Source organism: Macrotis lagotis, chromosome 1, assembly GCF_037893015.1.
Source record: "Macrotis lagotis isolate mMagLag1 chromosome 1, bilby.v1.9.chrom.fasta, whole genome shotgun sequence".
NCBI classification, from domain to species: Eukaryota; Metazoa; Chordata; class Mammalia; order Peramelemorphia; family Peramelidae; genus Macrotis; species Macrotis lagotis.
Genome location: NC_133658.1, coordinates 726,210,079 through 726,354,257, shown reverse-complemented (window position 1 = coordinate 726,354,257; position 144,179 = coordinate 726,210,079). Strand labels below are relative to the sequence as shown.

The 144,179-nt window shown below is 36.4% G+C and overlaps 4 protein-coding genes across 17 annotated transcripts in view; 2 read left to right on the top strand and 2 right to left on the bottom strand.

The window, feature by feature from the left end:
* FRY (FRY microtubule binding protein) overlaps window positions 1–7,830 on the top strand; it is a 568,375-nt gene extending 560,545 nt beyond the window's left edge. For 8 of the 10 annotated variants that reach the window (XM_074216094.1, XM_074216087.1, XM_074216086.1 and 5 more), the window contains 4 exons: window positions 890–907; window positions 3,068–3,178; window positions 5,117–5,319; window positions 6,409–7,830. In XM_074216094.1, the coding sequence (XP_074072195.1) occupies window positions 890–907; window positions 3,068–3,178; window positions 5,117–5,319; window positions 6,409–6,667 (591 nt within the window). In that variant the 3' untranslated portion in view covers window positions 6,668–7,830. The remainder of the gene's footprint in view (window positions 1–889; window positions 908–3,067; window positions 3,179–5,116; window positions 5,320–6,408) is intronic. The other 2 variants (XM_074216088.1, XM_074216092.1) reach the window with 1 other exon arrangement.
* A 5,633-nt stretch (window positions 7,831–13,463) lies between these two features.
* Window positions 13,464–20,731, bottom strand: ZAR1L (zygote arrest 1 like). Its single transcript, XM_074216095.1, has 4 exons — window positions 20,045–20,731; window positions 17,272–17,364; window positions 15,143–15,217; window positions 13,464–13,607 (listed from the first exon to the last, which is right to left on the bottom strand). Exons 1-4 carry the CDS (start codon window positions 20,729–20,731, stop codon window positions 13,464–13,466), a joined length of 999 nt encoding a protein of 332 aa, XP_074072196.1.
* A 5,405-nt stretch (window positions 20,732–26,136) lies between these two features.
* Window positions 26,137–104,585, top strand: BRCA2 (BRCA2 DNA repair associated). Of its 4 annotated transcripts, XM_074216080.1 has the most exons (27): window positions 26,137–26,185; window positions 26,353–26,431; window positions 27,932–28,174; window positions 31,883–31,997; window positions 34,431–34,480; window positions 34,586–34,626; window positions 35,261–35,372; window positions 37,173–37,222; window positions 43,730–43,844; window positions 45,248–46,351; window positions 48,758–53,647; window positions 67,201–67,296; window positions 68,953–69,022; window positions 70,436–70,854; window positions 71,515–71,696; window positions 73,983–74,170; window positions 82,998–83,168; window positions 83,679–84,045; window positions 84,440–84,595; window positions 85,438–85,582; window positions 91,393–91,514; window positions 97,134–97,335; window positions 97,552–97,715; window positions 97,814–97,952; window positions 100,449–100,693; window positions 101,716–101,856; window positions 103,881–104,584. In XM_074216080.1, the coding sequence occupies exons 2-27, from the start codon at window positions 26,365–26,367 to the stop codon at window positions 104,286–104,288; spliced, it is 10,002 nt and encodes a 3,333-aa protein (XP_074072181.1). In that variant the 5' UTR covers window positions 26,137–26,185; window positions 26,353–26,364; the 3' UTR covers window positions 104,289–104,584. The 4 variants fall into 4 exon arrangements, with proteins under 4 accessions (XP_074072181.1, XP_074072182.1, XP_074072183.1 ...); XM_074216081.1 differs by lacking the exon at window positions 26,137–26,185 and having other exon boundaries at window positions 26,264–26,431; window positions 34,589–34,626; window positions 103,881–104,585; XM_074216082.1 differs by lacking the exon at window positions 26,137–26,185 and having other exon boundaries at window positions 26,265–26,431; window positions 46,112–46,351; window positions 103,881–104,567.
* A 7,096-nt stretch (window positions 104,586–111,681) lies between these two features.
* N4BP2L1 (NEDD4 binding protein 2 like 1) lies at window positions 111,682–139,660 on the bottom strand. Of its 2 annotated transcripts, XM_074216079.1 has the most exons (6): window positions 139,468–139,660; window positions 119,972–120,099; window positions 119,584–119,673; window positions 117,006–117,056; window positions 116,543–116,559; window positions 115,396–115,543 (listed from the first exon to the last, which is right to left on the bottom strand). In XM_074216079.1, the coding sequence occupies exons 1-6, from the start codon at window positions 139,626–139,628 to the stop codon at window positions 115,487–115,489; spliced, it is 504 nt and encodes a 167-aa protein (XP_074072180.1). In that variant the 5' UTR covers window positions 139,629–139,660; the 3' UTR covers window positions 115,396–115,486. The 2 variants fall into 2 exon arrangements, with proteins under 2 accessions (XP_074072179.1, XP_074072180.1); XM_074216078.1 differs by lacking the exons at window positions 116,543–116,559; window positions 117,006–117,056 and adding an exon at window positions 117,111–117,187 and having other exon boundaries at window positions 111,682–115,543; window positions 119,585–119,673.
* Between the last annotated feature and the right edge of the window lie 4,519 nt (window positions 139,661–144,179).

Sequence of the window (144,179 nt, the reverse complement as noted above, 5' to 3'; positions counted from 1 at the left end):
TCTCAGAACTTGTTACCCTTCTATAGTATCCAGATCTTCCTTAAACTAATAATGTGATTATGACTTAAGGAAACCAAAAATTACCGTCTTTGGAACTATCACCCTACCCTTCTACTCAAAGTTTTCCATTTAAAAATGTAAGTTACTGATCCATTTTGGCGTAAAATAACCATTATAGATTTTTTCAATTGTCCATTTTGTTAAATTTAAATATAAAATGCTCACATGTACTTGACTCTCTTTGAGGAAGGCAAGACCACCACAGTCCTTTTGAAAGGAACATTGGCACTCCTACTAAACATTTTCCAAGTACAGAGGAATCTATTTTATAATGATAATTGAGGTATTAATGGCATTTGTATTTATATTGTCAATAAATATTTGTTGAATTTCCAGAGTGCATAAGATTTCAAGGAGCTTACGAAAGACACAGACTTGAGCCTCCCCAGCAGCTTGTTTTATGCTCCAGTCTTGTAAATGTCTTTAAAAATTACTCAGTTGATCTTTTGAAAGCTGTATGATATTATGAGATCATCTTTTCAAAGTCTAGAAGCTTATTCAGGCTTATTCACTAAAGGCATTAGAAGCTTGACTTTTTGTTACCTGGCTGCCAAAATCTCAGCAAACTAAACTTAAAATCTACTAAATGCCGGTTCCGGTATTTTGGCCAATGGCACTCACCATTGTGTGTAAAGCTTGTGTTTAACTGAATGTGCTGCATGTTGTGGGAGTGGAATACTAGCAGCCATTGACAAAATTGAGGCAAGCCATGCTAAAACTGCTGTCAGTGATGTTCTTAAAGAGGGCTGTGCTTTCTGTTGCATGCATTACACTGACCCTCTACTTTCTTTCCTTTCCTTTTTTTTCCTGTGCCATGCTTGCTGGGTAGCAAATGGAATCTCTTGCAGTAAGTCAAAAGTTCTTTCATATTCTTTGTCCATTAAGCTATGGACCCTGAATGAACCCTGATTTTACTCTTACTATTATATCTCTTAGCATGTTATCCCTTTTTCATTTGTTTATTTTATAGTGATTAGAAACTTGTCATTTATTAGTAGCATTCTGAGTTCTTTTCCTTGCAAAGAAAAAACCTTAAGTTGCTATGATTTCTGATTATTGTCTATGAATTGTTTAGAATAATAATTTGTATCACATATTAACATATAATAATATTCTTTGAAACTTGTATACATCACCAGTCCTAATTATCGTTCTACATTGAATGAAGTTGCAGAGCTGTCTTTATTGAGCCATTTTTTAATTGAATTTTTTTTTACTATAAATAGAATAGGATTTTAAATAGGATTAAAAATTCTAAGTAGAATAAAGTTTTAAAATTCTACTACAATTTATTCATTTATAAATCAACTTAAAAATTTCTATAAAGAAAAGTACTTGAAGGATGTTAAAATAATGAACTTTAAACTAGTGGTGTCAAACTATTAAAAAGAAGGACTGTTAAACTATGCATAAAGGTCATTATAGGCCACCTATTGACTTAGAAAACCACAAATTATTATCTATGTTTTACTGTATCTTTATTTATCTTTTCAAATATTCTAAAATCTGATTCAGTAATACTGAGTGTTGTGGGTAACATGCAGTTTGACGCCACTGTTTTAAACACTAAAAATTCTAGTTTGCACTAAGGAAGTACTTGAAACCTAACCTACTAGCTACTTCTCAGAGGTCAATTGAATTATATTTTCATTCCTATATCAAAAATAAAATAATCCAGCTCATAGATAATTGGAACATGCTATATCAATCATCTATAAAATGACAAGATTGTATTACTTTATAACCAACAATCACAGTTTCTTCCCCAGTTCTTATTTTAAATATTGTCAGACTGATTTGGGGAAAAGATGTCCTCAGTAGCTTATATGTACACAAAAAAAGCTAAATTCTAGTACCTAGATTCATAATTCTTCATCCTTTCAGATATTCTTGGCTTGGAAGTAAAAAAAAAAAAAATGAAAATATCTTACATTGTTTATATTTAATCCTAATTAAGGAAGAGTAAACACTGAGTGGTTTTGATTACCACAACTCAAATCTAGTTGTTCTATGTCAGTCTAATTCAATTCAGTCAACAGTTATTCAGTGCCAAGCATTGCTTGGGGTTATTCTGGGGGAAAGTTCTATTCATTTTGAGTAACCTTTCCCATCAACTACCTTATTCATCAGACTAGCACTTGAAGTATCACTACAGGTTTTAAAGAATAGCTATTAAAAAAAGTTATATTAACCAATTCAGAGAGACTGGATGATAATTCCCCTAAGTGTAAAAGATATTGACTCCTTTTCCCTAAAAGGCATGTGTGAGTTCTTCTGATTTTAATGAAAATGCCTTTTAAGTCCAGAGTTATCCATTTAAATGAAGTTCAATATCCAGTTCCTGCAATTCTAATTTTACTTTCCATTAAAAATGTTGTACTCTTCCTATAAAGCATTTAAAAAAGCATTCCCTTTGTTTATCATTAGGTATATCTTCCCTCTAATAATGATAAATCTACCTTTGATGTTTTGAAAACATTTTTATTGATTTGTAAAATATCTCTTGTGTGTGATCTTTATTAAAAATCTCTTTTTTTAATTGTGTATTCTATCCTTAATAGTAGTTATAAATAAGTAATGCTGGTCATCCTGGGATTCTGCTTATATAATATAATGCTAATGTCACCCACCTAGAGCAGTTGTGTTTTCCCTCTCAAAATATGCTTTTTCACTTAAAAGAATAGATTACCATCTTATAAAATTATGATCATTGCTAAGCTGTAAGTTTTAAGCATTTATTGGCCAACAGGATAGACTACCATGATCCTCTTTACCAGACATTCCTCAGGGGACTATGGCTATCCTACAGTTACTTTACTCTTGTTCACAGTGTTAAGGTATTTCATTCGTTGATTAAATTTCTGTTTGAATTGATATGGCTAATTAAAGTTCATTTTTAAAATTGAAACTTATGGCTCCATAAATTTCACTTATTATATAAAATTATTTCCAAGGGTAAAAAAACTGTTCCTTAATAACTGTCTTCCCCTATAAATTCTTTCTTTAGCAATTGGAACTGTGTCAGAGATTATATAAACTACACTTCCAGCTGCTGTTACTTTTTCAGTCCTACTGTAAACTCATTGGCCAGGTGCATGAAGTTAGTTCCATGCCAGAGGTAAGTCATAATCCCAACCCAGTCTTTTCATTCAAGTCATCAGTTCTGTTTGGTGTTCCACCTTCCCATCTCCACCCTCTATCCCCATAACAATATGAGATTTAATTCATTCACAAGTAATTATAAACTTCAGATCCACCATGCTGAAATAAATCCCTCATATATTTCTGTCCTTATAAGAAAAGGTGGTAGAATTTTCATGTATGTTTTGCCTATGAGCATCTGGAAAATCATTGACATATTTTAGAGGGAGATATTATGAACAGAGCATGCTGACATAGCACATGTAAGAGGAAATGATACTATTGCTCTTAATTGATCTTAAGAATCCCCACAATTCAGATTTATAAGCTATGTTGAATTTAGTAGGCAAACAAAGAAAATGTCATTCTTTTAGTGAGATAAAATGGCAATGTTTATGTTTATTCAACTTTTAAAAATTTCCCCTTCCTTTAAAATCAGCTATCATTGAATTCAAGACTATGGTATTATGCAAGAAAGGAGTTTTAAATAATAAAAACTGAAATTATTCTAAATTTGAAAACATTATCTTTGAAGGATATCACTATCAGAGAAATAAGATTCCTTCAGACCTTTGTGTCTCCCCAGGACCAAAAAGCAAGGTAGGATTTTCACCTACCTGATCAGTTCAGTCAGTGACTGAGGGGAATTAGTGTGTTACTACCTCCAAGGTGAACTTCCAACAGAAAGTTAGATCATTAAAAAGATAACCATCCAAAAATTGAGAAAAATTAATATATATTAACATTTTGTATAAAAGTGAATAACATTATTCAATTAAAAGAATAAGATATACACCTTATATTCTCTTTTCTGTTTAATTCACCAATATCTGCCAGTTTATGAAGAACATGTATCTCATAAATTTTGACTTCTCAGTTGAAGTACAAATGATCCAGTATCAAAGAAAGTGATATTATTTTTGCTTGGGCTAAGTAGGCTAGTCTAAACTTTGTTCTTCTCCCTAACACTTGGTCTTTCTGATTACAAAATAGGATTGTCATCTCTCAGAAACTAGAGGAAATGCTTCAAATCAGTAAAAGAACAATTCAGGTTTTATTTTAATGTAGATTAGTAGAAAGATAGCCATCATTTAAAAAAGGAAAATGTTCATTTCTCAACTTCAAAAAGGAAACTATCAAAAAACAAGACATTTTCAAATCTTAATTTAAAAGAATTTTTTAATAAAGTATCAGTAAACATATTTTTAGAAGAACCTGTAAAAGTCTCTTTTGACCATACTTTTCTAGCATATAAGATCGAATTGTCCAAGTAAATGAGGAAAATGTTAGAAAACTTGAAAAATAAAAGATAACATACTTTGTTAAAACAATGAACTTTCCTCTATAGAAATAGCCAAGATCATCTTAAATTCTTACAGGAAAAAAAAAACCACTTCACTTAGCATGTCTCTTGTGAAATACTCTCAAAATTGAATTAGAAAGAAGTGCTCTTATTAGATTTTTAATCACTAAAAGGGCATCTCTTTTAGAAGAATTAGAAAACTGGGTCTGACCCCATGGTTACCTGAGTGGACTTCTAAAATGTACCCAACTGGAGACTTTTCCTATTTCCTTCATCTTCTATATAAAGATTGGAACTCTTTCTTATTGTGACATGGAAATTAGAGGTAAAGAAAAGATCATAAAAAGTTTTCTGCATATGCTTCTGCCTCCTAGAGAATCAATATAGAGAAAGTAACAAATAAGGTTTTTGAGGGTGGGAGCATGTCTCTGTCTACACAACACACTATAAAACATCTTTTCCTCCTCTATATTTATCCACATTGTGTCTCAAGATGCTACCCTTTGAGGTCACCAAGATTCTTTTTACTTAACCACATACACAGGATATACAAACACAAAAGGAAATGTTCTGTATGCACCTAGTGTGGCCTCTTTTCTTTTTATTCCACAGCTGTTGAATATGTCCAGAGAACTGAGTGACTTAAAGAAAAACCTGAAGGATGCCACAGCTGCCATTGCCATGGATCCTCTCTACATAGAGTCTACCTGGCCAGAGCCAACATTCAGTTCTACAGAAGCAGCCATTCAGTCCATGCTAGAATGCCTAAAGAACAATGAACTTGGCAAAGCATTACGGCAAATCAGGGAATGTCGGTAAGACTTCACTGCATGTGTGATCTCTCTTTTGCTCTCATCTGTAAGACATCAGCTATTGTGAACTATCTAACCCTTACTTAAATGTTCCAAAAAGAACATTGAGGGACAGCCAGGTGGCACAGTGGATAGAGCACAGGCCCTGGAGTCAGTAGTACCGGCCTCAGACATATAATAATTACCTAGCTGTGTGGCCTTGGGCAAGTCACTTAACCCTATTGCCTTGCAAAAAAAAAAAAAACATAAAAAGAAAATCACCAGAAAAGAACACTGAGGCATTTCACTTTTTGCTATAGGGAACTTTACCCTTGCCCTGCCAAAAACACACCCATTTTGTGGATGGGGAATCTGGGACTCCAGCAGGAAGCTTAGGAGAGTACTGAGATTGCCTTTGGAATCCTATATTCAGATTCCACCTCAGACACTTCATTGTGTTACCCTGAGCAAGTCACTTAACCTCTCTGAGTCTCAGTCTCTTCTGTAAACTGAGGGGGTTATACTCAATGTCCACTGAGATCCCTTCCTGCTCTAAATCTGATTCTATGCCAGGCAGTGCGTTGCTTAGGGTCACACAGTTCAGAGGTGACAGTCAGTTCTTAAACCCAACCTCAGTTTTTTCCTTCTAGGTCTCACAGTTAGCCAGGAAAAAAAAAGAGTGGGGAAAGGGAAGAAAAAAATAAACAGACTTTGATACTTAGAAATCTATACTGATGTTTTGTGTTAGTCACAGAATCAACTCATCCTTGTTATATGTATCATACCTAAAATAATGAAATGATTGAAAACACATGCTATATAATTCAGTTACAGGTTGGACTAGATGACCTGATGTCCCTGCCAACTCTGAGATTTTATGATTCCTCAAAAATTTATTATTGTGACTCTTTTCTCCGCCCCCAGTGTTTTATACATTTTGACTTTTATATATGTAGTTTGAGCATAGCAACTAAATTTCTGTACCTGAGTCAATTGGAGAAGTTTTGCTTCCAGTCAATAATAGTTTTCTACCAAAAACATAAATGAATGAATGCATAGGGCGAGTCAAGTCCTCCTAACTTTATAAGCAATATTGTTATCCTCCCACTGCAGGAGTTTATGGCCCAATGACATCTTTGGGAGCAGCTCCGATGACGAGGTCCAGACACTACTGAACATTTACTTCCGACATCAGACACTGGGACAAACTGGCACTTATGCACTGGTGGGATCCAATCAGAGCCTTACAGAAATCTGCACCAAGCTGATGGAGCTCAACATAGAGATCCGGGATATGATTCGCAGAGCTCAGAGCTACCGAGTCCTCACAACTTTTCTCCCAGACTCCAGTGTTTCAGGCACAAGTCTCTGACAGGAGTCTTCCGTCCTCCGTTGGTTCCAAGCTGGGAGTGCTGCCCTGCTGGAGTGACATCATCCAGTGTCTTTTCGGTCTTCAGAAGACTTAGAGAGGCTGTCCTCCCTCTTGTCACCTGTAGGACTTTTTCTACAAAGAGGTGGGCGGAACTTCTAATGTGTAGCAACACTGTCAGAACAAAAGTAGCCTAGAACTCACCAGACAGTCTCAACTCCGTTGCACAAGCAAGTTAGCATTTCACTGAGCAACTACAACTCACTACTGAAGAGGTGACTTCCATTGCGTACCAAAGCCGACAACACTGAACAATACCTTCCTTTCTAGAAACTTGTTTTAGATTGGCAAAAGTGCAATGTTCCCTTCACTAACTTTTTTTTATATCCTAAAACTTGTATATTATTTCCCTATATTTTTCTTCTTTTCTTTTTTTTTGGGGGGGGGGGTTGTGTGTGAAAAAGGAACAGGCAAAATGAAGCTGGCCAATGGAAACTGTGAGATGGTTGGTCAAAAGCTGAGCGCCTGTGTATATGAAAACAAACTGTAAATGGACTACAATTTAACGTACACTGTAATTTGATTAAGATTACTGTATCTAAAATGAGCTGCTATGAAGTACATTTCCTAATGTTGCTAGGCTACTGTCTCTGAAGGTACTGGATTGCTTTGCAGGTCTGTTATTAGGACCCAAGTACCAGAAATGGTATAGGTAGATTTTTTTTTTTAAGGATCTTGGCTGCTTTTTCCTAGAGGATTGCTTTTCTGAACATATTTATACTATAAAAAAAAAAGATGGTTAATTTGAATTAACTTTGCCATTTTGTAGAACAAAGTTAAATACATGTACATTAACAGTCTAAATCCTTTAACCTGTCACGCATGCATATTTTAATTTAATGTCCACTTGGATAATGGAAAATAGAACTATAAAGGTGAAATGCAAGTCCTCATTGTTTCTTAGATGATATCTTATTTATAATATAAATATATATATATATATATATAAATCCCATTCTTATAAATTTCTCCTCCCTCACACTCAATGCTGTCAAGTGTTACAATGTGGGTGTGTAATGCTTTTGCACATCAGAAACATTTCAATTCAGATGTGATCTATGTAACTTATTCACTCTGTAAATACACTTGCAGGTTTTGTGAAGTAACTTTGGTTGATATTTTGTTCACTGCGCCTACTGAACTTAAAAGAGAAAAAGGCATATGATGACAATGCATTTCACTGCTGATTCATGAACATATTTGTCTAATCCTCCTGTCTGAGGAAGTAGTAATCTAACTTGTTTCAGGAGCAAAATTAGAAACACTATACCTTCCACTAGGTACTAGCTCTGAATTTATCCTAAGGAAAAGCAAAAGTCAGAATTGAAATTATCTCAGTTTAACAACAAACCATAGAAATCCATTAGGAAAGTTTTGTGTTTTTTGGTCAAGTCACTTTAACCCTATTACCTTGCAAAAATAAAAAAAAAAAAAAAGAAAAGAAACTCATTAGTATGCAAACCAGCAATGAGGAAAACATAATTTCTAGAATAGGAATCAGCAAACTGCTGCCTCAAATTCAGCCTACATCTGTTTATGTATGGACCACAGTTAAGAATGGCTTTTACATTTTTTTAAATAAAGTTTCATTTTACTTAAAAAATGTAAAAACCATTCTTAGCTTGGCTCAAAGGCAGCAAGTCAGACTTGGCTATTAGGTATTATTTGCTGACCCCTATTCTAGAATAAACAGCAAAAACAAAAAATCTGATTTTCAATTTTCTACTTCAGGTAACTGTAGATTGTCCTTGGTTGAGGGGGGAAAAAAAGAGTAGCAGGTACTTGACAGAAGACCTTTAGTGTTTTATATTTTTCTCTAGAATATGTGATATGATTCTCTGATTACTTGACTCCCCCCCAATTATGTTTAGTCATGATGAAATTAAAATTCCACTACCAAGTTCCACTGAGATGCCTCATTCTGGCATAGAGGAGTCAGCCCTGTATTCTTAATGATTGTGTCAGCAGACCCCAAGTTCTAACAGATTTTACTATATTAGCTCTGAAGATAGACCTGGAAAGCAAACATGATCTGGTCTTAAGTAGAGGACAATTCATTGCCAGGGTATTGGCCCTGGCATGATGAATGGAAGGGAGAATCCCATAAGCAGCTCATGAAAACTAACTCATCTTCTCTAAAGCATGGAGAGGCTATAACAAAACATTAATCCTTGACATATTAGTTAATAAGCAATATTATGATTAATTTGGTTCCCTTGTACCCATCCTGGAGAAGTGGTGAGTGTTTAAGAGTGAGAATATGTTGAATGACCAAGAAATCTGGGTCTGGAAAGAAAAAAAAAAAGTTGTAGATAAATGTTTTTAAGTTACACTTGAAAGTAAATAGAATTAATTTTAATAATTTCTATGATGCCAAATATCACAATTAGAAACATATTTATTTTGTGACCAATATACAAAAGCCAACTTGACAAGATTTGTATTAACTGATAAACTCTTGAGTTTCTTCAAAATCACAAAATATAATTAATGGTAGAATCCATTTTTTTTCTTTTCTGCCTAGAATAGAAAAGAATAGCCAAGTATTGGCTTCTTTTTTTATATATCTTTTTTTTACAGACAGGAATCACAAGTTGTAGTTGAAATTTTTACCATGGAAGGCAGAAAAAATAATGGGACATCTTCACCTATATCATATGACAGATAAAAACATATAGCTAACAATATTCTAACTACATGTGTACAGACAGCAGAAATTCTAGGGTTCCTTAAAGGAAGAGACAAAAAGAGCTTTCAGCCTTAAAGTTTAGACTAGTGGGTATCTCTAAGCTGGCAACACTCACTCAGAGTGCTTATCCTTGATAGCAGGAAAGGTAGCATAAAAGGGCTACAGATCCTCCCCAGCCCCAAGTCTACATACATACATACACACACACAATATTTTAGGGTCTCCTATGTGCTCTGTATTTTGCTAACTAGTTTGAAAGGTACCTGCCTGGTACTATCCCAAGAAGAGAGTGTCCTGGGAATCATCAGCCTATCTGTCAAGAATCCTGGGTTGTACTTCTGACTTTGCCACTAAGGAGATCTGTGACTCCAAAAAAGATATGTTTTTTCTTTAGGAGAGCAAGACCAAAGACCTCTTGCTATCTTCATGTGGAGTTGGACAAGATGATCTCTCAGGTCCTTTCCCTCTGAGATCAAGTATAGCAAATATACTCCCATTCCTATAAATAAAATCTCCCTAGAATGGAGAATGGATTCTGATTCTAAGCTAAGCAGTCGCCTCCTTAATTTGGAGTCTGATGCATAGAAGGTAAGAATAGCCCATTGGGGCAGGCATATATGAGTTTCCTTAAGAGATCCTTTGAATTTGAAATATGAAAGATCTATCTGCAAACTGATAAATCGGCATTGTTTTAGAACCAGTGTACTAAGAATTGGACTAACAGGAATCAGGCTCCTTAGGGCCTGGTGAGGAGAGGTGGGGTGATGATAATACCAACTTAATGAACTTTCAGAGCTATGAAGATTTTCCAAAGAATCTTTTAACTGTAGTAGGGATAAAGGAAAAAATACTTTTTCCCCCCATGGGATGATACTTCTGTTACTTTAAAATCATTCTGAGGCATTTTAATGAGTGGACTTTATATATTAAGTATGAACAGAATGGGAACTGTGATGATCAGATGCTCCAACTGCTTCCACGGCATCCAGGGCCATCTCTAGTAATCCTGATCCTTATCTGGCAACTGGACCCAAATGGTTCTGAAGGAGTAGGTGTACCTGGCGATTTTACACAGGCCTCCTTCACTTAAATCCAGTTCACCTGCATGTCAAAGCATTGCCTCCCTGATGTCACTGGTCCTCTTCTAAAACGAAGGACAAACTACAACAGCATAGAACCAGAAGCCTTTCTACTCAACCTTATAATCTAATAGGACTCCAAAGTAGAGTAGAAAACACTGAGAAAAGTCAAAGCTTTTGACTTTTCAGTTAGACTAAATTATCTCTGTGATAACTTCCAAAATCAGAATTAATTTACTCTATAATCTAAAATAGTAGATAACAGCAACATTAAGACAGTGTTAAATTGTATGATGTATTATAATTGATAGGAACCCTTCAAGGAAGAAAAAAAAAAAATCAGTGAGAGCTGGTGTAATCAGGTTTGATTTCATAAAAGAACGATATTTGAGATGAGCTTTGAAAGATGGGAATCTGACCAGAAGCAACAGAGATGATAATGAACATAACCTCAAAGGACTGTACAAAATCTGTCTGAATGGGGTGGGGAAAAGAAAATGAGAAAATAAGTCAGTCAACATTTAAGAATTGCCTACTGTGAGCCAGGTACTCTGTTCAGGAGTGTTGAAACAAATATGAAAAAGAATTAATTTCTATACTTAAAGAGCCCATAGTCTGACAGGGAAAAGATAACACACAAAAGGAAGCTACAGAGGGGTTGCCTGGGGCAGGGTGGAGACCTCCAGAAGAGTATAGAAATGAAATGTACTAAGAGATCACTAAAGCCCCTTTCCAGGTAATAATGCAGACAAAAAGAAAAATAACAAGTACCATGTATTAAGTAAGTACTTTACAAATATCTCATTAATCCTCACAACAAACCTGGGATGCAGATGCCATTATTATCCCCATTTACAATTGAGGAAAACAGGCTAAGTGAATTGCCCAGAGTCACAAAGCTAATAGTCGAGGTAGTTTTTGAACTGGGGTCTTCCTGACTCCGGATCCAAGGCCTCTATCTATGATGCTAGCTAGCTGTCTCTTAAATCCAAGTCCTTTGCTTCTAGAAACTTCTTTATGATCTGCCTTCCTGTTTCCAATTGAGTTCAAAGTTTAGAAGGATAGATTTGGGAATTGTGAGCATAGATGTGATAATTAAAGCACTAAGAATAATTTAGCTCTAGCAAAAGGAGAAAAGAGCAGAGGCCCTGGGAGAGCTTAGAGGAACACTTAGAATAGAAGAAATGTATGTCACTATTAATGCTACAAACAGGTAAGGTTCAAGTCAGCAGAAAAAATCTCATGCCTGCTAGGGACAGGTTCTATATTTGTGGAGCATTAGATTCTATTGCTTCTCTTTTATTCAAATTGTTTCCTCCAGCAAGGTAAGGCAAAGTTTAAGAAACTCAAGAATTTATCTACTGAGATGTCTTCTTTAGCCAGGCACCCGGAGAGGCAAGGTCTTCACAAACAAGTTAAAGAGTAAGGAATCCAGAATTCCTTATATTGAGTTCAATAGAAAACTTACCTAGGCATACTTGATCAGAAATAAAATATAACTGAGTGGTGGGAAAGAAAGGAGGAAGAAAAAAAAAAAGAAAGAAAATGAAGATTTGTTTTTTTCTCCACTCAGATAATTTTTAGGATAGAAGGACATCATTAACAGGATTTGCATTTGACTCTTTCCTCTGTACCCAAAGTCATAAACTTTATTAGGTTTCTTCTTGTGGAAATATCAACCTGAGATCCATTTAATAGGAAGCCTAATTAGAACTCAATCTGAAATGTTAAATATTGGTGTTGATTGTGTGAGTCCAGTTTGATATCATGCCACTTTCAATGTCAAATGAAGCTGAAGAAAATGTAGAGTATCAAGAAATTAGAGCAAAAAGTAGTGCAATGCCATCACCAACAGGGCTTCATCTACCAATGTCCATTACCATCCATGAGCCACCACCATCCTGTTTAGTTCCAGCTGTATCTCAAGGGAGTGGCAAATTTCTCAGTCGAAAAGGCTAATTAATACTATCTTGTTGCACCTATTGTAAGCTAAGTCCTACAGAAAAGAAACCTCAGATAGAAGATTCAAGAGATAAACACTAAACAGCAGCTTAACATTTAGCCATAATAATTGTAACAGCAGAAGCCAATATTATTTTCAATACCATCTTAAGAATCAAAGAGTATGAGAAAAAAATGGAACCTCCTTGTTCCTCAAAAAAAAAAAGTTCAAAGGGTGGGATGTTCACCTCTATAAGTGTAGTCTGCCACTTACATGTAGCCTGGTCACAAGTTTAAAACTAGCTTATCTTCGATTTTAGCCAATCATATGAACCAAAATCATCCTTTGAAAAGTTAAGTACTATAATCCACTTGCAGAAACTAAAATGGTACATATACATTAAATCAAAAGGTAGCCTACATGTTTAGTTTCATTTTGTTTTTGTACAGAGGTTCTTCTATTCTAAATCTGTTTTACACTGACCATAAGAAGGTGCGTGATTAAACTCCACTGTGGTCTCCTCAGTTGCATCCAGAGATACATTATCCATTTTTATAACAGGCATTTCCCCATTATTCTGAAATTGACACAATTATGAAACTTGCCTTCCATTAGTCAATCTTCTTCTAAAAAAGACAAAAGGCATATACCCCCATAATATGCTAAATTACTAGAAGATTTTTTTTCTTTCCTCTTGGGGTACTATAGACTATAACTATAGACTATAATCTGTCCCCACCCTATTGATAAATAGTAGCTTCCTACATTATCATGGATATAAATATTGTCCATAACCCTCTACTTTGTGTTGACAGTGCCCCATCATCACCACACTAAACATGCCTTTGCCATGAATTTTACAAGTCAGTTTTATTCTATCTATACTATTCAATTTTCATGCTACAAATTTTACAAAAAAATACAAAAGCCTAATCCATTTTCCAATTCCAGGTCAAAGCCAAGTGACTAAAGAATAGACAAAAATACAACAAAAGGAGCCTCGGGACCAAACAGCAGCCCCTCTGCTCTTCAAACAATGTACTTAAAGCTATAAATATTATCACAGGAGAGTCTCTTGTCTTTGCAGCGGCCACAGAGTTCCTGTCGATGAGGCCTCTTTATGTCAATGTGTCTTTTCTTCTGAAGACAGGAGCAGCGAGACTTTGAGCAAGTCTTTAATGAAAAAGAACATTTCCTTCAGTTTAGGGGGAAAAAAACAACTAAAATAATTCCAAAGCACCATCAGTGGATATCTCCCATTTCTAATTATCATTCTACTTTTATTTCCATAAGGAGTTGCAGGTCAAATTGGGCAAAAATTTGTGTTTATTCAAATCTCATTCTTTTATGTGGGAAGATATTCTGTGGAAAATAGTTGCAAGAGGAAATATACTTTGATGAGGAAGAAATTTGACTTTAAATTTTCTAGAAATCCATAATTACCTATTTATCTTTTTAAAAAATATAGTAATGATAATAATAGCTAGCATTTACAAGGTTTGTAAAGTGCTTTACAAGTACTATTCTATTTAATCCTCTCAACAGCCCTTGTTTGTAGGTGCTATTATCTCCATTTTACAGGTGAGGAAATTGAAGCAGACAGAGATCAAGTGACTTGCCAATGGCCACCCAGCTGGTAAGTGCCTGATGCTGAATTTGAACTCAGGTCCTCCTGACCCCAGATCCAGTATCCCCATCCACCCCATCCACCACCCCTAAATGCCATGATATTATAATTATACAAATAGGCATACAACGCAAGAAAGAACAAGCTATCAAGATTCCTATTTCACTTAACACCAATCAGAACCATAAGAAGTTTTGGGGCTATAAGTAATTCTGGGCTTCAGATGTTAAAAAAGAAATAGACATATGTATAAAAATACTCAAAGCAGCTCTTTCTGTAGTGGCAAAGAATTGGAAATTGAGGGGATGCCCATTAATTGGGGAGTGTCTGAATCAATTATGGTATATACGTATGTGATGGAACACCATTGTTCAATAAGAAATCATGAAGAATGGGATTTCAGAAAAGCCTTGCATGAATTGAAGCTGAGTGAGACGAGCAGAACCAGAAGAACATAATGCACACTAACAACAACTTTGATGGACTTCTTCATTTCAGCTGTACAATAGTCAGAGCATTTAAAAAAAAACTTGTCCAGAGAAGAACTGTGGAGTTTAAATGAGGACCAAAGCTTCTTATCCTCAGTGTTTAAAAGTTGTCTTATTATATATTTTTTCCTTTCTAATGAAAAAAAAGAAATGGGTAACTTGAAACAGGGTTTAGAAGCAAGTCTCAGAAAAGGTGAGAAAAACCTGTGCATCACAAGATTTAGTGAAATTGGGATGCTATCTAAAAATACTAAGATAGCACATAGCAGGAACCTGATAAATGTTTTTTGGTTCATTTCAATGGTTTACCAACAACTCTATGCTAGATCAACGTTGTACAGAAAAGAAATGGAGGCACTGAAGAATGAGAGACTTAATTGACTGAGAAGTGTTCAAATATGAGAATGAGTCACAAAAAAGTGTACAATCATTTTCTCTAATAAAAATTGTTTTTTCTTTTATTTTAAACACCTTTTAGAACAGTTTGGACAGATTATTTTGCACATCTGAGGGGTCCAATTTAATTCTAGTCCTATGAATTTATGATTATATCTTAGCTTCTCCTGATCATTGTAAACAAAATTTTAGCTTACCTGGCACTGGATCCCCTCCACTCGATAAGGGTTAAAGCTCTTTTGGCACTTGCGACAGAGTTGTTTGAAATAAACCTGAAGAGAGATTTACACAAGTTTACATGACTTAGTTCCCTCATTCTTAATCCCAGTAAAATTGATCCAATTCTTATTGACAGGGAAAAAAATGAAGACAAACTACTTCAGTACACTGATGTACACCTAGATCTCAAGATCAGATTTAGACCCTTATCTCTGCCTCTTAGATCAATCATTTTGCCTTCTTCCCTTTTTCTTCAGGAAAGCTAGCTTTGGACAATATCATTACAATGGGGCACCTCATTCTCATTGCCCCATCTGGTGGCCTAACAGTGAAAATTTTTTGATTCCCTAAGAAAATAGTTCAAGTCATCAGGAAAAAAAAAAAAGTCTATCTGGCCTAAGAGAGGATCATGGATGTAGAGATGGAAGAGACCACAGAGGACATCCAACTCACCTCCTTCATTTTATAGAAGAGGAAACTCAGCCTCAATGAGATTTAGTAATTTACCCAAGTCACCAGGAATAATTTTCAGAGGGAGGATTTAAATCCAGATCCTTACTCTAGAGACCAGGCTCTTTCTACTGTACCAGAGGCAGAAAAGGCAAAATATCATTAGGCTAATGAAATTCAGTGTGAGACTTTCCAAATGCTGTGTGTGTGTGTGTGTGTGTGCGCGCACAACGCGCGCATGTAGAAACTTATCTTCACATATATTTACATAAATGTGTATCTAAATATATAGTTATTAATATATAAATATGTGCTTGTACATACATTTATGACTAATAATCAACACTATATAAGGGAAAAAACAAGTAGCAAATTTATAAACTGTGGTCTTATTTGCATTTTGTGTTAAAAACTTTAAAGTTGAGTTTTTATGTTGATGATGAGTCATTGTAATTAGCTTTCATATGATAAAGGATAGATGACTATCTGTTGAGTACCTCCAGTGAGAGGGAAAACTATCAGATTTGAAACCAATTATTCTATTTTTGGACAGTTCTAATTGTTAAAAGTCTTTTCCTGACATCCTGCCTCATTTTACCTCTTTATAACTTACACTTACTGCTCCCTAGAGACAAACTGAACAAGTCTAATAATCTCTCTTCCACATGAGAAGTCTGAGAGAGTCTATCTCCCTCACCACCACCACCACCACCACCACCACCACCACCACCACCATCACCATCACCATCACCATCACCCCCAGTCATTTCTAGGCTAAGGTTTTTCATTCCTTCTATAGCTCATACAGAACAGATTTAAGGCTCTGGTTGTACACCACCATGCTCTCCAGTTTATCAAATTCCTGCCTAAACTGTGGTATTCAAAAACTGAACACAGTATTCCAGATGCAATTTGACTATGGTAGAGTACAAATGGATGGTTTTTGTCATCTAATCCAGTGGTTTCATTCATGAAGGGAATTCCTCTAGAAAAATTTCCTCAAGATAATTCTCTTCAACAATGTTGGTCAGCAGCTCTTCTGATGACAGAATGCTGCCTGAGGCACCACCCATGGTCATACAGTCGGGGATGGGACTTGGAATCCTTCCACCTGATTTGAAGCAGATTCTTTATCCTCTAGTATACCTTTGCCAAAGGAATCACCTCACTTCCTTATTCCTGGACAATGTGCCTCTGCATGCCACTTTTTTTCTTTTGACTGCTACATCACACTGCTGACCAATGTTGAGTTTACAATCCTTTCAAAAACACAAGATCGTTTTTTGGACAACGTACAGTCTAATCATTCCTCCCTTATCCTGTACTTGTGAAGCTGATTTTTTTTAATCTAATTGTAAGACTCTAAGACTTATTCCTGTTGAATTAAAATTCTCAATAGTTCAGCCCAACTTTCTATCATCTCTCTGGACTGAACATAATTTAATTTTTGCTTAGCATGCCAAGTAACATCAAAATAGCAACACAAGAAAATACCTAATTCCTTGCTCTTAGTACTTCTATGTGGATGGAGAATCAAGAAGATATCAGTCTTGTGTGCATTTCTCCCTCCTAGCCCTTGAGGCCAATAAGCCAAGAAATATTTTCCCCTTAAGAGCTAGAAGGAAAATTAATTCTTTTAGTTAATTTTGTCACTTACCTTATTACTCCCAGAAATACACCAGACATAAGCACTCTCCCACCTGGTTTTGCAGTCTTTACAGTGAAAGTAGCCATATTTCTGTTCTAAAAACTGCAAAGAGGAAAGAAAAAAAGGCTTATGACAAACCTCTATTGTCTTTATTATCTTGTAAAATGTATCAGATAAGCCAAAAGTAAAAAAATTCCCCTGACTTTTTTTGTCATTAGGCTTTATTATTCTTAAACAGTAGAATATTGGGGGGAGTTGGAAATATTCCCGGGATTCTTAAGAACATCAACAGCAAGTCATTTTAACCCTGGGCCTCAATTCTCTTATCTGTAATTGAGTGAGACTGAGCTAAATAATCTCTAGAGGTAATCTGTTTAGCTCTGGCATTCCACACTTCTGTAAGCATTATAAACTATCTTTGAATATCAAAATTTTTCACATCCAGAAGGGACTTTAGAGATCATTTGATATAACCCAGAACAGAAAATTCATCCTTTGTTACAAAATCAATCCCTTCTACAGTCAGCCTCTTTTTTATTTTTTTTGCAAGGCAAATAGAGTTAAGTGGCTTGCCCGAGGCCACACAGCTAGGTAATTATTAAGTGTCTGAGACAGACTGGATTTGAACCCAGGTACTCCTGACTCCAAGGTGGGTGCTTTATCCACTGCTCTGGTCAGCCTCTTTTTGAGGAACTCCAGTGACCAAGGAACTCAGTAGTTTACCAAGGCAGCCCACCTTTTCAGTATGGGACACCTGCAATTGTTAGAAATCTGATTTCAGGGGCGGCTAGGTGGCTCAGTGGATAAAGCACCAGGCCCTGGAGTCAGGAGTACCTGGGCTCAAAAATCCAGTCTGTGTGGCCTCAGGCAAGCCACTTAACCCCATTTGCCTTGCAAAAATCTAAAAAAAAAATTAATCTGATTTTATAGAGAGAACAAAAATCTGCCTCTCTTTGGTTTCCACCCATTGGACCTGAATTTCTCCATTTTGAGCAAGAGAGAAAGTCTCATACCTCTGTCACATCACAATCCCTTATTCTCTGTCTGCTCCAGGCTAAATGAGTATTCATTTCCTTTAGCCATTCTAAATTCCTCATAATTTTTATTCTAGTGGTCTTTCTTTGGACAGACATCCTTGTCAGTATCTCTCCTAAAATGAACCAGCCATAGGTCACTGATATAATCCATTGTATGCTAGAATAGCAATGAGGCTATCACTTCTATTTGTTCTGGACAGGCATTTCTCTTTTTAAGCCCTAATCCAGTGCCTTATCAGGTTTGCACTGCTTGTTAAATTTTCTTTTTAAAATATATTTTATTTCATTAACTATTTTACAATTATATTTTTAATTTTTAACATTCATTTTTTAAAATTTTGAATTCCAAATTGTCTCCCTCTCTATATACCTCCCCCACCCCTTGAGAAAGCAAGGTATTATACATGTGAAGTCATTCAAAATATAATTCCATGTTAGCCATATTGCAAAAGAAAACACAAAAATAAGAAAAACAAAGTGTTTTAAAATATGCTTTAGTCTGCACTCAAGAGTTCAACCATTTTCTCTAGAGATGGATAGCATTTTTCATGATGGAATTGTCTTGGATCACTGAAGGACAATAATCAACCATGATCACTATCACCCAGTCTTTCACAGTTGATCATCTTCACATTGCTGTTCCAGTATACCATGTTCTTGGTTCTGCTCACTACACTTTGTCTGAGTTCATATAAGACTACCCAGGTGTTTTTTGAAGTGCTCCTGCTCATCATTTCTTATATCCCAACAGTATTCCCTCACTGATTGTGAAATTTTCAATTGTAGGCTTTATATCTCAAAAATTGACAATTGCAAGTTATTTGCAAAATTGGTAATATTACTAGGCTAGAAGGGGTCCTTCTGAACCATATAACTGTCCATTGTAAAGAAATTTGAGTTCCAGATATTCAAACTGTGGATCCTTAGCTGAACTAGTTGTCCCTAGTGCTAGAGTTTAAAATTTAAAAGCCAAGGATGTGGACTCCAGACTCAAGATGCATGGCAAAAAGATTGCCTAAAAGATACCCTAATTTAATATCTTATCTAGCACAAGCAAACATTTCTCACACAACTGCCAAGGGCTTTTCCAGAGGCAAGATGCAAACTTAAGTTTTATTTGTGGGTTCCAAACTACAGCTTTCCTCACTATGTCAAAGGCCTCTCCATATAAGCATGTAAAGCCAGAGATTAACCTGAACTTGAAACTAGTCTTATAGAAATTAAAGGAAAAAGTGATATCTTATTGTCTGATCTTGTTATCTGTTATACTTTATGTTTCTTCCTTAAGGATATGATTTCTCTCTCATCGCATTCAATTTGGATCAATGTACACCATGGAAACAAAGTAAAGACTGGCAAATTGCCTTCTGTAGGGGTGGGGGAGGGAAGTAAGATGGGGGATTGTAAAACTCAAAATAAATAAAATCTTTAAAAAAAAAGAAATTAAAGGAACCTTAGAAATCCTACAATGTGTGTACACACATACACACATTTTACAGGTGAGGAAACTGAGGCCCAGGGAGATGAAATGATTTGCTGTCACCCTCCTGGAAGAAGAGTTGATTTCTATTACTAAATGCACTAAATCATGTGAAAATGAATTTACTCTCTCTTCCCTCAAAGGAAAGATAAATTTACTCAGTTTTCACAGACCATTGGAAACTGTGCTGGGTGGGATGAGGCTGATGGAATCAGTGGCAAAGAATACTAGTGTATGGGGGGGGGGTCGTAAAGGTGGAGCTCACCTGGAAACTGGGCTTCTTGGGAAAAGTGGTTTCCTGCTTCTGATGCTCTGCCTCCCCATCTTGGGGCGCCTGCTGTGGGGCAGCAGACAATCCCTCCCCCTCTTCCTGGGGCGGCTTGTCCGGCTGTGCTGGCTGTTCCTCGGCCACCCTGGTCCCCTCGGACTCCCTGGTCCCTTCGGACTCCCTGGTCCCCTCAGACTCCGGCGGGAAGGGCTGCTCAATTCTGGCCTCCACCACTGAGGACAGCTCCCCTTCGCCCTGGTCTTCTGGTCTGCTGAGGTGGATCAGAAGCCCCCTGCAGAGCACTGGGGAATAGAAGCCTCGGCCGGAGAGGCCAGGGGGACTGCTGCTGCCTTCCCCTGGGGAGCGGCTGTACAGGGTCCGCGGCCCGAGTGAGCACTGGATGAACTTGTCCACCCGCGGGCTCACCTGCACCCCTACGTCTTTGGTGTTTGCTTTGCACAGCCGCAGGCTCATGTTGGGGTTCACCTGGGACAGGATGGCCTTAAGCTGTGCCCTCTTGTAACTGTCCAAGTGGTCTCCAGAGCTGGCCGGCACCTGCCTGGGGCCCACTAAGAAAGCTGGGGGCCCTGGATGCTTCTGCTTGGGGAGTCCAGGCCTGCCCATGGCCAGTGGGTTTCCATAGCCCTGATACAAACTATAGGGGAAGCAAAGGAATCTCTCCATGACCCCACTCCCACCCTGGGCACCTCATCCAAAGCCTAGGGCTAGCTTCTTTCTTTGTCTTCAGTGCTTCCACACCTCCTAAATCCTCAGAACCTTCCTTCTCCTAATCCCGCTTCCTCAATCGACCACCAGCATCTCCATTTATCTCAAGATTGTGGCAGGAGCTGCTGCCTATTACCCCTGATTGAAGTAGGAAGCTAGGAAATGCCCACTGTACTAATTGCCACCTGGTTCTCTACCATTCCACCACCCAGTGTTCATCTTGTCCCCTTCCAGACTAGCCTGGATTTTATTTCCATCATCATTTTGCCCCACCCCATTCTCTCAAATTCTCCATTTCAATGACTTCTTCCAGACCCACCATTACTGGCTCTCTTGTTTACAGCCTTAGATCTATGTCTCAAGATAACTGTCACAGTGAAACTTGCCATTATATTTTAGCCAGTCCAATACCCATCTTTTTGTTAGTACAGACAAATTTGTTTTCATGAGCTGTGAGAACCAGTTGTATCTGAGACTTGATACAGGAGTCCAACTTGCAAGTCATGGAATCACCTTCCTGATATCATGACCCTCTTGGAGAACCAAGGACAGATAACAGAAAAAAGTATATGGGCAGACTTGATAACAAATAATTGTCCAATTCAAGGAGTATTGACTAAGTATCCACTATTATTTAGAAAAAAAGACTTGGATGGGGAGGAAGGTAGATAAAAGGAATTAAGTGAGACAGTTCCAGTCTTCAGAAGATGAGATATAGGCAGCTAGGTAGTAGTTGCTAGAGCACTTGAAGTCAGATGGCTGACATTTACTAGCTATGTGACCCTAGGCAAATTACTTAACTTCTCTCAGTCTGTTTTTGAATTTATAAAATAGGGATAATAAAACCCCTGTCTCCCAGGGTTGCTGTAGCAAATGAGATAACATACAAAGTGCTTTGCATATCTTAAAACGGTTTGGATATAAGGTATTGTTATAATTAAGTTAGAAAGATTCATAAATATGAAGTAACTAAATAGCATCACTTCTGGGGGCAGCTAGGTGGTGAAATGGATAGAACACCAGCTCTGGAATCAGGAGGACCTGAGTTCAAATTCAGCCTCAGACACTTAATTACCTAGTTGCATGACCTTGGGCAAATCATTTAACCCCATTGCCTCACAAAAAAAACAATAAATAAATAAATAACACTGCTTCAGTACTTCAAAGATCCATTATCTCATTGATTTGGACACTACCTTGAGCCAGCAAGTCAACAAATATTTATTAACCACTATAAATATAAAGAAAGGTCAAGGGGCAGCTGGGTTGCACAGTGGATAGAGCACTGGCCCTGGAGTCAGGAGTACCTGAGTTCCAATCCGACCTCAGATACTTAATAATTACTTAGCTGTGTGGCCTTGGGCAAGCCACTTAACCCCATTGCCTTGCAAAAAAAAAAAAAAAAAACCTATAAAAAGAAAGAAAAAGAAAGAAAGAAAGAAAGGCCAAAAAAATTACAACAAAAAGCCACAATTCTTGTTCTCAAAAACTTCAAAGTCTCATGAACGATATAACATATGAAGAATTATGTAAAAGAGATAGGATAAATTGAGGATAATCTTAGAACTAAGATTAACCTCTAGAAAAGGCTTCTTGCACAAGAAGATAGAACTCTAGTTGAGACTTAGAGGAAGCCAGGGAAGCCAAGTGACAGAGATAAGGAAGGGGTGTAACAGGCATTCCAATCTGTAGATGTCTATCATTTTAAATAGCAACCCCTAAAAGACCTGATCAATGGTCTTTGACTGTTGTGCCAGAAAATATTCATCATCCTCTGACCAATCTGGTGATGAGCTTTTCCAAATTCAGCTAGGTTTGTCTTCAAGAGACAGCCACACAATTTGCTGCCACCCCACTACTTGACTTTCATATTTGTTAGGATCTGCCAGAACAGGACTCCATTGACTTCAGTTTCAAGGGGTTCTTTAAGAACTCCATGCCAGTGCCAGGAAAAAGTAGGACTCTAATTACAAGACAATGAATGATCAAGTGCTTATTGTAGGTAAGGGTAAGGATGTATAATATATTTCCATCCCCTCATTCTAGTCAATATAACATTTGTTAAATACCTACTCTGTGCCCGGACTGGAGAAGACAAAGAGGTTGTATGATCTCTAACAATATGGAACCCACAGACTATTGAGGAAAATATTACTTGTCATTTCCTATATCCTGCATTATTAGCACCTTCCCTCCTATATCCTCTCTGATTTATACTGTTGTTATCTTGTTTATATGTAGTTTACTTGTTATCTCCCATATTCAACTATGACTTCCTTGAGAGCAGAATCTTTTTTTTGGTGTCAGCACATAGTAGGTACTTGATAATTACTTGCTGACTTGACTTACACCTTCCTGACTCTTGCTGCTTGCAGAATTGGACTTTGAATCCAGGCTCTGTAATATTAATATTAAAACTTAATTTTCTTTTCAGTAAGTGATAAACTATTGAATGTTTATCAACAAGCTAGGGGCTAGGGAAGGAGATAGCTAGCTCTGAAGAACAACCTAAGGGGTCAAGGCTTCATTCTGACAATAGGGGACTTCTGAAATTGTTTAGGATGACTGGTGATAGTCAAGTATAGAGTGAAGTGCTGATATATCCTTCTAATCTGTTTTCCCTGCTTCTAGTTCTTGCCTTTTCAATACATTGACGAGTTGGAATAGAAAGTCATTTAATCTCTGTCTACCTCAGTTTGCTCTACTATAAAATGGAAATAATAATAGTATCTACCTCACAGGGTTGCTGTGAGTTTCAAATGTGATTGTCTATAGAGGGTCTAGCCTTTACTTTGTTTTCTTTTCCTTCCTCTATCTATCCAATGTTCTGATGCCAGATTAATCTGGATCGAAGAAGCAGTGAAAACAGGTTAGGAGGCTATCTCAACAGACCAACCAAGATATATAATGAGGGCTTTAAATCCTGGTGTGAAGTAAGACAACAGAGGAAGAGCCATAGTCTAGGGAGAAGACTAATTCTAGAGGTAGAGAACCTGAGCTCTAAGTGCATCTCAGAATATTTCTATTTGGTGGAATCTTGGGGAGAGCATTTAACCCTCTTTAGCCTCTTTCATTCCATATGGATTATCATATGTGATCTAATTTGATTAAAACAGCAATAGGGATGCAAGAAAGGGAATAGCAATAGCATTGATGAGGTCACTGAACCTCAGTGAAGAACTTTACCCTCCAGTAAGGAGTCAGTAAATCCCTGATCCTAAACACTAGATAAGCCCCAATCAAGACAATAAATCCCTGCCTTAGCCCAAAAGGATTAAGTCTTTGAGTTACTACCCCCATCTATAAGTCTCTAATTACCTTATCTTTCTGCAGCATTGCTCCTTTAAAAGCTCACCTTCCCCTCAGTTGAGTTGTTGTCACCCTTTGGGGGACTAGCCTTCTTTTGGGGAGTGTGATTCCCCCAAATAAATGCCTTCACTTTGAAGACTCAGGAATTCTTTGATTCTTTCAGGACATCTTGAAACCCAACTCAAAATACCCTGATAGTATTATAGACTTGAAATTTACTTCCCACCAACTATCTTGTCTTGCCCCAGTTATCCTTTCAAACTACACCTCCCTCTATCCCTCTTCATTCTAGAATGTGATTTTTAAACTCTAACATTGTACCTGGAAGATGTGTCACTTTTTTGGCCCTCTAAACCCCATTCTCCATCCCTGTAATCTTCTGGACTCATGTTTCCTTCCATGCCTAGTACTCCCCTCTGTGTTTTCTACTTCTGTTTCAAAGATAAACTCCTTGAAGTCAGAGATTGTCTTTGCTTTTGTTTTTAAGCAGTATTTGGGTCATTTGGCTTATTAGAGGGATCTTCATTCATTTATCAAAAGGTCAGAATTCATACTACTCTCTGAAACTATCCCCAATTTATCCTTTTATATCTTGTTTCTACATACTACATGTTTACACATTATCAACTTCTTTAGACTGAGTTCCTGGAGAGCAGGGACTGTCTTTTGAATTTCTTGGTACCCCTAGAACCTACTGGGCATTATTTTCAGTTGACCAATTAGATATGGTCCATGTGAAAAAATAACTTTTGACTTTTAGCTTACAAAACTGGTAGAATGAAAGTGTTGTGAAATAAATAGGAGAAAACAAAAAGACCTGTTTGTTTGTTTGTTTTGAGGGGGTGGGGACTGGGGTGAGGCTGACCTTGAGGACAAGGTCTAGGCTCAAAGACCAAGTCTTCTTCACTAAAGTTTTATGAAGGTTAAAATTTTCCATAGGAAACAATAGTGGGATCATTCAAATTCAATAAGCGTTTTTCAAGCATAGACTAAATGCAGGAAGACTCAAATAAAAAATAAGTTCCCTAAAATCAAGACAGGTTTAAGCTAGTCGGAGGGACTTGAGTCCTTCAGTTTCCTCCTCCATACTCATCTGTGTGCCCATAGTACCCCCTCCCAGTATCTAAGGATAGCTAGCACTTAGAGGGCACTCTAAAGTGTGCAAAGCACAAATATTCACTCACTTAATTCTTTATTTTTTATTTTTTTAAGGCAATGGGGTTAAGTGGCTTGCCCAAGGCCACACAGCTAGGTCATTATTAAGTGTCTGAGGCCGGATTTGAACCCAGGTCCTCCTGACTCCAGGACCGGTGCTCTTATCCAATGCCGCCCCAACTCATTTAATTCTTAAGTACATTTTATCCCCCCTTTACGGATGAGGAAACAGGCAGGAAAGGGATAGGTGCCTTGCCCGAGATCACACAGCTAGAAGCGTGATTTGAACGCAGATCTTTCTCTCTCCTGGTACAATGCCACCTGTGATCGCTTGTCTTTCATGCCCAAAGAGGTCGAAGACAACAGGGAGGTGATGCCAAGGCATGCCAGGGAACTGGATTTAAATGAGGGAAGGCCGCGCAAAGGCGCCAGCCTCACTTCCTCCTCAAAATGAGGTTTTAAAAATCAAAGCTGAGGCACCAGACGAGCCAGCCCCCAAGCCTGAAGCCCAGCCCTCTCCCGGAGCCCGGCGGGAGCTGGCGGCTGGGCCCGCCTCCTTGGCCACGGCCCCCGCCTGGTCCTGCCCTCCGTTCTACGTGCGCGGCGTGGTCCGGAGCGAGGCTCTCACGCGCATGCGCCTCCGGAGAGGCGGGCGGTGTAAGCGACCAATGCAGCCTTGTCCCCGCCCAATCTCTGCGACTTGACTTCCTAATTGGAGGAGGGGGAGATGGGCGGAGCCAACGTCGCACCGAATCGCGTTTCCGGAAGCCACGCTCGTGCGTCCCGTGGTCACGTGCCGAACTTTTGGCGCGAGAACCTGAAAATCGGCCGAGATTGAGTGGACCGGCTCGGGAGCCCGCGTGCCCCCGCCCCGCCCCCAGCTGCCTCCGCCGCCTCGCCCGGCCGGGTCCGCGCCGGGAGGCCTCCGCTCGCCTCCTTGCACAGCCGGTCAGTGCTGGCTGAGGGCGGGCCGGGTGGTGACCGGGGCCGCGGCCTCCCGCCGGCTGCCCGCGCCCGGGCGGAGCTGGGAGAGCCCGGGGCTCCGTTTACCCCTCTGTAAAGCGGGCGGGTGCGGCCGGCGTTTCTCCAGTCATGTGTTTCCCTTCCCCCCGCAGACTCCTCTAGAAATGCCCGCCGGACACCGCGGAAAAACAACCTTTTCCGAAGTTTTTAAGTCGTGGTGCAGCGAATCAGGTAGGGCGGCCCATGCCTTCCCACGAGCCTCCAGTCGGGAGCGTTCCCCAGCCGCTGGGCCTCCCCTCCCGCCCCAGGCTTCCTTAATACTGATTTTCATTAAATCAGTCAAACCTAGGGCCCTGCCCCACGGCTTCCGGTTACTGGTTTTGCATCCCCTAATCCCGCGGAAAAGCGCAGAAACAGGACTGAGCGCTGGAAAACTGTTCGGGTCCCGACTAGGAGTTTGTAAATTTACAGACCATTTGCGCGTCTTTAGGAGATCATTAGGAATCATTTCCGTGTCTTTAGTGGTCAGGGTTTTTTTTTTTGCCCCTCTTTATTTGCTGTTTACGGGAATTAATAAATACTATAATTTCCCGAGAAGTAAAGTTAATACGTAATCATTAATTACTTTGCAGAGTAACTGGCAACTGGATTATGCAAGTAAATATCAGCCTTAAAAGAGAATAATTCTTGATTGAAAATTGAATGTGGAGGCGGCTACGTGGCACAGTGGATAGAGCACTGGCCCTGGAGTCAGGAGTCCCTGGGTTCAAATCCGGCCTCAGACACTTAATAATAACCTAGCTATGTGGACTTGGGCAAGCCACTTAACCCCCACTGCCTTGCAAGAACCTTAAAAAAAAATTGGATGTGCCTACTTATTTGCACAACTATGAATGCCCATTATACAGTGTATGTTAATTTAAAATGATGTAAAAATATGTAGTAAAAGTAATCTGCCTGAAACCTTTCACTTAAACATTAAAGAAAAGACCCTTTGGTTATATTAGAGAAGTAATACCGATACTGCCGTATTTCATAATAACTTCTACAATTTTCTAATGAGTTTTTTCCTTATAGCGAGCATTTAGTAAACAGATTTTTGTTGTTCAATCATGTCCGACTTAAGCATCAAGGTGAAAATAATGTTGCGCAAAGTTACAAATTTTGAATCTTAAGTTTCAGAAATAAATAATACCAGCTTTTATATATAATGAACCAATCTATCGATAAACATTTATTGCGTACCTTCTATGTGTCAAGCATTGGGGATACCTATAGGAAGCAGAACACAGTCATGGTCCTCTGGGAGCTTGCCATCTAATGAGGGAGACAACATAGAAACAGCAAAATATGTATCAGATAAATAGAAAATAAAGCACTGGAATTAAGAGGGGCAATAACTTGGTAGTATAGAAATGAGAATAGTGAAGGAAGAAGGGGAATTTTGGAGGGGAAAAGTTGAGTTTAAATTTATTAGTGATATTTTCCCGATTCTACCATAGATCAATAGACATGCTTTTTTAGCCCTTTATTAAATCCTATGAAATTTCTCCCTTGTCTCTAAATATGGTTGACTTAATGCTAAGCAAATTAGAAAAATTCTGATCTACTGCTGACCATTTTTTCTTGTATCAAAGCCTTAAAATCTCAAATAATAAATTCTAGATCCCTGGACATTTAGATGACATTGATTAAAGCTTAAGGTGTAAGGTATTTTGTGTTTTCTCACAGATTTAGGGCCAATAAGTCTTAACTGGTTTGAAGAACTTAGTTCTGAAGCTCCACCTTATAATTATGAAACTTCAGAAGACCATGGAAGTAAAACCGAAGAGTTGAATTATTTTAAAACACCACAGAGGAAACCTTTTGTTTATAATCAGCTGGCATCAACTCCATTAATTTTCAAAGAACAGAATGTAAATTTTTCGTTGTATTCTCCTTTAAGAGGACCAGATCATTGCAAATTAGATATAGGTGAGTAACTTTAGTTTGAATACAGATTCTTTAAAATTATTTGCAAGGGTGGATTTTTTTTTCTATAATTAAAGTTGGGATTTGTTTTGATATTATATAAATATGTTTATATATATATATATATATATATATATATATATATATATATATATATATATACTATGCTGCATCTGTTTGTTTCCATATAAACCACATTGTTGAATCAAAAGGCATGGATGATACTAAGCTGGGTGAGATGCTGACAACAGAGGATAACAGGGCAGATCCCAAATGATCCTAATGGCCTAGAATATTGGATTAAATCTGTATTGAAATTTAAATGTAGAGAAATTTAAGTATTACAATTGAATTCAAAATATCACCTTAACAAATACAAGAGACATGAAACAAATTTGTATGGAAAAGGTCTAGGGATTTTAGTGGACTAAAAACTCATCCTGAGACTACAGTGTAATATGACATCCAAAAATGGGAACCTGACCTTGGAATCCATCAGGATAGGAATGGTTTTGGACAATAATTATGCTGATTTCTTATGTTTAGACCACATCTAGAGTATTGCTACAGCATTGAGCTATCTCTACCACATCTTTTGCACAGGTCTGTGAATTCCTTACTCAATTAACTTCTGTATAGAAGCTCTTCTGTTTAACTTTCAGTCCTTCACAACCTGACCATACCATAACTTCACTAATACAGTGGAGAGTTCTTCCTTTTAGAACACTTTTTGCCTCCAATAACTTCTCCCCACTGATATTAGATGCTGTCTACTCCAGACTTGAGGGCCAGCACTCTACCCACTCTACTATCTAGCTGCCAGGAGGACCTGAGTTCAAATCGGATCTCAAATACTTAATAGCTTGGTGACCTTGGGCAAGTCTTTTAACCCTGATTTCCTTGTGTCTTGGGCCATCTCCAATTGTCCTGATTCATGTCTGACCACTGAACCCAGATGACTCTAGAGGAGAAAGTGAGGCTGGTGACAGCATGGGACTTCCTTACTCAGATGCAATCTCATGTGCATGTCATGGCATCACCTCCCTGATGTCCTAGTCTTCTTTGAGAATGAAGGACAAACATCATCATCATTGCTTACATAGATACCACCTTAGTTCTGACCCTCATTGTCTGTAGGCTAGACTATTGTAACAGTGACTGTCTTATCTTTTTTTTTAATTTTTTTTTAGGGGTGGCTAGGTGGCGCAGTGGATAGAGCACCGGCCCTGGAGTCAGGAGTACCTGAGTTCAAATCTGCCCTCAGACACTTAATAATTACCTAGCTGTGTGGCCTTGGGCAAGCTACTTAACCCCATTGCAAATAAATAAATCAAATTAAATCAAATTAAATTAAAAAAATAAATTTTCTTTAGAAATATTTCATTTATTTTGAGTTTTACAATTTTTCCCCCATTCTTGCTTCCCTCTCCCCACCCCCCACAGAAGGCATTCTGTTAGGCTTTACATTGTTTCCATGGTATACATTGATCTCAGTTGAATGTGATGAGAGAGAAATCATATCCTTAAGAAAAATAAAGTATAAGAGAAAGCAAAATTACATAAGATTACAGGTGTGTGTTTTTTTTTTTCTAATTTGAAGTAATAGTCTTTGGTCTTTGTTCAAACTCCACAATTCTTTCTCTGGATACAGATGGTATTCTCCATTGCAGAGAGCTCCAAATTGTCCCTGATGTTGCACTGATGGAATGAGCGAGTCCTTCAAGGTTGATCATCACCCCCATGTTGCTGTTAGGGTATACAGTGTTTTTCTGGTTCTGCTCATCTCACTCAGCATCAGTTCATGCAAATCCTTCCTGAATTCCCATCCCTCCTGGTTTCTAATAGAACAATAGTGTTCCATGACATACATATACCACAGTTTAAGTCATTCCCCAGTTAAAGGACATTCACTTGATTTTCAATTCTTTGCTACCACAAACAGGGCTGCTATGAATATTTTTGTACAAGTGATGTTTTTACCCTTTTTCATCATCTCTTCAGGGTATAGACCCAGTAGTGGTATTGCTGGATCAAAGGGTATGCACATTTTTGTTGCCCTTTGGGCATAATTCCAAATTGTTCTCCAGAAAGGTTAGATGAGTTCACAGCTCCACCAACAATCTTGGCTCTGCCTCTGGAAACTGCTACTATTTTTATTAAATTCCTATCTTTTTTTTTTTAGGTTTTTGCAAGGCAAACGGGGTTAAGTGGCTTGCCCAAGGCCACACAGCTAGGTAATTATTAAGTGTCTGAGATTGGATTTGAACCCAGGTACTCCTGACTCCAGGGCCGGTGCTTTATCCACTATGCCACCTAGCCACCCAATTCCTATCTTTTTTTAAACGAGTAATTCATGAATTTTTGACTGCTGCATAGCATGATGATTTTTAGGAATGCATGGGTTGCATTAAAGCAGAACTGACTATGTTAATCTCCCTGTCTTCCATCTCACCTGTCTCCAGTTCCTCTTCTATATAGCTGACAAAGTGATTTTTTCCAAATTTCAGTTCTGATGCTGTCATACCCCCTTCCCCACTTTCTGCTCCAGTGGCTCCATGTAACCTCCAGTATCAACACTTCTGTTTTGACTCCTAATGCTCCCTGCTAACTGGCCCCTTCCCTGCTTCCAGTCTTCTACATAGACCTTGCTTTCATTAGTTCTCTGATCTAGTCTTACTAGGCCATTTGCTGTTATTCCCTGTATCCGGAGCACTCACTCCACCTTTGTCTCTTGGAATCCCCAATCTCCTTGAAATGCAACTCAAGCACCACCTGCTCCCAAGAATTTTCCTTATTTCTTCCCCTAGCATTTCCTCTTCAAAGCTTACTTGGTAAATTTTTCTACCTATGCATGTGCATGTTATTACCCTTCAGGAGGATGTAAGCTCCTTGAGGAGAGAAACTGTTTTGATTATCCCAGTCAGTGCCTAGCATATAATTACTTGGTCTCTAAAACTTATACTCATTGTCTTTCCCTCTAAAGCTTCTTAACCTTAACTTTCGTATTTTTGTACTTTTTTTGGTTTGTTTTTTTGTTTTTGGGTTTTTTTGCAAGGCAGTGGAGTTAAGTGATTTGTCCAAGGTCACACAGCTAGGTAATTATCAAGCGTCTGAGGTCAAATTTGAACTCAGGTCCTCTTGACTCAAGAGCCGGTGCTCTGTCCACTGTGCCACATAGCTGCCCCTGTATTTTTGTACTTCTAATGTTCAAGTTGTTATTTTTGACTCTCCTCTCTCCTTCCCTCCTCCTTCATGTCCTTTAGTAGTTAAGTCCTTCGATGTTTCTTTCTTTAATATGTTTTATCAGTCCCCACCTTTTTACTGCTGCTATCAACCTAGGGCAAACCCTCATTGTATGTATTGCACAATTGTTTGGAATATTGTATAAGTGTTTAACTGTTCTCTTTGACATCTTGTCTCTTTTTCATTCCATCCTTCAGTATCCCCTGATTAAGTTACTTCATAAACCTTCTGAGGCAATTCATTGCAAGTAATATCTGCCAGATTTTACTAAGATTGCCAAGAATTCCAAAGTAATCTTCAGAAATTTATTCTTTATTCTATTTAGTCTTTATTCTGTTTCTCTGCTGTTTGCCAGGTTCAAGTAAAATCATTCCAGATCATTGAAAATCTCCTAATTTTAAAGACTCCTAGAGAGAGAAAAAATAACATTCCTTAACATTGTTTATTGTATACCTTGCTATATTACAGGTAAGGATAATGCAGTTGATAAAGAACTTAAGAAAAATCATTACATAATGAAGACCAAATTAGGTCAAGCAAATGATATTACCAGTCCACCGCTCAGTGCTTGTCTCAGTGAAAGGTATGAATATAATTATATATATATATATAACACTCTCCTGCATTTGGTTTGCTTTGTTGTTGTTTTTTTTACATGATTGTTTCAGTAACATTTTAGCCAGCATACACAGTGCTAAAATTATGTAATTGAAGAATACTACTCTTTGAACCCAAAGATCACAACTTCTGGGGCAAGATATCACTATTTGATAACAAAACATTTGGAAAATTTGGAAAGCTGTCTGGCAGAAACTAAATATAGATGATTGACACTAAATTTTAGATCAAGATTTCAAGCTCTGATTTAGACATATGGGTTGATAAACAAATTAGAGGAACCAAGAAGAGATTACCTTCAGTTTTGGGGGTAGGGAAGATTTCATGACCAAACAAGAGATAGAGGGGCGGCTAGGTGGCGCAGTGGATAAAGCACCGGCCCTGGAGTCAGGAGTACCTGGGTTCAAATCCGGTCTCAGACACTTAATAATTACCTAGCTGTGTGGCCTTGGGTAAGCCACTTAACCCCATTTGCCTGGCAAAAAAAAAAACCAAAACCCAAACAAGAGATAGAGAGGTTCACAGGAAGTAGAATGGATAATTTTGCTTACATAAAATTAAAAAAGATTCTAAACAAAACCATTGCAGTTAAAGTTAGACAAGAAATAAATTTTTAAAAATCTTTTTTAGCATATTTCCTTGATAAAGGTCTTATTTCTAAAAGATCAGGGACCTGATTCAAATTTGAACCAGTCATCAAGAGAGATGAACAGTCCAGTTCTAGCTATCAAGAGTCAAATAAAAATCACTGATAATTAGAGAATTAAAAATTTTAAAAACTACACACACCAGACTGGCTAAATTGTCAAAAAAGGAAACTATTAAATGTTGGAAGGACTACGGGAAAACAGGTACATGCACTATTGATGGACTTGTGAACAGGTCTTACTCTTCTGGAAAGAAGTTTGGAACTATGCCTGAAAAACTTATTAAACTATGCATTCTCTTTGACCTAGTGATAATACTGCTTAGTCTTGTACTGTGAGAGCCACTTGTTAAATTTTCACTGTAAGCATTTACATTTTGGAAAAGAACAAATGCCAAAATCAGTCTTGATTTATTTTTTTGTTTGTTTAGGCTTAAGAAAGTGATGGAGAAAAGGTTTCTAATGCAGATTAAACTTTAAAATGTGCTGTATGTTTTTGGAGATTCAGCTGTTAAAACATTTACCAGTAACCCCCTACTGTGCCCCAAAGAGAGCAAAAAAAGGGAAAAGGGACCCTTATATACAAAAATAATCATAACACCTCTATTTTGGTGTTGCCTCAGTCATTTGGGGAATGGTTAAACAAGTTTCCATATGTACATGCATGGTATTCTTGCTATAAGAAATGATGAAGGGGGCAGTTTTAGAGAAACCTGAAAAAAATTTGTATAAAACTGCAACAGAGTGAAATGAACAGAAACAAGAGTATATTATATTATCATCATGATAAAAATCTGTGATAAAGAGAAATTGAGGCATAAAGTTCTGAGCATGATCAGTTTATTAGAACAGTTAGAGATTGCCAGTAAGTAGGATCCAAGTCTCCTCAGTAGCCAGGGAGAGAACAATAAGCAGAGGATCACTTTTTATAGCATTTACCCAGTTATTTTTTAATCTCACTTTTGATTGGTTGGTGCCCTCTTGTAATGTTCTTCACCAGGTAGTCTAATGTCCCCTAAGTAGCATATTTTGGAAAGTCTCATGGTAGGCAACTGATGGGAAGATGGTCAGGAGAACTGAACAGGAGGCTTGTGTTTTACATGCTAGTACTTAGAGATGGGTTTAGAACCATTGTGATTAGAAAGCACTAAGCAAAAGGGTACTAAGAATGATGCACCTGAAATTGTTTTCTTCCGTTGCCAGTGTTGTCAGGCAACTTTCAGGATGTGGATGGCAAGCTACAAGGGTGAAAGAAGGCAACTGAAGTTGGAGGCTTGAGGAACTCAGACTCAATGAGAGGACCCAACCATTATATAGTGAAGTGTTTAAACCCAGTGAAATAGAATGGAAATCTTATTAAGACTTAATTCACCATATATTAGTGATCAATCAATATTACTAATCAGTCCCACATTACCAGAACAGTAACTTTGAAGGATTTAGGGACTTCAAATACAACATCCAACCACAATTTCAGAGGGTTCATGATGAAAGATGCTGCCACCTCTACACCCGGAGGTAATGGCTCAAAGTAGATTATTAGAAAGACTTATTTTGGACATGGCCAGTTTGACTATTTGTAGGGTGCAGTTTTTATTTCTATTTTTTAGAACAGTAATTTGACAACTGTCATATCTAAGCTTAAATCTTTCAAAATTTAAATTATTAAATGCTCTTATAATTTTGTCATAATATTATATAATGTTTTTCTTATTGTCTGTTGAAATAATCTGAGTGGTTTTATGTTTTTAGTCCAATGGTTTTACAAGGCACATACAGAACTCCACAGAGGGAAAAAACTGGTATGAAAAAGTCTTATTTTTTATATGTGTTCTTTTTAAACCACATTTTAATTTTTATATTTGTTAAAATATCTGCTGGCTTAACTTGTTTTCTATTTTTTTTAGTAGCATGTGGAAACTTATTTTATACCCCAAAGTTAATGAAAGTAAGTGTTATTTTAATTGTTAATAATATGAACTCTTGACAGTATTTTAAGCTATATTTTTGCTGTGAGATTCTTTGGGCATTTCATTGCAATTCAGTAAATTAGCTGCTATTTATTAATAAGGCAAATATATGTCTCATTTTAAAATTGTGAAATCTGAAACATACCAAGATTGAGAGGCATATAGAACCAATCAAGATTCTGTGTGTGAGTTCATGTGCATACTTTGTGTGTGTGTGTGTGTGTGTGTAAGACCATGACATCAAAGAGGTGATACCTTGACAAGTAGGTGAATTGGATTTGAGTGAGAGGGATGCTGTGCTAAGTCACCAGTCTCACTTTCTCCTCCAGGACCATCTGGGTTCAATAGCCAGATATGAATCAGAATGACTGGAGATGGTCCTGAGTATGACGCAGTCAGGGTTCAGTGACTTGTCTGAGGTCACACAGCTAGGTAGTGTAAAGTATTTGAAATTGAATTTGAATTCCCATCTTCCTGACTCCAGGGCCAGTGTTCTAGCCACTGTGCCACCTAGCTGCCCACACATATATTTATGTATTATATAAATATATATATTTGTATAGGTATATATATGTGTGCATATAAAAATATATGGTTTTTTTCTACTTTCAGGTTAATACACCAAAGCACATTTCTGAAAGTCTAGGAGCAGAGGTGGATCCGGATATGTCTTGGTCTAGCTCTTTGGCCACTCCCCCCACCCTCAGTTCAACTGTGCTAATAGGTAATTTATTAAAAAATTGTATGGTGAAAAACAGAACTAATACAAAGTAATATTTCTCCCCCCAAGAAAAAACAAATAAAATTTTAAAAACATAGTATTGCTCTAAGTGGTGGAGCTAATAAAGTAATTTTCTGCCTCCTTCAATGGACTTTCTCTGCAGCTCCTTTTGGAGGTATTCTAGGCAAATAGAGAGTGCTTTATGTAATGTTAATTGAATGAAAAACATTATTTTGACTCTAAATTTGCACATTTATTTATTTTTTAATCAATAAGACTCAAAAAGTGGAATCTGATATGTTTAGAAGTAAAATTTTCCAAATAGAATAAAAGACCTAAGGATTTGAAAAGGGACTATATCTGAGTGCATGCTTTTCCAGAATAGTGAAGTTAAAAAGTGGTTTAGAAGGAAAGAGGGTAAACTTAGTTCGAGGTAGTGATGAGACATCTGGGTAATGATCAGTAGGTATGTGAGAATTCAGGAGTAGAGCTCAGAAGAAAGGTCAGGCCTGGATAACTAAAAAGGGAATCATCTTCGCAGACAAAATAGTTGAAGCTCTGGGGAACAATGAGATGATGAGGGTGGAGAGGGAGAAGAATTTTGAGGAGAGGATGAAAAGTCCTCGAAGGAGTCAGAAGCAGAAACTTGAGGTATGTAGTATGTCTAAATTCAAGTAGGAAAGATACCTAGTGGGAGGGATTGCTCATCTGTGTCAAAAGCTTTGGGAAGAAAAGTCAAGGAGACTGAATTCTAAATCAAAAGACCATTGACTTTGACATTAGGAGCCCTATGGAGACTTTGGTAGAAGCAGGTCGAATGGTTCTGAGAAGTGTACTGCAGAGGCCAAGTAGAGTAGAGTGAAGTGAAATCTGAAGAGATTGGTTTTACTGCAGATATAGGATATAAAAAACATCTTTGAGTAGTTTAGCAGTGAAAGAGAAGAAAATGGAACTATGACTGTTTGGGACATTAAGATCAAGGAAAACCTTGTTCTTGGTTGGACTGGGAGACCTGACCATTTTTGAAAAGCAGATGAGAAGGAGCAGTAAAAAGGAAGAGGTCAAAAACACCAGATGGAAGATTGTTTATCAAGCATCATATAAAATATCAAGAGCAGGAGGATTAATTAGAGAATTGAATTTGATTACTAGCATTTGCCTTAGCATTTCCTTATAGGGAAACCTTTTGTGATAGGAAATAAGAGATAGGCGAAGATAGCTAACACTGATTTACTATGGGCCAGGTATGGTACTAAGTCATTACAGTTACTGTCTGTTCTAATCCTCACGACAAGCCTGGGAGGTGAGTGAGATGAAGCCAACAAGGTAAACAGGGCTTAGAGGGCCTTACAGTTAGTATGTGTCTAAGAATGGACAGGCCCAGCACTCTGCTTCCTGCACCACCCACCAGTGCACGAAATTGCTAAGAAATTGGAGTCACATTCTTGAGGTACGGAAGGCTCATTTACTTGTTGAAATGTGGGAGATCTAGGTGGAGTTAAGCACTTGAGGAGAACTGAAAAGGTCAGGCACATGGAGGGGTGGGAAGAGAGTTGCATCACATGGCTCCCTCTGGAGCACCTGACTGGTGTGAGACACTTGATTTGTGGTAGGTGAAATAGGACCCATCTGTGACCCCAGGAGCAGCCAGGAAATGTCAATAGGAATTCTTTGAGATTTGCTTCACTCTCTCTCATTGCCTACTAGACAAATGTTCATTCATAAAGTCATAAGGACAATTATTCACATTACATTTTCTTTCTAGTAATAGTCTTATTTAAAATTTAATGCTTTTCTTTTCAGTCAGAGATGGCCAGACTTCTGGACCTAGGATTCCTAATAATAATACAATTGTAAGTATATTTTATGAAACTGTTAAGCTATTTTTTTTAATTTTGTAAGGCAGTGGGGTAAAGTGACTTACCCAAGGTCACTTACCCAAGTCACAGCTAAGTATGTATTAAGTGTACTCTGACACTGGATTTAAACTCAGATCCTCCTTATTCCAGGGCTAGTGCTCTATCCACCTAGCTACTCTCTACTGTTTTTCTTTGTATTGCCTATATAGTACTTTTAAATCTTAAGTAATTAAATAAGCTAGTAATAACCCAGCACTGAAAAAATTAAAATTCTCAATCCAGTAGGATTCTGTAAACAGAAGAAGTCCAAATAAACAGTTTTAATTAATGTTTGTTGCAAAGTACAGCCTCTAGTCAGATGGTTTCTTGACCAGTTTCATAAATGGCAGCTTTAAAAAAATTTGTCTTTTATTCATTAAAGTTATTTTTTTCTAATAAATGAAAGTCTTGCTTTCCTTCCTTCCCTTTCATCATGTGAAAAAAAATAAAAGTCTTGTAACAGATAGTCAATCAAGCAAAATTTCATGTCTCATTCTGCATCCTGTGTCCCTCACCTCTTTGTCAACTTGAAATTTCTTTAATTTGTGTATGACAAAGTACAGCCCTCAGCCAAATAACTTCCTAACCAGTTTCATAAATGGTAACTTTTTAAAATATTGTTTTTAATTTATTAAAATATTTTTTAATTTACGAAAAATAATACTTTCTATCCCTTCTTTCCCCACATAAAAAAGAAAACAAAACAAAACTCTTAACAAATATGCGATCAATTAAAACTACATATCTTTTGACCATTTTATCAGTTTGGGAATGGCTCTCATTTTTTAAAAATTTTTCCCAAAACGGGAGCAGCTAGGTGGCATCAGCCCTGGAGTTAGGAGGACCTGGGTTCAAATTTGGCCTCAGACACTTAATAATTACCTAGTTGTGTTAACTTTGGAAAAGTCACTTAACCCCATTGCCTTGCAAAAACCAAAAATAGCTAGATAAATAAATAAATTTTAATCAGTTCTTATGTCTCAGAAATGAAACCTTTATCAGAGAAATTTGGTACAAAGAGTTTTTCCCATTTAACTGCTTCTCTTATTATTTTAGCTTCATTGACTTTGTACAGAATCTTTTCAATTTCATGTAATCCAAATTATCCATTTTTCTTCTGAACCTTTCTTTGCCTTGTGTGGTCATGAAATTTCCCCCTATCCATAGTGGGCTTTCACCCAACAGCTATTATTCCCACTTTTATTAGACATTTGCCTATTGTGTTCTTTTGCTCGTGCATTTTGTGTACATTCTATATCATTGATTTCTCTATTTCTTAACAATTACAGAATCAGGATTACTCTTCTGTAGTATGGTTTAAAACCTACTTTTCCTTTTATTTTTTTTTAATTTCCCTTAATGTTTTTACTTATTGTTCCTCCAAATGAATTGTTATTTTTTCTAACTCTTCAAAAGAATCTTTTTGTTATTTAGTTGATGTTTCACTGAATAAGTAAATTAATTTAAGTAATAGTGTTCTTAATATAATAGATCAGCCTTCCCATGAGCAATTAATATTTCTCCAATTATCTAGTTTCCTCTATTAATAAAGAGATTATTTGTACTGTTATTTATATAGTTCCTGTGTATCTTTGAAGGTAGACTCCCAAGTGTTTTGTGTACTTTCTAGTTATTTTAAGCAAAGTTTCTTTCTCTTTTTGCTGGGTTTTATTACTGATATAAAGAAATGCTGATGATTTATGTGAAATTTCATTTCCTCCTACTTTGTTGACATTGTTTCAGCTAATTTTTTAGTTATCTTTCTAGGGCTTTCTAATTAAACCATCATATGATCTGTAAAAAAGTGGTTATTTTGTACCTATGTTGATTTCTTCATTTTGCCTTGCTAATTTTTCAGTGCTTCTATCCAGATGAGTTTTCATTTTAAAGACTGCCTGATTTAATCTCTCTCTTTCATTTCTCTCATATTATGTGCTATCTCCCTACTTCATTCTATAAAAAAATGATCCACCCTTTAAAGTGTATAGAAGTTTTAAGACAATGGAAAGCAGTCTTAGGAAATAAACAGTATGTTGATTAGTCTTAATGCCTATATACTGATGTTTCAGGCTTTTCACAGTGATTTCTTTCTATATGTTTATTGATTATTGACTTCTAGTTCCCTTCTTACTGTGTCCCTTTTTTTTGCTTTCTAGTTCAGCATTGGATTTCCTTTCTCTCAGTTTCTATGTTCATTAAATCTCCTATGTGGTATCGAAGCAGAATTGTTTTCTTTACTGCCAGGGTTTGATAAGTTCCATATTTTCCCCCCATTAAAGGGATAAGAGATTAGGGTTCAAGACTGGGTCTATAACCAAGAAGAAACTTCAAGGCAATTGGACAATAATTGCCTAGGCCTTTTCTGTCTGAGAGTGAGGGCTTTGTGAAACAGCTGTACCAGGTTCACTTGTCAGGGATAGCTAGGCAGTAATGTAGCCTTCTGTTGCTTTTTTTTCCTTTGCCAGCAAATAACTTAGGAATCTAATACTATTCATAAATGCAGAAGTGTAGTTTGAAACGTGCTTTTTGAAGTCAGGATTGGAGAATGACTTTTCATTAATTGACTCTAATTTTTTTAAATATTTGAGCAGAGAACTTTAAAAATTGATAGAGCCCAAGCAATGTTTTGATGAATGGAAAAGGTGTTCTTGCATTTTGAAGTAGGTTGAACTTGTGGATTATTAGTTTTTTTGTTATTGATTGATTGTCCTTTCTAAAACAGAAATTGGGATAATGGACTTTTTGTAAAGTCTTATTAAAATAGTATACTTTTAGGGGCAGCTAGGTAGTGCAGTGAATAGTGCATCGGCCCTGGAGTCAGGAGTACCTGAGTTCGAGACACTTAATAATGACCTATCTGTGTAGCTTTGTGCAAGCCACTTAATTCCATTGCCTTGCAAAAAAAAAAAACCTAAAAAAATAGCATACTTTTAAACCATTGAAATCAAGATTATCTTACAGGATGTATAGTCACCATAGGATTAGAACTCAATAGGCATAAGTTTCAATCCAGTTCTACCAGCTCAGGAGCTACTTGTGTCAAAGCCATGTTCTCCATAGGGATGTCCCCAAGCTGTTATCTTTTTTTCTTTATTTTGGTTACAATATTGGTTTTAAAAGCAGTAACATTCAGAAATCTTGTTGGCAGCTGCATGACCCACTTCCTTTACCCTTTCAAACCTTTTTTTTCTCATTCCCAAAGACTGAAGAAATAGTCATTCCCAGCCCATTCCACCAAAAATTGCACTGATTGACAAACAGATACATAGACTCTCTCCTCTCCCCCCCCCCCCCCCATTTCCCCATTCATGGGATCTATTCATACAGAAAAGTTAATGGCTTTGGAGTTTGCATCCTGACTCTAGGGCCAAGCTGTTCTTCTAGGAAACTTTTAATGATAGTAATAATAAATTTATTAAAGTAATTTCTACAGTACTTTAAAATTTTCAGACTGCTTACAATATTATCTTATTTTTATCCTTACAACCCAGCAAAGTGGGTGCCCAGGATTATTAAGCCATTAAATGTTTTAGGCAGGATTTAAAGTTGGATATTCCTGATTTCAAGTCTAACACACTCTTAACCTCTATGCCACTTGGCTACCTAATAAGCATCTTTCGGGATAAGATTCCCTGAGTTCTATTTTAGAATGGATATGCATGCAATTTATGGAATCCTTGAGGGTTAAGATTTATTAATTATTTGAAGGGTGGCTAGGTGGCACAGTGGATAGAGCACCAGCCTTGGAGTCAGGAGTACCTGAGTTTAAATCCAGCCTCAGACAAATAATTACCTAGCTGTGTGGCCTTGGGCAAGCCACTTAACCCCATTGCCTAGCAAAAACTTAAAAAAAAAAGATTTATTATTTGAATTCGAGTCTCCAGCACCAAACATTCCTGGAACATGTTAGATGCCTAATTAATTCTTGTTATGTAAGCATATCTTTTGCTCCCAATCTTCCTAGAGAAGACACTAATTGGGACTTAGGACCTTACTTGAAATCAGCTAAAGCCTGATTAAAACAGCTATTCTATAGGTAATAAGTTATATACATCTGACTGACTCTTAAGGCTTAGCAATACCTAAATGAACAGAATTTAATCTTATGTTCAAAGTTGATGTAGTATATATTTAATGATACTAATATTATGTGGTAATAATGTATAAATGATAATTAATAAAGTTGTAATTAGTACTATATTCATACAGTCAATCCATATTTTTATACTTTTAACTTCTAAATTTGAGGGAACCAAAAGGAGAGGTTTTAGCTAGTAACAGAGAAGAAAGCAGTTAGGTGGCTTACTGGAAAGATCACTGGACCTGGAGTCAGGAAGATCTGAGAATTCAAATCCCACCTCAGATACTTACCAGCTGGGTGACATGGGATGGGGCAAGTCACTTAATTTCTGTCTACCTCAATTTACTCATCTATGCAATGGGAGTGATAGTGAAGTACAGTATCAATGTTTGTGAAATTCCTGTATAGAAAGGGGTCCCTGACATCCTTCTGGACCCTGAGAAATTCCTTAGAAATATAACTTTGGCTGGGCACCTTTGGGTCTGAAAATAGTCTGATAGGACCCAAGAGGTTATGGATATACCATAACATTGTCTAAAGATTTACAAAGCACCCTTGTTAGCCTAATTATCTTGCTGTATCTGTTAAATTCCAGGGCTTCCTCCCCCTTCCCTCGATGTGGCTGGAACTATAAGATAATAAATTCCTGACTCCCTCCATCTCAGACAGTCATTACACAAAGACCCTGACCCCTTCTCACCCCTATCTATACTGAGCCATATGTTTACATGTTTGTGTTAGTATAACAAGATAATATATCTAACTGCTGACTTTGCTTCTGTATCTTGCTTGCTTTCAGTACCTCCCCCTCAAAACATTATAAAAACTCTATCCCCTGAACACTCAGGGACTGTCTGATTTAGGTACTCAATCCCCAGACAGTCTCCAGGAATAAAGATCTCCAGCCTTATCAAATTCTGGTCTCCGTCTTGCTCTTTGGGTACAATAGTAGTGCTTACTTCTGAGGGATTGCTGTGAAGATAATGGGGGATAATATTTGTAAGGTACTTTTTAAAAAATAAGTGTTAGGTAAATAACTGTTATATTCCCCATTTCCTTTCCTCAGTCTTACATAATGGTTTCAAAGCCTTTCACCATCCTGTTTGTTGTCTCTTTTATGTTCCCCAACTCATTAATGACAAAATGTACCCAGAACTGGACATGAAATATTCTAGATCTAGCCTAATTGGGGAAGATTACAGCAGGATTATCACATATGCCCTCTCGCTTTGGACAATGACATTAGTTGATTCATTTCAATCTATAGCCAAGATTTAGAACAAAAAAAGATACCTTATTAATGAAATTTAATTTGAATCAATTCTAGATGATTATTGTCCTGGTCTTGTGATTTCATTGGTATTGGAAATTCCTCATGAAAAGATTCCCTCTACCAGTTCTGCAGGCTAGAGTGTTAGAGAAGTTCAGAGCAATTTGTCGAGGACTCCAGGACAAAACTGGGTCAGAGACAGGACCTGGAACCCTGACTGTTGCTAGCTTCAGTTTTCTCTATCGCCTATGGCATACTACCTCTCAAATGATCATTACATGGTAGAAATGATCAAATAACACTTTATAGAGCATAAATTCCATAGAACCCTTTCAATTCATTTGGTACTTTTTGATTTACTAGCACCTTTTCTTGGCTTGGTATTCATTTGTTTTTGTTTTTGTTTTTGTTTTTATTTTTATTACAAGGCAATGGGGTTGAGTTACTTGGCCAAGGTTACACAGTTAGGTAATTATTAAGTGTCCAGTCCTCCTAACTCCAGGCTGGTGCTGTATACACTATGCCACCTAGCTGCCCCCTTGCTTGATATTTATTGACAAGGGATATATATTTAAGTAATTTTTACTCATCTAAGTGAAATACATTTGTTAGAGTAACAAACATGGTAAAGTTTTATTTTTAGGATGATTAAAAAATAAGGTTTGTTTTTATAGTCTCAAACAATATTCATAGTCTTTGTGGGAGAGTCTGCTGAAATTGGGGATTTTAGTTTTATTGGGACCTTATTCCTGGCTCCAATGGTGCCCACTACCATAGAATTTATCCTTAATACTTGACAGATCTTGCTTTATACTTAACCTAAACCAAAATTTTACTTTTCCAGATTCTAGTCCCAGGATGATTATAACTTTGCTTCCCTTATAAATGTTTTATACCATAGCTTTATTATCTTTCTATTCCATTTTTCCATTTGCTATTCTCTATAATGCGTTTATTTACCTATACCCTAATAAGTAATTTAAGGTTTCTATAAAATATTTATGAAACTACTTTTAGAATTAGATTGTCACTGCCCTCTTGAAATTTATGTCTATGTATATATAAAAATTCAAGCTTTAAGATTTCTATAGCAGTATTTTAATTTTTACAGATGTTGGAAAAATCTTTATCTCAGCCTGGTGAAAGTCCGAAGAGATTTGTTAGGACCACCCATTCTGTACCACATATTGAAAACACACATGCAGAAGGTTATGTCACAACCCAGGGTAAGAATCTGTTTTATTGATTTGCTTTGCCTTGTTACCATTTATCTACTGTTAGATTCTTTCCTTTCCACTTAAATGAAAGAGGGACAAAAAACCCATAAGACCCTTCCGGTCTTAAATTCCACTGTTATACAGATCTCTACTTACCCAGCATCCTTATGGTGTAATTAGTGAGAGTTTGCTTACTTCCATTGTACACTTGGATAATAAGCCTGAAAGTAAAGAGACTTGCCTAAGGTCATAGAGCCACAAAGTAACCCATGGGACTGAAACTCAGCTATCTTTGAGTACAGTGTTCATTCCCCATTACTAGGTTACAATTCTATTTTTTCCTAAAGTGTTTATCTAGATTTATCTTGAAATTTTCTCAGTTTAATCATTTTATTTGAGAAGTGATTAAAGAGTATATGTTTGAGGACCAGAGGAGGTTTGATCTGGCTGTCATTCGTAAAAGGATAATCTGTGTCTAACATACAGGATATTTCAAAAGTCTTAGTGTAGGAGTTTTAAACTTTAATATGATCCAACTATGGTTTTTGGGATACCCTGCATTTTTATTGAGTTTTAAGGTTTGTGAAGTGCTTTGTACAGTTAACTTCATTACTCAAGACAACCCTGTGTGATAGGTGCCTTTACATGCCTCATTTTACAAATAAGACAGTTGTGACTCATAGAGAATATATCAGTATTAAATTGCTATGAACATAAAGTAAATCTCCTGGGTTGATATTTAAACCCATCTCCCCCAACTCCAAAACCCAGTTCTCACTGCTCTCCCATCTGCTGCCTTTCTCAAAAAAATAGAAAAATACTGAGGACTCTATGAGAATAATAAGAATAAGTAGTATCTTGAGTAGTTTGGTGATTAAAAACAAAAAAAGTATTCCTTAGGTACTTAATAAAGTCAAACCATAGATATATGATAAATATTTGTTGCAGTTGATGAGATAGATATTATAAATAATGCCAAGATCACCTTCTCAAGGACTATTTTGTTTTTGTCTTTGTATCTTGAGTGCTTAATTTACTTAGGCACTAAAGGTGATGAATTAAATTTTTCACCTGATTGCTGAAAACATGAGAACCATTAAATATGAAACATTAGTAACTGAACCTTCTAGGACAAAGATTTAAATAAATTGTTAAATTTGAATAAAATTGTTAAGTATGTTTGAAAATATTTAGAATTTTATTATTTTCATATAATTTGGTGATATCCCTCTCCCTTTTCTAGACAGCTAATTATATATATGTATATCTATAGATATAGATATATAGATATATATATGTTTGGATATTTTTGGAATAACAATAACTTTTATCATGTAATTTTTTTCATGACTTAATAAGAGCTGAATGATCTTTAAAATGATTTGCATAATGGTGTATTTTTAATTTAATAGAATTGGAAAAAATGATTGATTCATTTGATGATGGAAATAACTTTGAAGACCATAGTGAAAAGATGATGAGTAATCTGCCAAATGTTTTGGAAGATAAAGTATGCAATCTAGTCGTTGATATTCCTGTAGAAGATGTCATTGATCCACCTGTAAAAGATGATTCCTCATTCAGTTTTCCTGTTTATAAAATGGGAAATTTACGAAAAGTAAAGCTTGATAAGTCTAGGAAAAAATATTTTAAAATAAAAACTAATGAAAGTGAAGAGACTAAAAAGTTAAATAAGAAAGATAAATATTCAAGTACATCTGAAACTGAACTAGAATACCATTATCCATCCATTTCAAAAATAACAAAAAATGAAATTCAGAATCCCATTGAGAATGTTAATGGAGAATTATTGAAGGATGATGTGCCATCCTCAGCAACTCAGTGGTCTCAACTAAACCTTTCTGATCTAGATGTAACACAGATAGAGAAAATATCACTGCCACAGGCTTCTTTTTGTGACCAAAATTCGGGAGAAAGATCAGCAAATTCAGACAATGAATGTTCCAGCCTCAGTCCTTTAATATCAGTGGAAATATCAGTGCATAAGAAGGATGAAGGGAAAATTACCACACCTCAAAAAGAAAATGTTCTGTTTTTAAAACAAATGTCCCCTAAAATTTCTCCACTGAACTCTGTGTTCAACATAGGACAAACAGCTGAAGAAAGCATAAGCATGGATGGTTCTTCCTTTTGCACAATCAATACAAACATTACAACAGATTCTAAAGTTCTTGGGAATAAACTGGAAAATCCTAAGTCTTTTGTAAATGATATTATTTGTCCTAAAAATCATGGTTCCTTATCTCCAAATACAGATGGTAAAGGAAGCTGTCCAGCAATTACTAAATATAACTCATCACCTTTGAACAGTACAGGAATAATATCTCAATTAAAAAAGAAGACTAAAAAATTTATTTATATTGTGAATGATGATTCATCTTGTCAAGGAGAACAAACACAAACAAGTCAAGAAATAGAATCAAACTATTCTGCATCATCCCATGTAGAATTGAATTCTGCTGAAGTATGTCCTGAGTTCACAAATCCTATTTCAGGTACTTATATTGCTATAACTGAGTATAAGTTAGGAATTTTTTCCTATAATGAGTTAAGCATATATATTAAGTGTATAAACTCCTTTGGTTAAAAAAATACACAGAAATAACATTGTTATCAATTTAACATGTTTTTTGCTTCATCTAAATTCAGATCATTTGTAATTAATAGACTTTGATTTTTTTTTGACTACTAATTAGACCTGTGTTTAGAAATTTGTATGTCCTGAATGAGAGTAAGAATTTAAAAAATATCAAGGCGTTAAATAAATACTGTTGGCTAGCTATTACATTTAAGGTAAAAAACTTTATATTAAATGTATTAAAATTTGTCATATAGATTTTTCTGAAACATAACAGTGCAATCATTTTTCTAAGTTTAATAGAAAACACTTAATAAAATTATTTAGCAATATGCCAGCCATGATTCATATACAATCTCACTCTTTAATAGAGAAAATACTTTTTTATTTTTGCTGTCTTTTATTTTCAAAGATGTTAGTACCAATGGTCACTTGATAGATATGGGTAATTGTGCATATTTTTTTATACACATATTGTTTTGTGACTGTATAAACTATTTGTAGAACAGTGGGTAAGCTCTGTAAAAATGTGAAAGTTTGGCAATGTCAAAAGCTTCATGGAGGTCAAGTATAAAGAGCATTTAATTTGCTTTTAGGTAGTCATTGGCATTAACTTTTTAAATAGCTGTTTAATGGAATGATAGAGAAGGAAGGTTGATTTGCCAAGGTACTGAGAAGGGTGGGAGTAATGAAGTGGAGGCATTCTGAATAGAACAAAATTTTTAGTTCACTTCTAACCTCCAATTTAGAAATGTGAATGGTAGGCAAGTTGTGAGATAAAATTTTAATAGAGTAAAAAGCTCAAGGGAAGACTAGTTTATGGGTAAACAGATATGAAAGAACCAGCAAATGGTAGCTATATGAGAGATAGAGAATAACTGCTAAAGCTAAGTCTTGGAGGAAGCAAGAAAGATAGAATTAAGAACATAAGTAGAGGTACTAACTTTAGTGAGGATCAGGGATACTTCATCTGTGATTAGAAGGAAGGAGACAAAAAATGATGCTGAGAAACTTCAGTGTTCTTTTTGAAGTAAAAGAAAAGGAGAAGAGGTATGGTATACTTGGGACAAGATAAATGTAGAAAAGTGTAGTCATACAGCAGTGAGGCAAAGCTAGGTTTATGTAACAAGTTTATAGTGCATAAAGTCAAAACTATTTTATTAATTTCTCCAGTGATATTCCTTAGCCTTGGAATTCCTGAAAAGAAATTAAGACTTAAGGAATATTATGAGCTTAACCTATATTTGCCATTAATTTTTTTTTTTTGGTTTTTGCAAGGCAATGCAGTTAAGTGATTTTGCCCAAAATCACACAACTAGGTAATTATTAAATGTCTGAATTCAGATTTGAACTCAGGTCCTCCTGACGCCAGGACTTGTGTTCTTTCTACTGCATCACCTAGATGCTCCATATTTGACATTAATTTTTAGCTGTCATCTTAGACAAATTCACTAATTTTTTGCTCATTGAACACTTGGTAAACTTTGAACCAGTTTCCATGATTAGTTATTCAAATTCACAAGATAGCCTTGGGGGGGGGGGGAGATGGGAGGAGGAAAGGACTCCAAATTGTTCCATTTTGAAGATCTTTATGACACAATATTTACATTCATACAAGTCTATATTTGTAGGTTGTAAAACTTAAAAAATGTTAGAACTTAGAAATTATCTAGACTAGGAAATGTAAGGGAGGAAATTTCTTTAAAATTTCTAACCTTTTACTTGATATTGTGCTACATAAATTAAAGAACAGTTAAAGTGAATGTATTATAAATTTGTGAGAAATGTCTTGGAATCATAAACTACTCTAGATTTTTAAAAACTACATTTTGTAAAATATAGAGAGATTTCATAGGTATAGGGATTTCTCAGATAAGAAATTATAACAATACATGTTACCATTGGATAGAGTACTGGGCCCAGAGTCAGAAAAATATAGGTTCAAATATGATCTCACACTTACTAGCTTATGTGACCCTGGGCACATAATTTAACCCCTGCCTCCTTCAGTTTCCTTATCTGGAAATATCACCAACTGGGCAGAAGTTGTGACGGTCAAACGAGACAGTATTTTTAAAGCACTTTGTAAACCTTGAGGTCTATATAAACACTGATTTAGTAATCATAATCATAGTTACCCAGAATGCAAAGAGATCAAGAGACTTTCTCAGGTGACATAAGTACGGATTAGAATCAAGAATCTAAGCTAGGTCTTCCTAACCTTTTGCTCCTCTTAAAAGCTGACTTTTTTAACCTAGTGAAAATCATCTACTTGGTTTATTATAGCACTGTTTCTAAATTGGACTCTTTTTGTTGTTCTTAGATTTTTTGGATTCCTCTGTCAAAAGAAAATGTTTACAATGTAATCTTGAAGAACAAACTGTCTCCATAACCAGTCATGACAAAACAATGCTGGAAGACTATTTTAATGAAAACAGTTTTCCTCACAATGAAGTAACATTTCAGGATATGGATTTTACAGAAGTAAAAATGAATAGAGGGGATCTTGAGTCAACTGTAGCAGAAGTTGGTAATCAATCACAGTCTCAAGAAAGAGACCACAACAGTACTCCAAAAACTCAAAGAGCTTCAGATGTAAAAGAACCAGTCTTGCCTGCAACATGCCTCTTAGCCCCAAAACAAATAGAAATGGAATTGGTGAATATTGGACAAAATACTCAGTTTGCAACAAAAAATAGAACTTTAGATGATCCCATTAATTCCATTATTAATGCTTTTACTCAACCTCCTCGGGATCCACCAGAATTTTCTGTTGCAATTTATGGAGAAAAGGAAACTTTATGCAAAATGAAACAAAAACTAAGATTTAGGAGCAACTCTGATTCGACTTTTATCACAAATAAAGTTGGTTCTGAACCTACAGTGAGCTTTGCTAATATCCACTATAAGAGGAATCAAGAAACTGAAGTTTTAAATGAAATTTCGGGGGAAGCTCAACAAGTGTCCGCTGAAAAATGCAAAGATCTATCACCAGTTTCTTTGGGGATACAGGTCAACAAAAATGCTGAACTCTTTGTAAGACTAAAAGATCAAGAAAAGGTTTTTTTGACTACAGAAAAAACAGCTCTTGAACCATACACTAAGGAACATTTGCTTTTGAATAAAGATAATGTCCTTTTTCACACAATAGATAAAAAGAAGGTACGGATTATGGACAATTCTGATGACAATTCTGGACAACTCTTTGAGACTAATTTCTTTTGTTTAGGAAAGAGTACTCCTGAGAACTCTACAGAAATGGATTATAAACAAACTGTTCAAGATTTGTACCCAGAACATACTTTTTCATCAGAAGTGGCTCCTGAATTTATAAGAGACAGTCAGAATAAAAAGCAGGCTCCAAAATTGACTTATGAATGTATGTCACAATGTAAAAATTCTTATTCAAAAAGTACTATTAATACTAATGTGAAATCAAAGAGAAATGAAGATAATTATTTGGGAAAGTGGGAAGGAAATTTTGAACCTGACTCAAATAAGAATTTCAGTAGTGGATTCAAAACAGCTTCTAATAAGGAGATAATACTCTCAGAACACAACATTAAGAAAGGGAAACTTTTCTTCAAAGATATTGAACAACACTATAATAGTTGCTCTTTCCTAGAGCAGGCTTCAGCAGCAGAAAATAACAAGACTGATTTAGATGCTGAAAAACAAATCAAGAATTCTTTCCCAGCTTGGAATTCAGAGGCAAGCCATTCTAAATCTAAGAATGTACTGAATAATAAATTTGTTATTAATAAGAAAGCTATTGTGGTAACTCGGGAAGATTTATCTTCAGAAAAAGATCTTGATCTTAATAGCAGTCTAACAGCTAGTCAAAAAGCAGAAATTACAGAGCTTTCCACAATATTGGAAGAAACAGGAAGCCAGTTTGAGTTTACACAGTTCCGAAAACCAAGTCCTATAGAACAGACACTTGAAATATCTACTAATAAGAAAGGAAAAGAGTTAGGCAACTTAAATGTTTATGAATTCCAGAACATTGTTGAACCTGATGGCTATTTTGCAGCCAAAAATGAGATTAATAATAGCGCTCTTGAACAAGTAGATTTAATTGTGTGTTCTGAAGGGGTAATTAATGTAAAGCAAAAAACTGTTGATTTACCAAAAATTAACTCTGGACAAGTCACTTCTACTGATATTTTTACTGAAAATGAAATGGAATTTAAAGGCTTTTGTTCTGCTCTTGGAAGAAAGATGCATGTTTCCAATAAAGCTTTACAAAAAGCTATGAAATTGTTCAGTGATATTGAGGAAATTGGTGAGGAAAAGCCTCTGCAAAATTTTAGGAATTATTCTTTAGATAAAATTCATAAGTCTAATATTGTTCCCACATTCAATATTGCAAATAATAATGAAGATTTTAAAGGGAAAGATGCTAAATGTGTCTACAAACCACAAAACAATGTTGAGAATAATACTGGTATTTTTGTTGAAGAAAACATAGTTAATTGCAGCAAAGACCCAGAAAATAAAAAGAACAGTTGTCCATTGCCTATTAGTTTAAATAAAAATAATTGTAAATTAGTTGTACCAAATTCAAATAATAACTGTCAAAGGGAAGTAAATAGTTTGTTATTGACTGATCAGCAAAATATACAACTGACAATATCTAACCAACTTATAAAACAAGAAAATTATCAAATTGAGGAAGAATTGTTAGATTTAACTTGCTTGGAAGAAGCTATTAAAGATGAAGAAATGTTCACCTTGAATATAAATGAAGAGGACCAGTTGGTTTCCAATCAAAAGGAGCAAAAAATTAGAGAAAAAGAAAATTCCTATGAACTACAGCATTTTCAGACTGCTAGCGGTAGAAATATTATAGTGTCCAAGGAATCTTTTAATAAAGTTACTCACCTTTTTGCTGAAGAATGCTCAGTAAAAGAATTAAATAATTTTTCATTTCCTTTGATACTGGAAATGCCAAATGTTGTTCAAAATGAATCAACGGAACCTTCACCAAAAGAGGGAAAAAACTTAGTTGAAAGTGAAACAGAAGAAATAGCTCTTGAGGCTACTAAAAATCAGTTGATGTCTATACAACAGGGACCAAAAATGGAAAACAAAAAATGGAAAGAACATAGTATGATGGGTTTTCATACTGCTAGTGGAAAAAAAGTTATAATTTCAAATGAATCTTTGGCTAAAGTAAAGCACTTTTTTGTTGCAGAAAATTTAGAGAATGATGTGACTAACCTAAAGAATCTTGAGACAGAATTTTTTAAAAAAAGAGAAAAAGTTAGTGAGAAACATAGACAAACTTATGAGATGGTTGAATTAAATGCCCAAGTGTGGGGAAAAAAGCAAAGTTATCAGGATGATGATGAAAAAGTCCTTGTTTCTGTTACAACTGCAGATCTGCCCAAAACAGCTGATAGTATTCTCTCAAATGAACCTTCAAACAGTGTTTTGTTTGAAGAAAAACTAACTGAAAATAAAGAAAGTAAAGAAAATTGTAGATTATCTAATACAAAGCAGTCTGCTAGTTTGCCTGTTGGAATTTCAGGTTTGGGATTTTACACAGGCCATGGTAAAAGCATTTCTGTAAGTGAGGCTTCATTACTGAAAGCAAGAAAACGGATTAGAGAGAGAGATTTAGAAGATTTAGGAGGAAAAACTGAAGCTTCAAGTATATTTGTCTCTTATGTTAATGAGGCTGAATATTTTAAAGCAGACTCTGATGTCCATGTGAAGAAGCTTATGCCTTTAAATACTTTAAATAATATATCATCAATTGAAGATGACAAAAATCATATCTCTGAGAAGCAAGGGTCAGCTAATTTAAGTAGTAATCTGTCAAACATTAAATGTAACTTAAAACATGACACAGAAAGTTCCGATTTTTATCATTCAGATAATGCAGATTTCTTCCCAGAACAGATATCTGATAAAGCAATGTCATGTCTTAAGGCAAAGCCACCAGCATTCACTACAGCAAGTGGCAAGAAAGTTCACATTTCAAATGAAGCCGTACAGAAAGCAAGAGAGATGCTTAAAAATGATTGTGATAAGTTCCTAAAACCAGACATTGAAACCAAATCAGAAAATAATGAAATGGAAATTGTAAAAGATTTTTCTAAGGCATTGGATGGCAAGAAGCGGAATATGTCCACAACTGATATTTTTGTTTCAAATAAAAAATGTAGTAAACTAATACAACTTGAAAGTATATCTACAAATACTGAATCAGAGTTGGACTCTGAACTGTCACATTGTCAAATAAAATCTAAAACTTCTGATTTGTATCAGTCTACTTTGGGAAGACTGCCCAATCATAGCTCTTCTGTTGGGATTTTTTGTACAGCAAATGGCAAACCTGTAGAGGTATCAGATAATTCCTTAAAGAAAGCTAGACGAGTATTTTCTGAAATAGAAAATAATTCTGAGAAATTACTATCCAAGACATCCTTAGGTAGTGAAAACCATCCAGAAACATTAATAGAAGAAAATGCCATGCTACGTACAAAAACTAATAATCTACCCCAAAAGAAAGACTTATTAAATAATATGGTAAACTTGCATAACAACTCTGGATTTAGTACGGCAAGTGGAAAACAAGTTTTAATCTCTGAAAATGCATTGAAGAAAGTTAAAAGTATGTTAGTAGAATTTGATTTCATGAAAAATGAATGTAGTCTTGAGCATTTGCCTGAATCTACAGAAAATAATACATCAGAAGCTCTTTATATTAATGATAGTAAGATCCCAAAACATATTGTGAATTCCAAAAGTGAAGAACCTTGTAACAAAGATCTTAACTTAAGTAATTGTAATATTGAAATAAATTCTTCAGAAAATAATGGTACTACCAAAGTTTCTTGTGATCAATTTAAGCAAGATGAGATACAGTCACCTTTAGGAACCAAATTGACACCTGCTAAAGAAGTTTCATTTTTGAAAAAAGAAGATGGCCTTAAGAATGTGAACATGGAAGGTGATGGAATTTTAGAGGGTATTCCCGTCAAAAGAATCCTACAAGTTTCTTCTGACTTCAAAGCCTCAGAAAATTCTCTTGAAAGAGAAGCAATGGAAATTGCCAAAGCTTTTTTGCAAGATGATGAACTCACAGATTCTGAATTGCCTCATAATGCCAAACGGTCCTTTTTTGCTCCTAAAAATAAAGAAGAGTGCATGCAGCTAAATTCAAGATTTGGGAAAAGAAGAATGGAAAAATGTTCCTCATATGGTAAGTCTCTTAAATTTTTTTTCATAATTTAGTAATTAAATAGAATGAATCCCCTTATTTGATGTTATTGATCTAATCAAATTTATTATTCTTATATGTAGATTATGTTTGGAGGAATGTAATTAGACTCATTCAATGTCCTTAAATTAGTAAATCCTAATTAGACCTATGTTCAGGTATTTTTCAGTAGTTTATAATAGCACCAAATGATTGTATTTTCAATTTAATACTATAACAATATTACAGGACTGTTTGATACCACTTTATTTATATGGGATGTTCATGTTCAATTCACCCAACCTGTAGCATTTTCCTTTAGAAAAATTAAAAAAGAGGAATAAAAGTCTTAAAACTATAAACTGAATCATTTATATTTTGATTTTAGAGGAAAATGTAAGTTAAGTGAATCATGCCATTATATCACTTCGTATTGCACAGTGAATCAAAGTTTCAACCAGTTGGAATGAGCCATCTTATAGTTCAGCTCACAGTCTGCAAATGCTTCTTGTTTTAGATCATAAATAATAGTATTTATTTTTACCTTTCCAAATAAACCTATGACTTTTCTGGGACTGAGAATACAGTGTCAATTGAGCAGGGGCTGAGGGAGCTGTAAATTCTTGGCTTCTAATTTAATACCTCAAAAATATTTATAATCTATTATAATTTCAATCCCTCTATTGACATAATATGTAATTCATTCTATAATTTAGTGAGGAATTTAATTGTCAAAAATTATTATTTTGCAATCACTTTATTTCTGTCTGATTCTGCTTAGATAAATTACAAGGCTATGCATGAAGCCTTTCTGGTTTAATGTAGCATCTTCCAGTTTGCAAGTGCTAATCATAACCTTCAAGAAGCCTGTGACAAGGTTTCAGGATAAGACTTTAGTAAAGGATATATGTATACAAACATATGTCTATACCTATGCTTATATATATATATACATATATATATATATATGTATATATATATATACATACACGCACATATTAAATCTACTTTCTTCACAAGTTCAAGTTTGTAACTTTAATTTGTCCTTTTTTTAAATATATTTCACATTTTAATAAATTGGGTTGCTGGAAACTACTATTAGTTTTCTAGCTATTTCATATTCAATTTTCCTTCATAAATGTTATTGCCATAGCTGATATATGGTGCCCATGTACTCAAAATTGATATGCTCTTTTTATTTGTGACACCTTAAAACATATTTCCTTATTTTTAGCTCTCAATGCTTTCTTATTTGAATTTAGCTTTATTAGATATCATAGCAAAGCCTAGTAGTTGTACATGATAAATTTTGATATGTCTCAATTTAAATCTGAATACCTCTTTGGGGATTAGATATATTTCCTATACATAACATGTTATTGGATTTTACTTTAAAGTTATTCTCTTTTCCTTTTTTCATTTTATAATCCATTTACATTTCCATCTACTTTCATTTCAACATGTCTTTATTTTGTCTTATCTCTTTCCATTCTTCATTACATTCTTTTTCATTTCGTTAGATTATGAGTTGTTTTGCTTCCTGTCCCCACATTTAAGGAACATAAAACAGTATTGCTAATAATCTTTCCTTATCTTCCATTCTCCTGCCTCTTTATCTAAAATGCTTCCTTAATTAATTTTCTTAAAATATTATTTTTTGCTTTTCTGTGTACTTCTTACTCCCACCCCTCTACTCTAAACTAACCAGAGCCTGAGACAAAATATATACAGTATATACACGGGTACTAATACAATACTGTAATTGGTTTTTATCACACTATGATGATTAATTTAAGATAGTAACTTAATCACAATTGAAAAATACTCATCTGAGTACTTAACTCTTTTATTCCTCTGAGGTTCTCTTAATTTTCATATCTGGTCCAGAGGATCTTTTTTAAAGTTAGGTTGCCATCCTGTCCCCTTATGGCTTTTTTTTAATTTTAGAAAGATTTTATTTATTTTGAGTTCTATAATTTTCCCCCCAATCTTGCCTCCCTTCCCCACCCCCCACAGAAGGCAATTTGTTAGTCTTTACTTCATTCCCATAGTATGCATTGATCTAAGTTGAATGTGATGAGAGAGCCCCCATGACTTTAAAAAATTTTTGAAATACAGTCTTGGTCAGGGGGCAGTTAGTTGGCACAGTGGATAGAACACCAGCCCTGGATTTTGGAGGACCTGAGTTCCAATGTGACCTCAAGACACTCAATAATTAACCTATCTGTGTGAGCCTGGACAAGTCACTTAACCCCATTGCCTTGCAAAAAAACAAAAAAAAAAGTCTTGGTCAAAAATAATACTTAAAATTTTCTGGGGTTGAGGCCAAGTTTTTTTGTTTTCAAGTTTCTTATATTTCTTATTCTAATTCTTTATAAGATCTTTCTGGTTCTTAAAGGAAAGAATTAATGAAGTAAATGGATGGACAACATGACTTGGGAAAATACTGTATATGAAGATAAGGCAGAATCAAGAGTCAGGGATGATTCCAAGGCTAGTTTGACATTGGCTTTTGACTCTGTCAACTCTTGGACAGTCTTCTCCCTCAGTTTCTGTACTGCTGCTAGCTTGATCCTTCAATTTGGTCTGACCCTTTCCTGAAAAGAAAGGGTCTCTCTCATCTTTTTATTCTTGTTCACAAAGGGTGGGTACTACCTAAAGTTTTATCACAACCAAAATGTGAGAAAAGAAAGAGATTTCAGGAATTCATTGCACAAACAAAAGGAATCTAAAACATGACATACCCAACAAGTAGTCATGTAATCCCTGTTTGAAGACCCAGGAAGAAAGGGGAATCCATGCTACATTCCTTTAGGAAGCTTTTCCTAACATCAGTCCTTTATTGGAGCTCATTGAAGCTTTTGTCCATTGTTCCTAGCTCTACACTCTGGAGACAAATAAAAGAAGTTTTCCCTCACAAGACAGGTCTTTCCAGTGTCTTAAGATAGCCATCCCAGCTCTCAGTTTAATTCTTGATTAGGCTGATGACTCCCAAATCTAGATAACTGGTTTCACAGGTATAACAAATGAAACTTAACTGTCTAAACAAACTTACCTCTTCAATATTCTCACCTATTTTTTCTGGACTTATTTCATATTATTTCCCTTCCTGTGTTCCTGCCTTAAACTGATTCAGTAGTTGTTTTCCATACACAGTTCCATTTTCTTTTGCTCTGCTTGTGTACAAATCCATCAAATTTCGAATTCATATCCTTCCTCACCTCTTCTTGTAGCTTATATCAAAACATCCCACTAATTATATGCCATTGCTCTCTCCATCTTCACATTACTTATATCTTCTGTACATCTTTGGTACATGTATGTGTGCTTTTTTTTTAACATTCCCAGCATCAGGTACAGTGTTTTCACATACTAGGATTTAATTAATTTTTGAATATTAATTTGGATCAATCCAATAAATCTTTATTGAGTCCCTATTATGTGCCAGGCATTGTGGTAAACATTGGTGATACAATTAATGAAAAGAAAAACAATTCCTTGCCTTCTAGTAGCTTATCTTCTAATGGGGAGACTATGCACAAAAGGAGATCAGAAAGGATGGAGGGCCAGGAGAAGCTTGGAATTGAATTCAATTCCTTGGAATTGAAGCCAGGCAGCCAATACCAAGTGGAGTGAGCACTGGAGAATTTCTGTCTCCTATAAAGGAAGGCATGAAAAGAGTTTAGCTCTCCTGTCAGAGGGGAGAGGAACCTGAGGGAGATGGCCTCAGTTAAGGCTTTATTTAAGCCTCATGGTAAATCAGAATAAAATAGTTGCATGACATTAAGTCAGGCACCACTGAAATGCTTTCTTTGAATATCTATTCAGTACCTTTGCCTTGACCTTTATTAGAAATCCATATAAGAAACCCATTTGATTTGGGAGATTTTTATACCCTGATACTTGGTCAGTTTTTGTGAAGTTGATTCAATAGCTAAAAATAGGTATATTCCTTTCTATTCTTATTCTTTGATTCCCAGAAGCTATGATGTATAAATTTTCTAAAATTCTGTTCAGGTTTTTCATCTTTTATTTTTTATGTTAGATTTACATAGGTCTGTAAGAGATAAATTAAGGTCCCCTACTTTTATTCTTTTACTATATATTTCTTTTATAAGTAATCTTACTTTTCCTTTAGGAATTTAGATGCTAAAACATTTGGTGCATGCATGTTTAGATTAAATAATTCATTGTCTGTGGTACCTTTTTTGCAAAATGTAGTTTGCCTGGGGCAGCTAGGTGGTTCAGTTGATAGAGTACCTGCCCTGGAGTCAGGAATACCTGAGTTCAAAAACAGCCTCAGGCACTTAATAATTACCTAGCTGTGTGGCCTTAAGTAAGCCACTTAACCCCATTTGTCTTGCAAAAAAAAAAAATCTAAAAAAAATGGTTTACCTGTTAATCTCAATCTATCTCTTTTTAGATCTATATTTGCTGTTGCTTTGTCTGAGAGCATAATTATTATCCCTGCCTAAAGCATAATAGATTCTGTTCCAACCCCTTATTTAATTCTATTTTTCTGCTTCTGGTATATTTCTTATAACCAATACATTTATAATTCTGGTTTAAGAAATAACAGTTCTGTGCCTCTGCCATAACAATAGTTGATAACCCTCAATGTATTAATTTATCTTTGTTTTTTCATAAAATTTAATCATCTATTTCTTTCGGGTCTTTCTATTTTTTTGGTCCTTAATTGTTCTATTTTAATTGTTTTGTTAATTAGTTGTTTAATTTTGTAAGTTATCTTTTGGAGTGTCCTTTGTAATTAAAAAATAAAAAGAGATGTTACTCTTTAAAATTGGACCTGTTCAGGGGCCGCTAGGTGGCGCAGTGGATAGAGCACCAGCCCTGGAGTCAGGAGTACCTGAGTTCAAATGTGACCTCAGACACTTAATAATTACCTAGCTGTGTGGCCTTGGGCAAACCACTTAACCCCATTGCCTTGCAAATGGATGAATGAATGAATGAATAAAATTGGACCTGTTCTATTAGAATAGTGTTCATAGTACAAATAATTCAGCAGAGGGGCAGCTTGGTGGTACAGTGGTTAGCATACTGATCTTGGAATCAGGAGGGAGGGAGTTCAAATGTGACCTCAGATATTTAGTAGCTGTGTGACCTTAGGCAAATCATTTAATCTTGATTGCCTCAAGCCCAGGGCCATCTCTAGTAGTCCTGATTCATATGTGGCCACTGGATTCAGATGGCTCTGGACAAGAAAGTGAGGCTGGTGACTTAGCATAGCATTCCCTCACTCATCATGTGCTTGCCATGATATCACCTCCCTGGTGTCATGGTCTTCAAGAATGAGGGGGCAAATATTATCAAATAACCAGAAAAATGAATGTTTTAGAATGTTTTGGTATTGTTGAGTCATTTCATTTGTTTCCAATTTTTTATGACCCCCTTTGAAATTTTCTTGACCAAGATACTGGAGTAATTTGCCATTTTCTTCTCCAGCTCATTTTTTAAAAAAGAGGAACCTGAGGCAAACAATTAAATGACTTAAATGACACAGCTAGTAAGTTTCCGAGCCTTCTTGACTCTAGACCGAGCACTCTATCTACAATGCTATCTAACTGCTCACTTTAAAAAGTTAACCCAGGAAAAAGACTATTTCAAAAGCATTCCATTGAACATTCATAAAGAGAATATTAAATATTGAAAGTCTCAGACATATGAAAACAGAATCCCCATAAACTCATCTAATTAGAAAAGATATTTTTCACAAAATGAAAGAGGTTGAATAAGACAAACAGAAGCCTTTAAGTGCCTACTCTGTAATAGCTAAAAAGAAAAGTAAAATACAGTTCTTGATCTCAAAAAACTTACAGATTAATGGGGGGGGGGGGAAGAATAGACGCAAAAGAAGACAACTATTTTGAGCCTCGGACTAGGATGGTGGTGTCCTTAACAGCAATCAGAAAGTTAGGAAGAGGCGAAGGCTTATAGGAAAAGATAATGAGTTCCATCTTAACATGTCAGGTTTACAACATTTATGGGACATCCTGTTAAAGTGTTTGAAAAGTCAGGTGAGAGGTAAGTGTAAATAGATCTGAGTCTCATTTGCATGGATATAAGTTAATCTATGGGAGCTGATCAGATCACCAAGTGAAATATTATAGAAGGAGAGGAGGACTCAGGACAGATTCTTGGGCAATAGTAATCACATGCGGCCAATCATGTATAAACTAGAAAACAGGTAGACCAGAAGAGAATTGGTGGCCCTCTTTTCAGGATGTTCTAAGACCAGTTTAGATAAATTCAGATGGAAAAAGAAATGGGGTAAGGAGGAAAATATTAGACCTACTTCAAATGAACAAAAGGCCAGACTATAGAGGTTTCAGGGTCTTGAGAGTAAGCAACAAGCATTTGGGAAGAAAAGCTCCAGTTCTCATGTACCAGCAGTGTACGTGACAGGATTGAAATTTGGGGAGTGGGACTTCTGGACATTTTTTCCTATTCCTTGTCTTTTTTTTTCTTATTTCTTTCCTTCTCCTTTTTTTTGTCCTGGATATGTTTCTCTCCTTTAATATAATATAGACCTAAGTATAATTTTGTTTATTGTACTTATTTAATTTATTTTTGTTCCCTGTCCTTAATTGAAAAAGTAAAGGAGGGCAGCTAGGTGGCGCAGTGGATAAAGCACCGTGCCTTGAGTCAGTAGTATCTGGGTTCAAATCCGGTCTCAGACATTTAATAATTACTTAGCTGTGTGGTCTTGAGCAAGCCACTTAACCCCATTGCCTTGCAAAAAAAAAAGTAAAGGAGCTGTACTTAGTATATTATTTTTCAAGAAGATAAAATAATGAATTTCATTTTACTTATTTGATTTTTCCTTTGGCTCAGTAGCCTTTGATTTAAAAAATTTCCATCTTCCTACCATAAAGTTACCTCAAGACAATACTTTTACTGTGTTTTCAACTATTATACACAGTAAAACTATTCATTATATATGTGCATTGTTTTCCAAAAATTAGGAGCTGTTCTTAAAAATAACACATAGGAAGTCAAAGTCAGAAAACCTGGTCAATTGAGATAATTTTCATCTAAGAAACTTATCTTGGAAATAACAATTTTCATAGCATTGAAAAATCATTTCCTGAGCTACCTCAGGAGGGGAATTTAATTCAACAAACCAGGTTTCATTCAGATAAATGAAATTTATTAAGCACTTCATCTAAGACCCTGTACTTGGTATTGAGAATACAAGGGCGGAAATGGAAGTCCCTGCTTTCAAGAAGTTTGATGTTTCTCTTGGGAAATACAGCCAGTACACAATTAAATAAGGAAGCATTTCATGAAATTTGAGGCAGCATGAACAACTGGGAAGATCAAGAAATACCTCATGTAGAAGGTAGTAGACATTATACTGAAACTTGAAGAAAGCCCATGGTGAATTCTGAGATATAGGGATGAGAAGGAATTGCATTCCCGATGTGGAGTTTGTTCTATGTAAGACATGGAGGCAGGAGATAGAATATCCTTTTTGAGGAATAGCACCTTTTAGGCCAGCTTAGAACAGAAAATTGGGTGGGTGGGGGATAATATAAATAATTATATATATGATAAAAAGTATTTCTCAGAAGGCAGATTGGAATCTCAATCCCCATTGAAGAAATTTATATGTGAATTTACAGGCAGTTGAGATGCTGAAACTTCTTGAGCAGAGGAGTGACATCTTACAAATATTGTTTTGGTACCTCTTTGAGGGAAAGGAACAATACTAGAAGAAGATGATCAGTGGGTCAAATTTGTGAATGATAGTGGAAGCTGTGGGAACAAGGACACATGGAAGAGAGCATTTGTTTTCCAGAGACAGGAGCAAAATAAAGAAGGGGCACTGGGGTTATTAGGGAATTTTGTAGTGTAGAATTCAGCATAAAAGAAAGCTTATGACCTCTATTTATTTCCTTGATTCAGGTCAGAGTACTTTGCTGAGAGAGAGATGGGAGGCAGTAGTGTATGGGACTTGAAAAGATTTGGAACAGACAGGAACACAGTAGTCAAAACAGAATGAAAGGATTGCCGTACTGCAGCTAAGATTTGATAGTAAATTTATATTGGATCCAGTTGTCACAATTATGTGACTTTAGGGAAAAGGAATAAAGAAACTGTGTGGGGTAATTGGGTGTTGCCTTGGTTAGGGGTCTGGCTTTATATAAATCAAGATTGTTTATTGTATGCTCTTCATTCTCAATGACATCAGGAGGATGATGTCTTCACTTGCAAATGAATTGGATTTAAGTGAGCCAGAGCTTTGCAAAAGTCATCAGTTGAACTCCCTCATCCAGAGTCGTTGAAGTCCACTGGCAAGACATAGGTTAGGAAAGACTTGTGATGGCTATGGGAAACCTTGGTCTTTTAAGCTAAAGTCTTTCTCATGTCTGTTTGTCTGAGGCAAGACCCATTCAGTAGTTAAAAGGCTATTTGGGAATTGAAGTAAAAGATGACCTAGTCTGTCTTCACAGAAGAATCAGTTAGGCAGAAGACTGTCAGAGTTTCTAGACCAAATGGAAACAGTTGCCATTTACACTCACTCTGAGCCATCAGAACCCCATCAGTGAACCAGTGATGCTTGGGCTGGGGCCTATTATTGGCCAGTCATTGAGAGCCAGAGTGATTTAAGTTTAAAGGAATAGTCTGGTAGCTTCATTTGAATCTTAATGAACTTTGTCAAAGCTTGGTTTTTTCAGAGCAGTATTTCAAGAAATCATAAATGAAAATTACTAACAATGAAAAAGAAAACTAACAAGAGTTAATTATTCCAATTTTTCAAGCAAATAATGTTAAAATAAATAAGTAGGGAGAAAAAACTCTAGCCCTCAAACCCCAACATACATTGCAAAATATAAATGATCAAAATTTATATTTCTTTAGACAGAGTGCTTATATGTAGGAGTATGAGTCACAATAGAATTAAGAAACAAGAGTGGAGTACACTGTAAAATCAGATTGGTTAATTATAGGGTTAGGGTCAAGATTTCCATGGAAAGAATTGATACCACAATAGCAATGGATAGATATACTGGAGGTCACAGTAAAGATGAAGGATAGGTAAGGGGAAGGAGTGGGAGAGATGTCAAAAAGAATGGGGAAAAATTATAGGTTGTTTAAATTCCCAGGAGAAGCAGTCAGAACATAAATAACTACCAGTCATTTATCTGCTTTTTCTTCTTTGTCCTTTAGGAGAATGGTCTATTTATGTCAGGGTTATACTTGAAAATAACAAGGGGGAATAGGAAAGTTTTGCAAATGATTCTCTATAGCAGATTATATCTTAACAGTTGAAAGGTATTGCACAAGATTAGCAAAAAGACTGGATCTGATAATTGCTGAGTCTTCTCATGCATATGTGACCACAGAAGTCTCCATTCAATGTTTTACCGTCAAGTTAGGCCTAACAGGGAAATTTATGCTTTTCTAAAGTGTTTGCTATTCATGAATCATGTCTTAATCTAGAATGTTTCTGGATGGCAGATTAAATCCATCAAGAACATTGGAGGGCCTTTTTAGTGAGATCCAAGAATATTGAGGGGAAAGCACTCATGTTCTTTTCCTTTTTCCCTTTTGTGGAACTTCTCTAATTTGTTGAGCATTCTTCCAGTTTTTCCAGATTTCGACCTTGTTCTTGAAGTCTTCACTCCCTCACCCTAGATATCCAGTCGTTTACCAGATCTTGCTGTTTGTGCCTTTACATCTTTAGTGTCTGACCTCTTTCTCTACTCATAGTCACCACCTTAGATTAGGCTCTCATCTCCCATCTGGCATATTTCTTTCTTTTTTAAAAAATTATTTATTAATTATTCCAACTACAAAGATAATTTTGCAAAGATAGTTTTCAACATTTTTTAGTAAAATTTTAAGTTCCCCATTTTCCCCCTTCCTTCTCCTCTCCCTTTAACAGTAAGTAATCTAATAAAGGTTATATATGCATAACTATGTTAAACGCTTCCATATTAGTCATTGTAAAAAAAAGAATCAGAACGAAAGGGGGAGACCATTAGAAGGAAAAAACATAAAGCATAAAACAGACTTTAAAAACAGAAAATAGTATCCCTTGATCTGCATTCAGACTCTCAGTTCTTTCTCTGGATCTGGATTATCTTTATTAATACTGCTGAGAAGAGCTAAGGCTATCATAATTAATCATCATACAATGTTGTTGTTAATGTGTACAGTGTTCTGGTTCTGCTCACTTCATTCAGTATCAGTTCCTGGATTTTCTGAAGTTCACCTCTTCATGATTTCTTACAGAACAGTGGTATTCTATCACATTCATATACCACAATTTGTTCAGCCATTTCTCAATTGTTAGACATCCCCTCAATTTTCAATGTTTGCTGCTACATAAAGAGCTGCTAGGGGCGGCTAGGTGGCACAGTGGATAGAGCACTGGCCTTGGAGTCAGGAGTACCTGAGTTCAAATCCAGCCTCAGACACTTAATACTTACCTAGCCGTGTGGCCTTGGGCAAGCCACTTAAGCCCATTGCCTTGAAAAAACCTTAAAAAAAAAGCTGCTATAAGTATTTTTGCACAAGTCTTTCCCCCCTTTTTATGATCTCTTTGGAATAGAGACCTTAGTGGTATTGCTAGATCAAAGAATATACACAGTTTTGTTGTCCTTTGAGCATAATTCCAAATTGCTCTCCAGAAAGGTTGGATCAGTTCTCAGCTCCACCAACAATGCATTAGTGTCCCAGTTTTCCCACATCCCCTCCAGCATCAATCATTTTCCCTTTTTGTCTTATTGACAACCTGATACCACTTGACATATTTCAGTAGTCTCCTGAATGGTCTCCCAGTCTCAAATCTCCCCCCCCCCCTTTAACAACTTCTAGTAGCTGCCAGAGTGTTTTCCTTAATCACAGATTTAAGCTTGTTAATCAGTTGTCTCTACTGATTGTCTATTGTCTCAAGGTTAAAATAGGAAAATTTCTGTTTGGTTTTTCAACTGTCTTCAACCTGTTTTTCCAACCTCCCCTTTCAAAAACCACAGTCCAGCTGACCTAGACTTCTTTTCCTTTTTTATGGTATTTTATCTACTATCTCCTTGCTGGGGTGCACCCTTCTCTGCTCCATGGAGTCCCTCACTCAAGACCAAACTAAAGCATCTTTTTTTTGTACCTGATTGAACTATTTTCCACCCTACTCCCAGCTTCTCCTGCCCTCTCTTCCTAACTACCTTGTCTTTTATTGGTTCTGCCCATGGTACAAAAACACCTTCATCACAGTTTCACTTTTTGTCTTTGTGCTTATTGATACTTGTTGACTGATTGTTTGAAACAAAATATATGAAAATTTCCTATTGTCCAGGTTGTTATGCACCCGAAGGGATAAAAAGCTGAATTATTAACTGCCAGTGAACAGTAAGGTGAATCCAGAATTGAATAGGGGAAGAGAGCGAGCTTAATTGCATTAGGAAAGTTTTACTGAGTTTTTAATGCTTCTCAAGCTCCTCCCCCAGGGCAAGCATCTTTTCAACATAAATAGATTTTCCTTTTAATGCTGTGTGGTTGTGAATGCTATAACACTAAATTCTCTTAGGAGTTGTGAGTGCCCAAAAGGATGATGCAATGGAGACAAAAGAGGCACAAATAGGCTGTGTCAGTTGGAAGTTTTATTTATCCTTATTATTATACAATTATATTTACAAATGTACATATACAACACCTCCTCCCAAATAGACACACAAATAGCAAAGAGAGTGGAATCCAGTTGACAAGCTCTTAGCAGTATATTCCCATACAGTGTTCTCTAATCCCCTTATCTTTCTTCCAAGAAGAGAGAATGTAGTTGGTTATCTCCTGTTTTCTGAAACCATGACTGGGACATTTTATTAATTTGAATTCTGCCTTTGTTTAATGTTTTCAGTTTCCCTGTGTATAGGATACTCCCATGTGCAAGATGCACCTTATTTTGGGGGCCTGAAATTTGAAAAAAAAATGTAAGTCATAAAATTATTGAACTCAAGTTTTATTCATCATGAAATTCAAAGACCTTTTGCTCATAGCTACCAGGCATCTTTTGGGCAAGTCTGGTGCGTGGATGCATGCTGAGTCCATTCCATTTCATCAACTTTGAAGCACCAGTTGTAACCTCCTTTGAAATCCATTCTTTTTCATCAGTGATTCTTCTTGCCTCTTGATGAACCATCTTAGTGAAACTGTCTCTGTGATGGAGGTCTTTTTGTTCTATACTTCCACTTGCCCTTTGCTCTTCAATCCATTTCTTCAATCCCCTCTCTGACTCAGGCTACTTGACTGAGTTGCCTTTCATGGCCTTCTTCTGCCGGGGCATTTTCAAGAGGGTTCCTTCTTCCTGTAGCCAGTCTCAGATTGTTTTCTCAGTAGGAAGAGGACCAAACCTGATATTCAGCTGATTTCCATTCACTTTTTTTTGTTTTTTTTGCAAGGCAGTGGGGTTAAGTGACTTGCCCAAGGTCACACAGCTAGGTAATTATTAAGTGTCTGAGGCTAGATTTAAACTTAGGTCCTCCTGACTCCAGGAGTGCTCTATCCACTGAGCCATCTAGCTGCCCATCCATTCACTTTTGCAAACTGGATCATTTTGAACCTGAATTCAGCACTGTACAAAAATATTTTCTGAGCTATTTCTGGGCAGAACATGGTGAAACATAACCTAATAACATGAAATAATGAGTGAAAAAGTGGGAAATGCAAGTAAAAAAAATCTACAACCACTGTAAAAGAGGCTCCCAGTTTTTAGACCCCCAAATTTTTTGAAGAAGGGTGTACACATCTTATGTGGGGGGAAATAGTATTTAGCCATTCCTCAATTATTATCACCCACTTTTTTTTGCAGAGTTTATCTTAAACACATTTATGTTAAAATAGCATAAGGGATATCATCAGATAGATAATTCAGCAGAGAAAATAAAGTATACATCAGTACATCCAACACATTTGTGGACCTTCCCAAGCTACTATTTATATAATTACTTTGTATGTATTTGTATTTTTTCATTTTATGTTTACTGCCTATGTAAACACATATATAAACATTTATTCCTGTTTATATATTTTTCCTAATACTTAATACTTTTAAGGATTAGGATTTTTAGTATGAACATTTGCACCTTCCACATAGCTAAGCTTTTTATGTTTTAGTGTTAGTAAATTGAAGGGGATAAAAATGTTATCCTATTACCAACCATTCAGTGATTGATGAACTTTTCCAAACATAGCTGGGGTGGTTCTTGAGAAAGACTGAAAGTCTTTCTGTTGTAGCATTGGGCATGCCAGAACTTACTCTATATTTAAGTAGATTTTAAGTTTTCATATGGCATCCACTCCAAGATAGGGCATTAAAGTAGAACTGGTTTGATGGAGGATCTCTTTTATCAGAAATAGTGCTAGAAAATTTGATGTTGAAAAATTATTTCTTTCCACTAGGAAAAAAGGGTTTGTATGATATAATTTGTAATACTTACAATCTTAGGCTAGAGCCCTTTAGTTTTAGAGGTAGATGGTTTATAATTTCAAGATAGAGCAGATAAATATGGTTTTTGAAGATATTTATTTCATTTTAGGAGAACCCCCAATTAAAAGAAAATTGTTACATGAATTTGACAGAGCGGTGGAAAAACAAGAAAAATCTTTAAATCCTTCAAAAAGCAGTCCAGATGGTAAGAGCCTCTCATTTTCTTTCATTTGGGGGGGGCACTATTATGTAGGTATCATATGGATTTTTTAAGGTTGTATATAAATTTTTTTGGAGGAAAATTCTATAGAATACTGCAATTATAAAACATTCTTTATTCTTTTTATTGTTTGAAATATCTATTTATTAATTTAGCACAAACTCAATACATAGTAGGTACCAAAGGTATAAATAAAATGAAATGACTGAGGTTTTCTCCCAAGGGCATGTCATATTTAAGGGATACCTCTTCTCTGCATGGGCTTGTCCTACTCCCAGATCATGCCTCCCTCACCCCCAATCCCAGTCTGTAATGGGATTGCCTCTTGAAGCCCCCTCCCCCACCTTTCCTGAGAGGGTGTCCTCTCACCATTCCTCCCCATCCTGGTGCGTGGTAATCAGGCTCAGTGTACAAATTCCCATAATTTAATCAAATTGAAGAAGAGAAAATTGACCCCACATTTCTCTCTTCTTCCACCTTCCTTCCCATTTCTACCTCCTCTCAGGAGTTGGAATATCTAGGCACTGTTAGATATACCACCAGGGCACAGGCCATACTGTGAAAAAGAGTCACTTACTTCTATCTCCCTTACATCCCTGCAAGTTGGTATGTTTCTCAGCAGTGGTCTTTTCCTTCCCCCTTACCCCTTCCAGGGACCATAATAACTAATTACCACTCTGATAAGTAATTGGCCACAAAGTATTACCAGGAATTGGGCATATAGATAATTGCCCAGAAAAGCTATTTACTAATTCCAATTTTGTCATTACAAAGGTTTTTGGAACTTTTCTTATTGTGTTGCCTTCAGAGTTAATTTTTAGTTCACAGTATAAACTGGGTTTCATTATTTTATAGTTAATTTTAAAAAATTATATTTGATTTTTTAAAAAATAATAATGAAATTTATAACTCTTTATAGATAAGGAAAATTGCTTAAGATAACAAGTGGCAAAGTTAGTTGAATTTATTGTTCACTAGACTTGGTTTCTGCTGACAGTTTTCAAAAATCCAGTCCATTCTCAAAGACTGAAAGTTTGCCACCAATTAGAATATCTAAAAGAATATGGTAGAGGCTTTAAAAGCTAAACTAAAGGGCAGAAGTTTGAAGAACATTTTTAAGAGGTGTTACCTAGATAAATCAGTGTATTATTTCTTAAGATGTGCTTATGTGGGGGGAGAATGAGTGGGGTGGTGCAACCTTCATATGGATGTTTAACTTCTAGTATTTTTGTTAAGAATATCTTGTGATCACCCTTTGTATTTATTGACTTTTAAAATTAAAAATGCAAACAAAGTAATAATTTCAAGATAATTAAAAGACTGAAATTTAAAATGAATTTCTTTATGTGTCTGGCTAATTAACAAAACCATTTTTAATTTAGATTATTGGTACTGCAAAAGTTAATGAAAATATATTAAGTACTGACACTACCTGGTAGTATGTGTTATATGCTAAGCAATTCAAACAATTTTGTGAAACCAAATTTTTTAACAATTGTGTGAGCTTATATTCTTCATTATTGGTAGTAAACCTAGTATAAATTTTTTTAAGTAAGAATTTATAGTAAAAGTGATGAGGTAAGTTGCCATTAAAATCAGCCATTTGGTTTTCATTAATACAGTTTAATGCTTTTCTTTTAGGCACAATGAAAGATAGACAAATGTTTATGCACCATATTCCCTTAAAGCCAGTTACTTGTGATCCTTTTAGGTAAGAAGTCTATTTTAGATTAAAAAATGATCAGCTAAATTCTCAAAATTTTTTCAATAAACTTTTATTTCATTTTCAATCTGTATTCTCTTTCTCCCCCACTGCTTCCTTTTATTTCATTTCCTATCCCCATTTGAGAAAAAAAGAAAAACAAAGTTCCTGTTACAGGCATGTATAGACAATCAAAACAAATTCTTGGCTTTACTCATATTTTCCCCTTCTCCCAGTGTCTCTATCTAGATCCCCTTTTTCTTTAAAAAAAAAAGGAAATAATATACTGTATTTTTTTCCCCCATGCTCCTGCTCTCATTAACAAGGGTGTAAAGCGGGGAGGGGGGAAAGAAATATTGTATTATCTCTAATTTTCTCTAATTTTTTCTGGAAATATTATATTCCACAGGGTGGCTAGGTGGCGCAGTGAATAGAGCACCAGCCCTGGAGTCAGGAGTACCTGAGTTCAAATGCAGCCTCAGACACTTAATAATTACCTAGCTGTGTGGCCTTGGGCAAGCCACTTAACCCCATTGCCTTGCAAAAAAAAAAACTAAAAAAAAAGAAAGAGAGAAACATTATATTCCTTTTGTCAGTAAAATAACACTCCTCAAGGGAAAGCTAAGGCAGTTAGATGGCACAATTGAGATCATATTAGTAAAGAGCTTAGCCTAGCACTAGGATATAAGTGCTCCCTAGCTATTTACTATTAATTATAAGAAGGAGGCTATGCAATCTTTAGTCAGAAGGTTACTGTTAGGGTTTTATGTGGTAAGCCTATAAGAAATGTTCAATTCATAAATTATGATATATTTGCAGAAAATGTGTAAAATATCTATGACCACATGATTTCAAGGTTGTTAGGAATCGATTTTCTACTCATTTAATTGCTAGGAAAACTGAGATTTATAGAGGTTGTAATCTGTCCAAAGCTAATTGAATCATTGAATAAATCTGGAAACTGCTTTATTCATTAGAGATAATTTTGTTTGAATTATATTTTAAAATACCAGAAATTTTTATTTATTTTTTTATTTCTAGAGATTCTGAATTTGGAAGGGAAAAGAACACAGTTTCCTAGAAAAGATGTTAGATGTTAAAATGTTATACATATAAAATAGAAAATTATCTTCACTAATTAGATGGCTTTCTTAGACTAAAACTTATTCCAATGAATATTTTTTGTTCAACAAATATTTATTAAATATCTATTATATTCAGTATATTGTGTTAGGACCTGAGGATATAAAGATGGTTTCTGCTTTCCTATAACATATCTAATTAAAGGAGATACTCTAATTCCTTTTTCAGGCAGCCATCTTGATTTGAAGTCCCTGCAGAAAATTAATACATTATAAAATTAAAAGGTAGCCATAAAATTGTAAAAAAAATAATAATAAAAAAAATTTTCCCTTTGTGTAGTACAACTAAGGAACGACAAGAAATGCGGCATCCCAATTTTACTGCACCTGATCAAGGATTTACATCTAAGTCTCCCTTTTTAAAATGCCAGACTTTGGAAAAATCAAGCTATAAGTCATTTTTGGAATGTCCATTATATAAAGTTTCCTCTGAAGATAATGGAAAGATGAAAACCAAGTCCACCAAAGTCTTTGTTCCACCTTTCAAAACTAAGTCAGATTCTTTCACAGATGAGCAGTATGTCAGTCAAAACCTTAAGTTGAAGGTAAAGGAGGATACACAAGAAAATGAGAAGCAAAAATATATAGATGGACATAATATGAGAGACAGTGAAAATAATGAAAATTATCTCACTGACAAAGATAACTACAATCAAGAAACAACTGGTGCTTTTGAAAAGTTTGGAGATTCAAGCCAAGGTATTGTGTATGTGGTTTTGTTTTTGGTTTTTAATTAATTTAATTTGTTGCTTAATTAATTTAATTTAATTAATAATTAATTCTAAATATCTTTTTTTCCAACAGTAATTCAAATGTTATTGCTATGGAGGTGGTTTTAGTAATCTTTATTTTTATTTTATTTTGGTTTTTATACAGCAATAGAGTTAAGTGACTTGCTTTAAGGTCACACAGCTAGGTAAATATTATGCATCTGACCGAATTTGAACTCAGATCCTCCTGACTCCAGGGCCGGTGATCTATCCACTATGCCACCTAACTGTCCCTGTTTTAGTAATATTTAAATATTCAAAGTATTTTTTAAAATTTCAGTCCTTAAAACAACATTTTTGGAATTCTTCAACTGAAACTTTTTGCCAGTCTACTAATTTTCTTGACAAATTGAAGTACAAACAAAAACCTTTTTACCTTTTTTTCCTTTTAGGGATTACTTATTTGAACTTTTTTTCATCCAATCCAAATGTTAAAAATTTGGGATGCTCAAATTTAATAAAAATATTCTTGGTTAAGAAGATAATAAAATATAATAATTTTTTGTTTTTAACTTAATGAAAGCTTTAAATTGTTTTATACTTTGAAAGCAATTTTAGATTGTTTTTCTTGATGTTTTTCTTTTAATAGAGATGATTGAAAATCTTCAGAATGCCAGAGAGATGCAAGATATGAGAATTAAAAAGAAACAGACACAACAGATTCATCCACAGGAAGGCAGTCTGTATCTTACAAAAACATCTACCATTCCTAAAATATCTCTCCAAGCAGCAGTGGAAGGCAAAGTTCCCTCTACTTATTCCAGTAAACAGGCATGTTTTTATCTGCATTGCTAATAGTTTCACATAATTATCAACAAATCATTTTTTAAAAGATTTTCTTTATTTTGAGTTTTACAATCTGTCCCCTAATCTTGCTTCCCTCCTCCCACCCCCCCCCTCCCCACAGAAGACAGTCTGTTTAAGTCTTTACATTGTTTCCATGGTATACATTGATCTAAGATGAATGTGATGAGAAAGAAGTCATATCCTTAAGGAAGAAAAATATAAGAGATAGCAAAATTATATAATAAGATAACGTTTTGTTTTTTTTTTAAATTAAAGGTAATAGTCTTTGGTCTTTGTTTAAATTCCACAATTCTTTTCTCTGGATACAAATGGTACTCTGCATTGCAGACAGCCCAAAATTATCCCTGATTTCAACAAATCATTTTAAAGGACATTGATAAGTGAAATTGTCTTTAAAGTTTTATTTGTGTTAATTTGCTCATTACCTAGACAGCTAAACTGATATAACTATAACTGAAGTTGTGAGGAAACAAAACTAAGTTTGAGATAAGGAAATGTGAGTTGGAAGTCTAAGGATTCTTCTAATTCCTTTATTACCTCAGGATTACCTCTGTTGTCACTTTAAAATGTGTACAGTAGGAATATTACCTCAAATCAAAATCTACAAGTAGGTGAGGAGAGATTTGAACTACATACTAATACAATTAGATGAATTTAGAACTTTTTGGATGGCAAGACTACTACTAAAAAATAGCTGTTAATGGTAGCATGGTAGAGGTCTATAATGAAATACCCCAAGTTGCTGGTCCTGTATTACTTAACATTTTTGTCACTGATTTTAAAACATAGCATATTCTTCAGATTTGCAGATAGCATGGAGTTAAGAAGAATAACTAACTCATTAGATGGACTCAGGATCCAAAAAGCTCTTGGGAGGGTAGAACATTGATTTGAATCTAATAAGAAGAAATTCAGTAAAAGATAGATAGTTTCATAAGTACGATATGAAAGATAAGATGTACTTCTAAAAAAAGATAGATAGTGAGTTAGTAATGTCATATATTAGCCAAAAAACTTAATACAATCTTGGGCTACTTTAAAGAGAAGCATAGTTTCCAAAAGTGATATTTCCACTGTCTTCTGGCTCATAGATTTTATCTGGAGTATTTTGTTTAGTTTCTATGCCACAGTTTAAGGAGAGTGTGAAGAGGATAGCATCCGGAATTGTAAATAACCTTGAGTGCATGTCAAAAGATCATAGGTTAAAGGATTTGGAATTTGAAAAAGAGAAGACTCAATAAAGACTTGATGGTTGTCTAAAAAGTATTTGAAGGGCTATCATATAGAGAAGGGATTAATTTATTCAGTTTTAACCCCAACATACAACCAGAAGTAATGCATAGAAGTCGCAAAAAGTCAAATTTAGACTAGAAAGACTTCCTAAAAATAAGTTTTTCAACAGTAGGAAAGTCTGCCTGAAGATGTAATTATTTTCCCCTTCTTCTTCAGGCTGAGACTGGATGCCCAGGTGCCTTGTAGACTGGGGATTCATTTTAAGTGTGGGTTGGGCTATATAACTACTGAGGATTTAGTGCTAAGAGAATAAGCATGCACCAGTTTCCAAACATTTGGGTTCTATAAGTTCACTTGGAGGTTGGTATATAAAAGAAGAAGTTGTAAAAGCTATAGAAGCAGAACTGACAGAACTCTCGTCAAAATTCCATTAGTTCAGTTTAGCTGTGTTCATCAAGGTCTTAGCAATCTTATAGAGCTATACTTCAGTGCATATAACTGATAGCTAAAGATGATGCTTGTTAGCTCAAATGAATTTTCTAGTAGAATCTGTCTGGTGGAACAAAATCAAGTTTAAAAAATTAGGCAATGCCAGCCCTTCTATTAAAGCCAAACCTGAGTTTGGATTGCCTAACTTATTACTATTTGTTGATAGTTTCCTCCCTTCTTTCATTTCTAAAGTCATAGACTCTCAAAAAATTTTATTTTGAGATTTTTGTTTGTTTTGTGGGGTATTTTAAAACTGTAATTCCCATGGAAATTAAACTTCAATAATGGAGACAATATAACATAGGATTACAGTTTTTTTTGTAAACATAGATCATTTGTGAGTCAAAAATCTTCTTGCATTGTTCCTGTGATCATTTTTTATACCTCTTCATTTTAAGATTTTACCCTTGATATATTAAAAATTTATTATATATTATATTTTTGTTTGCTAAAACTTTTGTAGTTTTATAATTTTTTTAATCTTCTATGTTCTAATCTCACTCATTGACTATCCTTTTTTCCTAACAGTTGTATATGTATGGGGTTTCCAAACAGTGTCTAAGAATTAACAGCAAAAATGCAGAGTCTTTCAAATTTCACTGTCAAGATTACTTTAGTAAGGAGTATTTATTGGATGGAAATGGAATACAACTGGCTGATGGTGGATGGCTCATACCTACTGATGAAGGCAAGCTTGGAAAAGAAGAATTTTACAGGTAACTCAGTTTTGTTTTTTAGGTCATTTTATTTTTAAGAAAGATTTTATTTATTTTGAGTTTTACAATTTTTCCCCTATTCTTACTTCCCCCCCCCCACCCCCACAGAAGGTAGTCTGTTAGTCTTTACATTGTTTCCATAGTACTCACTGATCTAAGTTAAATCTGATGAGAGAAATCATATCCTTAAGAAAGAAAGATAAAGTATAAAAAATAGCAAAATTACATAATGAGATAACCGTTTTTGTCCCTGAAATTGAAGGTAATAATCTTTGCTTTGTTCAAACTCCACATTTCTTTCTCTGGATACAGATGGCCCATGGATAACTCAGTTTTGTAGAAATTTTGCATTAATTATGAGAAAAACAGTATGGTACCTAAAGAGTGTTAAATTTGGAATTTGAATTGTGGGTTCTGTTATTTAGAACAACCACTGCTATTTATTTAGAGCTTTAAAATCTCCAGAAGTCTTTATGTGTATTGTTTCAGTTGAGGCTTAACCTTGTAAGGTAGATGCTAGAAATAGTTTTACCACTATTCACACTGAGATTCAGAGACATGATGTCATTTAGAAAATCATAAATTCATCAGCCTTAAGGTTAAGAAGGATATTCCACTTTATGCTATCACAATTTTATTTCTATATCTTTTTTAATATATACTTATAAACTTGTGAAATAATTTTTCTATTATATTATCACTGTATTAGTTTTTTATATTTGTGTCTCTTACAGTCTTAACTCTATGAAAGCAAAGATTGAGTTTTAATTAAATATCAAAAAGATCCACGCAAACTCTTTGCAACCAGTGACAGTTGACAAATTTTGAGTCTAATATAATTCTAGAAATGCTTCTAAAGAAATGTGGGAAAGATGCTGAGGAGAACAAAGGAAAATTAGCTAGACTATATCAGTAATATAAAGAAGGAACTCTATGCTGAACTTTGATTGAGGGTTTGATTGTCAAGATACCTGAAGGAGTAGAAAATACCAAAGACATGAAAAAACTTAAAATTTTATTCCCCATTTAAAAGATAACTTGGAGAAGTTTAAAAATTACTGTCTCATATGCTTATTTTCCTGTCTATATTAACTTTTATGAGAATAATCTAAACACATTAAGGACATCCTCAATGAGAATATTAGAGGGGAACAAGAAGACTTTGACTAGGAATAATTCACAATATCCTCACATGGTTTCCTGAAAATTACAAGCAATACAAGATTCCACTGTGCTTGTTGTTAACAATAATAAAGCATTTGGGTTAGTAGCTCAGGTATCATTATATAATTTAAATTATATTTCAATAATTATATTATGCATATGTTAAAATTATGCAAGATTCCTTGTAAGATGACAGCAGAGAGAACATTGTTTGACTACACCATTCATTAATATTGGTTAAGGCATGAAAGAGTGAGACCCATGCCTACTATCAGTATTTGCTACTGTCATGGAGCAGATCTTAACAGAGTTCATGTTGAGGAGAAATTTCCTGAAAGTGTTAAGGTCTTCTGGATATTTCTGTTTTCAGATAGCATTATTCTTCTTGCTTTAAGTCCTCAGAACACTGCAGTGCCTCCTAAATGAAATTCAGTTCCTTAATTCTCCCTAACAACTTCGGCTTAAGTCTCCACACCCAAAAAAGCAAAAAAAAAAAAAAGTTGAAGTCTGTTGTCTGGACTTGAATTTGCAGCTGAATGGCCAAACTTTAGAATTCATATATAAGACAGATACTGCAAATGGACAGTAAGTTGGTCCTAGAATTGAATAGGCTTCAGAAAGAATGCTAGAGTCATTTTGGAAAATTGCAAAAAGAAAAATTCTTTTTAATGTTGCCTAGCAATTCATCTATTAGGTTGGAAGCTTCCTGGGAGTAGGGATTGTCCTATCAATCAGTCAGTAAGCAGGTGTTTAAACATCTGCTGTGTGCTGTTCACTGTGATAAGTGCTGGGAATAGATGCAAAGACAAAAATTAGAACAGCCCTTGCCCTCAAGGAAAATAGAATCATTTGGAGGAGGCAACATGTATTTTTGTAATTATATACAAAACATGTTAACACAAGTTAATGGGGAGCACTGAGCATCAGGAAGGATTAAAAATAGTTTTGTACATTGGTTAAGCTGACTTTCAAAAGATTTTTCTGAGGAATAATTGAAGAGCACATGTAATTCCAGATATGGAATGTAATCACTGCAAGATCATGAAAATAGCAGTGGAACACCATATGTGAGGGACAAAAAGAAAAGGACAATTTGGTTGTACTATAAAGGGTGTGAAAGAATAATGTATATTGTGGATTTTTTTTTAATATTTTGTGTTAATTTGTCTTTTTTTTTTTTTAAGGTTTTTTGCAAGGCAATGGGGTTAAGTGGCTTGCCCAAGGCCACACAGCTAGGTAATTATTAAGTGTCTGAGGTCAAATTTGAACTCAGGTCCTCCTGACACCAAGGCCAGTGCTATATCCACTGCGCTACCTAGCTGTCCCTTTTTTCTTTTTTAAAAAAATTTTGTTTCTCCAACTACATACAATGGTAGTTTTAGACCAATCATTTTTTTTGCAGGGTTTTGAGTTTTACATTTTTCTCCTTTCCTCCCCCTCCCCCATTAGAAAGCAGTCTGATATAGTCTATATTTATAACTGTGCTAAACATAATCCATATTGATCATCTGATGAAAGAAGAATCAGATTCAAATGGAAGAAAACGTTAGTGAGACAAAAATGACATATAATTTTTAAAAATTGGAGATAACAAGCTTTGGTCAGCATTTAAACTCTATAGTTCTTTCTCTGGATATGGATGATATTTTCCATCACAAGTCTTTTTTTTTCTTTTTCTTTTCTTTTTTTCTTTTTTTTCTTTTTTTTTTTTTTGCAAGGCAAATGGGGTTAAGGGGCTTGCCCAAGGCCACATAGCTAGGTAATTGTTAAGTGTCTGAGGCCAGATTTGAATTCAGGTACTCCTGAATCCAGGGCCGGTGCTCTATCCACTGTGCCACCTAGCCACCCTTCATCACAAATCTTTTAAAATTGTCTTTGTTTATTGTACTGCTAAAATGAATAAATCCATCATAGTTGATCATCACCCCAAGTTGTTATTAGTGTATATATAATGTTCTTCTAGTTCTGCTCATTTCACTCATTAATTCATACAAGTCTTTCCAAGCTTTTCTGAAATCTCATCCCTCATGATTTCTGTCAGTATAATTGTGTTACATCACATACATAAAGCCACAATTTGTTCAAGCATTCCCCAGTTGATGGGCAGCCCCTCAATTTCCAATCCTTTGCCACCCCAAACAGAGGTGCTATGAATGTGGGATTTTTACCCTTTTTCATGATCTCTTCAGGATACAGACCCAGTAGTGGTATTGTCAATCAAAAGATGTGCAGTTTTATTGTCCTTTGAGCATACAGTCTTAACTCTATGAAAGCAAAGATTGAGTTTTAATTAAATATCAAAAAGATCCACACAAACTCTTTGTAACCAGTGACAGTTGACAAATTTTGAGTCTAATATAATAATGGGTGTTAAGTCCAGAAAGGGAATTGGAGCTAGGTTCTGAACAACTTGAAATGCCAAACAGGAGTTAGTACTTGATGCCAAATTTTAGTATTTCCTTTAGTGCTTATCCATCACCGTGCTAAAATGAGATGAATGAAAAGCCTAATAGGCAAAGTTTCTGGGTAATTAATAATTTATAAATTAGGCTAGCAAATAACTGATGGTCAGTGGTCTTAGTAACTAAACAAAATTTTGGAGATCCCTGAATGCTTAAATATCTTTGGTAAAGGAGATGCCACTGACAATCTTGATTGGTGAGCTATTAATGAAGGGATGGGCATTTTTTAAGTTATATTTATTTAAGGAAATGGGGTTAAGAGTGACTTGCCCAAGGTCACACAGCTAGGCAATTATTAAGTGTCTGAGGTCGAATTTGAACTCATCCTCCTGACTCCAGGGCCGGTGCTTTATCCATTGCACCACCTAGCTGCTCCCTGGGATAGACATACTAATGAAGAGGTGAGCTAGACATCAGCAATCCCCCCTGCTAGCACTGACCTGACCTTGAAACTCCCTTGAGCAGTCTGGACAAAGCAATCAATTTCTACCCAGAGCACTCTGGTCTGTTTTCTCCCTCGAAGGCTGGATTTTCCTTACCAGAGCGGGAGAAAGGGGTGTTGCAAGGACCTGGATTTATTTCCCAAGGACAAAAATTAAATTAGATTAGATTCTATTTGGGGTGGGGTCCCACCCAAGATCACAGAGCTTGTATCTGAGGATTTGAGGATTTTCATCTTTCAGCAATGATCTATAGGAATTGCTCACTGAATAAGAAATAAAAGGAAAACGTCAATCCTAACAATAATTTATTAATGTAACAGAAAATAATAATTTCGGGTGGCTAGGTGGTGCAGTGGATAGAGCACCGGCCCTGGAGTCAGGAGTACCTGAGTTCAAATCCAGCCTCAGACACTAAATAATTACCTAGCTGTGTGGCCTTGGGCAAGCCACTTAACCCCATTGCCTTAGAAAAAAAAGAAAATAATTTCTCTCAGAAAATAGTGATGTTGGGCAGCTAGGTGGCATAGTGGATAAAGCACCAGCCTTGGAGTCAGGAGTACCTGGGTTCAAATCCGGTCTCAGACACTTAATAATTATCTAGCTGTGTGGCCTTGGGCAAGCCACTTAACCCCCATTTGCCTTGCAAAAACCTAAAAAAATAAAAATAAAGAAAATAGTGATGTTTAAGAAGTTTGTTGAATTAATTGAATGAATTCTGCAGTTGTGTAAATTGGTCATTATTTTCCTTGTGTGAAGTTTGTAGATAAAATATTATTCTTAAGAAAGTTTGAAACTAATATATCCTGAAGGTATATTGATTATTACCATACTTTTAAAAACTGTCAATAATGGTTGTTAAATTAAAAAAAAAAGTCCTTTTAAACTTTCATGAAATAAGTTGTAAATTTTGTTTGAAAGACTCTTGGTTGCAAGACAGTTCTTTTCTCATTCAACTAGTGTTAATTCATTTATCCTAGGAGACTTAAATAGAGGTCTCCTCTGGCAAAGCATAGTATTCTGACTTTTAAAGTTCAGTAATATAATGAAATGGACCATAAGAAAAGTTAAATGAAACCAATTTATGTCCTTTTCATGTTTATCTCAAGAGTAGCAGGTTTTCTTTCTTTATTTTTAAATTATTTTTCTGAGTCTCTGTTTACCCTCTGTTAGTTGACAGATAGGGTGCTTATTTTATAGGGCCGTATTTCTTTGCCGCTGCCTATCTTTCCAGAATTTGTATTTGTGCAGGATTCTAGAATATTTTGTTTTACTCTATTTTTAAACTAATTTTAATATAGAAATATTAATTTCTACAAATATTTCTCATATTCCTTGTCATAATTCAGTACCAATATATCACTAATTGTATATTTCTCATAAATGATAAATCTTTAAAAGATCTTTTTTCAAACATTCCATACTTCTGATTTGAACCTAAGCTCAATTAGAATCTAGCCAAACAAAGGAATAATTATATATCATTGAGAAAGAGGTGACACCAGCTAGTCTGGTCCTTGGATTTCAGACCAGCAGGTTCTCTAAAAGTCATTTTGAATGTAGAAACTATTGGGACTACATTTTTATAAATTTGAACTTTTTTACTCTTATTTTCCCTCTATTAATTTGAAATACATGTTTAGATTCTTTGAACTGATAATAAGTGGTTTTGTTCACTGAAGTTTGATGTTGGTTTAACCGTCTTCCTCTCTATTTCTCCTCCACCACAACGATTTCCCTATCCTAGTGTGTATAATAGAGGAGGGTTATTTTTGCTCCAAAACTGAGAATGAAAACTTCACATGTGATTATTTCCCCTTTTTAAAGATATCTGTTTTATCACCTTGTTAAAATGTAAATATTCCCCTATATTTTTGGAATAAATTCATTCTGTAATTTTTACAAATTACCAATTACTTCTTCTGCGTTTTTAAGTGTTATAATATCTTTCTCTCCAAATATGTTTCAGAATCAATTATTTTAAAAACCCTACCAAAGTATGATAATGATTTTAGGAATTCACTAAGAACAACTAGTACTTTCCAAACTTCTTTCTAAGTTTGTAATCCTCCTTTCAAGAGTGAGGCTTTAGAACTCTTTAGAGTTCTTGCTAATGAATGTACACGTCAGATATGATACCAGAAAAAAAGTAGATAGAAAATTCAAAGAATTCAACAATTAATGGACCACCTTTGTTATCTTGAAGTATTAGGATTGTTTTTTATAGGTGTAACCCCAGACTCTAGATTTTTCCCACTTATCTGGAATAAAAGCCTAGGTAGTTTTTAAATAGGTTCCTACAATTGCATCATCTTATTTCTAATGTCTTTGGTGATTTTAGCCCTATAAAAGAAGATAAAGAACCAGTGAAAGAGAAAACCAACTGCAAAGAAGCTGTAACCTAAATAAGTTTACCTTTTAGCTTATCCCTGCCCATATTCTCATACTTGTGAGGACTTGGACCCTAGGTCAGGATAAGCTTTAACCTAAAAGAAGTACTGCAACTTAAAGCAATTCCAAGTATTTTCATAGTTTTTGGGCAGAGTGACTGGAACATCTGTTTGTGTGTATTTCCAGGGTGATATGCAAAGTTGGACAAGAAAAAATTTCGTTCCAGATTACTGGGCAGAACTTGACAACTTGGGGCTTCTAAAAAAGTAGTGATTTCTTATGTAACCTTCTCCCTCCTTTAAATATAGGGTTTTACTATTAGAAAAGAATAAAATGTCATCTCTAATTTTTTTTAACATTGGTGGTGTTTTAATAATAATGAAACATTAAAGCCACAAAAACTTAAAATTTCAACTTTTGTTCTTTACAGATATTAACATTTTGCAAATTTCCATACATACATCATGACCACATATTTTCAATAACAACAAAGCTACATTAAAAGTACAATATAAGAACTATTTGTAATCACACAAATAGATAGCTCTTCACCCAAGTTTTCAGGAAGAAAAAAGATAATAAATAGGTAAAGGAGCTTCTTCTCTCTATGCAAATAAAGAAATATGGAAAACAGGTATTTCCTAAAAAATAAATGTTTTGTTCTGAGACTACCAGATTTGGTTGGAATAGGAAATATGATTGGGAAAACTCATTGTTGTTTTAGGTGGGTAGGTCATTACATAACGCAAATGATGCATTTTCATTCTTATTCAGTTAATTCACTGTAATTGTAATTTCTCGTAAACATAAAAGTAAGATATTTAAGTTTTAGTTTCACTCTGAAAAATATTGTTTTATTTTTTAATACTAGAGTGGGGGCGATTAGGTGGCATAGTAGATAAAGCACAGGCCTTGGAGTCAGGAGTACCTGGGTTCAAATCCGGTCTCAGACACTTAATAATTACCTAGCTGTGTGGCCTTGGGAAAGCCACTTAACCCCATTTGCCTTGCAAAAACCTAAATAATAGAGTCTAATTGCTATTTGATTTCTTTATAGTTAATGATTTTAAAATTTAAATCCAAAACCAGTTGATTTTTGTTAGTATTTTTTAAAAAATCATCTTCACTTTTTAAAAAATTTCAGCTATTAAGAAAAATACCCAAAGACAACTTTTTTACAAAGCCTACTTTCAGATGTAAAATTTTAAAAAGATAAAAAGAAATAACTTTGTTTTGACATACAGCTCTCTTAAGGAAAACTGAAACATTAAGAGTTACAAAGCATTTTATTTGTAACCATTTATTTTTCTTTTCAGCAATACTAAAAGTCCCTGCTGTGTTATTCTACAAATGAGAAAACTAAAGCTAAGAGTTCAATGACTTGCTTCAGGGACACAGAACTAATAAATTTCTGAGTCAGTATTTGAACTCAGGTCTTCTAACTCCAGAGGACAGTGCTCTATCCATTCCTTTATCATTATATTAATTTCTCCCCAAGGGAAAACATTACACATGCTGACAAATTTATTGATGGTAAGCCCTACAATAGATTTCTTGAAAGTGTGAGAGTGTCATTTGATCATTGAAACTCACAAATTTTCTGTTCATTAACTGGGTTTTCTTAAATGGAGATTTTTCTGTTCATTAACTGGGTTTTCTTAAATGGAGATTTTCATGCCACTTTTCTTAGAGAAAGCCTCTATAGACTGCCATATTGCCAAATCACTTGGGACCAGTTAGTTATCTTTTGTTTGGCCATGGTTGCTGTTGATACAAGATAACTAGGGTTATGCTTCATGACTCCAGGGGGGAAAAAAATGTGCGTTCAAAAGTTAGTAATTTCTGCGATTATTTTGTATCTCAACAAATACAACTGCCCTGAAATCCTAATTTGCCTTGAATCCTGTCATCCTGTTCACATGTTGAATAACTGTATTTTTTTTCACTCTCTAACATAAGGTTATCCTCCAGGGAGTCCACACCCTGGGTCAACCACAGTTCCTCATAGAGTCAGTTCTTTCATCCATCTGCCTTGGCCTAACCTCCTTTTTTTTTTTAACCTGACCTTGAACCTCTGACCCCCAGAGCCTCATATTTTCCATTTGGGTGTGTCCTGTTTTCTTCATGATCAGGATCCATAGTCTTCATCACTACAGTTCCACACTTCTAAAGTTTCAGCAATATTACTCAAAATAGTTATATTACTTAGATAAATTTGTTATTAGTTCAGTTTTCAAGTACTAAATAATTTTATGATTTTAAATAATTTATAATTACAAATATACAATAAGAGTTTTTTGGTTTTGTATTTTATTTTTAGTATAGATAAATCATTATCTACTTTTATTTTTTAATTCATTTTATATGCAGGGCTCTGTGTGATACTCCTGGTGTTGATCCAAAACTTATTACTAAAACCTGGGTGTATAATCACTATAGATGGATTATATGGAAACTGGCAGCAATGGAATTTACTTTTCCTAAGGAATTTGCTAGTAGGTGCTTAACTCCAGAACGGGTGCTTCTACAACTGAAATATAGGTAAATATAAAGCAATAAATAGCATTGATGATATTGAGATTGGCAGGCTGGACAGCACATGCCAGAGCTAGCAACACTTAAGAGTTTCTTCAGTACCTAAATTGGATATCACTACAATTCATCCACATCTGCTATGAGAGTCACTGTTTATCATTGTCATTTCTTCCTACCAATGATAATCGATAGCTGATTGAAATTCTAAATTATTTATAACACTCCACCCCTTTGAAATGCCAGAAGAATTATGAATGGTCAATCTAGCAAATAATTTTCCAAATTTTAGGAACTCTTTGTGATAGCAGTACTGTTTAAATTTGTGTGTTTTTTTTTACTTATCTTTATGTTTAAATGGTTAAACGAATTACTAAATTTAACTTGAAGACTAAATTTTATCATTCCTAAGTGTTTCCATAGAGTATTTTTAGTTCTTTATTGAACAATGATTTTTTTCCTCATGACTTCAATTCACTAAATATAAAACTTGTCTTTTTTAATATTATATATTTTTAGATATGACATAGAAATTGATAAAAGCAGAAGATCAGCTATTAAAAAGATAATGGAAAGAGATGAAACAGCTGCAAAAACACTAGTGCTTTGTGTTTCTGAAATAATTTCATCAGACACAAATACATCTGTAACTGCCAACAATAAAAAAAATGAACACCATAATGTGGACACCAAAAAACAATCAGCAGTCATAGAAGTTACAGATGGATGGTATGCAATCAAGGCACTGTTAGACACTCCCCTCTTAACACTCTTACAGAGGAGTAAATTGACCGTGGGTCAGAAGATTATAACCCATGGAGCAGAACTGATAGGCTCTCAGGAGGCTTGCACACCTCTTGAAGCTCCAGCATCTCTTATGTTAAAGGTAAAGAAAACCTTATTCTTGATTTTTAAAAAAACTTCATAAAGTAAAAAAAAATTCCTATCCCAACTATCAGCATTTAAAATTCAATTGTTTCAAAAAACATCAATAGCAAATTTTGGATCTAATGTTCTGTTTCAGTTTTCACCTTGATGCCATATTACTAGCTTTATGTCTTTTGTTTTACCTTTTATAGCCTCCATTCCAGTGGGGTTAAACAATAAGGGAAGGGAGCCAACAAAGCCATGACTGAGCCCCCCCCTTGTATATTTCTGATTATGTAAATTAACACAATTGAATATCTGTTTGAAAAATTGAGTATAGACAAAGAAAAATTATAAACAATTTCTTTTTTTGTTTTAAGAACTTATAATTTATTCACATTTAATTTATCCAGCTTTCTGCTAACAGCACTCGCCCTGCTTGCTGGTATGCCAAACTAGGCTTCTTTTCAGATCCTAGACCTTTTCCATTGCCTTTATCAACACTCTTTGGTGAAGGTGGAAACGTTGGCTGTGTTGATGTAGTTATTCAAAGAGTTTATCCTACCCAGGTATGTATGACACAAACATAATTTTCCATTAAATTTATTTAAACATTCTTTATGTGCCCACAGAAATATTGCCAAGTCTCATTATTCATGGAAATTATGTTCTATAAAGTCACCATGAACACTGGATTAGCAAATATCAAACCATTGCCATTGGGGAAATAGGGTTAGGTTCCTTATGAGTCTTTGGTCACAACATTCACTTCTGTACTTTCTAAAGTAGCCTCATTGACAGATAAGTGAATTTTCTTTTCCTTTTTCTGGATTATATTGTTGATATATTAATATTGAACTCTTGACTAACAGCATCATAGCTCATGCATGAATAAAACTTATCTAACTCTCGTATTTTCTCTGTAAGTCACATCACAGTCTTATTGGACTAGGAAATACTAAATGATACTCTAGTACTATTCTTGGGGGTCATTTTAAGCAGCAAAATCACCAACAAAAAAACACAAAGTTGTAAAAAAACATGGCACTAAATAGGCCTTAAAAAGGATTCTTATTTTATACTATAAGAACTTGACCTCAAATGGGAACATGCATATCAGGAGACTCAAATTTTTTCCTTCCCCTGTCCTTATCTGCAAAATACAGCAAATACTGATTTCGGAGGTACAAATGAATTTTAGCAAATAGGCAAATTCACAAATACTGAATCCCCAAATAATGTTCAACTGTATATTTAAACATCTTTACTAAACAAAAGCCAGTTTCATTATATAGACTGTTCTGGCTGATAAAAAACCTGTTAATTTTCAACTTTTCTTGGAAATATGTTAGAATGTATAGAAGCTAGGTTTTAAAAATTAAAGGGAGATATTTTATTTAAAACATTCCAGTGGATGGAGAAGACATCATCAGGATTATATATATTTCGTAATGAACGAGCAGAAGAAAAAGAAGCTTTAAAACATGCAGAATGTCAACAAAGAAAACTGGAAGCTTTACTTACAAAAATACAAGCAGAATTTGAAAAACATGAAGGTAATGATTGTTTAAAATTTTCACTTGCTGATATAAATTATTGAGATTTTTAAATTTAGCATTGGTAATTAGACAATTTCTTTTCATGTTCTTGAAATGATTTATAAGTTTTTCTACCAACTTGCAATTAGAATTTATACTTGTTGGTGCTTGGTTGTTTCAGTCAGATGTGACCCCATTTGGGATTTTTTCTTGGCAAAGACACTGGAGTGGTTTGCCATTTCCTTCGTCAGCTCACTTCACAGATGAGGAAACTGAGGCATGCAGGGTTTCATGACTTGCCCAGAGTCCCATAGCTAATAAGTGTCTGAAGCTGAATTTGAGCTGGGGTCTTCCTGACTCTAGGGCCAATGCTCTGTTTACTGCTTCATTTAGGTATTGTATTCTAGTTAATTTGGCCTTATTCCTCAGCTGTGTAAAACATTCAATGAACTAGTTCAAAATTATTTTATTTGGTAGGGTTTATGAATTTATTAATTCTCAGTGATTTCCTTAAATCACGCATCTGACATGTCACTTCCCTACTTAGAAAACTTAAGTGGCTTCCTCTAGGATCTGATAGAAACTTCTCATTTTTTAAAATAATATTTTATTCTTCCCCAAATTAAAATAAGGAAAAATTTTAACACTCATTGTTTAAAATTTTTTTTATTTTTTATGTTTAATTTATTTTTGAATTTTACAATTTCCCCCTAATTTTGCTTCCCTCCCCCCAACCCCCCACAGAAGGCAGTCTTATAGTCTTTCCATTTAGCATTCTTTTTTTTTGTCCAGTTATTCTATTTTTATTTTTGTACAAATGATGGTTTTATAATGCATTACTAAAATAATCTTGTTTAAGAGTAAACATAATGCCCCTCCCTCAAAAAAGATCGCCCCTCGTGAGAAATAAAGTAAAGAGAAAAAAATGTGCTTTAATCTGTTCCAAAACCACCAGCTCTGTCTTGGGTGGATCACATTCTTTATTAGTCCATCACATAAGCTACTTCCATATTTTTCCACTGTTGCCATTGCTGATCACAACTCCCTCCATTCATACCTCCCCACTACCGGATACTATATTTTCTCTCTCCTTTCACTCTGTAGCTGAATGGTGCAGCAGATTGATCACTGGCCCTAGGGCCAAGAGACCCCAAGCCCACATACCACCCCTAAGGCCCAGCAATCACCCAGCCCTGTGGTCCCAGACAGGCCACCCAATCCCAGACTCTTGCAAGAAGTTAAAAAGAAAATGTGTTACATCTGACCACTCTCCCCGACGATCCACCCTCTCCTCCTTCCCCCGTCCCCTTTCTCTCCTTTTTACTCTAGATATCTATACCCCATTGAGTATTTATGCTATTTCCTCTCTGAGCCACCTCTGATGAGAGCAAAGGTTCCCTCATTACCCCTCTCCATATCATTGCAATAAAAAAAATCTTATTATAAGAAATATCTTAGCCTATTCCACCTCTCCTTTCTCTTACTCCCATTACATTTCCCTTTTAGCCATTGACTCCATTTTTACAATATATTATATCTTCAAATTAAGCTCTCCTGTGCTTCATCTATAAAATCTTCTACCTGCTCTATTAAATGAGAAGTTTCTTATGAGTATGCTCAGTATCATTTTTCTATGCAGGAATACATGTAGTTCATCATCATTAAGTCCCTCATATTTTACCCTTCTCCACTCTCTATGCTTCACTTGAGTCCTGTATTTGAAGATCAGACTTTCTGTTCAGCTCTGGTTGTTTCAACAGGAACAATTGAAATTCTCCTGGTTCATTGAAAGTCCATCTTTTCCCCTGGAAGAGGATGTTCAGTTTTGCTGAGTAGTTGATTCTCAGTTGCATTCCAAGCTCTTTTGCTGTCCGGAATATTATATTCTAAGCCCTATGAGCCCTTAATGTAGTTGTTGCTAAGTCCTGTGTGATCCTGACTGTAGCTCCACAATATTCGAATTGTGTTCTTCTGGCTGCTTATAATATTTTCTCTTTGACTTGGGAGTTCTGAAACTTGTTATAATATTCCTGGGGGTTGCTTTTTTTGTATCTCTTTCCAGGGGAGATTGATGAGTTCTCTCATTTTCTATTTTGCCCTCTGCTTCTAGGATATCTGGGCAATTTTCCTGTAGGATTTCTTTAAAAATGAGGTCAAGGCTCTTTTCCTGATCATGGCATTCAGGTATCCCAATAATTTTTTTTCCATTAAAGATTTTATTTATTTTGAGTTTTACAATTTTTCTCCTAATCTTACTTCCCTTCCCCCATCCCAATAATTTTTAAATAATCTTTCCTGAATCTGTTTTCCAGATCAGTTGTTTTTTCAATGAGATGTTTCACATTTTCTTCTAATTTTTCATTTTTTCAGTGTTGAAGTATTCTTTCTTGACTTCTAGTAAAATTATCAGTTTCCTTCAGCTCCATTCTACATCTGAAGGATTTGTTTTCCTCAGAGAGCTTTCTTATCTCCTTTTCTATCTGGCCAGTTTTTCTTTTTAAAGCATTCTTCTCCTCAATAACTTTTTTTAACTGTTTTATCCATTTGACCTATGCTGGTTTTTAACATGTTTTTCTTCAGCATTTTTTTTGAATCTCCTTGACTAAGCTACTGACTTCTTTTTCACATTTTTTTCCTGCTTCTCTCATTTCTTTTCTCAATTTTTCTTCTATCTCCCTTACTTGATTTTCATAATCTTTTTTGAGCTCTGTCATAGCCTGAGCCCAGTTTCCATTTTTCTTGGAGTCTTTAGATGCAGGATCTTGTACTTCCTCATCTTCAGATTGAGTATTTTGATTCTTCCAGGGATCATAGACAAAATATTTCTCAATGGTGTTCCTCTTTTTTTCCTCTGTTTACTCATTTCCCCAGCCTGTGCCTGGTTTTGGGGTGCTTCCTGAACTTTTGAGTATGAACCTGTAGACAGATTGAAGTGAAAGAGTGGAGATGAAAGAAGGAGCAGATTGATGGAGAAGGGATATGCTTAGTAAGGCCACATTTTCATGTGAGGTAGGATTGAACAAGGAAGTTGTGGCAGGAGGCATGTGAGTGATAGGAGATGAGAAAAAGGGGAGAATAGGACCTCAGTCTTTTCTGTAAAATATGACACAAGTTCTTAGCTGAGGGGAGAGGGAGGAGTCATGGGGAGGTTTGAGGAAGGATGAAAAGATTTGGAAGAAGTTTAGTAGAATTGCTTAGTAGCAGTGAGAACGAAGATGAAGTTTTGTAACAAATTTGTAGGACACCTGATTGGAACAGCTGCATGATTCCCCTCAACTTCATTTTACAGTACATGTGTTAGACTGTAAATAGTAGGTATGATCCCAAGCTGAGGTTTGTCAAGGTGCAATCAGTGAAATAGTAATAGGATTAAACACTCAAAAGAAGAGGACAGTGTATTTAGAGTTGAACTGGTTTGCTAGGGGGTGAATATGGAGAAAAGGGAAGAGTGTGAGGGAAAATGGCCCCAGTGAAAACCTAAAGATTGAGGGGTTGAAAATCATGGTATGGAAAAATTCCTTGGCTTGTGTCAAACTCATTGAGAAAGGAAGAAGAGTGACCTTAAAGTTTAGCTACCGGGGTTTGATTAGGTGGTGGATATGGATTACATAAATGGTGGAGTGATGGAGATGAGGAAGGAGACTGAAAAATGGCAGTGGGAAGTTTTATTTCAGCTTCCCAGTCTACCAGATTGTTGAGGGGAATGAGTGAACGTGCAGCTAATAGTGGGGGGAAAGTGGCCCTGGAGGTCATGTCATAAATGGGGAGCCAGGTTTCAGTGACAGCTAGAAGATAGAGGGACTGAGAAAAGAAAATAAATTTAGGATGAAGGGAAGTTTGTTGCCTATGAAACATGGCATTCCAAAGGGTACAGTGGAGAGAGTAGCTACTAGGCTTCAGAGTAAGAGAGTTGAAAGGAAGGGGAATAAGGTAGAGAATGGGGTGTGAGTGATGATCTACAGGGATTCAGAATCCCTGGAATGTGGGATATTGAGGGTGAGGTGAGAATATTGTTGAGTGGAAGATGCCACTCCTCTTTCCTAGAGGAGTCCAGAAAGATGGAAGGCACATTATAAGAAATGATGAGCAGGTTGAATTCAGTAAGACTTCCTTCTTTTCTTCCTCCCACAAAATGACTAATATGTAATAAGTTTTACATAATTATTAATGTATGACCTATATCATTACTTAAAAAGAGAGGAGAGAAGAAAAAATGGAACTCAAAATTTAAAAAAATAAGAATATTAAAAAATTTTACATATATTAGGAAAAAGTACAATGGTAAGTGTTGAATTTGGAGCCAGAAGATTTGAATTCAAATCCTTACTCTGACACTTAGAATCCTTGTGATCGATCATAACCAAGTCACTCACTATCTCTGAGTCTCAGTTCTTCATCTGCAAAAAATAAGGAAATCTCCCCTCTGATTTTATGATCCAATTAACATGTTTGAACCTTTTTTTTTTTTTTTTTTTTCATTTCACAGCTTTTCAGTTTTAGTGATTCTTCTTTGCTGTTTTTAGAGGTAGCTAGTGACACAATCGATAGAGTCCTGGACCTGGAGTCAGAAAGACTCTAGTTCAAACATAGCCTCATGCACTAACTTAACTGTGTGGCCCTGGGCAATCACTCAGCCTTGGTCTCCTCAATTGCAAAATGGGGACAATCAAAGTACCTCCTTCCCAGGGTGGTTGTGACAATCAAATGAGGTAATTCTTTTTTTTTTTTTTTTTTTTTTTTTAAGATTTTTGCAAGGCAGATGGGGTTAAGTGGCTTGCCCAAGGCCACACAGCTAGGTAATTAAGTGTCTGAGGCCAGATTTGAACTCAGATACTCCTGACTCCAGGACTGGTGCTCTATCCACTGTGCCACCTAGCTGCCCCCAAATGAGATAATTCTTGTAAAAGAACTTGGCTTATGGTGATTTTATATGAATGCTGGTTCCCTTCTCTTCCCTTTCTGATTTTCCCCTCATCACTCTAAACAACCACCAAGTCCAGTGCTGTTTATTTTCCCAACAGAATGTAAGCTCCATGAGGACAGGACTGATTTTTGTTTTTTCCTTTTATTCCATCCTTTTAGCATAATGCCCAGCATAGAGTAGTTTAATAAATAGGGGATTGTCTTGAAATTTGATGTGCCAATTTTTTGTTTGATCATTCTGTGGCAGAATACTTCTATGTATTCTTTCCTCAATCTAATTTTTAGTGATTTCCTGCCCTTATCCTTTCATTCCTGAATAAGAGCTTAAGTATCAACTTCTAAAGGGTGGAGGACTCAAAAGAGAGACTACTTGATGATTATTCCTCTGACATCATCTTGTAGTTTCTTTAACTTTTCTTTATGTTTGTATAGCTTTTTACTCTCCACATCCATGGTTTATATATCCAGTAATCAGAAGCAGCAGATGAATTTTTCCACCATATGTAGATCTATCTACCTTTATTTGTTTGAAGATTTTGTTTAATACTGTTTTTTCCTAATTTGTACATATTAGAGAAAATAGCTGGGATATTTGTTAAAACAAATCTCATTAGATCATTGTTATTTTAAGTACTTTATTTTATATAAATATATACTTTATATAAAGTATTTTACATAAATAAATTCTTCCCTTTTTCTTCTTTGTATTACCATCAAAGAAATGAGATGGCTTGTTTGTTTTTATTAGGTTGTAATGTTAATATAGACTTACTTTCTGGTTTTTGTATATTTAACTTTTGGATTATTCAATATGTAATCTGGATTGCTAGTTGATTTATTTTTAGAAGTTATAAATAAATGTATGTACCTTACAGACATTTAAATTTTTTTTTATTTTTAAAAAGAAAACAGTGCAAGACAACATGGGCTATCACGCATTCTAACAAGACAGCAGGTTCGTGCTTTGCAAGATGGTGCAGACCTTTATGAAGCAGTTAAGAATTCACCAGATCCAGCTTACATTGAGGTAAGTGATTTAGATGATAAGTCCAATTACTCTAGCATCTAGGTTAAGAACATTGAGCACTTCAGAAAACCACATCAACTCTATTCTTTCATGAATTAAAATAGTAATTGAATATATGGTATCCCCTAGGGAATGTAAGAAAATTTATGTAATTTGTTGAATTAGATAGCAGTAAGAAGCTAAATTTCAGGGACTGGCTGCTAAGGATTAAAGGTGGAAGGATAGATGTCTGATGAGAATTATTTATTACCATTCTCTTAGATAGCAACCCTACTTTATACATAAATCTTCCCTTAATTTCATTTATATTTTCCTTTTATAGATCTTACTCATCTTTCCTCTTCTAACCTCCATTCAATTAAAATTTTCTATCCAATCCAAATTATAATGACTGGTATGCTTACACTCAAATGATTCTTTTTTTCTTCAAGGAATACCTGTATCACCATCTTCCCAATTCTTTAACCTTCTTGAATCTCATAGCTTACTGCTTTACTCCACTTTATCCACAAATAGGAATCTGAACATTACCCACAATTATTTAACTTTTCTAATTAGAAACTGAATCATTTCCCTTATCTGAGCATAATCTTACTCGACCTCTCCTTACACTTCACCCCTCTTGAACCCATTCTTGATGGTTACTGAAATCTCCAGTTGGTCTACCCCATAGCACTTGTTCAAGCCATTACTCCTGCCCTGTCTGACTTACCTTTTCTCTATATATTTCAGCTTTAAAATGTCCAATTCTCTTGTTCTATTGTCACTCATGTCTTGCCAAACCTCAACCCTGGATTATTCCTACATTTTTCTTCCACTCCTACTTGAGCTATTGAAAACAGCTGGAAGAAGTCTCACAACCATGTCCACTAAGTATGTTAATCCATGTTATCCAATCTCAGCTGATCCCTTACTGCAGCATGAAGGTTTGTTAACTTCTCCCAGGTTCTTCCCTACCTGTCCCCCTTCCTTGATTCTTATTTTTCCAAGAAAATTGAGGCCACTTGAGTGAAAACACTCTTATCCTCTTCTCTTTGTTTCAAAACTCCTCAGCATAATCTCCCATTCCTCCTTTCTCCCAGTCTATGACAAAACAGCCCTTTTGCTGGCTAAGGCTAGCCCCTCTTTGTGAGCTTATTCTCCTGTCTCCTCTCTGGATAGTAAAAGTGCTACCTTTTTCCTGGTTCACATCCTAGTGATCAAATCCATCTTTAATCTTCTTTGCTGTCTCAGCATTCACATCATGACCTCCAGTTGTGATATTCCCAAGGTTCTGTTCTAGGCTGTCCTTCTCCTTCTACATGTTTTTCTTGGTCATCTTTTCAGCTCCAATGGGTTTAACTATCTTATGTGCAGCCCAGGGGTGCACATACCCAGTTGGCCCCAGTCTCCCCTGAGCTCCACTTCCATATATCTCCAGCTGCCCACAGGACTTTTCAAACCAGATGTCCTATATGTTTCAACTCAATATGTTTAAAACTAAATCCTTTATCTTTTCCCCAAATCTTTTCTAATTGCCTTGTTTTTTTCCCAAGAACTATCACCTTTCAGGTCTCCTAGATTCATAATTTCAGCTTCAGTCTTGACTTCTTCTCTTCACATCACATGGCCATTCAGTTGCCAAAGCGCTCTCTCTCTCTCTCTCTCTCTCTCTCTCTCTCTCTCTCTCTCTTCTCTCCTGATCAAACCTTAGGTGTGAAACAATTGAGGTTCTTCTCTGTTGTGTCCTACTTATCATCCTAGAGCAGAGATTAGGGCCCAACTTTCATTCCAAATTGCCAGTGATGATTCTTTCTACTACACTATTCATTGTTAAGTAAATTGGCAATATTTATTTATTTCTCTGTGTTCAGTCTCCATGGGTTTTTTCCTTGTAAGAAGTGAGCCTACATTGGAAAGTTCATTGGTAGAAATGTTGAAAGGATAAATTCTGATTTTGTGGAACACATTTGCCTCTGCTCTCCAGCAACCATTGTTTCTTTCACTAAATTAGGTTTGATATGCTTTGCAGAAATCCTATTTAAAATAATTTAAATGGTACTTGATTTTTAAACTTAACAAAAATGTCTGACCAGAATTCTTGAAGTTTGCCTGTGTATTTTTTAAAATAAATTTATTTTTTTCCAACTACATGCAAAGATAGTTTTCAACATTCTTTTTTTGTAAGATTTTAAGTTCCATGATTTTCTCCCTCCTTCCCTCCATTCCTTTCTCTTGACAGTGAGTGATTTGATATAGTTCTACATGTATAATTATGTCAAACATATTTCCATTAGTCATGTTGTAAGAAAAGAATAGTATAAAACAAATTTTAAAAATTGAAAATAGGGGCAGCTAGGTGGTGCAGTGGGGGTGGCTAGGTGGCACAGTGGATAGAGCATTAGCCTTGGAGTCAGGAGTACTTGAGTTCAAATCTGGCCTCAGACACTTAATAATTACCTAGCTGTATGACCTTGGGCAAGCCACTTAACCCCACTGCCTTGCAGAGAGAGAGAGAGAGAGAGAGAGAGAGAGAGAGAGAGAGAGAATAGAATGTTTTGATATGCATTCAGATTCAGATTCCATAGTTCTTCTAGAATTGTGTTTGATCATCGTATTGCTGAGAAGAGCTATACCTGTCATAATTGATCATCAAACAAAATTGCCATTAATGTTCTCCTGGTTCTTCTCACTTCACTCAGCATTAGTTACCTATGTATTGTTCATTAAAAAAGACACTAGAAAGGACCATACTGTAATCAGAAGGTCATAGTTTGAACAATGCCACTAATTTACCATGGACTTTTAGATAGATCACTTAATTTTTCTGAGCTTTAGTTTCCTCATCTGTAGAAAAATTCTAAGGATCTTTACAATGTCATTGCTCAAATTAAAAAATATGTCATCATTCAGTCATTTTTCAGTAGTGTCCAACTCTTCATCATCCCATTTGGGATTTTCTAGGTAGAGATGCCATAGTGGTTTGCCATTTCCTTCTCTAGCCCATTATATAGATGAGAAAACTGAGGCAAATAGTATTAAGTGGCTTGTCCATGTAACTAGTTAATGTCTGAGGTTGGAAGCTGAGTCTTTCTGACTCTAGGCCCTGCATTCTCTCCTCTGTAATACTCACTTGCCCTAAATTAAAACATGATCCCAAAATTTAGAGTCAAAAGGAACAAGTAATTATAACAGCTATTTCACCTAATCCACACCTGAAAACAATCCCTACTGTTTACGTCCTGGACAGGTGATCATTCGGGCCTTTTCTCAAAGACATCAAATCAGGAGTAATCCCTCACTTTTCAAGGCCACTATTCTCCTTCTGGATAACTCTGATTTTTAGGAAATTAATTTTGACACCAATCTTCTTAATTTTTAAAAATCTGCCTCCCAGGGTTGTTGTGAGAATAAAATGAGATGATATTTGTAAAGCATTTTGCAAACTTCAAAGAAGTATATAAATACTACTTTAATATTCTAGCCTCAGTGTTCACAGTAGCATTTTTTATCTTTTTTTTCAACTTATATTATTGCTTCATATTGAATTCTGCAGTCAAACCAATCTTATATTCATATATTTGACCAAATAGTCATATATTCATAGAGTTGAAGTCAGCTGTTTTGTTTTCTCAGAGACTTTTTTTTTTTAAGGTTTTTGCAAGGCAATAGGGTTAAGTGGCTTACCCAAGGCCACACAGCTAGGTAATTATTAAATGTCTGAGACCAGATTTGAATTCAGGTACTCCTGACTCCAGAGCTGGTGCTCTATCCACTACACCACCTAGCCGACCCTCAGAGACTTCTTTAAAAATATCCTCAGTTCTTTCAGCAAATTCTCACAGTAATATGATTGTAAAATTAGCTATTGCCAGGAACAATAAAATAACTTGACAAAAATATTACTGTGTTTTTAGTGATATACTGACTTTAGGGAGGAAAAAAATACCAAATATGCAATTTTTAAAATTTCATAGTTTAAGAAGTAATCTTTCTGAAAGTGAGAATTTTTCTCTTTAATCAGAAAGAACTTTGTTTCATATAGAATTTTAAACTGCCCTATTTCCTAATAAACTACAATTATAGTTACTGTACAGTTATAGTAAGCTAGTAGCATTTTCTGATACTGTTTCTCAGTAAACTCAGGTTTAAGAAAGACCCAGGATGTTCTTGCTGCAATATATTTAAGGCAGTGCTTGGACACCTTTCAGAATCATGGCTAAAGTTTCAACCACAATTTTTGTCTTCTAGAATGGTAAGATGATTTTGGGATTCCCATATGATAGTTATAGTGCACTTCAGACAAGCAGTATTGGGCATTGGGTAGAGAAGATCAGAATGTACTAAAACATAATACTAGGAAAGATTGATAAAATACTTCAGTGTTTACAAAGTAGTTTATGTGTATTATATATACATTTTCTCATTTGACCTGTGAGATTGCTAACTTGGTTTTCTATTCCTACTTTATAAATAAGAAAATTGAACGTACTTTGCTTACAAATGACAGTACCTTAATCTTTTATTTTGTTTTTTTCCCCCCTTTGGTTTTTGCAAGGCAATGGGGTTATGTGACCTGCCCAAGATCACACAGCTAAGTAATTATTAAGTGTCTGAGGCTGGATTTGAACTTGGGTTCTCCTGACTCCAGGACCAGAGCTCTATCCACAGCACCACCTAGTTGCCCCCAGTAACTTAATGTTAGAGGAAGGATTAAAATCTGGATTTTACCTATTATAAATCACTTTTACCTAAATCAGGTTCCAAATCATAATTAGGAAGTTGCTTAGATGCTGAGAATATAGTAGTAATTCATGACTTCAAAGGATGTTGCTTTCCCAAATTATGTTGTATATAGTATTATAATATCATGTCGTAATTTGAATTTAAAGATTTACCCACTTAATAAAAATTTATTTAATGATTTTCAGTACATTTAATCTCTAACCAGCGTCTTTTCCTTTGACTGCCAAAGACAAACTTTTTTTATTAAAGATTTTATTTAGTTTTACAATTTTTCCCCCTAATCTTACTTCCCTCCCCACTTCCCCCCACAGAAGGCAATTTGTCAGTCTTTATATTGTTTCCATGTTATACATTGATCCAAATTGAGTGTGATGAGAGAGAAATCATATCCTTTAAAAAGAAGCATAAAGTATAAGAGATAACAAGATCAGACAATAAGATAGCAGTTTTTTTTCCTACATTAAAGGAAATGGTCCTTGGACTTTGTTCAAACTCCATGGTTCTTTATCTGGATACAGATGGTATTCTCCATTGCAGACAGCCCAAAATTGTCCCTGATTGTTACACTGATGAAATGAGTGTGTCAAGGTTGATCATCACCCCCCATGTTGCTGTTAGGGTGTACAGTGTTTTTCTGGTTCTGCTCATCTCACTCAGCATCAGTTCATGCAAATCCATCCAGGCTTCCCTGAATTCCCATCCCTCCTGGTTTCTAATAGAACAATAGTGTTCCATGATATACATATACCACAGTTTGCTAAGCCATTCTACAATTGAAGGACATTTACTTTATTTCCAATTCAAAGACAAACTTTTAAAAAATATTTTAAATGTTTTCTTGATCAACATTTTAAAATGTGACCATATATAAGAAGTTTTCTTTGTGGATCACAGGGCTGTTTCAACAAAGAACAGCTAAGAACTCTGAATAATCATAGGCAGATGTTGAATGATAAAAAGCAAGCACAACTCCATTCAGAATTCAGAAAGGCCATAGCAACAGCTGAACTGGAGGAACAAGGATTGTCTAAAAGAGATGTGACTATGGTTTGGAAGTTACGGGTCATCAACTATGAGAAACAAGAAAAAGAATCAGGTCAGTATTGAAAATGTGTAAAACGTGTAAATGAGTTGATTGTTTTTATTAGTTTCTTTAATCAATATGAGTATTTTATGGTTAAGTAATCCCAAATGCAAGAAGAATTTGGTGTATTCCCTATATAATTATTAATGAAAACTTAAACTACTTCTCATTTGAACTTAATTTTGTTCATATAAAGGAGTTTTTTTACTTCAAATTTTTTTTAAATAGTTATATTGAGCATCTGGCGTCCATTATCAGATATATATTCCTTACTAAAGGAAGGAAATCGATACCGAATCTACCATCTGGCAACATCACCATCTAAAAGCAAATCTGATAGAGCTCGTATCCGATTAACAGCAACAAAGAAAACTCAATATCAGCAACTGCCGGTATGAAACTTTTAACTCTAGTTTTTACAATAGCAATAAATTTATACTAGTTTTATGAAACCTATGGAAACTGAATGTTCAATAAATTTTTTTTGTAGGTTTCTCATGAAACTCTGTTTCAAGTTTATCAGCCAAGGGAAGCCCTGCCTTTGAGCAAGTTAATGGATCCATTCTTTCAGCCCCCTTGTAATGAAGTAGACATAGTAGGATATGTGGTTTTTATCACCAAAAATCCAGGTATTTCATAGGGATTAAATGTGGCATTTTTTATTTATATGTTCTAAATTTCATCCCTGCTGGGTTGTGGTAGTAATTTTATATTTGTTTTAATGTATTAACTTTCTGTTATTGTTGTAAATATTAGCTAACTACTATTAATGATAGAAGGCTAATTATTAATGATAAAGCACTGGGCTTGTAATCAGGAAGACTCATCTTCAATGGCTTCACATCTCATCTCAGATACTTTCTAGCTGTGTAACCTTGGGCAAATCATTTAACCCTGTTTGCCTCAGTTTCTCTTTTGTAAAATGAACTAGAAAAAGTAAATAACAAGCCAGTCCAGTTTTTTTGCCAAGAAAACCTTAAATGGCATATGAAGAGTCAGGCATTACTGAAATGACAGAACAACAACAAATTTAATTATAAAGGATTGGAGGAAACAGTACATATTGTGGGCTTCACTACTGTACTAAAGCCAGTATTATTAAGAAAAATAAATCTTTAATACTTTATAGGGGTGGCTAGGTGGCACATTGGATAGAGCACCAGCCCTGGCGTCAGGAGTACCTGAGTTCAAATCCAGCCTCAGACATTTAATAATTGCTAGCTGTGTGACCTTGGGCAAGCCACTTAATCATATTTGCCTTGCAAAAAAACCTTAAAAAAAAGATGTATAAAGTACTCTGCTTCTGTTACTTTGTTCAATTTCTCATAATCGTCCAAAAAGATTGTTAGCACAAGTATCTTTATCTTTTAAAGATAAAATTAAATCTCAAAGATATTGTAATTTGCTTGTGATCATATACTTCTTCCAAATGGCAGAAGTGGGATTTAGACCCTGGATTCTCCTGACTGATTCCAAAAAAAATGTCTTCTCATTAGAACTTTTAAGAATAAAAATGTTCAAATGTAGATTTTAATGTAACAAGCTAACTTTACAGGTGATTTTAATTCTTATATTTTAAAAATTAACAAATAATTTGCCCAGACCAAAATCTGAATATCTATACTAAGACAAGTAATTTCTTCTTGATCTTTAAAACATTTTGTTATTTATGCAAGAATAGCTTAATCAAATTGTGCATCTCATTCACTGAAGTAATTTGTTTTAATGGTTTTCTTGATCTCTTCCCATTGCTTGGCATTCATTTTGTAAACCTACCTGTCCAAATTGAACTAATAAAACTACACACTACGTGAATATTTAATGCCATCCTTAAGGGGGGGGGGGGGAGAATAAATAGAACCCTGGACTTAAGAGTCAGGAAGATCTACCATATTTCCCTGTGTATAAGACACTCCCATGTATAAGATGCAAATTTGAAAAAAAAATGTATTATATAAAGTTTTTTTCATCATAAAATTCATACAACCCCTCATCACTGTCAAAACTCCCATCCATTAGCTCGTCTTCATCTATATTTGATGAGAATCACTGTATTAGGAGAGGTTCTGACCACTCTCCTGCCTGTGCTCTGGTCTGGAGTTGACCACAAGCTCTCCCTGGGCAAGTCTGCTGTGTGGATGCATGCATGCTTCATTCATTCTGTTTTATGAACCTGAAACACCAATTGTGTCCTCCTTGGAAATCAGTCACCTTTTCATCAGCATTTCTTCTGGCCTTCTGCTGAACCATCTTTGGAGACACAGGAATTCCTCTGACCCTTTGCTCTTCAACGCATCTCTTCAATTACCTTTCTGACTCAGGCCACTTGGCTGACTTGCCTCTCATGGCCTCCTTCTGCCAAGATGTTTTCAGGAGGGTTTCTTCTTCCTGTAGCTGGTCTCAGATTGTTTTCTAAGTTAGAGGAGGACCAAACTGAGATTCAGCAGTATGATTAACTTTTGCAGCCTGGATCACTATGACCTTGAATACAGCACTATGCAAAAATCTTTTCTAAGCCATTTCTGGGCAGAACGTGGCAAAACATTACCTGATATATTAGTAACAAATGCGAAACAATGAGCACAAAGACAACAAGCAGGCAAAAGTGGGAGATGCAAGTTAAAAAAAATCTACAACCACTGTATAAGATGCTCCCAGTTTTTAGACCTCAAATTTTTTGAAAAAAGGTGTGTCTTATACATGGGGAAATATGGTATGTTAGAATCCTGCCTCAGACCACAGCTGTATGACTGGACAAGTCATTTAACCAATCTATAAAATGGAATATTAATAGCTCTAACTTAAGGGTTGCTGGAAGGGTCAAATGAGATATGTATAATAATTTATAGAACTTAGAGTGTTATAAAATATAAGTACATCATCATCATCATCATTATTATTATTATTATTATTATTATTATTATTATCATTATCGTTCATAGTGTCTCAGACCTTGATTGATAGGGAATTCTTAGTCATTTATTTAAGGGACTTCTCTAAGATTTTTCCAAGTTTGTTTTTGTTTTTATCATTGGCTTATGTTCAAATGAGTGGCACATGTGCATTTCTGAAATTGTCCTCCTTTATAACTGGTGAATATATTTATTCTTTTTAAAAAATTACAGGTGAGGCACCTCTGGTATACTTGTCAGATGAATATTATAATTTATTAGCAGTAAAGTTTTGGATAGATCTGAATGAAGATGTTATTAAACTGCATACATTGATAGCTGCAAGCAACCTTCAGTGGAAAGCAGAGTCCAGATCAGGAATTCCCACATTATTTGCTGGAGAATTTTCTTCATTTTCTGCCAGTCCAAAGGAAGGTCATTTTCAGGAGATGTTCAACAAGTTGAAAAGTTCTGTTGAGGTAAAATTGCTTCTTTTTATAACCATAGATCTTAAAGTAGCAAAAATAGCAAGTTTGGGGGGGGGGGTTTGATGAAAATTAGTTCAGCATCCATTAGGCATGAAACAATGCCAAAGAAGAAGAAAGTGACCTTTATGTTACTTGACTTAGGTAAGGGAAAGCATTGAAAGGAAGGCAGGAAATGAAAACCAGTGAATCTAGGTTTGAATTCAATTCAACCATCACTTTGTTGACAACTATGATTTAGTGAACCCAGCATTGGAATCAAGAAGAACTGAGTTTGAATCCAGCCTCCAAAACTTAACTTGCTTTTGTTACTCTGACCAAATCACTTAATTCTTTGCCCCAGTTTCCTCATCTATAAAAATGCACTAGAGAAGGAAATGATAAACCACTCCCAATATCCCTGACAAGAAAACTCCAAGTGGGGTCATGAAGAGTTAACACATTGGAAACTGCATGGCAACAAGATGTTACTTTGGTGCCACTTTTGTAAGTTGGCTATGATTTGTCAAAGACTATAAATAAACTGTATATTTATACTTAAGATTCACCTCCAGTATTCTATGCTGTTTGCCTAGATATTTTGATATATGTAATTCCTTATGGGAGAATGGGAAAATAATTCTCACTATTCACTGTACTAGTGTAATAGAAGTATATTTTACCTAAATTTATGTCAGATTCTTTTGTGCTATCTAAAGGAAAGAAGGCAAGCCTCTGCAAACTTGAAAGAATAAGAAGTGAATTTGTGCTGTTTCTTTACCTCCCACTCTTTTTCGCTTGTTTTTGTGGATAACTTTGGGTTCAGGTCTGCCAATATTGGCCTGTGGTGCAGACAAACCCAATTTTCAGGCCCTGCTTTCTTGTCTCATCTTTTGATTTCAGTTCCAAAACACACTTTGAAACATGGATTGTGAAGACATTAGACGTAGATAGATCTTAAGACTTTCTAACTCTAAATTTACGAATCTGTTGTGGCTTTCCAGTTTCATGAAATTTTAAAAAATTTATCATTTTAGAATATTGTCCTGTTTTGCAATGATGCAGAAAATAAACTTACTCATCTGCTCAGCACACATAATTCCAAACAACCAAGTGCAGTCAAAGAATATAATATAGAGTCGCCTTCTCCTCAAGCAAGACTTGACCTGGGCCATGTGGTAAGTTGATATGAATAAGAGCATATGCTAAAGTTACTGTGTAATGTTTTAGTAATCGATGCAAACACTTATTTCAGTGTCATTTAAGGAGGACAAATGCTTTTGTCATATATAGCATCAGGCAAAGGAATTCTGGAGTGTATGGGGTATTTTATTTTTTAGTAAAAACCACCACAAAAAAACCATTTTTGGATTCTGGCTTTGTGAATTGAGTCTCTAGTACCAAGATTCTACTTAGTTATTGAACTTTTATGCTAGAGGCTGTGCTGGGCCCTGGGGCCTTGAGATAGAAAAGACAACCACAAAACAGTTCCTTTCATCAAGAATCTTATATTTCATCAGAAAGATGGCATGCTACAATCTTAGAGTCACTGAAATTATTTTTAACCCAGTTACTATACTGGTCAGTCAAGAAAATGCCAAGTGTAATGGACAGAGTACTGGCCTGGGAGGCACAGACACACACACCCCCCACCCCGCCTTGGCCTCCCTGCCTAGGCAGTAGCTGCTGGGCCAGTCACTTAACCTCTCCAAAGCTGTTCCCTTATCTATAAAGTGGGCCCAAATCATAGTATCAACAGTAAAAGATGCATATGAGGATTAAAGGAGAGCGGGCTTTTTAAAGCACTTTATGATCCTTAAAAGTGCTACAGAATCTGTCTAGTTATCCTTGGGGACAGACAAAGCTGTGTAAACAGATCAGCACATTTAAATGGATTTAAAAATTCATTGAAATGTTCCCAAAGAATGTCATTGAATGAACTGATGTAGATGTAAAAGGAGATGTCTAGTGAGTGTCACGGGTTCTGTTGGGCATGTCGATTATATCTGATAATGTCAGATTTACAGATGAAGTGGAGCTAGAAGCAATAACTAATGTTTCACTTCAATGACTGAGTAGGATACAAAAATATTTTGACTAGAATTATGAGTCAAACTGCAAATGATGAAATTTAATGGATCTATGTACATAGTTCTTGCACTGGTTAGGCCCCATATGAAGTATGGTTTGGGGTCCCCCCCCCCAAAAAAAAAAGTATTACCAAGCTGAAGAAAAGTATGACAGGTACCTGGCTGGTGAAAGCATTGAAATGGTATATGGAACTCAGTTAAAAGAGCTGTGGTTGAACCTGAAGAATAAATAATGGGGGAAAGTGGGGTGGAGAGGAGAATAATAATTATCTTGAAATATTTGAAGGGTTGCCATGTGAAAGCAGATTTTTAGATTAATTCTGCTTGGCACCAGTTGAAAGAACTAGAATTAAAAGGTAGAAGTTAGTAGCAGTGGACTTTTTAGTATATGGAAACTTCATAACAATTAGAGCCAAGTGTCCACCAAGTAAAGAGGTAAGTTTCTTGTCACTTAAGGTCATCAAACAAGGCAGTGTGGTGAGCTCTTCTTAAGGGCATCATAAAGTCAATTGATGCTTTATATGGGGGTTGCTATCTTAAGTTCCTTTCAGCTCCTTTATTTTAAGAAATGACTTTAATCTTTATCTTTTTATTAAGAGTATCATCTCTTATTGTATGTATACTACAGTTTTAGTTAGAATTTTACATTGCAATAGATTTTTCTATAATTAAAATTCAAGACAGTGTTATGGTTGTTTGAATATACCTGTCTTCATTATTTTTTTGTTGTCTATGATCTTTATTTAAACCTGTAAACTTTGACCTTTTTCTACCCTGGTCTGCCTTTTCATTTTTTCTTGTTATTTTATTCGTTTTATTTTATTTAGGTCAATGGGGTTAAGTGACTTGCCCAAGGTCACACAGCTAAGCAATTATTAAGTGTCTGAGGCCAGATGTGGTCTCAGGTCCTCCTAACTCCAAGGGCCAGTGCTCTATCCACTGCACCATCTAGCTGCCCTCTCCTGTTTTTAAAATTCCTTTGTTTTAAAATTTTCTTCCTGAAAGAAGAAAAAATAATTAACATTTACTGTTATTAAAATTAGACCTATGGCATTAAAGGATTATTTTATCTAGGGTTATTTTTACTTTGTTGGATTTTTGCCTTCTATTAGATATCCACTCCTCATAGTGAACAGAGTCATCACTGTCCTGAAGGGAATTCAGGTCTCACCACCAGCTCATTCAAAATAACCCCAACATCAGACTGTAGAGGAGACAGAAAAATGGATGACCCCAAAATCTGCAAGAAGAGAAGATCATTGGATTTCTTCAGTAGACTGCCTTTACCTCCTCCAATTAGTCAAATCTGTACATTTGTTTCTCCAGCTGCACAGAAAGCATTTCAACCACCACGGAGCTGTAGCAACAACAAACCCATAAAGAAAAATACATTGAACTCTCCTCAAATGACAACATTAAAAACATTGAGTGGAACAAGTATGGTGGAAAATGATTTGATTGCAGATGAAGAATTGGCATTGATAAATACACAAGCCCTTTTGTCTAATTCATCTGAATAAAATTAAGTAAATCGTTTGAATAATAAAAATATTATTGACAGATCCACCAGCAGAGAATTCAGTTCAGGGGAGACTGTCCTAAAGCTGTATTAGAAGTGTGAAATATTTCTCAAACCAGAAAGCAGTACAACATCCTTCATTTCCAATTCTATTTTGTAAAGACTTGTAAAGTTTGTACTTATGTGTGTATATATTTATGTATGTATGTATTTTTTAAATATAACATGTTAAATGGGAGAAAAATTATTGAGAAACATGCCTTAAATTAAAATGGTTGTATTTTTTCATTATTTACATGTTTTCCTTGCCTTTTACTCTGTGCTATCAGTTAAGATCTGTTTAATGAATCTCTTTTTAAAGGTAATGGCCATTTTTTTTAGCCTTTGTTGGCATAAGTTCCCAATGTTTTGAGAAACCTTAATGCTTATCAATGATTTCTTTAATGCATGCTTCCATTCTACTACAGAGGGAATTATAAGTAGTTGTTTTTAAACCCTCTATTTTAGAAGTTGAATTTTGAAGCATTCCAGTGTTACAACAGGGTTTTCCTTAAAAATTAATACTTAATTCAGCATTCTGACTCCAAAGTATATGCAACTTAATCCTTCTTTCAATTGAAGTTTAATAATAATAATAATAGAAAAAATAATATTCAGTTGCTTAAATTAAAAATTCAATTTAAAAAAAATTATTACATAAACCACTTTTTTAAAAATAGTACCATTATCAATAAGTGTTATTGTGTGCCATACACTGGGGTAACCATCAAGGATACAAAGACAAAAACTCTAAGAAATCATGGTCTAAAGGGAGAGAGCTAAAATGCAAAGAATCTACCTTGGGGCACACATGTGTGTAAAGTCAATGAGAGGTAATCTCAAAGGTTAGGGAACTAAAAGGGAAGGCTCCAGGAAATACTACTCAGAGTTCACTTGAGTCTTGATGAAAGCCAGCAGGTTAAAGGTGAAGAAGGGGGAGGATTCCAGGTATGGTAGAAAACCTTGGAGAGGCCCAAAGTTGGGAGAGTATCTTGTTTGAAGAACAGCAAAGATTTGAAGGACTCTAGGAAAGATGGGAGAGGCTGAGATGAGGAAGGTAGCAGTGAAAATGCCCCGAGTCAAGAATTTGTGGGCATGGAACAGCAAGCAAGCATGAGTACTCGAAGTGGAGTGAAGTGGAAGAGTAATAGGTAAGAAGGACCAATTTGTGAAAGTTGATAAAAATCAAACAGAAGATTTTATATTTGATCCTAAAGATAATGTGCACTAGAGCTCATTGAGATGATGGGAGTGGGAGATGGCAGGATTAGACATGGCTTTGTACTCTAGCAGCTGACTGGTGATAATGTGGCCTGCAGTGGAGGGAGACCAGTCATAAGGTTAACTGGTTGTCCAGATGTGAGGGGATAAGGGCTTGGACACAGATGGTGGCTGTGAAGTGAAGGGGACATGAACTAGAGCTGTGATGATGGAAATGGCAAGACTGGACAATAGCTTAGACATGTGAGCTGAGTGTAAAGGAGCTGATGACAACCAGGTTGTGCCCCTGCCTGACCAACTGGAAGAGGGTGTAGCTCCACTTAATAGATGTGAGGAAGTTCAGAAGAGGGAGGGTTGGGAAAAGATGGACAATGAGTTCCCTTTTGGACACGTTGAGTTTAAAATGGCCATAGGGCATCAGTTCCATATTTCTTTTGGAATTTTGGTGATGAAAAACTAGATCAGGAAAATGACTAATGGAGTCATTTTGGAAAAGTTGGAAGGAGATGGGATTGTGTGTGTTATGTGTGTGTGTGTTGTATGTGTGTAAGAGAACAGGAGGGAGGGCAGTGTTTTGACCTTGGCAAGGAAAATAAAAGATTTAAGAATTTTCTGAATAGAAAGGCTCATTGAATCCATTGGAGCTAATGAGATCATTAAACGAGATAGTATATAGGGCAGAGTTTCTTAACCCGAGATCCAAGAATTTGTTTTTAATAATATTTTGGTAACTATATTTCAATAGTTTTCTTTGCCATCTTATGTTTTATACATTTAAAATATACTCTATAGTCTATAGATTTTATCAGATTGTCAAAAGAGTCCATGACAAAGTTAAGGGTCCCTGTTATGCTGAAGAGAAGGTCCGGGACAGAGCCTTAGGGATACTCCCCCAGTCAATGGGCATTACCTGGATGAAATTACATCAAAGATATAGAATCATCAGACATGGAGGAAAAAACCCAGAGATGAATGTTGTGAAAATCTAGAGAGGAAAGTGGGCAATTAATCATGTCAAAGTTTTCAGAGGACTCAAAAAGGAAAAGGATGGAAAAGAGGCCATTTAGCCATTTAGGTTTGTTATCATAAATTTTCATTAATAACAACCTCATTCTCTATATCACCTCTTTCCATCAAGTCTTGCTTTTCAGGTTCTTCATACTTCGCCCATTGTACTCATTTTACCTTTAATGTTTTTACAGGTCCTAGATGGTCCAAAGTCATTTAAACTTAACCCATTATCTCCTCACCCAAAGGAGTCCAGATTCCAAGACCTCTCAGTTAAAGGCAATCTTGTTTTAGACTTCTGAGTTTTTAGAAGTCTCATAGGCTAAGTTCTTCCTAGAAAGGAGGAGTAAGTCGTGGAAAGAATATGACAGCTATATGGTTTCAGAGTTTTTGTTGAACCAGATGTTCACAGCATGACTTCCATATAAATAATACTTAAAAATATTAAGTAAAGAAAACATCCCAGATCCAAATACTTGGAATAGCTTTGGTATTTTAGAAAACAATAACTGCCATTTTATAGTGCTTTTAAGACTTGAGAGGCAATGTGTGGGGCATGCACAGTGATCTAACCTTGAGCCAGAAAGATCTGGGCTCAAGTCCCACTCCAGATGCATGCTGCTTTTGGGATCCTGGGCAAGTAATTTTACCTCTCAAAGCTCTATAGGATTTCTAACTCCAGGGAGAAGAGGAGAGGCTCCTGATCTGTACTACTAGAGGGAATTTTCTTACTTAGGTCAGGAATTCCACTTACTATTGAAATGACATCATTGTATACAATGGAAACAATGTAAGGACTGACAAATTACCTTCTGTGGGGAGTGGGGGGAGGGAAGTAAGATCAGGGTGAAAATTGTAAAACTCAAAATAAATAAAATCTTTGAAATGACAGGCCCAATCCCAAAATCCTTTTATTATTTGCAAGGTGATTTATATACATTATCATATTTGAGCCTTGTAGATCATTCAGGTATTTTATCCCCATTTTGCAGCTAGGGAAACAGGATAAAGTTTGAGTGACTGCCTATAATTACACATTAATGTTAGAAGTCATCTTCATTCCTGACTCCCAATTCAACCACATCTTCCCAGTCATAATTTTGCTCTTCATATTAAGCATTGTCTGTTTTTGTCCTTTATCAGTATTACAATTCACTGCCTTGTGCTTTGCCTTTAAAAAGTTTTACTATTATTGGCGCGGCTAGGTGGCGTAGTGGATAAAGCACAGGTCCTGGAGTCAGGAAGTACCTGGGTTCAAATTGGGTCTCAGACACTTAATAATTACCTAGCTGTGTGTGTGGCCTTGGGCAAGCCACTTAACCCCATTTACCTTGCAAAAATCCAAAAAAAAAAAAAGTATTACTATTATGATCTTTTTCTGCTGGAGCTACTAATCTAGAACTTTTTTAATCTATAGTTTCTTATGAACATCTTTGTTTTATAGATTTTGTTTTCACTTTGTTAAAAAAAATTTTCATTGCCTAATTTAGGTCGTTTGTTCCTGGATTTTATGGAATAACAACCCACATTTTTGTAGTATCTTAAGATTACAGATTGCTTTCCCTCACAGATGTAGGATGAAGTAGTGTGTCATTCTCATTTACAGAAAGGATATGAAAATTAGAAAGTTGAATTCACGTGTCCAATCGTTTTCAAATTTTTGAGCTCTCAGTTTAATCTGTTTACAATTTACTGCTTTTAAAAAGTGTTCTTGCTAAGGGGACTGAGTCAGAGGAAAAGAAAATCCCAGGGAACAAAAATATCCTGCTTTGAGGTTTGCTAGTGGTTTGAGGAAAAATTGCCTTCCAGAGAAAGTCTCAAAAGACTAATTGATTCTTAGGAAGAGTTTGGTACATTGGAAGTGAGGGTGGCAAATTTTCAAAGGATCTAGTTTATGATAGTGGAGGTGTTGTGCCCTATTGTTCACTAAAAGTTATTAATAGCCATGAAACAAAATTTATTGCAAAAGTCACCTGACATTTGGTGGTAGGCAAAATTATTACTCTACAGCCTGATAATTAGGTAGTCATTTTGTGTAAACAATAGTCAAAAAAAGATTAGTGTATCCCTCTCTGTCTATAAATAACTATAGTGATGTCAACAATGTACAAAGTATAAATGAATTCATAAATGAGTATAAACGTATCTGTACATACATATCTGTATAAATGAGCACTGCATTTGGAATCAGTCAGCAGACCTGGTTTTCATTCCCAACTCTGACTCCTGATACCTGCTAGCCATGTGACTGAGTTTGGTATAAATATGCCACTTACTTTGCAAGATGGTGAGGAAAATGATTAAAGCAGTACAAAAGGGGAAACAATATAAAAGTGAGTAGACCTTATAAAAATAGACATTTAAAGGGGTAGCCTAAGGGACTGTAATTCGGACCGTAGGGAGGCTAGAAAAAGGTAAACTTCAGGGCAACACTGCTATGGGACAGATAAAGTTCAAATAGTCCAGGGCAGCCTTTGACTGGTAGGGCCACTTAAACCCAAGTGTCAGCTGAAAGGTTAAAACAGACATGGGATCTAAGGGTAGGAGGTTCACTCTGTTTTCCATCAGGGAAAGGATGACCCTAGAAATGAGAAAACTAACGTCCTCAATCACAGATATTCTTCCTCTGCCTCACTGAAACTTTTCATGAGTAGGGATTATTTAAGGGCTGCCCTACACCAAAACAATTCACAGGATCACAGATCTAGAGGTGGAAGCAATCTTTGTCTAACCACAAAGTCTAACACCCCGCCCCCTTCTGTTAGACATTTGTATGGGTTAATGAATGAACACACATGCTTGGAAAGTTTTCTTAAATAGGAAAGAGCCAACTAGCACTTAAAAGTCAATAGCGTTTATTAAGCACCTACTCCTGGAGCCAGGAGATGGAGTCACTGAATTGAATACATAGTGAGGAGTCAAATGCAAGTCAGGAAAGGAGTGGTGAGAGAACTTTGGATGGCAAAGAGGATTTTATATTTGATCCTGAGAGTAATAAGGAACCACTGTAGTTTAGAGTTAGGGAAGTGACCTGGTTAAACCTGAACTTTAGGAAAATTACTTTTGTAACAGAATGGAGGAAGGACTGGAATGGGGAGAGACTTGAGGCAGGCAGACCCACAAGTAGACTATTTCAACAATCCAGGTGATGAGGAGGGAAGCTAGAGGTGCCAGGCTTGGAGTGAGGAAGACATGAGTTCAAATTCAAGCTCCAACACTAGTTGTTGGAGTTGTCATTTATTCCTTTTTCCTGTTTCCTTAACTGTAAAATATGTAGAAGGGTAATGACTGAACACAACTGAAAAATAAACAACAAAAAATTAGGTGATGAGGACCTGCCCTATAGTTGTGACAGTGTCAGAGAAGAGAAGGAAATCTATTCAAGAGATGTTAAAAGTAAAATCAAGTCAATTGGATATACTGATTGACTGGAGGGATGGTGAGAGATGGAGAGGAGTCAAGGATGACCTAGATTCTGAGTTTGGGAGACTAGAAAGAGGGTGTTGCTCTCAACAGTAATAAGGAATTTTGGAAGGGAAGAAGCTTAAATGGGAAGGATGAGTTCAGTTTTAGACATGTTGAATTTAAGATACTATTGGACATCCAGATCTAGAAGTCTAAAATTTGAAAAGCAGTTGGAGATGTGAGATTGAAGTTACCAGAAAGTCTAGGGCAGAAAAGGTAGGTCTGAGAATCATCAGTATAGAGATGGTATTTAAATCTATTTGAGCTGATGAGCTCACTAAGGAAAGAAGTATTAGTGTTCATCCTTCGTACTCAAAAAGGACCAATGTCATCAAGATGTTGAAGTCAAAGGACTACAATATGCTCTGCTGGCTGATCAAACCAGTTCAAGCTCAGTAGGCACTACCAAGGATCAGGTGCAAATAGTTCACATGGACATTTGGAATATAGATGACTCTAAATTTGCTCATCTCACATCTCTTTTGAGCCACTTCAGTTCTGCTTTTCTCAGAACACAGTGGCTTCTTCAATGTGAACACACTGTGCTGGCCAGTCTCTCATGTCTCACAATCCATACTAGGGTTCTTCAGAGAGACCCTGAGTGACCTTGTATCACTTATAAAAAAAATAGTATTTCATTTTCTCCAATTAGATATAAAGATAGGATTCAACATTCATCTTAAATAAAATTTTGAGTTCCAAATTTTTCTCACTCCTTCCTTCCTTCCCTCATCCCTTACCAAGGCAATGAGCAATCTGCCTTAAATCACTTCTGACCATGTGAGTAAAAGTCTTTTAGGCTTTCTAAGAACATGGCCAGTCCATTGGAGTTGTGCTCTCTTCAGGAAAGTTTGAATGCTTAACAGTTCAACCTAAGAAAGGATTGTCCAAAACCTTATCTAGCCAAGGGGTCTTCAGAATCTTCCTAAGACAATTCAAATGGACACTGTTCAATTTTCTGGCATAGAGAAGAAGAGAGGGCCCAGGATAGAATCCCAAAGAACACCTATAGTTCAAAGGGAAGGATCTAGAGGAGGATCCAGCCAAGGAGACAGAGTGGTCTGCTAGGAGAACCTGGATATGTTATTAACCAGCATCTGTTGTGCAAGACAGAGTGCTTTAAGAAAGATAAATTATGTCTTTGCATTCAAAGAGCTCACGATCTAATAGGGGAGACTACACACAAAGCAACTTATGTATAAACAAGACATATAGAGACTAAGATTTAAAGAGGACTTGGAATGAGGCTTCTCACAGAAGGTAGAACTCTTATGGAAAGAAGTAGGACATTCTAGGCTTGGAGGGACAGTTGTTCTCCAGGACTTAGAACAATACCTAACCCATAGAGTACTTACATCAATCTCCACTGACCATCCTATATCTCCCTCCTCAGCCAACACCTTGGAAAAAATTATCTACACTTGCTGCCTCCACTCCTTCCTGCCTAAACCTCCTGAAGTTTGGCTTCAGATCTCAAATGAACTTGCTTTCTCCAAAGTCACTAATTATTTCTTAACTGTCAAATTTAGTTATTTTAAAACTTTTACTTAATTGAATTTGTAAATTATATTTAAAAAATTTATTAATGCTTAACAAAAAACACTGTGCTTAGAGCTGGGGAATAGAGAGAAAAGCAAAATAATCTACTCTCAGATTTGTGTTCTAATTGGAGAGACAACACATACATATAACAGGTTTCACATCTAAGTCAGATGTAAAGCCCAAGTGGTGTCTTGGCTACAATAGCCAAGAGTGGTAATAACACACCTTCTAATGAATTTCCACTGAAAATGGCCCAGCTTGGTGGCACAATGGCCCTGGGGTCAGGAGTACCTGAGTTCAAATCTGTTCTCAGACACTTAATAATTACCTAGCTGTGTGACCTTGGGCAAGTCACTTAACCCATTGCCTTGCCAAAAAGAAAACAAAAAAAAAAGAAAATGACCCTGTTTTAAGCATTTGAAAGTATTAAGGATATCAAGGGTAAGAATTTTCTTTTCTGGGTCTTTAGGACAGAAAAATCCCAGGTCACATCCCCACATGTGTGAGACTCTCTTCTATGATACTTTTAAAGACCAAGATCTGAAGAATGACACATTTCCAGGACTCACAGACTAACCCATGGCCCAGCATGACAATAGGTTAGCATATCATGTTGGTGGTGACATGGTGGGCAGATTTCTCTTCAAGGAAGAAACAAGGGTCAATCATCTCTGATGGCTGGAGAGGCTGGGTTACAAACAGGCTAAGATTTCTTAGCAGCACTTAGCACTGAACTCTTTCTATATCACTCCTCTCTGGTTTTTCATAATTTTTTCCTCCTGGTTTTCCAAACACTCCAATTGCTCCTGTTTTCTTTAATGATTTGTTATCCATATTATGTTGACTAAGCTGCAGATGTGTCCTGAGGTTCTATTGTGCCCTTTTTTTCTCTGTACCCTCACTCAGTTCCCTTTCATTGTTATCTCTGGGCAAATAGCTCTGAACTTTTATGTCCAACCATAGTCCTTTTTCAGCTTTCTATTTCCAACTACTCATTGTACTTTTCAAACCAATTATATTTCCTTTGAGAACCCATCTTCCCAAACTTCCCTTTTCCTGTCAAGAACACCATCTTTCCATCCATCCAGGTTTACAACCTTGACCTTCATATCCAATCAGAAACAAATTTTGTCATTTCCATCTTCACCAATGTCTCTGGAATATAACTCCTACTTGCCACTCACCCTTTTGCTCCTTCATGCATTATTGCATTATCCTCTTTGGTCTCCAACCTCATCCTCCAAACTCTCCTCCATGACAGAGCGATTATCCTGACGCTTAGGTCTGTTACCCTCCTCCCTTATCCACTCCAGGGGTTCCCTATTGCCTTTAGGATTTCTTGTAATATTTAAATCTTTACATGAGAAGATTGAGACTGGAAAGGGAAGTGGTTTCAACTTGCTCTTTCCTGTCTTGGATACTTCCTTCCCTAAATGTTGCAATTCCACCATATTAGGAGCACCAGATCTCCTATCTGTATCTTTGTCCTGTCTCTCTCGTAGCTACCATGTTTCTTCTTTCCCATTCCCTGCCAACCTCTTAGAATTCATCCTGAGATTAAGAGCTTACATTGTTCTCGAAGCTTTTTCTGGTCTTTCTTGTTGCTGATGGATCTTGTCTGCAGACATGATACCCACACGTCTATGTCCTTGTATTCCCTGTTTGTATTCAAAAAATTTAACAAAATTGTGTCCCTTCTCACTATTGCTTAATACTGTGTGCTTAGTGTTTAGTATGCTTTCTGCCTGAATGGGACTTTTAGATCTTAGTAAGAATTATGAGGACACTTTAAATTTAAGCCTGCTATCCACTGGCTCAGACTTCATAGTGGATGGGATATTTCTGTTAAAAGGAAATATCAACTTAGAAAAGTATATTTAAATAAATATATGTGTGTATCACATGTGTAGATTCATGTTGTCTATCAGACATATTCCCCCCTCCTCCACCCACATCTTTGTGCTGACAGCAGGCATTATGATACCTCTAATAAAATGAAACAAGTATTGACAGATGATGGAATGTTAAGTAATATCTCTTTCTTTCAAATTTATCTAGGCCAATTACCGAGGAAAACTTTAGACAGCATATAAATTTACTTTCATTTGCTTACCATTCTGCCTCAAGTGGCAGGTGGGCTGAAAAGATGAGGTAAGGAATTTTTTGACTTAGAACAAGGACTTGTACTTACAAACAGATCAAGTGGTCTTGTAGCCATAATCTGGGCCTGGTTAATAGATTGTTATGTCTTTTACCTTAAAATCAATCTAGCTGAATTTAGAGACTTATCAACAGGGTTGATCCACCAGTGACATTTTGTTTTGTTTTGTGTGGGGGGGGTTGTTTATTTTCTTGTAACAGCAGCTCATGAGGACCAACTAATTTTTGGCAGTGAAGGAAGTAGAAAGTCTGTTCTGAAGTACTGATGTATATTGGTAGCATGTAAGAAAATAGAATATCATATCCAGAAAACATAGTTTACATTCAATATTTGCTTTGTTAAATTCATATAAATACAACAATACATTAAAGAACGACTTAAAGCACCATTGTTTGAAACACTTTAAAAATTAGAGATTACAAAACCCTAGAAAATATAGCCTATAGAGATTCCTACATTAGCCAAGAGCAAATAGAAAGCTACACGCAGTGTTGGTTTATCACCATCTTAAGTGAAAAGGTAACAAGGGATAAAACATTCTAATTAATTTGCACTAAGGAAATAGTACTTGTTAACAGATGCTTTCCAATATTCTAATTGGAGAAAGGGATAGTCCCAAGAAACCTTCTTCTTGCACAATGTGCTTGGTCCCACTGCTACCACATTAATGATGCTACTAGTCTTCATTAGATGGTTTTTAACCATCTGGTAAATGAGTGATTGTAATTTCCTAAAATTTGGTCTATTTCTGGTAAAATAAAAACAATGTTTCTATACAAATCTAAAGATTCTTTTAAAAAATGGGCATAGCTTTTGGCTATAATATAATATAATCTGAAGCTCTTGGAAACAATGTGGGTAGGTGATCAAAAAAAAGAAGTTAATGGCTGTAATTTAATGTGATTGGTTTCCTTTCTAAAACATTTTGGGCAATGACAGCTATCTTGAATTGAGTTTCCTTAAGGTGACTATTTTCAAGGGAAGAACATTATTTGGATCTATAAATTCTGCTAAATCTGTTTAAAAAGCAAAAATATTCTCCTTTTGGTCACAACTCATACATTCCCTAGTACAGATGTCTTAATCAAAACAGCATATGCAATGGGACAATCTAAAATGAGATGGAGGTTCCCCCTGCACAACACAAAGCATGCATGAGTATTCTAGGGTCAAATACATCAAGTGAAAAAATAAAAATCCTTATCTATTACAGAGAATACAGTTGCACTAATGTTTAAATATGTATAATAGAAACACTTTATGAATTGCTTCAATTTTACTCGATCATGTGGCCATGTGTCCTCAACACTTGAGCACCCAATTATTATCTGTTTTCCACCACAATTTCATCCTCAGGGGAAGGGACTGTCCCTGGTTAGTCAGCTATACACATGTGGTCACTTCATAAATTCCTTTTCATGATAACAGTGACTTAGGCACAATTATTTACCTCGGCATTACATTAGAACTCTGACAAACCAAAGAGATAATAAAATACAAAAATTTGAAGTAAAAACTGATTTAGGAAAATTTAAAACAGTTGTAAAGATAAAATATATAACTCTTAATATCCATTATGGTAACCCCCTCTTCTGTTAAAGTAATTGTCATTGGGGTAGCCCCCAGGGGCTCTCCGGTTTGGAAATGCTGAGTAGGGATTCCAGTATCCTGCATTGTTAAAAGGAGGCATGGGCCTGTCCTGGCTTCTACTCAATCGGCTGGGTTTTTCAGAATGAAGTACACTGTGAAAGGTCACATCATGCTCATACTGTTCTTTCATTCGATGTATTTTTTCTCTTGGAACACCATGTGTATTTCTTCTGCATTGAAAAAAAAGGAAATATTTTAATGACAGTAATAAATCAAAGTCATTTTCTTATGCTTAAAAACCATGAAGACTCAGTACTATCCCTGTCCCGAAACCTTAAGGGGGAAAATGTAAAATCTGACCCTTCCTACCTTGAAACCCTGTCCTTTTGCCATGAACCCCCAATGAATATGCAAAGCAATGAAAGGACACCAGATATTGGTAGTGAAAAATTCTCTCAAACCCAAGGATGATCATCAGATCCCATCAGGCACTTCATATTTATAATCATAGTTCAGAATAAGCAGAAGGCATATTAGAATCTGCCTGAGGGAGTTAGTACCAGGTTGGTTTATAACAGTATATAATTTTTTATATTTTATTTTATTTTATTTCCCCCCCCCCAGAAAAACAAGTTTCAACATTCTTCTTTAAAATCTTGAGTTCTAAATTCTCTCTCTTCCTCCCAACCCCAATCCCCCTCATTGAGAAAGCAAGTTATTTGACATAGGTTAAAAATATATAGTCAGGTGAAACATTATTACAATAGTCATGTTGTGAAAGTAAACATAACCCCCACCCTCCAAAAAAAAGAAACCTCAAGAAAAATAAAGTTTAAAAAATATGCTTCATCTTTTTTAACCTAATGGATACTTTGAAACACAAAATTCAATAGCAATATGTACAATCCTTTATTCGGTACACAGCTTTAAAAGACCCACTTATGGGTTTCCTTCAGTTTGTAGCAAGATTTTTTTTCCAGGTGTTTTTTTTTACTGATTTTTATGTGACCTTTGTTCTCAAGTATGACCCTCCTCCTTTGTGACTCGCTCTGAGAGCCATTTCTTCCATCGTAGAATGAGGAAGGGGGAAATGCTGTTCAACTAAACTATCTAAAACTTCAACTAAGTGATGGTATATGCTAAATCAACACTTACAGTCCTTCACCTCTTCAAAGAATGAAGGAAGGTACATTCTCATATCTCTTGATAACCAAGCTACACTGTTTCACCATTTCAGGTTTTCTGATTCTATGAATACATAAGTCATGCCATGCTTCTCTGTGTCCTCTGTATTTATCATTTCTTGCAGTGTGATAATATTACATTACACTCACCATCACAATTTGTAATCAATGGGCATTGGTTGTTTGTGGTTCTTCAGCAAAATATTTCTTTAAATAAAACCTTTCAGTGCAAAATGACAAACCTATAAAGTTAACAGTCTTATCAAGGAATAAGACCTTGTTGTGATAACCAGTCCTAGACAAGGTTGAAGGTCTAACCATGAGTATTGTTTTAAAAGAGGCTGAACATGGGGTAGCTACATGGCAGACCCTGGAGTCAGGAGGACCTGAGTTCAAGTTCAACCCCAGACACTTAATAATTACCCAGCTGTATGACCTTGGGCAAGTCACTTAACCCCCCCATAAAAGAGACTGAATCATCTAACACTCATCATTTAAGAGCCATTTCCAAGAAGTATCATTTCTAGCCTGAAAAGAGTCTTGTGTTCATTCTGAAATATTTGAAAACTGCAAGATACATACATGATAAGATGCATTAAAGAAAAAAAAGTACCTTGCTAACTCTTGAACATTGAATTTCCAACAAGTGTCAGGTTCTCGGAATATAACTTCATAGTTATTTTCAAGTGCCTGATTTAAAAAGAAAATGCAAAAACCACTGAGGACATAAGCAAGTGTTTGATATTATTTATCCTGCCATTTAACATTTATTCTGCATTTTTTTCTAAAAATCTCTTGTATTGCTAGTAACTTGCAACCTTGATCATGATTTGATGTAGCGATGAATTTCACAGTACTTAGAGTTGATTCTTTGATCACAGCACTTTTAAATGGCACACTAGTTCCTGAGAAGGGAGTTCTTTAAATTCATTTTTCAAAAAGTTTTATTGGTACTGAGAGGCGATTTCAGATAAATGTTATGATGAAAGTCTATGAAATCCTGTATGTAAAAGTCTGCTCTTTTTGTCAAAAATGTCAAAAAACATCAATCAAATGTCCAAAGACATTAGAAATTACTAAATGATCTCTAAATGCACTTCTAAAATTACCCTAGGTAATCTATCAAGATCTTCACTTAGGAACTGAGATTGGTTAGGTGTGTTTTTGACAGTCTGATAGTTGATTTTTTTTTGCTTTTCCAAGTTTTGGGGAAAACACAAAGACTTTTATAAAATCTGAGTCCAGAGCCCTGATTTTACATTCCATTAGGTTATTATGAAATACTAATCAAGAAAGTTATCCAGGCTTCCACCTTCCCAGAAGCAATTACAATCTACCTAAAGGACATCCTCTTCCTAGTTTAAGAGTAAAGCTTACTAAAGAACAGCACAGTCATTTCCTCTTAACCTACCTGAACATTCTTCCTAGAAATAATTCCATTCAATACAATGGAAAATGAATCACTTCCCCCCCTTTTCCTCAACAGAGATATCTTCTTTATTCCTTCAAAGATATATGACCACACATCCACAATCATGTCTTATTTCTTGTCCACTTTCCTCCCTGTTATATGTTTAATGAAAAAAACAAATTTTCATTTTCTTCTTCCTCAAATAGGACCTTTTCTCCCTAACTGGACAGTTATTTAAATAATCTGTAAAGCACCTCTTGTAAACTCATGAATAACCACTGAATGACACCTAAAGAAAAATGATTGAAACTATCCACAAAGTTTAAAAAAATAAAAGTAATTCAAACTCCTTCCACCAAAATCACTCAATTTGTTCCTCCATGATTCTTACTTTACCCCATGTGCCCTATACACTCCACTCATTCTTTCTTCATCCTAGAACTAGCCAACACTAACTACCCTCCCTCACCAACCACCAAACAGTATAACCTGAACCCATGAAAAACAATGAGAGAAGAAAGCAAGGAATAAGCAGATCTAGGTTTAATGCTTTGCCAAAATAAAATAATGAGGATGTAGATGAGTCTAGTGTTTGCAATGGGAATCAAATATGCAATCAAATGGGTTAGCATGAGTCCACTTTTGGAGACAGTCAATGCATGATTACCCATGTAGAGATCACTGGTAGTAAATGTTATATGCCAGTTTGTCCTCTCCCTGGTGCCCCATGAGCTTCTGAATACCTTCCCCCACTATCAGTAGATGTATGGGGGAAAAGAAAGAAAACTTGTTTTAACATCAGTACAAAGGAAATATAAATTAGGGGAAATTATTAAATTAAATTAAAATATAGGGGTGGCTAGGTGGTGGCGCAGTGCATAGAGCACCAGCCCTGGAGTCAGGAGTACCTGAGTTCAAATCTAGCCTCAGACACTTGATAATTACCTAGCTGTGTGGCCTTGGGCAAGCCACTTAACCCCATTGCCTTGTCAAAAAAAAATTAAAAATATAAATTAGGGTAAAAATTTGTTTATCCAAAAAAAATCATTCAAAAGTCAAAGGAAAATTATTTGCTCATTATCCAAATTAGTCTTTCCCACCATAGTTAATATGAATGGTTCAAGAACTGACTTATAGGCATTTGTATAGGTACATAAAATATATATTATGTTTATCCAATTTAATTTTAAGACTCAAAAATTCTATGGAATTTGACCTTTCAAAGAAGCAGTCAGTCATACAAAGGACCCAAAGCCCTGGATTACTAAAGAATTAAATTGGTTTGTTAAAAAGTTCTGAAATATGAAAGAGAACATTAATAGGCAACTCTCTCTTTTAAGTCATCTGACCCAGCAGCTTCTGTTTCTTAGAAAACCTGGAGGCCTCCAAATATTTTGGCCCAAAACAGATAATCTGTCAAGGACTAAGAATTGAAGTCCTTATCATCTCTAGGGTCAGAGTAACATCTGAGGAGGTGTCATTTTTGGAAAATTTCAGCCACAGAACAGTCAAGGTGAGCAGCAGAATGAAGCCTCAGTCCCTTTGCTCCCTAGAAGGAGAAGGACCTTGGCTGCCAATAAATGGAAGCTGAAGATCAAGAAGAAAGGAAAGAATGAATGTTTCCACTTTCCCACCAACGTCTATAACTGAAAATTCAGAATGATACTTCTTCCTACCATGACTGCATAGGGCTTCATCTCCCAGGCGTGAAGGTTGGTATTATCAATAATAATTGGGGATATGCCATTCCTCATTGCTTTCCTTGCTGCAACACAACATGTTACACAACAGTAAACAACATGCAACAAACAGTGGAAGGGGTGAATGAAATCCACAGGTTCATTTTTGTTTACTCTTGGACATTGCCGTGACACAGCTTTAATGGCCTCTCTTCTAACCCTGGTCTGCAAGAGAGGTCATGGAAATAAGTCAGCTCAGAAGAGCCACTCTGGGAAACAGTGAATGGACAGGCTGCCCTTCCCTAGAACATCTTCCTTCAGTTGCCCCTGCACTCTTCCCAGCATGCAAAATACTCAGGGGTCTCCAAGAAAGATTTTCATCACCTCTTTTCTGGTTCCAGTCATGTGCTTCCGTCAGGACATCAGGGTTGAACTCATAAGTACCATCTTCCTTGAAGAAATAATCATCTGTGCTGAAGATCAGGGCCCTGGGAGAGTCATGCTTCAGTTGTCTAGAAAACAAGGAGAGGACACGAGCTGCTTTGTGTCATAGTCACAATGAGAAGGATTTCCCTCTGGGGAATATGGCCCTTTGATGTCCTTCCAACTCTGAACATTCTAGAAGTGTATAATTTTGCCACAGGACCGTAGTCCCCAGGCTTTTAAATGGTTAAACTTCTGTTAAAATGGGGAAATCAGCATCTCAGAACAAGGCAAGAATGGTTGAGGGATACTCAGAAAAGGATATGGTCTTGTAACAAAGCCTGCCCAGATCCCTCTGGCTGCTTGTGGCAGGATAGGCTAGCCCTAAGCAAAGCTATGAGTCAGGAAAAAGTCCTCTTCGGACCATTTTCCTATTTTTTTTAACTCACTGATTCCTTCCACTCCCAACTCCCTGCTCCACAAAGCACCCGGTATCATGCTAACTAACCAAAGTATGCCAGAGTCTTCTTCCACTGTGGTTTTCCTTTGGATTTACCCTTTAGGGGAGTGCTCCAGACTTCATCTGTTTTCCCTCCCTCTCCCTCCATTCTCAATACTTACCTACCTTCCCTGTTTCTCATCTTAAGAGACCCTCTCTGATCAACTCTTTCATGTTGAGGTATTAATATAAATAATAAGGTAATGTCTCACCCCTGCAATTTATATAGGGGTTAAGTTCACAAAGGGCTTTCTTTCCTCACAATAATTCTGTAGATAGTGTAGTAGGATTACCCCTATTGTACAGATAAAGAAAAGGTCCCACCACAGTCAGACTTCAAACTCAAGTCTAGCAGCCCTCTTTCTGTGATGCTACAATAATTGCAGCCAATAGCATAGAATAATGTAAGACAAACAGTGTGAGTAATGGAGGAATTTCAGGCACTGTGGCTGGCTGGTGGACAAGCAGTGGTCCCAAGGATATCCTCAGGGTGATGCAGTCCAGACCTTGAGGACACCACTGATGGAGAGGAGGTGGGCAGACTTTCACTGACTTATTCATAACGACTACTGGTCAAAAAGTGATTTAAGTGATTCAGTTGTCTACAAAACAAGGAGAGGACATGAGCTGCTTTGTATCTTAAGTCACAATGAGAAGGATTTCCCTCTGGGGAATATGGCCCTTTAATGTCCTTCCAATGCTGAACATTCTTTATAGGTAAATTGTTTTACCTATATTTTCTAATGTGGGCCTCACAATCTGGTGAGCAAAGAAACTACAATTCTTATCCCCATTTTACAGATGGGAAAATTGAGATTTAGAGGTTAAGACTTACCTCCTATTACATAGCTAGCAATTTTAAGAATACTTTTCTCCACTGTGGCATAATGCTTTCCTAACTAGATCCCTCTTTAAATTCTTTCTAAGCAGCACTTTTAAATTGAAAGGAAGTAGTACAGAAAGTTTCTGTATTTTAAAATACAGAATTTTCCACTGGAAACATCCATGTTCTATTTCTTGCATTTTGGAAAATCTACATCTAAGAATACTGAGTTCAATACACATGGTCATATTTAGAATAACACACAGGACCCACAGCCCCTAAAAATAGGAGCCAAATGAAATGCTCAACAGTCCCTGCCTTAGCCTGGGTTCCTGACAACACCTCTGTCCTGTCTAACCAAGTTAGATCATATTGGAAAGTGAACATTAATTTTTGAGATCCTGTATGTGGCAGGAGGAAATATACTGAATCACTTGAAGAACAATGATGTATTCTTCTAGGCTGGACCACAAGTATTTAATTTGGATTTTTACCTTTCTACAAATCAGAGTGGCTTATGGATAAAATAAATGCAAGCTAGCAGCCCTTTCCTCTTTTATCAGGGCTCATCCCCCTAGAAGTTCAAGCACACAGTTGAACTCTGTGAAGTTAGCAGAGGAGTTGAGAGGGAAGGCAAGATGCATAAAAGAGGGTTGTTCTGCTTTCTATTTTAATATTATTTCACTTAATATAAGCCTATTAGCAAACTTTCTCCCACTGCTGCTGGTTATTCTAGACACCTTTTCAGAATTCATACGATTTACACATTTTAAAAAACTTCAAGTTTAGTTCCAACTAATAAGCCTAGTTCTGGCTTATTTTATAAATCTCTAAGTAAATGAAATGTTGATTAATAAGTGAACTATGCCCAAAGATCAAATTCAAAGGTAATTAAAGCAGTAAACAGTATTTTGGTTTCATGGATCAATCTATGCATTCCATAACTTAACATTACTTCTCTGTGTACTTTTTTGTTTCTTGAATTGATTCAAATTTAATTGAACCTTAGATATCCTCTGATCTTCATTTTCAAGATGTGAAAAAGATGAGTTAATACAAGACAGGAAGGCAAGATTCAAACAGCAAATATAGAATTCAAAATCTATGGTCTTTCCCCTAAACCACACTATATAGGCCAAATAGTTTCTAGATGTTTCTATATAAAACTTTATGTGACAGAGTGAACCTCTGGCAACCTATCATAAAGACAACTACAGTTTCCAACTACACTATCTTTCTGTTTGCAACCTATTGATCTATTCCTCAGGAATCTTTTTTTTTTGTTGGATATATCAGAAAAGTTGTCCTTCCCTTGTTCTTTAACTCTCAAATCTACAATAAATCTCTCTATGTACTTTTGAAGCATCTTTGGCAGTTAATGCCCATATCTGCTTTTTTAGTCCTGGATTTGAAATCTGTAGGATCAGTATCATTGATTTGCTATTAAATCTTTATTAAATTATCCTTGATGAACAGATGGTGAAATGTACTTCTCTCACCTTACACAAGAGGCTCTTAGAAAAGTGTGGAAGGCTACAACAGCACCCTCTTTTTTAGTTTGACTGAGCTGTCCTTTTCATTATGAGAGGACAGATAGGAAAATTAATGGTGTAAACAAAAGACATCAACAGAACATTATAAAACAACTTTTAGAATGTCTTGTACATCTATGACTGCTAATTAATCTTTACTGTTTGGCTAATCTTTGAACTGGCTCTTCCCAAATATCTCTTATAGTTAAGTTTCTCAAGGGCTCTCTCATTTTTCAGATTTTGTTCTTATTTAATCTTCTTCAGAGCTGACCTGTTTGTGAAAATATTTATTTTGGCTCTTACTATTTTCAGGCATAGATTCAGGATCTGGATTTTCAAATACTTATTCTGCCATTAACAGCATAGTGATTTTGGGCAAATCATGATTTTCCTAAGCTGGTTTTAATTTTTTTAATGGGTTTAATACTATTATAGGTACCTAATTAAGACTTAGGAGCTCACTATAAAAATGTGAAATCTTATTCTTCTGAACTCTTCTGTTATCCTTGGGGAGAAGGAAAGAGGAAAGGTCTCCTAGAAGAGGCTCTTCAAAGCATGTTTTTGTTTGATTTGTAGTCTCATCCATTTCTTGGAAAAAACACTGCTGTTCTTAAGGGAGAAATTCTATAATCAGAATAAAAGATCTGCTTGTACAACTTTATGTAGTTTGGCTGACCTATTAATTTACATACATTTTATCTGTATGAGTGATCAGAAAGAGAATGTTCTCTATTTGTCAAGACAAAGGACTTATTACAAAACATTTGCTAGATTTTAGTTCCTAGATTTTTCATTGCTGGGGATCCTTTTTAGCTCATTGGCACATGATTGACACTTCATAAATGTTTATTTATTAACTGATTTGTTGTATGGCCTGCCTTTAGTATCATTTCTTCAAAAATTGATTCATTCCAGCCAAGTTGGAAATACTCCAGGGGAACAGAATGTTTCTGTAAAGAAAGACAAGGGGTGGGGGAGGGGACCTTCCATAAATCATCTACCTTCAACCCCATTATTTTATGTATGAAGAAACTAGCCTTAAGTTTAGGGCTCTTTGTAATAATACACTCAGCTCTTTCTCTAATGCAGGCCATAACACTGACCTGCACACTAACCTTTCTCATTCCTTTCAGCAAAAATCATAGGTATAAACTTAATTTCAAATCTCTCAGACTCATTTCTTCTAAGAGCTCTGCAAAAGGACCCCCTTGGGTCCTCATCCATCTGTCTTATCTCTACTCACATGGATCTTGCTTCATTCAACATAACTCCTTAAGGATAGGACCAAGAATGGGGCCGAAATAGGTTGAGGTAGCAGTAGAAGGAAAGAGTTGGTTGATTGGGGGTTTACTAGGACTGGGACCACAGAAGCAACAGAAGAGCTGAACCATCACATCTGACCTCATTTTGAGCAGGAAGATAAGGTCAAGGAGGTATTTACCCAAAATCACTTCAAAAGTGGAATCTGAACTAAGATTGTTGCCTCTCTCCACTTTATACAGAAGTGATGAGTAATAATGGAAAATGGAGATGGAGGCTGTAGAGAGAAGTGCAAAATACTCCTATTTTTACACATCCTCATTAAACATCCAAGGTGATTTAAAAGGAAATTTGGTTCAAAAAAAAACAAAAAACAAAACCATCACTGGTTCTGTAGTCTATTAGACTGTATGCTCTTAGTAAAGCTTGCTTCATTCTTTAGCTATTAGTATTACCAGTGCTTAGTATAAACCAGAAGGTCCTTCATTAATGATTGTTGACAACTAGAGTCAGAGATCACAGATTCAAATTTAGGCTCTCCCACTTATTTACCTATATGTTCCTGGGCTAACAATTCTCTTCCCACTCTAGATCTCTACAACTTCATCTGGAAGTTAGACTAGACGTCTCCTGTCTCTTCCAGCTCTGGATTTAGGTTCCAAGGAATAAGGTACTTTTATATTTAAACTGTTTGTTCCTGATCCCAAGTGATCTGGATACTCAAAGACACATTAGAACTGGTTTAAATTTAAATATCTCTTATGAACTTGTGATTCATGAGTGATTCATGAGCAAGACTTAGCACAGAAAAAAAAACCCATGGATTAATTTAAGGTTGCCTCAGTATTTTTCTGGACAGCACCCTCCACCCCCCAGAATATAATCAAATTTAAACAAAAGAGGGATATGGAACACTAATTTTTCTGCCCCTAGTTGGCTGGCTTCTTTACCTCCCAAGTGGAGTAAGGGTTTCTGTCACATGTGTCACTGGGCCAACTCAGAATTTAGCAAATCAGAGAAATCTGTTTCAAACCTTCTCCAAGAGTGTGTTAGAATTCCTCAAAATAGAAAGCTATGACTGCTATACCAATCTAAATGAGATCATTAATAACAGCTAACATTTACATAGCTAACATCATGTCATTTGATCCTCATAATAATCATGAGAGGCAAGTGTTATAATTATCCCCATTTTGCAGCTAAGGAAACTAAGGCAAATAGGATAAGTGACTTGCCTGGGTTCACATAGCTAGAGGATGTCAGAGGCTAGATTTGAACCCAGACCTTCCTGATTCCTATCACCTAGCTGAGATAGGGGAAAGTATTCTGATTCCAGATGAAATTGAACCCTAAATTTTGAACACTACTAAATTTTGCTGAGGCAAGCCTATTATTCATTTGCATAATGTTGATACAACCTAATGAAAACTATGATTGGGCAGACATGATCTGAAAGTCTTCAAAATGGCTCTTTCTAAAACTGCAGTGTTTATTTGCTAAGTAGCATGCCATTTTCTTATTTTAGCATGTATTTGTACATAGAATATAAGATATCTAAATACTGCCTCTTAATAAGACATGTCATCTAAGATAACACAAAAATGTAAACTTAAGACTTAAGTATATTTAAGTATATTAAGTAATATATTTAAAAATATATATTTAAATTTAAGACTAAATTAAGTATAATGATTTTTTATTTTTAGGTTTATTAAGATTTGGTGCCACAGTAATAGCCTTGATTTAGGCTATTGCATTAAAGTTCAAAACATGCATTAAATTTGGGAAAGTTCTGTTTATTACATGATTTAGTTATCTTCTATTTGTAAATATATAAATATACCTAGAGTAACAGGGTTAAAATATATATATATATATGAAGTATTTTCAGTGTTCCACTTGATATGTACTGGCCTTTTAAAGGAGGCCAAAATTAAAGGAAAGAAAAAAAGGAAAGACAGTTTCTCAATTAGGACAGACAGACAGACAGACAGACAGACAGAGAGAGACACACACACACATATATGCAGATGGAAAAGGTCTCCCAAACTCAGATGCCAGCCCAGTCTATCTGTTTTTCTGTGATCCATGGTGGGAAGGAGGGATGTGGTTTAATGAGCTCTGAGAAAAGCCAGCCATACAGGGAAGGGGGTGCCACAAACTCTTCATCATGTGAAATCACTGATGGATCCAAGGTCGGATGAGGAGAGGCCCACTGATGGCTCCTGAGGAAAAGGGCTCTTTCTACTGGGAACCAAACAGAACAGAAAGAAGGCAGCACAGTGTTTACACCAAAGAACAAAGCATTAGAAAATGAGCTGGTCCAGACTGGCTAGATGGGCAGGTCTAGGGCTTCTGGGAAGAGATAAATGGAGGCAGAGAAATGACTGTCATTATTAGTATGGTTTCCACTCTCAAAGGATAGAAGGTCAAAGGAAAAAAATAAAGCTGAGTCAATTATTAAATGGAAATACCCCCCCCCCTTAGACAACTATCCATGGAAGACTTCACTATAATTATATCTACTGACAAGAAAGTTAAGGCTGTCCCTAGAACTATAGACTTTATCCAAAAGTAGGTAGAGCTACTACATAGAGATACCATAGTTTTTTAAGTGTGATTTTTAACTCCACTTAGATCCAGAATCAGAAGTGCAATTCCTCCTCCATCCCCACACACAACCCTCCCTTCATCCTAGGGATGGTGCCGGATCTTTCTTCAAGGTGCAGTCAATAAGAGGAGGATGAGGGGTGGGAGGCCAGCCTCCTCCTCTCTTCTCTCTGGCACTTCTAGAGGTCTTTTCCCCCACCCCCACCTGATCAATCAAGCCAGGGTTTTTCTTTGAATCACAAATAAGTTCTTTGGTACCCAACACCCACATTTATTACCTTTATGGTCTTTGTTTTTCCTACTAGGTCTAAATGAGGGGAGAAGTACATGGTATATCTGGGAAAATAGCATGACAACAGCTTGGAGGGGGTGGAAGGAGAAAGGAGGGTCATGAGTACAAGGCAAAGGAATTGGGACTTTATTCAACAGATTAAGGGGTTTGAGGAATGGTGTAGGGTGGAGTGTGGACATGCTTTTACTAATAACAGTTAATATTTCTATAGAGTTTACTCTGTGCTATTAAGCGTTTTATTATTGTTGTCTCTTTTGGTTCTCCCAACAGACCTGGGAAGACAGGGGCTATTATGACCTCCATTTTAGAGATAAGGAAACTGAGGCAGACAGAGATTAAGTGACTCAATTTCCTTATTTGTATGAGGAAGTTGGATTCATTTGATTTTGTTCTCTTCAAGCTTTATTACTAATTTTTTTATTAACTAATTATTATTTAGTATTTATTTTTAAATTGTATGTCTTTGTTTTTTAAATGTTTCTTTTAGGTAAAAGATTGTGGGGTTTTATTTTCTTTATTTATTATTAATCTAGTATCAAAGTGAAAAAGAGATTGCTACAACAGCCCAGGCAGACAAGGACGATGCCAGAGGTACACCAGTGAATCCTATAGAAGGTCTCACTGAAATCATATGAGGGGCTTGAAGTACTGAATCTCCAGTCAGGGCAACACTTGGGGACTGCACATTTGCTACAGCATCTAATAAGTCAGAACTAAACATCTCTGAGGGAATCAATATGATTTTGGGAGAGGTTACATTTTATCTTACTATTGGTCTCCTGGTAGAACATTCATTACACATAGATTAATTGCCCTATAGTTCAGTGACAGAGTCTACTATGTGTCTTCGATGCTGACAAATGACTAGCACTCTATACATCAAAGCAGTTTATTCATATTCACAGCTTTAAACAAAAGGAAGAGAAGAGGAAAAGGAAGGGAAGAAATGAGAAGACAAGATACCTCAACCATCAAAAAATGCAAAGGTGAATCACAGAGGTCAATGGAGCACAGGAGGAAGCCCCTACTCTGACAAAGCAGAACCACAGCTTGGTAGCATCACAAACTGACTCACTGAGTCTTAAGGAAAAATTAAATAAATAGAGGGCTGATGAGAACAAAGTAGAGACATGAAAGTAATCTAGAAGCTCTTTCATCTAGCTTGTCCAGTCCTGACCACCAAACTAGAAGGTAGCTAGCTGTCTGCTATTAAAAATCTTAACTGGTCAGCATTACCAAGCATCACATCAACTTATCTTTATGTATTCCTTAGAGTATGTGATTTATTGTCTTCTATTGTAAACTCCTTGATTGGGGTTGATGTAGAGCTACCAACAAGTTCTCCCATATATAAATAGTACCCCTAGTACTAAATATATGGGAGGCATTTAATAAATGTTTCCTGATATGACATACTGGTAGCAGCAGGGGAAGGTAAGATGAAAGAGAGAATAGGAACAGGGCTACCTCAAAAGATTTAAACTAGAGTACCTGAATAAACATTGTAATGTGTTTACAGCAGTATAGAGAAAATCATAACTTGAAGGAAAAATATTAGAGACAAATATAAATCTAACAATTTAAAATATTAATGATTACACAATCCAATAAAATGTGACAGATTGGTTAAGAAAATAAAACCCTAAAATCTTTTGCCTAAAAGAAACATATTTTAAAAAAACAAAGACATATAAAGACTAGAACTGAGTTGGAAAGATTTTTACTCTGCATCAAGAGAATGCAAAAAAGTAGGGGATGCAATCATACTATCTGACAAAGTAAAAACAAACATTAAAAAATAAAAAGTGATAAATAAGAAAACTATTATACTGAAAGGAACTATAGGCAACAAATATTAGTTTTAAACTCATACACTCAAAAATGTCTTAGCATCCAAATTTATAAAAGAAACATCAAATGGGCTACAAGACAGTAACACAACACAAACAATCATGGATAAGTCTAATAGACAGATAAAAATGAACAAATTGCCGGCAAAAAAAATAGTGCCAAAAACTTACAGTGCCTTCTAAAAAGGAACTGCAAAGAATGTACATATTTCTTAGAACCACATGGAACTTTACAAAAACTGACCATACAAATGACCGCAGAGATTTTGAAAACCTGTAAAAAAAAAAACAGAAATAGTAAATACATCTTTTAAAGACCACAATGTAATAAAATGTCACTGGTTCATGGAAGGGACCCTTACTCCAAAGATCAAGCAATATGTACCCAAACAAGAATTCCTTCAATTACAGGTCCAACAAGTGATCATCCAACTCTAACTTAAAAACTTCTAGAAGGTAGGAATCTGCTCTCTCCCATGGTAACCCTTATTCCACTTTGAGAAAGCTCTAACCATTAGGAAATTTGTTTCTCTCAAGTTTAAATCTGCCTCTGCAGGGTCCCCATTATCCTAGTTCTGGTCTCTGGGATCAAGCATAACAAATCTAAATATCTACAAGTACTTATCGAGTTGTCATGTAGAAGATGATTAGACTTGTTATACCTTTTAAGATACTTGTTAAGTATCATGTTTCTCCTAAGTCTTCCATAAACAGCCTTGAATGACATGATCTCTAGGTCATTCCCAACTGTTTTTTGTCTACCTCTATAATAAGAGGTGTCAAAGATGCAGCCCATGTAGCCCAAACCAGACTGAGTTGTAATTGAGGAATATTTAATAAAACAAAGAAAAATACAATAAAACAAAATTTTGCATTTTTAAGTTAAATGTGGCTTGAAGGACTTGGCCCTTATTTCTACTTTGACACCACTTCTATTTCAAACAGAAGAGTCTAGATATCATCTGCATAGATCATTATAATGAATTCCTTCCATCCTGGGAATTAAGCTTCTTCTAATGTGGTCTAATATGAGAGAAGTTTTTTTGGCTACGATAGCACACCACTCACTCAATCAAGCTTGAGGTCTGATCTTTTTCAGGAACATTGATGAAACAATGCCTTCCCCATTTTGGACTTGTAAAATTAATTTTGTGACCAAAGGTATGACTTTTACATTTATCCCTACTGAATTTCATCTCGTTAGATTTGGTCCAATGTTCAAGTCTGTCAATATTTTTGGAAGCTGAATGCCATCCTATTTATTAACTATTCTTCCTAGCATTGTGTCACTGACAAATCTGTTGAGCAAGTCAAGCACCTGTGCTTATCTAAGTACCTGAGAAAAATGTTAAATAGTACAAGGTCAAGCATTAGATACCAGAGAGCCCAACCAAGGTAATATCCAACCAATTATGAACACTCTGGGTTCCAACATAGTCATTTGTGAATCCACTTAACTGTATCCTTTAATCCACATATCTCCAGCTTGTTCACAATGAATAACATAAGAAACATTATCAAATGTTTTGCTAAAATCTAAGTAAATTGTATCTATAGCATTTTCCTGGTCTACTAATCTAGTAACACTGAAAAGAAAAAGGAAATATCAGTCTTTATGACCTTTTCTTGAAAAAAGTCTTTACTGGTTTTTGCAACTGTATCTTCCTTTCTAGATGTTCACTAACCATTCATTTAATAATACTCAAATATTATAAATAGTTCTTTGAATTCATCCATGTACATTTTCTCTCTAATGAAGTGGATAACAACTCTTCCATGCCTGGTCATCTGCTCATCCTATGTAAATCTTTTCTATGTCCCCCTTAAGTTATTCACAGGAGATTTATAGAAATTGCTGGCAGCTTTCTTTACTTTCTCTTGATATCACAAAGTTACCAGTTGAAAACATGGTATTTTTGTTTATCTCTTGCTTTCATCAAGTAACAAGTCTCATCTTTTTTCAATATTTCTTTAATGACATGACATACTTTACTTGAGTTCTTCACAGTCACTTATTTATTATGTACTACATAGTATATTTACATCTTTCATTGCCCTCTGAAAGTTACTCATTTAGAATTCTTTAGAGACTGTGGTCTTCCACGATTTGCTGTCATTAAGAAGATGGATCATTGTTTCAGCAAGAATTTTAGGATCATTCAAGGAGTTCTACATTCCCAAAGGTAATATAGATCACTTTCCTATTTAATGTGAGACATACCTCAGATCTTTTTGCAGTTTCTCAAAGATATGTAGATGAGAGAGGGAAGAAAGGAAGAAAGGAAGAAAGGAAGAAAGGAAGAAAGGAAGAAAGGAAGAAAGGAAGAAAGGAAGAAAGGAAGAAAGGAAGAAAGAAAGAAAGAAAGAAAGAAAGAAAGAAAGAAAGAAAGAAAGAAAGAAAGAAAGAAAGAAAGAAAGAAAGAAAGAAAGTTGGGGCGGCTAGGTGGCGCAGTGGATAGAGCACTGGCCTTGGAGTCAGGAGTACCTGAGTTCAAATCCAGCCTCAGACACTTAATAATTACCTAGCCGTGTGGCCTTGGGCAAGCCACTTAACCCCATTGCCTTACAAAAACTAAAAAAAAAAAAAAAAAAATCCAGGTGGGATTTTTTTTTTTTTGCATAGATTATCAGTCCAAACTTTTTCATGGTTAAGGATCTCACCCAAGAGTCTGTGAAATACTATCCTGAGGCTTGATGTAATCATTCATGAACAGGAGAATCTTGAGATCTCTTCAAGTAGAAATCTGTAGGATATCCATGAAAATGCTGCACACCTTCTTTTAAGAAAAGATCTCCCTTCTTTGATGATATTAATTTGATATTAATCATCAAAAATGTTTTCTCTTGATTATATCTTTCAAAGAATTTCAAATAATTTTGATGCAACAATGGGAGAAACCTAACTAGAAAAGAAATTTTTGGCATTTTGTTCTATTAAGGGTTTGTTTGTTTTTTAAAAAGCCAACAAACAGTAAGCACAGTGAGATCTAGTCTTCTTTCTGTTAACTAAATAATGGCATAGATGTGATTTACACTGAATATCAATTATGAAAGCCTGCTTGTTTCTTTCTAATGGAAAAAGAGGCCTTTTGGTTGATAGTTCTTTTTCATCATCATTTTTTTTTTGCACAAATAAATTTCAAGATTTTTATATTTTCTTCCTTCCAATACCTTGTAAATTGGTTCTCAAGTCCAATACAATCCTCTCTAGGTATGACTGGTACAATCTAGTTGCTTTAACTGTCTTTGCTTTTAGTACTAGTTCTACCTTCTCCATAAGTTCATCCAGGAATGGTTTTAGAATCCAAATATATTTGGTTCCAGCTCCACTGATATCGATGGTGAAAAGAATTTGCAATGAAAATTTTAGCATAAAAACACATCCCTCTTCCTGAAACCTCAGATATACAGAGATTTGTAGTTTCATATACAGTAGTTTATGTGTGAATTATATATTTTTGTATATGGAAATGTTCATATTTGTGGGGATTTATCAAGTTCAGAATAACAAGAAAAAAATAAACTGAAAATCTTTGCAGAGCTTTTCTTTCTTTTGTTATCCTTGTTCCAGAGTCATTCTTAAATGCCCTCAGGATAATTTTCTTAAATTGGGTCTCTGTAAGCTTTCTCAAACTGGTTTTACAGGTGATATTGCTCATAATCTTTTGCTATCCTTCTCCATAAGATTTCACAAACAAGTTTATATATAAAACTAGTGTTGCCCTTGGCTGTCATAGCTCTCCACTTGGCAAGTGTTTGCTGACTAAAGCATTTTAAGACACTTCTGTTCTCTTTATAGCAATTTAAATGGTTAAACATCTATAGGAAATTATTTAACAAATTTCTATTTCTTTCTTCCACTCATATCCCAATTTTTTATTATCAGTAACTTGTCTAAATAGGTCAAGTTGGAGTTCTTAAAATTAGAAATCATTTTCTCATATTTATTCTTTCTCTTTGTACACATTTTTATCTTTGCTGGAACAAAACAGGGTCTGAATAAACAGGCAGTTGATTTAGTAATGACTCCCATGTTAGTGAGTCACTTTCTAATTTAATATATTCTACATGACATTTTCTAATATAAAATATGATAATCAATATAATTTTTGTGATGTTTACAGTTGTGTCTTCCTCATTAGACTGTCAACTCCTTGAGAGGAAAGACTGTCTTTTACCTTTCTTTGTATCCCCTTCACTTAGTCCAGGGCCTGGGACATCATAACTGTTTAATTAATACTTGACTTATAAATCATCTATCATGTTTAAGATAAGGGGATCATATATCTAGAGATGGGAAGACTCTCAGAAACCATCTAGTCAACCCCTTTATTTTATAGATGAGGTAAACTGAAGCCTAGGAAGGTCCATGTCTACTCTCAAAGAGGTTATGGTCTAACAGTCCTAAGGTCACACATTTAAAGAATATCTAAAGTTTAAAGACTAGTCTAAAAATGAAGTGATTCTTAGCACCCTCAGCCTCCTTTACCTCTACCATCATCACTGCAGAAAGAGAAGGAAGGCTACATAGGACTGAAGATCATTTTATATTGTTGTTATTGTTTCCTTGGTTGCCATGTCTCAAGAATTCATTCCCAAGGGTCTAGCCTACTGGTGGTAAGTTCCTCCATACTTAGCGAGGCTGATCAGTGGAAAGCAGACTCAGTCCCCTGCCAGCAACACATACGGGGTCAAAATGAGTATCTGTTGATTAATAATGACACTAATGAACCCATGACTTTATATTTGCAAGGTAATTCAGTTGTGTGCAACTCTTCATGAATTCATAGACCAAGTGTCCTTGAAGTATTTTTGACAAAGAGACTGGAGTGGTTTGCCATTTCCTTCTCTAATGGATGACTTTATAAAGTACATTATAAAATTCTTTCTTCCAAATATGTCCTCTCATGTGAGCCTCACAACAGCATTACCTGGATTCAAAATCAAACTCACTGGTCTATAGTTTGTAAACTCCATTTTCAGAGACATGAATCCTTCCCCAAACTTCAGTACCTCTCCCATTCACTGACAGTGGCTCAGCAATTATATCCATCCATTTTTTTCAGTCCCCTGGAATGCAGTTCACGTGGACCAGATGATATAGCTCATCGAGGGCATGGGTGTTCTTATTACATCCTCACTTATATATTGTATGACTTCTCTATTAGCCACATCTATCCTTCATGGTCCAAAGATTATGCTCCTTGACAGGAAAAAAAAGCAAAATAAAAACTGTGGAGAGAAAGAGATAGAGAAATTGAGAAAGAAAAAAGTACCACAGAAGATCCTGGAAAACTGAAGTTACCCCATCACTGTTATATCCTGTTTCTCTGTCTGGTTTATATAATGTATCCAAAAATCCTCATTTGTTTCTGCCCCCTTGCCTAAGGGAAGCTTTGGTTCACTTCAGAGAAACTGAAGTGTTATCTATAGCTATGTGACTAAGGACAAGTTGTTTTACCTCTCTCTCAGATGTAAAATGAAGGGGTTAGGCTATGAGCTTCTAAAGTCCCTCCCAGCTCCAGACCTATGAGTCCTGGAGCCTTTGAAGCTACCAACTGGGAAAGGGTATGAGGAGGAAGAAAGGCCAGCCACATAGCTCCCACATACCTATTCCAGCAATTTCAAACTAGGCTAATTATCAAGAAATCCAATGAGAAACTATAAAGAAAAAAAAAGACTTCTTCCAGTTCAGAACCACAAAAAAAAAAAACCTAGATCCAGGGATTCTAAGGTCTAATACTGTGTTCAGAGCTGCCAGAAAGAGCCCTGAAGTGGGAAAATGTTACTAAATTACTGGAGGACCCAGGTCAATACTAAGCAGGACAAACCATCCCAACCCAAAATTGAAGCAGAGTGAAGTTCTGCATAGGTCTTGGTCAAAACCCTAATTTGGACTAAAATTGGAGAAATTAGTATTTAAAAGAAATACATCAATCAGTATAAAAATTATTGCAAATCTAATTTGAAAACTTGTAGGCAGAGATTCAAATAAAAAAATGCATTTTCTCACAAGTACATAAAAGCAAGAAGAAATTTTAAAAAATGAAAGAGTAAAAAAAAAGGATTGAAAAAAACAAGTAACTTAAAAGAAAAAATGGTAAGCCTTACCTAATAAATGGAATTTCTGAAAAAAAGAATACATCAAATAGTTATGAATGAATCCATGAGATAATAAGAAATATTAAAGCAAAACCAAAAGATTGAAAAGAAAAGAAGAAAATATAAGAAAGACCCTAGAATCCCCAAATGCCATGATTTTTCAAAAGCTTGAATTCTACATTTCAAGCAATCTTAATTTAAAACAGCTCAGATCTATTAACCAAGGGGCAAAACAAAGAAAGAATCCACTCACTTCCCGAAAGGAACACCAAAAGTAAAAGTTCCAGGTATGTCATAACTAAAATCCATAGCTCCCTTGTCAAAGAAAAAAAAAAGCTACTAACTTCCAAAATAAAACTAAAAACTACAATTGAGATCACACAAGACTTGGCAGCATCTACTAAAAATGAAAGAACTTGAATACAATATTCCAAAGGACAAAAGAGATAAGCTTAATAAGAATAAACTTACTCTGCAGAGCTGAAAATAATCATGGAATAAAAGACTTGTAAGTATTTTTGATGACCACAAGAGTGGAGAAGAAACTGATATTGAAACTGAAGAGTCAAGAGAAACCCAGGAAGAGAAATTTATTTGAGCAACTGGAAAATGTATGATGATATTGTGCTAACATTCTAATAGAAGAAGCATGTTCCCTTCCAAACCTTATTGTCTTCAAAGGCTACTGAAGGAATTAAATAAGAGAAATAGAAGTCCTGGGATGAGAGAGGACTGATGGAGGAAAAAGAAGAGAAAATGAAAGGAGAAATATATTCATGTAGCAAAGAGGAAGAAATGAGGTGTATGGGGGACTTGCTATTTCTCAGTGAAGCGTGAGAAGAATAGACAGGGAGAGGTAGGAGGCATCAAATAAAAGTAATTTGTGTCTGAAAGAGAAAAAGATTAAACACACACACACACACACACACACACACACACACACAGAGAGACACAGAGTCTCAAACAAAACAAAGTTCCTGAAGACAATCTACGGTACAGGTATCAAACTCAAATAGAAAGCTTACTTAAACCATATATAAGTATTCCTGTAGTATACATATTCAATTAGTTTCAAAATGCAATATGATCTATGATTTATTACATATTTATTTTGTTAAGAATTTCCCAATTATAGTTCAATTTAGTTCTGGTAGAATGCAGGAGTGTTGTAGGGCAGTTTGTTAGACATCTCTGCCCTAAGGGAGGGTCTTCCAGAATAGGGAAACACCAGGACTAGAGTCAGGCAGCTCTTGGGCCAGACTTCAAACTCTGTCAGTCCTCTTTCAGATTCATCACCAGGACTCAAGGGTTTGTAAAAGAGAATTAACAATAACAACAATTATCATCATAATAGCTAGCATTAAACACAGAGCTTTAAGGTTTGCAAAGTGCTTTATAAATTTTATCTCCTTCCCATCTATTGGAAAAACTCCCTATTTATCCCTCCTCTAGGAAAGATAATCACTTGTGAAGGACCATACCTCATGTTGCAGATATGCCCAAAATCTAAGCACAGTTTTCCCTTCTCCTTCAGTAACATTTACTGGCCAGTCAATACCTCTCAGAAAAATCTCTCCCTGAGTTTCTTATACTTTTCAGTCCTTGGAAAGAACTCAGACAAGTTTTTACTTGAACTGACTTAAACTCCTCTAGAATTTAACAAGAGTCTTACCCATTTTTCAATCATTTCAGTCAATAAAAATGTGTAAAAAAAAAAAAAGGTGAGGACCTGCCATGGTCCTGATTCCTTCCTTTCTCAGTATTATTTGCTGTCCCAGAAATTGTCTCCATTCCCAATTGCACCAGGAAGAAATAACTACACTGAGCTGGAAAAACAAGATATGACCAAATTTCATAAGAGAGATTTCCCCTACAATAGCACCTACAAAAATGACCCCTTGTCATTATTTTGTATCCAGTTCTCCCTAGCTTAGCTGTCTTTTCTACTGAAATATAGCTCCTGGAGTTTCCTTCTTCTTACATCAAGAAGCAGTGTGATATAAATGACAAACTACTTGACTAGGAAGAATTTTGGTACAATGGAAAAAGTATTGCCTCTCTAGTCAGAGGACCTGAGTTCATTCAGACTTTATCTCTGACACTATAACTGTGTGACCTTAAGCACATACTTAATTTTCTTAGGCCTCAGTTTTCTATAAAATGAGGGGGTTGGATGGATGAATGAGAAACTGGATTCTAGTACCAGTTGTGCTATGTTGTGACTTTAGATAAGCCAAGTTGGGCCTCAAGTTTTCTCTTTGTAAAAATGAATTGGCTGGGAGAGCTGAATGCTAGAGGTCCATTTCCACAGCTAAAACTCTTGAACCAAATTCATAAGGCTTTAAGTTTTTTTCCCCTTACTTCCTCCAATCCACATTTCATTAGGACTATAGATGGCCATCAAGATCTAAAAGAACTTGCCCTATATCTGCAATCCTGGGTCAACTGAACTTTATCCTTAAGTAACAATGAAGCTGACCAGTCTCTTAGATTGTGGAAATTTAGAGTCAGAAGTCTTCATAAACATTTAATACATAAACCCTTCATTTTACAGATGAAAAAACTGGTTCTAAGTCACCCAGCTGGTCACCCAGCCAAGAAGGAAACAACTTGGGATAAAGCCATGCTGATCACAACTGAATCACCAATGCCATTAGGTCTGTTAAAGGATTGTGTTTTTGTTTTAAAGGCTTCTAGGTGAATCAAGAATTTTAACAAAAACTGACACTATATCCCAGTTCCAATCTTATACTGTGTTTCTGTTCACTGATGCTCAAAGGACATCAGATGCTTGATCCCATGATCCCTAGACATAGGGCAAGAAGGTCTATCTGGTCTCTTGATTCATATATGTCTCATCTTTGGATTCAACAGATGTTTATTAGAATATTCTAAGCGCAAGGGTGCTAAGCTAGCTGTAGGAGACTCAAACATAAAAAAATTAGATTTTGCCTTCAAAAGGATTGCAATCTAATGAAAGGCTGAGACATACAGAAACGATCAAGAGCATGGTAGAAATCAGAGGTGTAACAGATTCAGGGAGGAAAGTTACTTTTCTTGAAAGCAATTGAGGGGGTATTCTTGGAGGGATATAGGAGCACTTGGGACAAGGATTATCTATAGAAAATGGAAAAAGAATCTTTTCCAGGCAAGAAAAGAGAGGAGAGAAAATAGTATGATGTGGCTGGAGCCCAGAAATTGGAAAGAACTGTGAAAGAAGATTGATTAAATTCATATTTAAGTGGGTGACTGGAAAAACTCCCCATTTATCCCACTACCCAGGCAAGTAGAGGAAATGAGAAGTTCTGAGAGGTCAGTAAATATGTTTACAGGTGACCTTGGAGAGACCAGTTTTAGTAAAACGATAAAGAAACTCAAAATTTCTTCTTCTGTTTTTTGGCCTGCTGCCTAATCTAGAAGTGAGGGCGCAGAATAGAGAACAGAAGTAAGGAGATCCAGTGCCTAACAACGGGCATCTGGGGGCCGTGAGAGCCAAAAAGGACCTTGTGTGTGTGGGGCGGGGGTCGAAGCACCGGGATTTGATGGATTGGATCCAGTGGGGAGGGGCGAGGACCAAGAATGCTGACCGGAGTGGGGAAGTCGGGGGCTTGTTCGCAGCTGTTGCTTCCGAGGTGCTGACCAGGCGCAGACTGGAGACGGAGGGAGGAAGGAAGGGGCGGGTGAAGGGGGGCCTCGCGGCCATCGGTCAGACCCGGACGGCGCCGGGGAGCGGGGGAGTCCCGGGGCAGCCCGGGGGCATTGGCTCGGGGGAGCAGTGCATGGGGGCGAGCAGGTAGCCAGAGAGGAGCCCGAGGAGGGCCGGGGGCTCGGGGGAGGTCGAGGCCGGGCTGTCTGCGCGGAGCCCAGCCGCGGAGGGAGCGGGCAGCGTGGGGAGGCCGGAGGCTCTGCCCCCCCGGGGCCCGGGCAGGGGGGCCGCGGAGGCGGGAGCCGGGGCCCGGGCAGGGGGGCCGCGGAGGCGGGAGCCGGGGCCCGGGCAGGGGGGCGCGGGGGGGAGCTGGAGCCGGGGGCCCGGGCAGGGGGGCCGCGGAGGCGGGCAGCCGGGGGCGCCGCACGTGCGCCGGGCAGCGGGGCCGGCGCCTCCGGAGGGTGTCCCGGCACTGTCACCACCACCGCCACCGTCCCCACCGCCGTCCCCACCACCGTCACCACCGCCGCTCTTGCCGGGACTGTGGTCCTTCATCCCCGGCCGCAGCCCCGCGGGGCAGGGTGGGGGGCCGTCAACCCCGCACTACAGACGCGCCGCGGGGCCCGGCCGGGAGCTGGGGGGGGGGGCCCGGGGCGGCCTCGGGGCGCGGGCTGAGCGGCCGCCGGGGTCCCCCGCCACCTGCCCTGGCCCGGCCGCCCCCTCCCCTCCCCCGGGGGCCCCCTTCCCGCCCGCCCCGGCGCGCCCCCCAGCCCCGGCCCCCCGCCCGGCTCGGGTCGGGCCCCGCGGCCCCCTCGGGCGGGCACCGGCCGCCGCTCCCGTTACCTGGCCAGCGTGCTCTTGCCCGAGCCCGGGAGGCCGCGCAGGAGGTACAGCTGCTTCCCGGAGCCGCCCCGGCGCGGGGGTCTGCGGCGCGGGGGCGGCGGCGGGGGCGGCGGGGGCCGCAGGCTCAGGCCGCTGAAGGAGCGGAGGAGGCTGTCCTCCATGGGCGCGGGGCGCGGGGCGCGGGGCGCGGGGCGCGGGGCGCTGGGGTCGCAGCTCCTAGGCCGCGCTCCCCGCGGGGCCGCCGCTGCCGCCGCGTCGCCGCGGTTGTTGTTGTGGTGGCTTCTCGGCCATGTGACGGGGGCGGGCGCAGGGCCCGGCTCCTCCTCCCCCTCCTCCCCCTCCTCCCCCGGCCCCCTCCCCTCCCGGAGAAGAGCCCCCCGCGCCTCGGAGCCGGGCCGGGCCCCCGCGGCCGCCGTGCTCCCGCCGCTCCCTGGGCCCGGCCCGGCCCGGCGCGCGGCGACCGCCCCGTTCTCCTCCTCTCACAGAGGCCGCCGGGCCGGGGCGCGGTGTGCGTGCGAGGACCCCGGCCCCGGAGCGAGCGGACCCCGGCCCGGCCCAGAGCGCGGCGCCCCCCCCCCCGGGGGCACCGGCCGCGTCACCGCGCTGCCGGAGGGACACTTTGGCCCCTGCCCCAGACTGCGGGGGCGGGTCGCTGCCGGGCCTCCCGCAGCGCGTCCTAGGCTGTGCCCCGCCCCCAGACCCATTGGACTCCCTGACCCGACGGCTCCGTCCTCGCAGACGCCCCTCCAACAGGACGGGGGCCCCCGACGGCGCTGCTCCCGGGACTGGAGCTCGTGGGGCCCCGATCCGGCGCAGCCCACAGCGATGCCGCCTTGGTGGCTCCCAGCAAGGCCCCATGGATCTCCCCGTTCAACCCGCCCTCCCACCTCCCCTACGGAGCACCTCCCCAGCCATGCCCTCACCCCCCTAAAACTAAACCGGTGCCCTGGCGCCTCCGCCCACTTCCGCGCTCCTCCACGTGCCAACCCCGAAGTCACCTAGCAGACGGAGATCACATCGTCTCCCCCTGGAACACGCTAGGGTCGGGCTACAGTGGCCACGGGCTGTGCCAACTGTCCCGCAGGCCACCCCGCGCAAGCTGCTGCAAGTTCCTGATGTCCGTCCGTCCCTCTGTCTGTCTCTCTCTCTGTCTGTCTCTCTGTCTGTCTGTCTGTCTCTGTCGCTCTCTGTCTCCCTGTCTGTCTGTGTCTGTCTCTCTCTGTGTCTCTCTCTCTGTCTCTGTCTCTGTCTGTCTCTGTCTCTCAATCTCCTCTTTCTCTTCTCTCCCTCCCTCCTCCCTCCCTCTCTGTCTCTCTCTTTTTTCCTCTCCACTTCCTCCCTCACACTCCCTCTCTCCCCTCTCTCTCTCTCTCTCTCTCTCTCTCTCTCTCTCTCCCCCCTTATCACCACTACCACCACCTGTCGAATTTCCCTCAAAGATAATAAAAACTCTTTGAAGACAGGGATACAATATTGTCTTTAAGAAGAGTAGGTTCTTAATAAATGTTTAACTCCCACATCCAGCACCCACTGCCCCCCCTCTTCTTTGTTGTTAGGCAAAGATTTCCCTTTACCTTCTTCCAGCGAGTCCCCCACCAGCATAAATACATCTATATTTTCTATATTTAGATTTCTATATATTCTTTATTTTGTATATACATAATATGTATTAAATATAAATTATATATACTATAATTAACATATTACTATAAATAATCTAAAATCTGTTCATTAAATGTCTCCATTGAAATCTAAGTTGTTTCCCTGAAAGTAGGAGAGAATGGGCAACCCAAACTATTAAAAAAGTTAAAGGCTCAGGACAGAAGCCTAGGTGGATTGCCATTCACTGAAATGGGCCTTATCAGCACTTTGAACTTTACATTTTCCAGGGACATGTTACAAAGTCCAACAAATGCACTTGTTTATACAAACAAATACCCAGAATTCAGACTTTCCACAAATTGGTATGTATCGATAGTTTCCTTACATGGTTCTCTTAAAAGCAAATTCACGCTGGGGACTAGGAATGTTCGAGTTAAAAAAATTTCAACTTCATTTTCTGGTATGAAAATAGTGGAAAGGTACTTGTTAAACATGCCCTTTTAACAAATAAACAAAGGCACAAACCAAGGTTGCACTAGTATAGTCAAGACCCAGAACAAGAAGAAAGCCTACAGCAAATTAAGTAGTTCCTCTATGGAGCATCTGTGGTAAAATTTGGACAAAAATCATAAAAAGAAGGCATAATTAGGGCTACTTGCATTGCTAAAGAAAGTAATCCCATAGGAAATTGAGGATCATTCTCAATCTAAAAAAATGAACTTTACTTCTTGAGGTCTTAACTGGGGCGGGGGGAGAAACAGAGAGAGAGAGAGAGAGAGAGAGAGAGAGAGAGAGAGAGAGAGAGAAGCCCTTGGTTCACATCCAAGCTCCAACTCATGGTTTTGTAACTTTGGGGCAAGTCTCTTAACTTATCATTTCTCCCAGGCAACTTGTTAAGACTATAAGTTACAAAAAAGTTGTCTAAACATACTGGTAGAAGAAACTTCCTTACATAAGTACAGGTGCCACAGGTACGCTGAACTAAAAAAATAAAGTAGCAACATGTAAGTAAAATTTCATACACTGTATCACATAAGGGATACAATATTGCATCACACCAATGGTTCATTCAGCCTTGTACCCTGCCAAAGACTATTCATAATTAACATGCTTGCTAGGATAATCAGACTGGACTCACTAGAAATCATGACAGAAATGCCTATGAAGTGATAAAGACTTCAGGCAATCCCTTCAAAAATGCCTGCAAATGAACATATGAAGAACCAAAGGACATATAAATCACTATATTGTACCCTAATAAAGAGATGAGAACAGTGACCATAATCAATTCAAGAATCACCTTGATAATAATGTAAAGAACATCAGCACTTACCAGGACACTGGAATTAAATTCCACCACTTCTACTTCCTAGCTGTGTGACCCTGGCCAAGTCATTTAACATCTCTGTGCCTCTATTTCCTCATCCATTAAGCTTCAATAATAACACATGCCATAACAATCTACCTCACATAGTATTATGAGATTAAAATGAGATGATATAGAGTGTATCCCAAAAAGTTTTAGTGCAGTTTTAACCTCTAACAATTCAAAACTGCCCTAAGATATTTGGGGTATCCTGCATATGAAAATGCAAAAATTTTTAAACTTTGAAAAGCTTATAAAAATGGTGACAAAAATAAAATCTAAACAGAGATACTGAGAAAAATTATTTTTGTTAGATCTTTTAGGGAATCTTTCATGATTCTGACGTACAACATGAGGCAAGTTATTGGAGGAAAGATTTTGAGATGGCATTTTGCCTGGTTAAACTTTAAACACATGTAATTATTATTATTATTATTATTACTACTATTGAGTCCATTTTTTAAAAGAAACAATCAAGAAATCTGATATCTTGTAGTCTTTCTACCTTTTAGTGAATTGTGTGATATAGGGATAATAACAATAAGAAGATAATAAATAATACAGCCCTTATATGTCAGGAAATACTTTACTATTATTAATCTCATCTGATTCTCACAACAACCCTGGAAAGTAGGGGTTATTATTATTCTCATTTAACAGTTGAGTAAACTGAGGCCAAAAGGAGTTAAGTGATTGTTCAGAGTAATACAGCTAGTAAGTGTCCCAGGCTAAATTTGAACCCAGACTCTAGGCTGAATACTATACCCACTGTGCTACTTAGCAGTTATGGTCTGCTATAGAATATTTGTGAAAGCCTACCATTCCCTTCTCAAATCTTCACTGAGAATGCAAATGAATGAATATGTAACATTGCCTGTATCCTCCAACCCTTCCCTAACTCACTGTGGTTCTAGCAGGCTAGATCTCCAGAATAGTGGTTCAGGATTCTTGGGGTAACCCTATGATAAGTAGCTATCTTCCTATGTAATTTCCCATAATAATCAGAAAGTAGAATTTGGAAATGTGTTTAGGATGATGTATAAACCTATATGAGATTACTCACTTCCTTGGGGAGGGGATAGGGAAGGGAGGGAGGCAGAAAAATGTGGAAGTTTACAAAAGCTTACAAAAAGATAAATATTGAAAACTATTTTTTGCATGTGATTGGAAAAAATAAAATAAAATAATGTTTAATAAAACAATCAGCAAGTAGACTCTTTAGCAAAGGCATTTACTCAATAGCCTAACAATGATTAAACCAGGGGTATCCTCTCCTATAGAAATTATCATCATCATTTTCATCATCAGGTAAAAGAAATGAGAAAGTAAAGAATGGTCATGAACTTGAAGTACAGTGGTAGAGAGACATGCATTGTGAACATACAACTCACAACTCCAGAATTTCAGAGCCTCAAAGTTCTTTCAGAAGGTCCTCATAAAATTGGCTTCAGGGGTGTGGCTCAGTTATGGGCTGGTAACTCTTCTGGTCTGGCTCTTCCTCTAATGGATGGTTAGTTTTTTGGGACTTTGTCAAGCAAGTTGCTTTGCTATCTAGACTAAGCAGATGAACTGACTGCTGGGCTCAGCTATCACTTACCTGAGCCAGAAAGGTCACCTGGTCATTGGCCTGATGTTGGACTGGATTGAATTCTGGGTGCTAGATGGGTACTAGATGGGGGTCAATTAGGTTACTTGATTGGTGGGTTCTTCTCAGGGCCTTGGACTGATATAAAATGAGACATAA

Bases quoted from the DNA above. Each gene is read 5' to 3' on its own strand.
- ZAR1L (XM_074216095.1), bottom strand. From the start codon at position 20,731: ATGGAGAGATTCCTTTGCTTCCCCTATAGTTTGTATCAGGGCTATGGA. The intron at 17,365-20,044 runs GTGAGCTCCACC...TCCTCTTTGCAG, and splicing joins CCAAGAAGCCCAGTTTCCAG to TTTTTAGAACAGAAATATGG. The intron at 15,218-17,271 runs GTAAGTGACAAA...ATCTCTCTTCAG, and splicing joins GTATTTCTGGGAGTAATAAG to GTTTATTTCAAACAACTCTG.
- BRCA2 (XM_074216080.1), top strand. From the start codon at position 26,365: ATGCCCGCCGGACACCGCGGAAAAACAACCTTTTCCGAAGTTTTTAAG. The intron at 31,998-34,430 runs GTATGAATATAA...TTATGTTTTTAG, and splicing joins AGTGCTTGTCTCAGTGAAAG to TCCAATGGTTTTACAAGGCA. The intron at 70,855-71,514 runs GTATTGTGTATG...TTCTTTTAATAG, and splicing joins GTTTGGAGATTCAAGCCAAG to AGATGATTGAAAATCTTCAG.
- N4BP2L1 (XM_074216078.1), bottom strand. From the start codon at position 139,628: ATGGAGGACAGCCTCCTCCGCTCCTTCAGCGGCCTGAGCCTGCGGCCC. The intron at 120,100-139,467 runs GTAACGGGAGCG...CTTGTTTTCTAG, and splicing joins GGCAAGAGCACGCTGGCCAG to ACAACTGAAGCATGACTCTC. The intron at 117,188-119,584 runs GTAGGAAGAAGT...TTTTTAAATCAG, and splicing joins TGAAGCCCTATGCAGTCATG to GCACTTGAAAATAACTATGA.